A 134,838-nucleotide genomic window follows, 5' to 3' on the forward strand; every position below is an offset into this window, starting at 1 on the left:
ATCCATTTTAGAACAACCATCAAATGGATATCTGAAACAAGATATTTTTGAAGTGGTGTTATAACAATTGCTCTTTTAGTAGAAGCCGTGAGGCACATGTGTGATTAATCAAATGAGAGAAGAAATTTAGGACACATCGCCCATCCCAATAGCATCGGAAAAAAAATCTTTGCAAATATAATTTTTAAGGCAAACATATCCGTAAATGATATAAAAAAGAAAGAAATTAGGAAGGAAGGCCTTAATCAAGTGAACCAAGATACGGTACGTTTCCGAAGAGGAGGAGGAGGAGACAAGGATGATTCATAATTGAATTGGTGGTGATGGTGAGATTCTTTTCTCCAAACTGCTGACAAGGTGAAGAGAAGAGAGGACACGAAGATGAGATGTTGAGGCGAGGTGATAACCCTAGCTGGTGCAACACCACCTCATGTTAGTGTCATGAAATCTTTAGCAGCATTTTAGGTAAGGTGCAAACTAGATAATTTTCAGCGAATCTCAAATTATGGTACTTCTAGTACTTTGCAATTCTCATAAACACCTTAAAGCTCGTTGCCTTTACTTTCTTGTCAAAATCAAGTCAACATAAGTTACTAAAACGTGATGTCGCACTTCAAAACATTATTAAAACATATCAAAGACCTTTTGCATGGCCGAGCTTTTAGTGCTCACGATATTTGGGAACACTAAATCAAATTGATCAAAAGTTAATTTGCATTGGATCATATGTCCTCTATGGATGCTGCAGATCTTCTAATTGCCAAAATATTACGTTGTGTTTCTCGATCTCTAATATTCCATTATAAATATACTCTTCTTCCGGTATAAAAACAACCCCCTTTTTTTTTTTCCTTTCTTCTTCTCACACTCTAATGACTTGGATGGGAGAGGTCCGAAGATTCTACCGCGTGAGCTCCGCGTTCTATCCACTATTTTGTTTTGCATAAAAAAATCCTAGACGATTACTTACTCCGAATGTGGTAGCGAGAGGTGGGATGAGTCGAAGCAGGAAGGGCGAAGACGACGATTCGGTTGTGGTATTTGTCCTCTCTCCTTTAATTTTTGTCTCGATCTCCGAAGTGGAGCAAATTAATGATAAATTCTTTTATTTTTCAATCTTGTAACCTGGATCTATTTGAATTCTAGAAAGGGGGAATGGAGGAGGAGCTTTCAAACCGACCATGCGCAACTTCTCATACACTTCCTGATGAAACAAGTTACATCGCCTTGGAGAGGCAGCTAGAGTTAGAGAATAAACATTTTGAACACTCCTGGACCGAAATTTCCGAGAAGAGAAGCTCTCTTGTTAATGTGTGGATTTGAAGAGTTTCTTTTTTTTGATGAAAAATTTGAAGAGTTTCTTGGTAAAACAATGATTAGTAGAATCCGAAACTACAAGAGTTTTTTTTTCTTCCTAATTTTTATTTTTTCCTTAATTTACCAAAAAAAAGGTTTTTTTTCCCCCCTCCTCCTCGGAGTCACTGTCTGCTGCACGTACTCGGAAGTTTCGCTTCCAATTAGACGGTTTCCTTCGTTACTAAGCTTCCCAGCTTATCTTTGTGGTGTTTAAGAGCTTTGTGTCTTATGAATATAATTCGATCTGCAGCAACCCCATTTCTGTCTGTACCTAAATTTGGGGGTGTTATCTTTAGATTATTGGAGGTGATGGGAGGGGCAAGCTCGAGAGTTGTTAACGAGTGGAAACATAGGTCCCCTTCTTTTCATGGCCGTAACTGTGATAGCAGAATGGATGTGATGCATTCGAGATATTCAAGAATAGACGATAACTATACTAGCTTGAACGAGGTATGGTGCACTGTGCTTTGTTCACCATGGTGATGTATGTGCTTAGACTTCATAGCTATATTTGGATGTTTCTTCTGTCAGGATCTCTTTATTATCTTTGTCATGGCTGCTCTGCATTTTTGGTAAGTTTACATAGGAAAGAAACTTCCCGACCGGGATTGAAAAATGATTTGATATAGGATGGGGTAACATGTTTGCTTGGTTTTCTTTGGAACCTTTTGTGGCCTGTATAAACTTTTGGCAAATCCATATTGGTATATGGTTTTTCTTCTTTTTTTGGTTGTTGTTGTTTTAAAACACTTGACAAGGTCATTAAGCTCCTTTGGCAAAAGAAGAAAAAACTTTTGGCAAATCCATGTTGCTATATAGTTTTTCTTCTTTTTTTGGTTGTGGTTGTTTTAAAACACTTGACAGGGTCATTAAGCTCCTTTGGCAAAAGAAGAAAAAAGAAGTAAAGAAAAATTATCTTAAGCCCTTCTTTCAATCCTTTTTCATGATAACAAATTTTAAATTTACCTTGTTAAGATTTTACTTTGTGTGTTCGATGTTTTGTGAAATTCTAAATTCATCTCTGTTTTTTTTTTTTTCATGAGTTTCAATCTTGTAGAGTTTCAAACAATTAATTGCATATTATATGTGATTGCCTAATTACTATAAAAAAAATGAATAGCGATTTTCTATTTACACTAATATTTCATTATGCAGTCATCATTAAGAATTTTATACAAAATATCCTACCAAACAAAGAGACATTAATGAAGAACTGTATATTAATATTTTTTACTTGGTTACGTTGTAGGCATTTGGTCCTTATGTTTCTTATCTATGGACTAAGTGAATCTAAAATAGATAACAAAAGGGCAGGGTGCCAAACTTCATTGGAGGCCATAGAACTGGAACTCATCTATGAAGACATTATAGAGCATTTGTATGCTTGTAAACTTTTGACTCTATCTAATTTTTGTAGTTTGCATTGAAATGTTCATTGAAGCTTCCTGTTCCTTGTCAAACCTCTGATGATGCTGTACACATGATGGAAAGTAAACAACATTCTGACCTGGGGGGGATATGATTGGTCTATTCTATTCAAAACTCCAACATTTGAGCCTTTACATTAATGGTATTTAATCTCTGTAGGTCACTGATGCTCTTCAACAAGCTGGGCTTGAGTCTTCGAATCTTATTGTTGGTATTGATTTCACAAAGAGCAACAACTGGACAGGTTATCATCCATAATTGAAAATTTGTCTAATTTGGTTATTGTACATATCTGATCTAATCCATAAGCAGGTAAATATTCATACAACGGCCGCTGCTTGCATGACACTGGTGCTACTCAGAATCCCTACGAACAAGCAATCAGTATTATTGGACAAACCTTATCACCATTTGACGAGGATAACTTAATTCCGTGCTTTGGTTTCGGAGATGGTAATTTCTATGTCCTCTATATACTTATCAAGTATATGATTCTAATTCGTTTTCCCTGGTTCACGTGGTGATGAGTTTCTACGTATTGGCAGCATCAACACATGATCAAGATGTTTTTAGTTTCTATCCAGATAAAAGGCCATGTAAAGGTTTTCCAGAAGCTTTATCACAATACCGAAAAATTGTCCCGCATTTGTGTTTTGCTGGTAGCTTATTGTTTGCTCTATTCCTATGCTTTATGCTGTTCTTAACCTTTTGTAAACTAATCATAGTTCAGCTTATTCTGTGCAGGACCAACATCTTTCGCTCCAATAATAGAAATGGCTATGAACATTGTGGAACAGAGCGGTGGGCAGTACCATATTTTGTTGATAATTGCTGATGGGCAGGTATAAACTTTGGGCCAAATATCATCCACTCTACTAGAAAATGTTCTGTCGAATTCGATGCGGTTTTGCATTTATTTTGGTTGCTCTATTCGGATCATAAGAAACTTTCCAATAAAATTTGATGAATTATAGACTAATTCAAACTATTAGGATGCTAATACATAGAAAGCCTATCGAGAAAGGTGCATGATTTTGAACTAAAACCACCAAAACTCTACACCCTAATGTGTCAAAAAAAATAATATCCTGACATGAAATCTATTTCATTTTCTGTACTAACTTGTACTTCATTTCTCAGTTATATCTTAATTTTTTTTTTCTGAAATTGCTGAGGGAAACTAAGGCCCTGTTTGGGGGAGCTTTTGGAGGGCCAGAAAGCACTTTCTGGCCCTCCAAAAGTACTTTTAGATGAAAAACTATGTTTGGTAAATTTTTCAAAAAGCTGTTTCAGCTTTTGCGGGAAGCTGAAAACAACTTTTGGGAGGAAGCTCCAATTTGGAGCTTTTGGGAGGAAGCTGTTTCAGCTTTTTCGGAAAGCTATATTTTTGACAAAAATGCACATATTAAAATAACATAATTATATAGTTTATCCCTGTATAAACCTAAAAATCTGCTGGAGCCAAGAACCCAAGCCGTCAGACTCCCTTCCGTAAGAAAAGGTATTTTTCTTTTCAATTATTGTATGCATCTCTTGAACCACATTTTAGAAGAAAAAAAAATTTAATCCTTTTCTATACCTTCCAAAATCAATCTATTGTTTTTTTTTTTATCATCAACCTCGCGGCCCACGCTGAGGTCCTCCTTGAGCGTGGACCATGAAGAAGAGCCCCTGGACCGCGAAAAATTATTTTATGAAAAATTATGAAAAATTATTATGGAAAATTATTTTATACTAATAATTATAATATTTTATATCTTTATTTTTGTATTATACTATAAATATAATATCATATTATATTATATCATAATATATTAATATGTTATGTTAAATAATTTAATATTATATTATATTATGAAAAATTAATTTATACTAATAATTATAATATTTTATACCTTTATTTTTGTATTATACTATAAATATAATATCATATTATATTATATCATAATACATTAATATGTTATGTTAAATAATTTAATATTATGTTATATTATGAAAAATTAATTTATACTAATAATTATAATATTTTATACCTTTATTATTGTATTATACTATAAATATTGTATTATATTACATTACATTATAATACATTAATATGTTATTTTAAATAATTTAATATTATGGTATATTATGAAAAATTAATTTATAATATTAATTATAATATTTTATACCTTTATTTTTTATTAAACTATAAATATAATATCATATTATATTATATCATAATACATTAATATGTTATGTTAAATAATTTAATATTATGTTATATTATGAAAAATTAATTTATACTAATAATTATAATATTTTATACCTTTATTTTTGTATTATACTATAAATATAATATCATATTATATTATATCATAATACTTTAATATGGTATGTTAAATAATTTAATATTATGTTATATTATGGAAAATTAATTTATACTAATAATTATAATATTTTATACCTTTATCATTGTATTATACTATAAATATTGTATTATATTACATTACATTATAATACATTAATATGTTATTTTCAATAATTTAATATTATGGTATATTATGGAAAATTAATTTATAATATTAATTATAATATTTTATACCTTTATTTTTGTATTAAACTATAAATATAATATCCTATTATATTATATCATAATACATTAATATGTTATGTTAAATAATTTAATATTATGTTATATTATGAAAAATTAATTTATACTAATAATTATAATATTTTATACCTTTATTTTTGTATTATACTATAAATATAATATCATATTATATTATATCATAATACATTAATATGGTATGTTAAATAATTTAATATTATGTTATATTATGAAAAATTAATTTATACTAATAATTAAGGCTGCAAATGGGTCGGGTCGACCCGTGACCCGATCCGACCCGACCCGCGTAGACCCGACCCGACCCGAATTTTAGGACCCGCGGGTCCGGATCGGGTCCTAAAATTGGACCCGAATCATTTTCTGGATCGGGTCTGGATTTACCAAACGGACCCGACCCGACCCGAATGGATCCGAAGAGAGAGAGAGAGGAAAAGCAAAAGAAAGTCTTTTCTTTTTCTTTTTTTTTTTTTTTTTGGCGTGGGTTGTGGTACTGTTGGTCAGTGTGGGAGGATAGCAAGTTAGCAACAAGCATAGGTTCACAGAATCCAAAGGAACGTCGGCCCGTCAGGATTCTCTCTCGATCTATTACACTGTTGAGACCTCTGGTGTCTCGGTAGCTGCCTTTTTTTTTTTTCCTTCTGTTTTTTGGTTTTTGTTTCTTTTAACTTTTGAACTTTGAAGGGAGAAAGTGAGGGAACACTGCAACTGAATATGGGTCATGTGCCAGTTTTCTGTAATGGAATTGGATTTTGGAAGAAGGTCTGGGATTTTTTTTGTCCTCGTGAGAGGGGAGCTGGGAGACACCGAGTTCCGTCCAATCAGTCATACAGATAGAAAATAGTGTGATATGAAATTTGGCTTGTAGACCGACTTAGTTAGTAAGTCATGGGTCATCTGTTCTGACTGGAGCTCAATTGCAAGTCTTTCAAGTCATGGGTCACCCAGCACCTCATAATTATGATATGACCAAATTAGATTTGCCCAAATTTTTTCCCAAAAGCACAAAAAAATTAGACCCGATCGGACCCGAACCCGACCCGAATCAGACCCGAACCCGACCCGAACCCGACTCGGACCCGACCCGACCCAACCCGATCTTCAACCGGGTCGGGTCCGGGTCCAAAATTGGGACCCGAACAAAAAACCGGGTCGGATCGGGGTCACCTAGGACCCGACCCGACCCGACCCATTTGCACCCCTACTAATAATTATAATATTTTATACTTTTATTATTGTATTATACTATAAATATTGTATTATATTACATTACATTATAATACATTAATATGTTATTTTAAATAATTTAATATTATGTTATATTATGAAAAATTAATTTATAATATTAATTATAATATTTTATACCTTTATTATTGTATTATACTATAAATATTGTATTATATTACATTACATTATAATACATTAATATGTTATTTTAAATAATTTAATATTATGTTATATTATGAGAAATTAATTTATACTAATAATTATAATATTTTATACTTTTATTATTGTATTATATTATAAATATAATATATATTACATTATATCATAATACATTAATATGTTATGTTAAATAATCTAATATTATGTTATATTATCAAATATTAATTTACTCTAATAATTATATTACTATTATGCTATATTAACATAATATTATTTTATATTACAATAATATTATACTATATTGTATATTTATGTATTAATTTATGTTATGTTTTATTATGTTGTGTTGTATAATACTATGCAATGTCCTTTATGGTAATTTTGTCATATAAAAGTACTTTCTCAGTTTGTTTACCAAACACAAAACAAAGTACCACAGCACTTTACGAATGTAGTTACCAAACAGCAAACAGTTTTTTATAACAGCTCTACTTCAGACAGCTCTACTTCCAACAGCTCTACTTCCAACAGCTCTACTGCCAACAGCTCCCCCAAACAGGGCTTAAATCTGCCAAAACAACCAAAATTCCTGAAATCTGAACTTATCTGCCGAACCATACAATAATATAAGATCGTTGGAAGACACATGATTCTTTTGGGACATTCATATTTGATATCCTCAAGAATTGTCCTTCATGTAGTAATGTTTTTTTATTTTTTGGTACAATATGTAGCAACATTTTAATTACATGCAAATGATGAATACAAAACACTAAATAATACATTTGTTTTGTTAAATAACCACAAAACAGAAAGGACACACCCTCCATAATGATCCCTTGCCCATGATGAATATGTGCTACATAGATTTCCACTTCAATTGGTGATTTTTCTGCTTTGCCAATGGGGAACATGTTTGCATTTGAAATAATATTTAAATGCTACCTTAAGTTGGCTTTCTCCTACTTATTTTGAGGTTGTCTATTCCTTTTTTGGAGGCATGTGCCTGTTATGTTTTTCTACATCTAGATGGCTGGATCCATAATTTCTTGCTTCCAATGATGACATGAATTGTATCCTGATCTTCAGCCAATCTTGAGAGATTTGACTTCCAAATAACAGATCTTAAAAGCTTTTTGGGTGTACGTGTGTAATTTGCCTCATGAGTATCTTGACTTTGAATATATTTGCTAACTTAGCTTTAGAAACTTCATTACCGTACCGATTGTAAATTAAGAATTAGCATAAATATGCAATTTATGCATCCTCATCCAGACTGCTAGCTGTAATCTCGGTGATTAAATGGATCCGTGGTGAGCATGAGGATATTACAGTCTGGTGAGCACGATGAAGATTAAGCTCATACGTTCCTTGACTTTGGAAACTTTTGAGTTATTGCAGGAATGATTGGAGGTGCCACCATTGATGTACATCCTGGAATAGTGTTCATCATCTTTAGTCAGCATAAATCCTTCAAAAGGAAAATGTTAAATCAGCTGAACCTCTGTTCTTTAAAATGTGGCAAGTGTAACTAAAATAGGATTGTAGTTATGACATTAGTATTGCTGTCCTTGGATCATCATTTTGTGATTTTCCCCCCAAATAGACTAGGAAGATGACCCTTTTGCCACCTACCAGCCAAGGCTGGTCTAGTCGTCAAAACTTTAATAGCTCCCAATTGAATGTGATGTGAGTCTCCTTTACAGTCTTGTAGCTGGCCTTGCTTACATATTGTTCCATGGGTTCTTGCTTAAGCCATATAGAGCACCATGAGAGTGCTAGTCCTTAAAGCCATGGATGATTCTGTTTGGAATCCTGTGAGAGCTAATTGTCCTCAAGACCTAGAGGTAGCACCCAACAGATGCCGATTCTCATAACGGCACCAAAAATGGGCTCTACTTAGGTGTAAACAACACTTCAAATGCTCTGGTACTCCATGAGTTTGTTAGGCTTTCCCCATCAAGGTAGTACATGAAGCAAACATGTTGTCATGAAGGCCATTTGCATGAGAACTCATGTCATGAAGTAGAGGCAATTGTGTCTGCAAATGGAAAGATGGGAGGAAACTCAGACCTGAGTAAAATTAGTGGATTTTTGGTTTTTATATTATCATGTCCCTCCTAATCATACAAGGAGTGACTTATATCGTTATACGTCCCTACTTTATTCTTCCATTCAAATTTCATTCTCAGTTTCTCACTCATGCAAATCCACTGCATCATGCACTCAGTCTAGAATGGCATGTAGGATGTCTCAAATCAGCCCAGGAACTACTTCTGAACCAAAATTCACATGTTTCAGAGATCTCTTGCCAATGCATCTTGGTTTTTCTCTTTCCAAAATTTACAATGCAAAACATATACAAACCTGAATCCAACTGTTTTGCTTTCTTTTAACCTATAAATCAAATCAAAACATTCTATCATATTGCCTTACATGATGTTATCATTAGGATGACTTGATGTATAGGCAAGGGTTTTCCGTAAATATATAATTTTTGGTTTATAGGCAAATTAGAATTTGTGGATCACATTCAGCATTGTAGTTTACACTTTAGGTACATGCATGTGCGGATGGATGCATGTATGCATGAATTGGCTACTTATATTTGGGAAAATCTAGTTTTCTGTTTCAACTTTTCTGAAGGTTTACCTTTAAAATATTTGGGCAAGTTACAAAAAGGGAAGATCTTGAGTCTTGCCAGTTAAGCATACAAGCTTATAATTTTTGGATCGCACTGATGCATAGGCAACAGTTTTCCATAACATGTGATATCTATTTCATAGCTAATTTGGATGTTGTAGATGAGATTCAATTCGTAGGTCTTCATTTTGGAACCCAATCTTTGAATTTCACCAAACCAGATCCACTTATATATTTATATATGTACATACATACATACATATAGACTGCTTATTACTGGAGCAATCCAATTTCTTTTTTTTCTTTTTTTTTTTTTGAAGCTTTACTACTTCTAAAATATTTGGTTCCACAGGTTACAGGAAGTGAAAACAGTGAATCTGGCCGGTTAAGCTGGCAAGAACAGAAGACTGTTGAGGCTATTGTAAAAGCTAGGTAATGAAAATCTATATTTTTTATGTTGATATTTGTAGGGAAACCTGTGAGACTTTATCACATATTGCAAAATTCAATTTCTATCTTTTTGGAAAATCTAACCCTCAGGACCTGCCATTGTTTGACATGCTGATGGTTATATTGATAACTATAGGATGAGAAGAGGAATATTACAGTTTTTTTCCCCAACTATCTACTTGCCCTCGCAAGTCTCCTTACCATGCATATTTTATTTTGAGGAGCCTACCATGCTTTTTGTGCTGCAGTGGATTCCCTCTATCTATTATTTTAGTTGGTGTTGGGGATGGTCCTTGGGATATGATGAAGAAATATGACGATTATATTCCTGAGCGATCGTTTGACAATTTCCAGGCAAATACTATATTGTACATTTCATCTCCATTCATATACAGCCATGTCATCTTGTCTTCATTTACCTTTAATTAAGTAAACCTGCATTGCTTTCCAGTTTGTAAATTTCACGGAGATAATGTCAAAGAATGTGCCGCAATCCATAAAGGAGTCAGATTTTGCTCTGGCAGCTTTAATGGAAATACCATCACAATATACAGCAACTCTAAATCTTGGCATCTTAGGGTATTGATACAAACCTTATACAGCATATAAGTCTGTGCTACTTCTATGGTATTCAATTCAAACTTAGTCAGGGTGGCCCTTTTCTGTGCTTAAGCAGTAGCAGGGCTATAATTTCTCCAAAGAGGACCCCTTGTCTCCCACCTTATGGAAGTTATGCTGCAGCCTTTTCTGTGTCAGATACCTTCAGATCAACTAGTTTCCCACAGAGCGTGCTGCATATGTCTGGATATAATTCTATACGGGCATCAGCTCCACCTGCAGCAAGTCCTGCTTCCTGTAATAAGGTACGCTATGTGAATAACCTACAACTTTTCTTCTCCATTGTGTCACTAATTAATGTCCATTTGGCACTTCTAGCCTGCATGGATAACATCTCAGGATTTTGTAGTATTATCCGATATGACTTACCACACCTTGTTATTGTCTTTCAAGGATTGTAAAAAGTCCAACTACTTATTGGAAAAGTCATTTTCCATTTGGTTTTTTTCTTCTTCTCACTTGAACCCGAGCCTTATGTTGAAAATATAAAATCAATAATCTTATAGAACAAAAATACATTTAGAATTGCAAATAGACTGCTCTCTATGTTATCCTTTTCTCTGGAACTCTGGATTGATTCTGTTACATATAATTGTCTAATTATTATTTGTGGTTGTGGGTAGATCTGCTCAGTTTGCTTTATGAACCCCAAAGACATGGCCTTTGATTGTGGTCACCAGGTGAGTTTGGACATTTCCAGCCTTTTTATTCTAGTTACTTTCTCCAGTATTGTTATGCTTACAAGAATTTAAGGCAATAATCATCTAAAAAAATCTTATTTTTTTTCTAGTTCCCTGGCCATTATTATCTGTAGCATTTGAAATATAATTTGCTTATTTGATTCTACCTGTATTTTCTTGCAGACATGCTATGGATGCGGACTCAACCTCCAAGCGTGCCCCATCTGTTATCGCAATATCACAAAAAGAATCAAGCTCCATTAAGGTAACGATAGATAGTGTTTTCCACCCTTCTTGGTCTTTCTTGGACTTTCTGGATATTGTTCTGTAAATTTGGTTCTTTGGCTTCATATTTGTGCTTCAGAATTAAATATAGTTTGCCGTGTCAAACTTTGCCTTCTACCCTTCTTATTTAAGAGTCTACTAGTCATGCAGAACCTTAGAATGCTCCTCCTCAATTGCATGGATCAAAATTCATGGTAAATAATAGGATAGTTTTTCTGCACACAGATCGGGTGTCTAGGTGTCATCTAAGTGCCCTCTCTAGTCCATTATTTCCTTTTATTTTATAGAAATGCATGGGAGTGCCACTTCCAGGTTTGAAACCAGAACCTCTCCTCAGTAGGAGAGGGGCGCCCACTCGCTGCTAGTCTAACTGGCCTCTCCTGCCCAAAGTTGCCATGGTCATGGATGCAACATGTTATCATAGAAATTTGATGTCAAGTTGAAAGTTGATGGTAGATTCTTCTCAAACCCAGATGTATCATAGCTTGAACTATAAAGTCATCCCAATGTAGATTGGTATAATGCTTTTTGATTAAAGTTTAAGGCATGTGTATTTATTCCATCACGTGCCTCAAATGCTTGCATATTTAAAGTTAATGGTGAAAAATTTTGGTTTTATAAGTACCCTTCGGGCCCTTTATTTTCAAGTGAGACCAACTGATTTATTTTCCATCTGGGAGGCCAAAAATAAGGTTTTAAGTGAATTTATTAATGTCATATATTTTATTTTGTTCTTTTGGATGCATCTCGGAGCAAATTTCAAGTTTGTAAGTAGATTTCACATGTTTTTATTTATGTACAACAGCAAAGAAATGTAATATTTCTGGAGCCCTCTAATATTAACTTTATGTATTCTGTTTCTTTCAAAGCTTATCTCTCAAAGTTTTTAATTAAGAAGGTGTAGTTTCCAAGTCGCCCAACCCATAGACATCCTGAAGATAAAAGTAGCTTTTAAAATTCAGATTACCATCATGAATTACACATATTTACATGAATTTTTACACAAACACATTCACATGGACCCTGCTATCGTACTCTTGAAGGTAGTCAAAGACACAATTTAACCATTAAAATCTATGTTCCATGTAGAAACAATATTCATAAATGGGATTCATTACCTTATCTCAGAAGTGTCGTATAAGAGCATCCAAAGATGTACCAAAGTACTTAGATTAGTTATTAAGAAGCTTGTACGCTTGTGTTAAAAGAACAAGCTTTCTTGTATATCAATTATGAAGCAGTGAGTGGAACTACATTTATAAAAATATCATAAATTTTTCTCAAAAAGAAGTCATAGATAAGTGCTCTGAGACTATTACGTACAATTCATATGATGTAACTAAGGTTTATGTCAACAGAAAGACAGAGTTCCTTCGTTAAAACCTATGTGAAGGTTATCAGTAACAACAAGCATTAAATGGATGTAGGTTGACACATAAACTGTAATTATTGGGCAAACGATGGATTAAGTTGTGATATCGTTATCATCTTTCGAGAAGCATTTAGTTACAAGCAGATTCAGACAAAAGAGAGCACATAAACAAATTGTTGTAGTCTTTATAGCCATGGAGAATGATTTGGGATGACGTGTTTTCTTCTTGATCACAAACTTGAGTAGTTCTATTAGCATTTCAAGGGAATTCATGTACTTGAATTGATATGTCTCCAGTCTGTTGTGATCTCCTACAGTATCTGCAGTATGTATTCCTTTCAGCTAAAATAAGTAAAGTAGTTATTGTATAAGTCAATTCATTTTAGATTGCTATGCAGCATTGATAATTTCCATGAATTTTTACGGATTTTATAATTTTGATACAAGCAGTGTGTTTATGTTCCACTTATTCTGGTAATAATCTATTTACGAGGACTACCAAGAAGAACAGCCAGCAATTTTTGACTTATATCATTTTCTGTGTGACGTCCATGCAAAAAAAATGCAATGTAGTCTACATACAAATGTTCGAAAAAGCCAAACAACTATTATTCAATTAAAGCTATGAGTACATTTTATTTCAAGAGCAATGTTGAATTTACCGAAAATTTTAGCTAGACTCTTAATTAGATATTGTTCGTTGTTAATTTTGTAGCCATCCACGTATCCTGGAGGAGAATTCCACCATCTCTTTCTATAAAGAAATATAAACCATCAACCGGTCTTTTTTCTCCACAACTCTTAGGCAACTAATTAGGCCAATGTTTTATCGATCGCCACTGGTCAATTCTTCTTTAAGGTTACAAATCTTTGGGAATATCAGTGTGTTCTCATTCAGCACTTGACTATAGAATGTGGACTTCAAGTTAGTGACATTGTCATCAGCTAGCATCCGTCACGCACTTAAATATCGCTACAATTTCAATACTAAAGTAATCGAAAAATGACAATTTAATCTCCTTCGGATGAAACTCCTCGCCAAATGTGAGTAGTGATGAACAGATCTCAACATGGTTTATTGATTGGCGTGATTTTAACATTTAAGCACCTCTACTCATTCAGCAGTTAATTATTGAATGTAGACTAAAAAGTAGTAATTTTGCTGGATACTAACATCTATCATGCAGTAAATGTTGCACAGATTTAGTAATAAATTGATTTAAAAAGGCAATTGAACCTCCTTGTACTAGAGTGCTTGCCGGATGTTAGCAGTGATAGAGAGAATTCATTGCTCAGAAAAAAAGCAGTAAAAGGAATTCAGCATAAGTAATCGGCATTTTTTTAACTCGACACACATATATTTCATTGTCATATTCGCAGGAGAGGAGCATTTGTCATGATTTAAGATTTGGTATTATCTCTTTTAGTAGATCATGTACATCATGTATTTTCATCACTGAACTGAATGCAGAAATATCCTGATCTCCTCTTCTTCTACTTGCACTGCAGGCTTGTCGTATGAGTACGAAAATTCTGCTTATCAATTCAGCTACGCTCAAATTGGCTGCAATATCTGACATAACCTCTCCTGATTTGATCAGCGTTACCTCTTGTATGTACTGATCCATGCCTATGGGACCTTGGTGATTAGCTTTGTGAACACTGTGACATCTTAATCTGCATGCTATCTGTAGGATGTGACTCTGAGAGATGAATTGAGCATATGATTAAGAAATTTTACTATGACAGGCAAAATATAATGCCTTGCCAAATATTCAAATAGCTTGTTGTTAAATATTTGATAAATGATAGAAATCATATCTTTCTTCAAGAATTTTGTAACTTTAGTAGAGACAGTATGAATTTGATGAAGTATTGTCTTTAAAGCTTCAGTCCACGTGGCTCTGGAAGGGGTAGGATGGCAGCATTGCCCGGATGTTTTGTTTTGTTTTTTTTTAAAAATCACCGTCTGGATTGAGTCTATCAGAACCCCTATTGCCGCATAAAGCCAATCGATCATTTGGCTCTTGAGATGGTGCCATTGACCGGCACGGAAGCATACACCAGCCCAACCGAGCAAAAAAAATGAGAAAAATAGAGCATGTGCCACGCACGAGTGAGGAAGGAAGGGACTTCTTATGAAAGGGTTTTTTCATCCTGAGTTCATTGAATGGTTACCGACTTGAGGCTGGATTTTGGTGTCCCTCGAGCTCTATTTAGAGCTTCTCCCACCCTCTCTTCCACATCGTTGGAGAACCTAGCCTCTTGATTGAAGCTTGTTGCTAGATTCCTTTGGTCTTCCTCTCTAAATATCGACTGCCATTAGCGCTTGGACTGCAGTCCAGGTAAGAACCCAACAATATTGGATTGGTCTTTCTCTTCTTCTTTCGTGGCCCTTGGTAGCCCCAATTTCGGCCGGTGATCGGCTAAGCCCTTTTTTTCTTATTTTTGGAAGACCGGCTCTTAATTCTTTTTTTGTTGATCGTCGGGGTCTTCGTCGAGTTCCCCGTGACAGTTTGAAGCCATGGGTAGAGTTTTGGCCGTCGGGATATCTTGGATCCTGCAATTTAAAGGATGGAAGCCTTGTTTTTTCGGTTGGTTTTGCATTGCCGCCATCTTTTGCCACTAGCCGTCGGCTGCCTGTTGGCCGTCCGTGAGTTTTCTAATCTCTAACCCTACTAGTAGGCAGCAGCCACCGCTTTAGTTAGAGAGAGAGAATTTTATTCTCCTTTTTTCTCTCTCCTCTCTCTCCTCTCTCTCCTCCATTCTCTCTTTTTGTTGTTTCAATCTCTAACCTTTTCTTTCTCTCTCTCTCTTTGCTGTTGATGAAGGATGGACCCTAGGTTTTATTGGCCTCGGTAAGGGGAGTTCTAATTCTTGACCACCGAGGCATTATTGGCCTCCATTTTGGCAATTAGAAAATATTACTAGATTTAGTCAATCTCAATTTTTATTGAGCCTAGTCTAACCTTGATTAGACGAAATTACTTGGTTAGCCCCGTGGGATGTTGGAATTTAAAATTTTTATTTTTTAAAAAATAATTATGACAAAGTTTCATTTAAAATATAATTATTTAAATATCATGCTCTGAGAGGGATTTTCAAAATTGATTGAACATGTAGCTGGTTTCACTCATAAGCAAAGTAATGCTTCACTTTTTCTAGATATATCGGTAAATTATAAAAATATTATATTAATAACTTTGGAATCATACTATTCATGATGCATGAATTTGATGAATATATCTTGTTATAGATTATGCTTAATTGATCTCGATACCGCATGATTTCTTGTATGTTTGTCGAACTAAGATATAAAACTACACAATTGTTTTGAACTCTTAATCTAACTATGTTAAGGACCTAGCCAATAGGGCTAATACGCTAACACTTAATTAGTCCTGAAGGTTATGTTATAATAAAATACGCGATACGCCGCAAGCAGATACGCGGTACAACATCTGAAGATGCGTGGTATCATAGCCCTTCCATAAGAAAAATGTAGTCGTAGCTCATCGTTGACGAGTTGAACTTGATGTTTTGAGAGAATTTAGATTTATGAACAAGATTTGAATTTTGGAAAAAAATTAAATTTGGCATGCATGTTGTTTAGATGATGTTGCATGTCTGAATTTGGTTTTGACCTATTGAATTCCATATGCTTTTTTTTTAAAATAATTATTTATTTATTGCTTGATTAATCTAGTTAAAGCGCTCATTGCTTGCTGGGTTGTCTAGCTCATTATTCCATATCTTACTGTTTTTACAGTTTTGGAGAATTAGCTTGATTTGGAGATTCATGGGAGAGCAACTGGAGGTAAGATTTTTACATTTTATTTATACTAGATTTTATTAAAATTTGTTGGTTATGTGAAAAATTAAAATTTGGTTCTAGTTATTTGCTTTCAAAAATCTTATTGTTTTAAAAAAACAAAAATAGAACAGAAATTTTGTACAAATACAATCTTCAATATCAATCTCCATTCAGTAATTCACTAATTATTAAAAAATAAAAACACAAAAACAACAACAATGGCAATCATTTCAATTGGTCATAAAACATTCTTATTTGGATCATCAAATGCTACTTAAAGTTATGGAGCCCAATTATTTTTTTTTTGAAAAAGTGGAGGGGTGTAGATATAATTTTTTTAAATAATTTTCTTAATATTCATCCTTATTATGTTTATAACTGCCGTTATTTATCTCAAATATCAACTTTTCAAAATTTTAAAATTAAAATAACCACTAACATAAGTGCTATAATGATATCATAATAGAAGATAATAGATCATGCGGAAATCGAGGTCTTACTATAATACCGTTATTTAGAACCATGCGACCCAGTGATCGCCCATAAAAAGGAAGCTTCCTGGAACCGTAGCTTTCCTCCATTTTCCTCCAACCTCCGGTCAAACAAAGAGAAGTCGGCGGTTTTCCACCGTCACGCTTCAACACACGCAATGAGAAGTACCTACGCAAGTAACGCAACACTCCCCCAATTCTTTTAATAATAAACCTTGTAGTCCCCAAATCACATTCCCAAGTTTACTGCGATTAAGAGAGAGCTAATAAGACTAATAACATCAGCAGTAGTACCAAATATATTTTATTTAGTTAAAATTTTTAGAAGGAAAGAATAATAAAATAGTAATTTCATGAAAATAAGATTTTATATTTTATAAAATTTTTTTATAAAAATATAAAAAAGCTACTTTCTCACTAATTAAAAATTATTTTTTATTTTTTTTTAAGTTATCAAAATTTCTGTACAAAGTTTTTTATTAAAAATATAATAGATATTATATATATTTTTTAAAAAAATATATACTCAATCAAACATAAGTTCTTTTCCCCCTTTCCTCCAAGGTCAAACAAAGAGAAAAAAAAAAAATGGTCAACAGAAAAATAAAAAAATATTTTTTATTTAGTTAAAGTTTTTACTTTTTAGTAGAGGGGAATAGAAAAATAGCAGTCTTAAGTTATCAAAATTCATATAATAAATATTTTATATAATTTTTTTAAAAATAAATACTCAATTTGGACGTGAGTTTTTTAAACCAAATATACAAAAATTATTTTTCAAAATATTATATTTTTTAAATATTATTTTTTTTAAAAAAATATTTTAGTGAGAAAACTTCTTCCAGCGAGTCAAAATCCAGAGGTCCAAACTGTGTGCCGAATAGATCTGACTCCCATTTACCAAAAAAAAGAGAAAAAGATCTGACTCCTATCGGAATAACATCCCATCCACAGGTATTATTATTACTCCGGATCTCTTCTCCTTCTTGCTTGCTGCTGCTTCTTCGTCTTTCAACATTCTAAAATGGAAGCCTGCGATCCAAGCAATTAATTACTCTTTCAGAAAGTCTGTTCTTAATTATCATTAGTTTTGTATTTCGCAAAGGGAAAGTGGAAAAGAATTTATAAGAAAAGACAAGCAACTTTTGCTTTGATCATCTCCTTTTTACCTAGCCCATAGACTTTTCTTTAAAGGGAAATCATTTCCTTTTAATCCAAGCTTTTTCTACATTTTCTTATTCCTTTTGGTCATCCAATCTGACCTACTCTTATTAATTTCGGAGAAGTAGATATAAAGTCGGCGACTAATCTCAAAAAGACTTGGGAGGTGGACTTCGGCTTGTTTTCCTCACGCCGCTGCGGAGTTTCTTTCTTCCTTATCTCTCGCCATACCCTTCAATTGATAGGCATTGTCGTCTCCCGTCTTTTCTTGGCATCTGCGGTGGATCTGATTGCGACGAATCTGCGCGAATCTGATCCCCTGTGAGGCGGCGAATCTGATTCCCTGTGAGGCGGCGAATCTGCGTGAATTCGGAGGAGATTTATAGATTTGGAGGTGGGGTTGATGGGTGGGCGAAGCTCAAGAGAGGCAAGCCCGCGGAGTAGGTACGGGTCGGCAGGCTCGTTCGGAGACCGGAGCTACTCGCAGGATCAGTATTGGGGCCAGAGATATCCCTATGAAGCGCCCGGGTATCAGAATTACCCTCCTCCGTCCCAAAGGTATGGCGAGCCGGTGCAGGCCTACCCGCAGACGCCGCCGCCGCCGCCGCAGACGCCGCCTGCCGGTGGGTCGCGACGGAGGCTGGATCGGAGGTACTCGAAGATAACCGACGATTACAATTCTGTGGAGCAGGTATGTTATCCAGGTTTTTTTTTTTTGAATTAAATGGATGAGCTTGATTGTGTGCATTTTTTTTTCTAATGCAGATCTCGAAAAATCTTGATTAGGATTCTAAAATTTAATTTGCTCTATGAGTGCCCATGGAATCCACTTTGTAATGAGCATTTACTAATCCATCTTTGTTCCATTATGAAGCAAAGTGGAATTTTAGAATGGTTCTTGCAACGTCTTGTTTTAGTAATTTTAAATGAAGCAAAATGGAGCGACTTGATGATGATCTTCCAGGGGTGCGTGGAGAATTTCTGGATAATCAATGTTTTTTTTAGGCAATGCCAGATCTATGTAACCGAGCAACAAACTCAGGAAGCAGCTAGGGTGCATCTTGTGTCAAGGGTGTTGGTCATCATCTTAAATTACTGGAGGGGTATGAATAAATAGTTGGCCTCGTGAAAATTGTGCAGTAACATAAGTATCCTACTCAGAAACATACAAAAATATTGTGAGAAATTCCCATACATTCTAATGTTTACGTAATAAAATGATATAAAAAGGACTTTGAAGTCGCTAGTTTATTGAGTATGGATGCACTCCGGTTCGACCTAGACGTACAGGCTCTTTTAGGAAGAGCTCTAGCTGGATTTGTCAGGATTTTAATACATGGATTTAAATGTTGTTTCTTGAATTTTCAAATGAGATCCATATCTTCTTTTTCTTTTAACCATGTTGGGGCATTTTCAGCCCTCATGAACTCTTATCATACATGAGAAGGGACAAAATCTAAGATGACAAGAGTTTGCAGCATGCTAAGAGTTCCTATTCAAAATAAGGGCTGCCGATTTGGATGAACCATTTGGTAGCAGCTTTAGCTTGTATTAAGCTCAACAAGCAAGTTGAGATGACTTTTATAATATTTAATGATCTTGTGAAACTGGTAAAAAAAAAAAAACAGATATTAGTGAAGCTGGGTATCCTTGCCTAGTGCTAGCTGTCTCAATCTATAATGTCTTTTTGAAGATCCTTTCTGCTCCTACAAACCAAAGGATGGACACATAATTTATGACATAATTTATGGCATAATTGTAAGGATGCAGTTAATTCTAGTCTGTGTATGAAGTTGGATGAGGCAATGATGAACCAAGTGTTGTCTTCTTTACAGTAATGTCATTCAACAAATTTCATTATGCTTTTAAAGATATTATGATTATTTGCAGTTGCACTCCAGTCTTCAATTAGTTTAAGTTATAGTTTTACTTCCTGGCTTGGAAACAGTGATTATAATGTTTTAGCTACAATTTACTAACTGAGCAGTGTTTGCTTATACTGTAGACTGCTGAGCTATGTCTAGTGACTCCAGATGGTCTCTCAATGATAAAACTCATTTAGCGTGGCTCTTCTGCCAAGCTCTCACTGATGGCCTGCATGGCTCAGTTCAGAGAGAGCTGGAAAAATGTCACGTCAACATTGATTGAATGAGATTGTTTGGTCATGCTAAAACTGCTCTATAATGTTTAATGGTGTTTTGCAAATTAGAAAATGTCATCAAATTGTTATGCCAAGGACCACCTAGTTGATTGAATTTATTACTATCCAGTTTTAACTGTTTTATGCTTTTTATCTAATCTAGATTGTGAATTTGCTTATCGACAGGTCACTGAGGCTCTTGCACAAGCTGGTCTGGAGTCTTCAAATCTGATTGTTGGTATTGATTTCACAAAGAGCAATGAGTGGACAGGTTACTTTTCAATATTTATACATGAAAAATATCCCATGTTTCTTACTCTTCAGTATTTATGCACTGAAGATGTCCCATGTTAGATGCATTAGATATCTTACATATTTTGGTGATCAGGTAAATTGTCATTCCATGGACGAAGCTTGCATCACATTGGTGATATTCCAAATCCCTATGAACAAGCAATCTCTATCATCGGACAAACGTTGTCAGCATTTGATGAAGATAACTTGATCCCATGTTATGGGTTTGGAGATGGTAACTTTTATTTCTTATGAGGTGTTTTCTAGGAAAAAAATCTAATGAAATTATTAGTGTTTATTGAGATGTCAAGCATTTTCTGTCTTTTGGCAGCATCAACACATGATCAGGATGTCTTTAGTTTCTATCCTGATGAGAGATCATGCAATGGTTTTACAGAGGCCCTAGCACGATACAGAGAGCTAGTCCCATGTCTACGGTTGGCTGGTATATTTACTACTATTTGATATTTTCTGGCTTGGGCTGTGCTTGCCATTTTGATTATTTAGTAGTTATCTTTTCTTTCCTTCCAGGTCCAACCTCATTTGCTCCTATTATTGAAATGGCTACGACCATTGTGGAACAGAATGGTGGACAATACCACGTTTTACTGATAATTGCTGATGGGCAGGTATATTGCCTTTAATTTATCTTGTTTTAGATGACACTGTTTTGCATTTCCAGTGACTTGTGTATAGTCTTTGGAGACAACTTGAGAAATTTGAATATAACACTGAATTTCTGACCAAATAATAGGAAAAGAAAAATAACATATGCATATATTCCTTTTAAAATCTGTCTCTCTTTGTGTGTGTATATGTGTGCGCGTGTGCTTCTTTTATCTGTTGGTTTCTGTTTACAACCTTGTAACCAAATTTTGTGAATATATGCAAATATTGTTGGTGCATTGACCATAGAATTGCATGTATTGCTGAAAATGGGGCATGATTGCAGTTCCATTTTGCAACATGCATCATTTCTAACATAAGTTAAAGAAAAACATTTGGAGGAAAAATTACAAAGTATCCAAGATTTTTTGATAGCTTGGAGACTACTATGCTTGAGTTGTATTAGTCGTTTGCTTAGAATAACTCATTTCTAGTTAGTCAACACTGATGGAACTTCACTGCAAGGCTAATATGAAGCAAACATGTAACTTCAATGGGTACATGCATGCATGCACATATATATATATAGACTTCGCTCCATTCGAATGGATCTGGAAGCAAATTTGGCCGCCTCAGGATCCATCTGATCCCGCACCAATCCCGAATTAACAAGCCCCAGTTAACAGGTTAATGAGAGTTGTTAAAGGGAAAGGCATTAATGGGAAGGGATGTGCTTCCGCATCTGCGCCTGTCCCTTGGTACTGTCATTTCAGAAAAAGAACTCTCCCCTCCAGATTTGCCACTTCATTAATTGCTAGAACCCACTTCATTAATTTCTAAGAGTAAAACATAAACTAGCCATGGATAAACATAAACTTGTACTCCCCTGCAGAAATAAATAGAAACATCTAAAGAATAAGCACTAATCCTTTTAGGATAAACACAAACCCTCTAGGATAAACACCTATTCTGCGGCGATAAATGAAAACCTGCACTGCAAACTAGGTATTTATCCTAGAGGGTTTGTGTTTATTGAGGAGGGGTTAGTATTTATTATTTAGGTATGTCTGTTTATTTCTGGAGGGGAGCACAAAATAGTGAGCATCCTCACAGGTTTCTGCTTATGCTTGGCCCATTTGTGTTTACGCCTTTAAGGTTTGTGGTTATTCTGCACTACTTTGTGTTTACTGCATCCAAACTTTATGTTTATCCTTCATCCTTGTTGTTTATCATGAGTGAGCCTTGACCTGACCAAGGGTGGGGGTCGAGTTTTTGTGTATTTCTATGGTGTTTCTGTTTATTGGCATGGACTATGGGCTTATCCTAGAGGGTTTATGTTTTTCCTAGAGTGGTTAGTGTTTATCCTTTAAATATTCAGTTTATTTCTGCAAGGGAGTGCAGGTTTCTGTTTATCCGTGGCCAGTTTGTGTTTACTCTTTGAAATTAATGAAGTGGGTCCTAGCAATTAATGAAGTAGCCAGTCTGCAAGGGAGAGTTTTTTATTTATTTTGAAATGATAATACCAAGGGACAAGCGCATACATGGGTAGCACATGCCATCCTATTAATGCTTCTGTTTTCTTCCTTAATGGCTCCCATTAACTTGTTAACTGGGCCCTTATTACTTCAGGATTGGTGAGGGATTGGATGGCTTTAGAGGCAATCGGATTTACTTCTGGTTCCATCCGAATGGAGCGTAGTCTATCTCTCTCTCTCTCTATATATATACATATAGTAAAACTAAGGGTGCATATTACAATGTTGATGTTATGATTAACTATCTAAGATGCTAATGAATACAATAGTAATTGAATAGAGATTTAACTGGATATATCTAGCGTTCTTGTTTAAATGTCATGTATTCTGCTAATTTTTGTTGGCCAGTGAATTATCCAATCATAATATGCTAGACTTTCTGCCGTGCCTTGGCATCAAACATAAACAGAAGCCAAGATATTATATTTCAGTCTTTACATATTACAAATTTGTAAACTTAATACTTAAGCATGTATTCTTTATGCCTAAACTCATTCTTAAGAATATAAGGATATATTCTTAAACTTTCAGGAGTCTAATGTGATTCCTTTTAAATTGTGCTCATCAGATCTTGGATCTGGGATAAAACCCAAGAAAGTCATGTATTTTAAACTTGGTCAAGTCTACTTACCTACTTCATATATTTAGTGGTATGTATCAAACATGGACATCCTTAATCATCAGGGCAACACTAACGATGTTGATCTATATGCAAGTGCCAACTTATGTGTGCTTCTTGAATAATTTATTCTTTTCCAACAATCTTCCCTTAGGGTCTTCTTACTTTAATCCTGCTATGCCACACTATTATTGCATCCTTAATGATAATTTGAGTTTGTGTTGCTTGTCTAACGATGGGGAATGACCTGAAATTATTGAAGGCTTTTGAACCATCATCATTATTTCTCAATGAATTCGAGCGCATACCGCAGATTTCTTATTATAAAAAACAGTCTATAGGCAATTCTTTGGACTGTCTATTTTTCTCACAACTTAGTTCCATCCAACCTCCAATAGGAGTTAATGCTCACCAGTAGGATGATATAAGTGAAATCTCTAAGATGGCATTAATCAAGTAGCATGCAAAAAATTTATTAGATGTTTGAAACATAAAATGCTTATGAAAAATTTATATACTACATTACTAACAACCTAAAATGTCTAACATGCACATCAGAGGAGCATGTTATGGATTTACTTAAATGTGTTGATGTATCATGTATAGACAAGTCACGATTTGGAAAAATGTTCACAGTTTACTTTCTGCAACTTTAAATAATCATATGAAACTCATTGAAAATTAAAATATACAATTAATAAGCAATCTGTATAGTGGAGATAGCTAGAATAGAAGAATTTACAAATAAGGATTTTCTATTAACTTGCTAATCTCTTTTCAACACAACTCCTTTACTGAAGAAAATTTAATTTTGTAAACCTTGGTTGTCTGTAGCTGAGTTTATTGTGTTTTCTAGAACAAATATCCTGCTGCTGGCTGGTTTCCATTTCTCCATGTATTCCTTGCTTGTCTTTCGCTCACAGAAATATATAACCAAGCCTGCATGTTAGTGGTCATGTACTCATGTTGCCCAGTGGGGTCATGCCATGCTATTCTTTGCATACGACTTTTATCCTGGGGAGTCATAAAATTTGGGTAATCATAATCTGATTCAAATTAATCAGGCTTGTTCTCTTAAAAATGATGGCTGGTACAGGTTACAAGGAGCGTAGATACTGAATTTGGACAATTGAGCTCTCAGGAGCAAAACACTGTTGATGCGATTGTAAAAGCTAGGTAATATTACTCAAATCCTGCTGATTCTGTTGTATTATTTTTAAATTTATCTCATCATTGTAAGATAAATCCTACTGATTCTGTTGTATTGTAAAAGCTAGGTAATATTACTCAAATCCTACTGACCTTAGCATATTTGAATGGATTATATTTGACAAATCTGTCTGGTGAGCTACTTGATATCATGGTGATAAGCCATTCTGAAATGACAAATGTCTACTTACAAGGCAGTCACTAGTAACAGGATTTTTTTTCCTCCTAAATATATTATCCTTACTGTGTTTTTCATGCTGCAGTGAATTTCCATTGTCTATTGTTCTAGTCGGAGTTGGAGATGGCCCTTGGGACATGATGAAGGAATTCGATGATAACATTCCTGCTCGATCCTTTGATAATTTCCAGGTAAGCACCCTTAACACTTTACGTTTCATCTCTACAGTAGCTTTTAATTTTGTGAGGTTGTTTTTTCCCCCTCCAGTTTGTAAATTTTACGGAGATAATGTCAAAGAACATGCCCCAAACCAGAAAAGAGGCAGCATTTGCTCTTGCAGCGTTGATGGAAATACCTGCACAATATAAAGCAACATTAGAACTGGGAATCTTAGGGTATGGACACAAGCCCCTTTAGTATGTGAAGCTCTTTTTATCTATGCAATGTTATTACTTCCTACTTAATCTGGGAATATGTTGGTTTCTGTTGTTAATAAGCAGTCGTTGTTCAGCTAAGTCTCCGGAGAGGGTTCCTCTTCCCCCACCTATTGGAGGTTACACTACATCTTCCTCTGGTTCTAAAACTTTCCAAAAGACCAGTTTCCAGAAGAGAATACCACCTTATTCTGGATATGATACTACACCTAGGACAGCTCCTACTGCGCCAAGTGCCTCAACGGACAATCAGGTAGATAAGGGACATACAAATTATGTTCCCATATGCTTTTCATTACAAAATTATATTGCCATGTGCTTTTCATTACAAAATTATATTGCCATGTGCTTTTCATTACAAAATTATATTGCCATGTGCTTTTCATTACTGCATCAAAACATTCTAGTTTCATACTGCTAAGCAATGTTTTAAAACCTAGATCGTTGCCTGAACCCGATAAGTGACGGGGTTATGGGTTCCATCTTCAACCATTGCATCTACCAGAAATAAAACATGGCATCGCTATAACACAATAAATATGTTAACTATTAATCAATTTTAAATAAAAATAGATTACAATTATAAATATATACTTTATATTTTAGGCATTTTTCCAACAATTTTTATGAATATATGTAATCATGATCTCATGGTATCGTAAAAATGGAGTTACATACAATAATAATAAAAATGCTATTACTCATCTTTGTAAGATTTAAAGATTTTGTTAGCAAGTCTTACTCATCCAAGATCAATACGGACCCTTGAAAGAGCTAGTAAATAAACGTACATTAAACAATCGCTCAGGACCAAATCAGTAACTAAAACTGGGAACACATTTTAATCTGACTCCTGGGCCTTCTGACAACAAAAATATAACAGTAAAAATAAGCATAAAACACATCCTAGTGACAATCTTAGCTAAGCCTACAGGCCTATCCAAGAAAAAAACTTCAGTTCTTTGATTCCAAACCTATTCACATGGAAGAAACCCACTATCCAGTAGCTTTTTCCTCTCATCTCCTCCAAACCCCAGCTGTACTGAAACATGGAAGGAAATTTTCTCTATCACTGATTGATTTCAGTTTGAGACATAAAAGTGAAGTATCTTAACAGGTTTTTGAGGGCTTGAGGCTTTACAGAGGACCATGGCCATGGTGCCTTCCTAACTCTATGTGATTTACATTTTCGGACGCAAAGGAGAGGTGGGTGGAAGAGATGTTTCAAGGCTTGAGAGGGACGTGGCTGCCATGACCCACCTTGTGGTCCTCCTTGCTTATGGCCAGAGAGAGGCACAAATAGCATGATTGGGATTGGCAGATTCAGAAATTGCGAATTTTATATAATTCATGAAAACCATCTGGTACTCCAAAACCAGAGCGGTTTGAAAGGTTTCACTGGTTTTTTGACCGCCGGTTCAGGTGGTTCTCACCGGTTCAACCAACTGATCTAGTCTGGTTTTTAAAACATTGCTGCTAAGGTTACATCTTGGGATATATTATTATGATCCCAAGTATTATAGCTTGTCAATGCAAAATGCTCATTAACTTTTTCTTTGTTCCCATCTATTCTTAAAAGGAAAAAGAAATGAAAGCTCTGCTAACTATGATATTATTTTTGATCCTCTTCAGCTTTGCCCTATTTGTTTTACAAACCCGAAGGACATGGCTTTTGGTTGTGGGCACCAGGTGAATTTTTTTGACGTTCTTTTGTATTTTGTTTCTCTCTAGTTTCATTTTACTTAAAATCATCTCAAGGCACTGGCCGAATCAGAATATGTTCTGCGCAGTTTCCAAATAAATTGAGTATCTTAGTTGATAATGAGACTAAAAGTAGCAGTGCTCATCAATTTGGGAAGTAATGCTTATTATTGTTGTGTTTATTTTGCTTAAATTGCCTCCTTGCAGACATGCTGTGATTGTGGCCAGAGCCTTGAGTTGTGTCCCATCTGCCGAAGTCAAATTCATACTAGAATAAAGCTTTATTAGTGTGATCAGCATTTACGAGGGGTGCAATGGATGTGGTCAGTATCTATGGCAATTTATGCGGCTGCTGCAGCTTCTAATGAGCAATGTTTGAAGCTTCATGAACACTATTTGGGGTTCTCGGATCCAATTGGCTGTGTTTCAATTAGTTGAAGTTATGGTTCATTGTGTTGGGGTATGGTGTTGCCGTATTCTGGAATTATGTACATAAATAACCCTTAGGCCAAAATTTAGGTCCAGAGAATCCTTTTCAAATTGTTTTTACTCATGTCTCAAGGTTGCATTATCTTTCGTGGTACTAATGACTTTTTTTTTGTTTGTTTGTTTAGCTGTCTATATTGTAAGAAGATGCTTTTGTGACATGTTGGCTGGGATTCAATTCTCTAGTTGATTAAGACAAGGGCAACTCTGATGAGTTTAGCTGGGTGCTGTATAGTTGCTAACAATTCATTTTCTGTGGATGTTTTCTTTAAGTTTTGAGAAGGCATACTTGCTTGAAAGACTCATCTAGTCATGCTTCTTCCTGCGCTTACCATATTTGCAGATCATGGAGGACATACTGGAACTACAATGAGGTAGGATTTCTTGCTGTTCAAACTTAGACCCAGACCATATTTAATTCTGATCTCAGCTAACTCATGCTGATACAGCCTTATCTGACCTAAGCTAGTTCAAGCTGGGATATAACGAGTTCGCACTTCAGATCTCTCCTGGAGGTTTCAGAGCTCGATCGAGCTCCATTTCCTAGCCTTCATCTGTCATGTGGGTTTGTAGATGGTTCTGTTGGTATTTTTCAGTCATTTTAAAATCAGTGTCAATGAGAACAGGTGTTCGAAGAAGATATGGAAGTAATAAAGATTCATATTTCATTTCATACAACCTTTTGTATCACACATTCATCAAACCATTATTTGAATAGATATCAATAAACCATTCTGCCATAGCTGGCATATGCTTCAAGCATGCAACTTGAATCAAAGTTACATCTACTTCTGAGATAGTTGAGATTTAGTAAATCATTCATACGGTCCCAACCATCTCTTCCCATATTTTCCATACAATCTTGTATCCAATCCTTGTAACATCATGTGTCAGCAAAGAAATGGTATATCCTGACATTGTTTACTATCAATCGAACAGCAGCTGCTGTAGTCACCACGGATAGCAGTGAGAAAAAAACAATATTAGCCCAGTGCCATGCCTTCTCCTCTCCTCTTGCAGTCTTCCCTTTGATCTGTTTCGATGAATGAATTATATTGCAGATTTAAAATCAGAACCCAGCTCAATTTTGTCTCCGTGATCATCTATCGAAAATGCAGTTAGATTGTCAATCCTTACCTTGATAAAGATCATGCTAGGAAACACAAATGTTAAGGGAAAGAGCGTGAAAGAACCGAACAAGTTTACGAAATCTCCCATGAATGGAAACAAGGCTGTGACAAATGTGTTCCCCACAAAGACTAGTGCTCTCGGGAAGAACCGGCGGATGAGATTGCTTTTGGAAAACATGTTCTCGTCGAGTCTCTGGAGCTTGGTGTCAAGAGCCTCATGAATCGGCGCACAGAACATCTAATCTCATAAAAAAAAAAAAAACAAGATACAAGCTGTGGCCGATAAAGAAAGACTTTGAGACCCTTAAGCCTTATATAAACTAATGCGAATAGATTACTCAAAAGTAGCAGCAAATGAACTGAGAGAGTAAAATTTACATGCTGGGAGACTATGCTTTGCAAGAAGGCAGTGCAGTTAATTAGCACATTTGCCCATCTAGGCCCGCTCAGCTGATCTGGGAGATATTCTGAAACAGATGAGCCATATGCCCAATAACCAAGTATGCTCACACCATAATAGATTGCAAGGCCAACTGTGTATTGCATGGCCAATGCTTTTCTCACGTTAGTCACTGCAGGCTTGCGAAGAGTCGACTGCAAGTAACCATTTCCAGGTGAATGATAGATTGGTGAATGTCACTGTAATTCATGGACATTTACTCATTAGTCATATAAGAGCTGCTCCAACCTACCTGAATCTCTGGCAGCAACCCAGAAGTGTTGCAAACAAGAATCGCAGTAACTGCGCCGAAGGCATTGAAGACTTTTTCGACTTCACTTCCATGTATCTTGTAATCTTTTCTTCTATTTCTTCTCCCTTCATTGGATGCAACACATCAAAATGCCGATAGGAGATAATAGACTCATGCCAAAATAATCTTTAGTTATCGACACATTATGGCTGGTAATGGCTAGTAAAGATGGGAAAGAAATGAGTACCATCTTTGACTAGGATCACTATGAGAACCACATTGTAAGTTATAGTGAGGGCTGCAGAAGTAGCCAACCAATTCCTCATGGCCGACATCGTGGGGACTAGGTATGCAAAGACAAAGTACGCAACACCAGTTGCCATGATGTACACTTGAAGCCTCAAGGGAGAATTACTGAACTCTGAATTGATCTCCTGATTACAAATTCAAGTGCAAGTGACTCATCAAGCATTAATCAGCATGCTGGCTTACTATAACCCTGACTATCTCCTTAGTGAAAGAGTGTTTTAGGGGTATTGGACCTAGTTTTAGCCAGAGCAAGGTCTTGTTTTGATTAAACTTGACATGAGTTATAACAATATTCCATCATTGTCATTATTATTTGTTTCCATCCAAGCTTCATGCATGGCAATCACATTTGAATTTTGGCAAATGTGCTTCCTAAAATATACCAAAAAAAGAAGGCAGAACAACACATTTGACCTAACATCATTTGGTTATTTGGATTGGAAGTAATGAATGTGTACCTTTAGGGCCCTTCCTCCTAGAAGAATGAAACCCATGTTTCCAAGAAGTAGGGTCGTGAACTGCAAGAACCATGTGAGGTAATACATTCTCCTACCTGAAAGAGAAGGTAAATGGCATGGAAGATGTAGATAAAAATATCATAAATTTATTTATAATAAGATATATATATATATAATTTGAAAATATTTATTAACTTATATAAATATATTTTGATATTTGAAGTGGCCTATATTAGCCATCTTCATAAAAGTGGGCCATAGATGATCAACAAATGGATTGGACAAAGAAAAATATCATTAATCGAATTATTTATTAAAAATTATTATTGAAAATTTGATAATATTATCACATAAAATTATCGTCAACCAAATATAATAATTTTTTTCCAGTTCCATTTTCTAAAGAAACTTTTTTACCAATCAACATAATAAAATTTATTTTTACCTGCAATTATTTTTTAAAATAAATGATTTTAAAAATTATTAGATTATTCCATAATCTGACATATCCTAACCAAACGAAGCTCTAAAAATTGTGGCATCATGCATCATGACATAATGGCATAACAAAGCCTGATGAACCCAGTTAACCCCTTCTCTCCAAAATAATTCCAGCTAATTCATTTAGCCCAATTTTACTATCACCAAACCAAAGTCTCTCTTCTCGTCCGCTTGCACCATATCACAATAGAACGGAACCTTAGTTCGACTGGCATCCAATATAGTCGTCTCCTTGACTTCTTGTGACGTCCTAAGAAGAACAGAAAAAGCAGCAAGGTAATCTAAATTCAAGCCACGAGTCATTGAATTTGGATCCAGCCAAGTTCAATGGAGTCAGATTCTTGTCCTCTGTGCTTGAATCCAAGACTACCGAAGACAAGACTCTTTCTTACAAAAAAAAAAAAAAGAGACTACGGATTACAGACGGAAAGGGAGCTGGAAACGTCTTGGTATCCAAGTCCTAGGCCTACACCAAGGTCTATCATGGCGGCTCACTAGACGGACACGAGAAGAGCAAGATGAAGAAGGTTCGGGATGGTATCTTTAATAATAATTGATTTCAAAGCTTACGAGGTCGACCGTTGGATAATGCTCTGCATAAGATTTCAAAGCACTTTAGATTTTTTTTTTTTTTCTGTACAGATCTCTACTATTATACAGTCTAATGTTGAATTTGCGCTAAAAAAAGTGAATCCTTCTTTTGGATGCAACCTCTACCATAGGAGATGGGACTGAGCTAATTCATGTGGTTGTAGAGATGGCAATTGATCGAGTGAGACACGGATATTCGCATAGAACTATCAATCTAGGAATTATTCAACAAACTGACCAAAACTTTGAATCAAACCAACTTGCCTATTAAATAAACTACTTCATGCATCTAACTTATTATAAAAAAGAAATCATGCATATCACTCATTTTGTACATGAGATGGTTAATTTATTAAGCGTATTCAGCATGGTTAAATGAAAGTTCTCAAAGGTTGGTATTAAGAACCTTCATTTGTGCTTCACCCTCGTCTCTATTTTGGCTCAAATTTATTAACCTGCTAACTAACATGTTGATCTTGTCTTCCTCATCCTACTAATCAATCGTTTTTGTAACGAGTCGTAAAGTATAATTTTATTATATTAGGTACGTACAAATTAAATGGATAAATTCTTACGTTCGAAAATATTTTAATGGTTATAAAAAACTGTCATGAATTTAATTTTTTTTAAAAAATATGCTTCAAATTATATCATGTCAAAAATACGAATACGATTGTTGCAGCAATTTAACACTGTCAGCGTAGAGTAACTTTGAACATCGTAGCCACAGTTGTAAACATCCTTGGAGATGCAAATCATTTACTAGGAATATGCTTGAGATTTTCTTTCTTTGTAAGATCAACTTATTGGGGCAAAGGTTGCATGATCAATAAAAACTTAAACTCTAATTGTAGAAGTTTCTGACTACAATCTCAACTATACGATAGGTATACATGAAAAATTAATTAGCCTTCAATATCTACACGCAATTTGTGATGTAGGACTCCTACATTGGCATAGGTTCTTATGCACACATACCTAATTTTACCGACCCGAAGATTCGAAAAAAGGTTCGGTGATTATGGTTATGTAAACCTAATATTGGTAGAGCAAACTTGCATTGAGAGGGAGAGAGATACCAAATACAAAGCCCATGAGATCCCTGTATCTAATGAATCTCTGGCCATTGATCACATGGAACTCAGCCAAGAGCCAATTAGCATAGTAGGCGAAGGCCCCCATGATGACCAGGCAGGTGATGCCCCAAGCCCAACCCAGATGCACCAGCATCAAATTGGAGAAGCTTAGCACGTAGGCGCAGTTGAAGCTTGTGACAAGCAATAGCCCCACTTGTTGCCACGAATCTGCCAATGAAAAAAAAAAAAAAAAAAAACAATTTGAAGCATCACATAAACCTAGAAGAGAACATGCACGAAGATAGAATCACATATAACAATACAACCAAAAGGACTGTAACTAGAGTATAGCAACTAAGCTACTCTTGGTTTGGTCATCTGAGAACAAGACCAAAGAACAAATTAATACCATGACTTCTGCCTACTACTACAAGGTGACGCATAGTCGCATGAGATTCAGCTATGCATGGTTTCATTTTCCTTTTCTCTTCTTGGTGGGTGAGAGAGAGAGAGAGAGAGATGGTAATAGCCCATATGATTCAGGGCTTCAAGACATCATTTAGCTGCAAGGCTTTTGACGAAGAAAACAAAGAGATGGGGGAAGAAGATGGCATGGAAACTAGTTAACCTTTGTCCACGGTATGAGCCGAGGTTGTGCCGGAGCCGTGCTGCGTTTGACTTGTTGCTACTTGGCTTGCTTCAATACTTGGAGCTTCCATTCTTTTCATCATCTCCAAGTCTTTTGGGATCTCTTCCATTTTTACCTCTCTTCTCTCTTTCTCTCTCTCTCTATCTCTCTATCTCTCTCTCTCTGTCTGTCTGTGTGAGAGAGAGCGAGACCTAAGCTAGAGGAAATATTGAGAGGATCAACAGCTTTTAAAGCCGGAATTCGAGGGAGGGGTAAAATAAAAAAAAAATAAATCTTGTAAAGACAAAAAAGCCCTGAATCTAGACAGTGACCAGAACTGTTAAATGAGTAAGAGTAGGCTGCTGATAAGCGACTTGTTTTCTGCCTCAAAATTCAACAGCCAAATCTAGAGTCTTTGCTCGCTTGAACTTCATGCAGTTGAGCTTGAAATAAAAATAAATAAATAAATAATAAATAAAATATTTGGGTTGATTGGGTTCAGGCGGAATAAATTTTAAATAGCTTTCAATTCGCAATTTTGAAACCCATTTATCAATTTGATTTGTTTTTTTTATTTTTTAACTAGTAATACCAAGATGGGCCATACTAAGTCATTTTGTTCGCCCACTCTTCATTCAGGGTTCTTATTTTAAGTGAGATGATTGTAACAATGAAAACGATGAATGCGGACAAATTCATAGGGGAGCGGCCCTCTCTCTCTCTCTTTATTTTTTGATGAATCATGGCTATCTCAACCCCATTGATGAATCTTGTGCTCCACAAACTTTGACCGCACTACTTTGCTTAGGTCCTCTTTCACGGCTCTTCCTCGCAATGGACCTTTTTGTCAGCTTTCTCTTTCTCCCTCGAACATTTCTATGCCAATACGTAATACATTAACTTCTTACAAACTTCCTACTGCTGTGTGAAGGCTAATAGGCTTCTTTATATGAGTAAGAAGATAATGTTTATGTTAATGATGCTGATTTAGTTGGTAAGACATATTAATGATCTAGTTTAGTTCCCAGAAAACCCTGCAGTTGTCTTGTTGTCTTATGGCTGCCCTTTCTGCTATAAAGATTTATATTGACTTTATCATCCTCTGTTTTGACCAAAGAAATGATAAACTGGTGTGTGCTGGCTAAAATATTTCTACTGGCTTTATGTTGGATTACTGATAACGAAATGGTAATTGGTGTGAGGAATCTAACAACAAAGAAGATAATCTCTTCCCACCAAAGAAAAGAGGGACTAATCTCTAGAATGGCTGTGTTTATGTTGGATCAAAGAGTGAAGAAATGGTGATTGGTGTGAGGAGTCCAACAGCAAAGAGAATCCCTTCCCACCAAAGAAAAAGAGGATGACTGCGTTGGCCACCATGATTATTATCCAATTTTGATTTAAGTTTATAAAGGAGAGAATATGATATCTTTCAAATGGCTTTCACAGCACTGATGAAGAGGAAATCATTCATTAAATTATTGGTGTCGTTAGCCACCATTCCTGACCAGGTGGAGGATTTGTCATTAGAGCATAAAAGTTCCCTCTCCAATTGCAAGGGAATAGAAAGTCTCCATCCAAAACCACTACCAACTAAATCATCTGTGGATAGAAAGTCTTGGATCATGAACTCTTGTTTGTATTATTGTCTATGAACATCATGGCCCTGCTTTTCCAGACCAAATCATGCTGGCCTGTGCTCATTTGAATCAGACTGCCAGGCCAGCTTGTGCCATCCTGAGCCAATCCCTGCAGTAACTTACACAGCTTATTACCTGCCTCAAGTCCTGAGAGATACTGTAGGATTTGAACATGGTAACTCTTCCAAGAGGAGGCAAAAATGGGCTATCATATCAGCAGCCTTTGATCATGAATGCTCCCAAAGAGAATAGTAAGCCAAGAAGGGGGGAAGATCATGTTGCTTGACCAAATGATTTAAGAAGCCCAAGAAAATTTAGATTTCATCTGTGCCCAAACCAGTTTGAATGCAATTTTGGATCCACTAACACCAACACAGAGTTTGGCCACCAAAAAGTAGTGGTACAGCTTTCAAATTCAGATAAAAAAAGTCCTCTCATTACTGGATAACATAGAAGAGTGTGCCTGGTAAATGCTTGTGATCCTTTCGAAAGATGAAAGAAGACATCTTAGCCTAGTACTGCTCCTTTGAAAAAAACAAATTAGAGTAGAACAAGTATAAGTTTCCACAAATAAAATGGAAAGTGTGTGATTTTGCTTAAAACTTAAAGGCATTCTTTCTCTCTCTCTCTCTCTATATATGGATATATATAACACTAGTGGAAAGGGAAAAAGACCAATTAAAAAATTTAAAATTCAAAAAAAATGAAAACAAAAGTGCTGACCTCTAAAAGCTCGATCACCTCCACTTCTAGCACACATCTTAATCCCTCTCAAGATTCCAACAATCAATCTACAGGACTACAACCAATACAAAACCCTATACCCACTCCCTCTTTCTAGGTATGAGTTTAGCATCAAGGTACTTGAGCATCAACTATTTCAAATATTTGGAAATGCACCAACTAAAATTTAGATTGTCTTTGAATGCTGACTAGAGATAAAAAAAAGATGTTTGGATATTACCTAAAGATAGAAAAAATTATTTTTTATAAAATCGGACAAGTTTACACTTCCAATCCCTATTGTCATGCATTATATAATATATTATTTAATATAAATATGATGACAATATATAATATAATATATACTGTTATATTAAATTATACTATGATTATACACATTATACTGCAATTATAATATGATGTATGATATTGTATGATCCTATTTTTATAATAATATTATAACATTCATAATATTGTATGATATTATATTATATTATATGATAATATATAATAAAATATAGATATTATATAATATTATTTAATAATTATTATATAATATTATAGGATGGCTAAATTCGTCATTTTATCTAATAATGGATGGGTAAGGTGGGGCATTTAGACCAAATTAAACCATACATAGTTCACGTGTAATCATGATAGTTTGAATGATAACGGGTATAACTTATCCCATGCAATAGCTCAAGGCCTTTGGCAGTTATCCTGGGGATAAATGGAGATAAACCCTATTTATCCTGGCGTCAGATGCAATCTTAGTTAGAAAGTGTCTTTTTTTTTTTTGAAGAAAAAAGATTTTTTTTTGATGATCTGTAACAATTCAACTAATTTACTGATATCAATAATTATTCTAAGATATATCAACTAATTACTATTAATAAAAAAATAGGCCAACAAAAAACAATTAAAGTTCTTTTATAGTTTGAAATATCCGAATAAATCGTTTTATTTCTTTATACTCTTCCATACTCTAACTCAATCATATTTTTACATGAATAACTATGAAATTACTCTGACATTATTATTTCTAGGTTAGAAACGCTGAATAAATTGGAATTACTCCAAGTATTATTTCGTTGGATAAGCTGAATAAGCACTCACTATGCCCCCTTAATCTCAATAGTTAATTGGGTTTTTATTTGGGAACCAAACACAGCCCAAGCCTTGATGAAGAAAAGGCCGGCCCATATGTTGCTGAAAGCAGCAGCACACAAAAATGGGGAAGATATTGTTGCTAGAAATATCGGCCTCTAAGGCTCCGTTGGGGTTTTGGACCATCCGCTCCTCCCCAACCCCATCATCCAAAACCCCACTTCCTCCTCTCCTTATCCTCTCTCTCTCTCTCTCTCTCGCCCACCATGACCGCAGCTCCGGCCTTCAAGCCCTTATCCATGGGGGATCGCTGCCTCCCCTCCCTCCGCACACTTTTCTCCTCCAAACCCTCGAACCCTTTCCTCCTCCCCCCACTTTCCAAGCCCCTCCGTCTCCTCCATGTCTCCTTCTCCTCGCCCGCTGCCTCCCTTCCCACATTCCTTTCCACCCGAAAGAAGCTTTCTTTGATCCCCCGCGTGGCCCAGACCTCCGACTGGGCCAGGCAGGAGGAGGAGAACGAGGTCGAGAGCGAAGATTTCGGCTTGGAAGGCGAGGAGGAGGGGGAGGGGCCGGAAGCTGGGCTCTCCGAGTTGGAGGGAGAGGAGGAGCTGACGGATGAGGGTGGAGTCGCCCTCGCCGAGGGAGAGCCCGAAGGGGACGAGGAGTACGTGGAGGAGGGTGGAGTCGTCGTCGCCGAGGGAGAGCCCGAAGGGGACGAGGAGTACGTGGAGGAGGGTGGAGTCGTCGTCGCCGAGGGAGATCCGGAAGGGGAGGATGAGTACGTGGAGGAGGAGGGAGGAGAGGAGCCGTATCCCGAGCCGCCTGAGGAGGCCAAGCTCTTCGTCGGGAATCTCCCTTACGACATCGACAGCGAGAAGCTCGCCCACCTTTTCGACCAGGCTGGTATCGTGGAAGTCGCCGAGGTAAATGCCTGACAAAAAAAATTAAAAGAGAAGATCGAAACTTGTACTAGGGCAGTTGTTTTATTTTCCTCGTCGTTTTCGTTGTTCTTATTGATGATTTTGCCTGTTATTGTACTCAAGATGTGATTTTTCGTGGATTTCTGAGGTTTGTTTTATTTTTTGCAATGAGATTGTCCTCGCCATTTTTTGATTGTTCCTATGATGATTTCCTCCCGTTCGTGTAGTCAAGATGAGTTTTTCAGGGATTATTTTGAGGCTAGTTTTATTTTTTGAAATGAGAGGTTCTCTGATTGTTACGAGGGTTATCAGGAACAGATGTTAATTTTACCTGGAAATGTTGCTAGTAAAGTATATCAGGATGTGTTTTCTTTATTTGAGTCTCCATATACATAAATCTTTTCTGGAAGAAGAATGGAGGAGGGGCTCAGGAGGGTTCTACTGCCTGTTCTGAAAATTATGTTTTTCTTTCTGTTTTTCCTGTTTAGTAGGAAAAAAATTGTATGGTTATGTCTTATGCAACTAAGGGTTCTTGATAATATTCTGTAATTTGTAACTGGATTTGCAGGTTATATATAATAGGGAGACAGATCAGAGTCGTGGGTTTGGGTTTGTCACTATGAGCTCTATTGAAGAAGCTGAGAAAGCTGTGGAGACTTTCCATCGTTATGTAAGTTTTTCTTTTCCATATTTTTTTGGCGACATGATTGGATGTGCACAATGTGCATTGTAGAATAGAATGTTGATGTGCTTTATGCTCTATTTCTTCATTAGAATATGGTTACAGGGAGTATTATGTTTGCATGATTTTGATCAGGTGCTGGATATGAGTGTTTCACATGATGAACTGCTAAGAGTGCCCTTATTTTTCTTTCAGGATTCATATTTTATTTATCTAGCTGCATTACATCATGTTGAAGATATTAGGTTTAGTTGTTCCCTTGATATTGGTAATTTTATTACAACAAGAAATGAGTTTTGGAAGATGGTGCCTTATGCCCTGCCATGCCTTGCACATGCTGCAACATTTTGTTGTATCTGTGTTCTTTTTGTCCAAGAAATGCAGAAAGTAGATCATGTTTGTATTGCTCGTTTTTTGTAAGCCTCTCAAGCTTAAGGATGCTTTCATGTGGCATAATTAGCCCCTACCATTGCTTAACCTACTACCTGATAATAATTTTAATCAGTGATCCCCTAATTGATGTTATAAGTGTTGACATGCTGACACTCAAAGATTGCTGTTTATTAAAAGTGAGACATCATCACCATCAGAAAATTTGCTTGTATCATTTATGTGGTTACTGAAACTGTTCCTTGCACATGCTTTCTATGTGCAACTTATGTCTGAAGTTCAACAACTTCTTGAGTTGGAGAATAATTTCTTTAGTTTCAAAGTCAACTGATTCTATAATTCATACAAAACCAGCCAACGTATCACTGCCTGGACCATTTAAATTTTAGATGCCAAGTTGTATAGATCAAGCGACAACTCTAGAAACATCTCCCATACTCAGAGGCTGTTTGGAGCTCTATAGTTGAAGTTGCATTGCAACTTAAATCACGTTGCAACTTAAGTTGTAGTAGTTGACTTACAAGAAAACTCACTGCCTAGGTTTGGAGGAGAGTTTGGAGAAAAAAGAGGTCTCTAACTTCCGTCGAATACGTTGTATGGGGATGGCAGGTCGGAATACTCGACTTACATGGAGATGAGGGTGTTCTAGATAAAGAGGTCAGCGTTGAAACCACTAGTGGCGAAAGCTTGCATGTAGACCTGAGCACCCATTGGGGGGGGAGTCGATGATGATGCAAGCAGAGGGGAGGGGGGTGTTGAAAGGGTTAAGAAGTTGTATATGTTGTAGAGGGCTGAGGGGTTGTAGTTGAGAGGGTTTTGAGAGGTTAGTTTTTGACATACACACACATATACTTGCAAATTTCTATATGCAATGTGTGTTTGTGAAAATGTAATATATTTATCATAATTAGTTCTAACAAGCAGCAGGACATGCATGTCATAGAAATTTGGGTATTGTTGAAGGGCATCACGCAGAAGATGAAGTGTTGCAATGGAAATCATATAATTGACAACTTTTACATGACGACTTTGAAGAGATTTGGTATTTGAAATGTAAATACAAGGTTTTTTTTTCTACAATGTAAAGAAAGTTTTTCTACTATACCATAACTTGCGTAAATGTCGGAATTTCTACCACTAGGCATACACATGTAGCACACTGGTGTAGCTAGTACAAGTGTATACCATGATTTGTTTCTTTTTTTCGGCATAACAGCTTGCATTGTGTAATAGAAGCATTGTGTAAAGAATTGGGCTTGATAAGTCTTTTTTACTAAACTTGTTATTGATGTCATAACTGACTTGGCTTCTTCTCAGCTGGAACTGGTGTCTCTACAGAGTTGCCTGACCCCTGGAGAAAACTGTAAATTAATAGAGTTAACATTAGATGAAGTGTGAAAAAGAAAATAATATAATCACCTTGTCTAGACACTTCTCTCGTTCCTTATTCTTCTGCTTTGTTCTACTTCTCTACTTAAATTGCTATTTAGGCATGATCTTCCCATTTAGAGAGAGAGAGAGAGACCAATCCCATCTCTTCTCATTTGCTAAAAGAGACCAATCCATCTTGGAGAAGAGGGAGAGGTTGCTTCTGTTTCTCTCCTATATCTATTTTTTGTGTGTTAAACTGATTAAATGATCTATAAAAGAACATTACTGATTGAATGAAGCTTAAGTTTAGTTAACTTGGTTTCCTAATATCTTTTTGTAGTGTGAGATATTAGGCTCCTTGAACAGTTGGTGCATGTGTATCAAGGAGGGATACTCTGATTATCATTTGGAGGTTAGAGAGAGAGGGTGGAATCTTGGGGGCTCATTATTTTGGATGGGTTGTGGGGAGGGTTGCATGGATGGGAGATTGAGAACAAGAAGTGTGCAAATCTTCTAGAACCTTGGTTGGCTGAAATTCCCACAATTAAATTTGTGGCAGATTTCTATTGGTCATGCAATTTGGGCCTGGATACAGCAAGTTGGTTGTTTGTAAATAGAAAGAGAAAATCTTATCAAGATTTTTGTTTGGTCTACCAAACTGAAGTCTTTTGTTGTATTAGTTTACCCTCTTTTTTATTCTTTGGATATAACTTAATTGGTTTAAGAAACAAATATAGATACAAGAGATAGGAGATAAACAAAAATAGCAACAGAATGTCCCCTTCTCCAAGATGAATTAATTTCTTTAATGAAACTGGGAGGCTCATACTAAATATTCATGATCTCTATGCTCATAATACCTAACAAAAATCTAATCAATGGAATATTTAAGTGGAGAAGGTAGGACAAAGTAGAATAGTAATGGAAAGGGGCAGAAAAAGGTGTCTAGACAAGGTATGAATATTTTATTTTCATTTGGCACTATATCTGATACCTAATTTTATAAACATGGATTTATCTAATAGTTAGGCAACTTTATAGACCCATGATTTTATTATTGTATTTGCAGTTGGTAGGCAAATCTCTTCAAATATCATTTTCATGGACCATAACACTTAAAATCTTTTGCATGCTGCCTTACGAATATCATTTTCCAAATTGCTAAAAAATGCATATACTACTTGCATATTAAATTAAATATTTAAAATATATTATACTTATATGCATTGCATATACTCATTTACTACATACATATATGTCATGGATTTAAATGTCTTCTGAAACTGACCAAATACGGGTACTATCAGAGCAGGTATGCCCCATTTTGGCCTTACCAAGGGCATACCAGCCATGCTAAAGGATACTGATCAATACCCTTTATCCATGTGGTGCATTGAGATATGATGTGTACCATATCAGCTACCATTGCTACGGTCCCATACCTGATAATTGAATTCTTGGCATATATGTGTATTTGCATCTATATGCATGCATGGATGTGTGCATTAGATTGATAGATGCATCCAAACATATGTGTGTGTAGAAAGAGAGAGAGGGGCAGGGGGTGAGAGGAATTGGTTTCGATTAGATCATTTAACTGAATCCTTGATTGATCAAATGAGGTATAGAGTCAGGACCACATTATTTCTTTATAAATCAAGATCAAACCGATTCCATGTGGTTGGTTCAATAGCCCAACTTGACCCCAAACCATGTGCAGCTTTTGCTCTTGATCTTACTCCTATTCTGTACGGCGCACCATCTCAATCGCTAGAGTTTGCGTTGTATTTCATATTTGCTACAGATGTTGTAGTAGTAGCAGAAGCTCTTAACTTGGTCCTTCAAGTTTTTTGGATTATGTTTCTTTTATGATTATGTTGCTCATTGTCTATTAAAAAAAACATGCATGAGTTCTTTGGATTATGTATTATACTTCGAAAACTAAGCAACTGACAATATGTTATTTGGCAAGTACAATAACTAAGACACACAAAGACATGCCTATGCATTGTCATGCAGGAAAACCGATACTACCTAACAGAATGATTTTGTTTCAGACCATAATTGTAGATATATCCATATTAGATTGTTCTATACTAGCAAAAAATAATATAGACTTTTCTATCATACGATTTTGGCCTTTTCAGGCCTGGAAACCAAAATTATTCCGCTAGATGTTCTATTTGGGATGAAAATGTTAAATATAGATTTATGCTCTCTAGCACAATTCATGAAATATTCATGATTTTCTCAGTTGTATATACATGCATTTCCAATCAATATTATTCTGTTGCTGCTGTTATCTGTTGCACCGTGTTTGCCTGTTTTTGTATGCATTAATATGTATGTAAATTAGTTATTTGATAAATTTTTTCTCTTTACGCTTTTCTTTTTATTTTGGAATCTTCAACTTAATTTGAACTTTAAAAATTTCCTGCCTACCTAAACAAGACCTGATACCGAATTTGTATCTACATATTATAATAATCACTCTCATTAGTGAACTGTCAAATATATTTTTTAACAAATAAGAGAAATGAGAGTGTATACTTAGCATATCAAATTATGGTTTTTCTTAAGGATTATATTTTGCTAATGATTTGTGGAAGCAGGAAATTATTTTTTTTTAACAATCGAGGGAAATGACTGTATAGTCTTCAGAGGATAAGTTTTTCTCAAGGCTTATTATCTTTCTAATGATTTATGGAAGCAGGAACTAAATGGCAGATCGCTGACTGTAAACAAGGCAGCTCCTAGAGGTACTCGTGTAGAGAGAGCTCCCCGAGAGTTTGAACCTTCTTTCAGGGTCTATGTTGGCAATCTGCCATGGCAAGTGGATGATGCCCGCTTGGAACAAGTGTTTAGTGAACACGGTAAAGTGATCGATGCAAGGGTGGTGTATGACAGAGAGACTGGTCGTTCACGTGGGATTTGGTTTCGTGACTATGTCATCCAAGAACGAATTAGATGATGCAATTGCTGCTCTTGATGGCCAGGTCAGTCCACCCTTACTGGCTTGCTTTAGATGGATGAAGTACCTCAGCAAACTCTGGCTAGAGATACTAGTACTCTGATATTCAAAAGCTTAAACTAACTCTTTAAATTCTTATACTCACCTAAACAGATGATTTCAAGCAAAGAATTAGGAAACCTGCTTTTCTTGTTATATGAACAAGATATCATATATGAAGGCTGTTTTTGCTATAGAAATTTTACTCTACGGAGGCTCAAATAATATATTCTTTTTCATATGTTACAAATCTTAGGTACGGTTTGCAGTATTTTAGTATATGCTTTATCAGCTAAAAATGTTGGTCAAAGGCTTTTCAGTTTTAGCAATTTTAGTATAATAAATGGCAACTAACCACCTGTTAGACGTATCTTCAACCAGGCAGATTTTATTTGCTAACATGCTACCATGCGCCCTGTTGGTGTTAAACAGAGTTTGGATGGTCGGGCACTAAGAGTGAATGTTGCTGAAGAAAGGCCGCGTCGTGGCTCATTTTGATGTTGAAGAAGCAAAGGAGCATTTACGGATTCTTGAAAGTCACAGTAAGTGCTTTTATTAAGGAAATTTAATTTGGTAGTTTATGCTGTAGGGGAATTTTTGTATGCTTTTTTGTTGATTAGGACTGTTTGGGTCTTCATTGCTTCGTTCATGTTGGTGGTGTTATAATGGCAACATCCCTGCCCCATGATGATTAATCTTGCTCGAACAAATTTCTTACTTGTAAACTATACAAAGGTGGAGACTCAAAATTGCCCAAAAGAGTGGATCCACTGTTTACTCAATGTTCTGTGATGCTAGTATGAACTTCTACTCTATATGCCTTTCCTCAGAAAAACTCTTCCTTATATATGCCAAACAAATGAATAAGCAGGTTGAGATCTTTGTGGTGCATGCAATTCATGCATCCTTATGTGCTACCTTATGAACAGCTCTGAACTAAACTAGTAAATCTTCCTTCTTTTTTCATTTTTTTTAAAGTGGGGGAGGGGGTCGATCAGATCGAGCAAAATGTAAGGTTTGTGTAATGATCCAGGACTTTGCCCAAAAGAAGCTAGTTGAAATATGTTACTTGGATTTCTTGGTCCATATCCAAGATCTCTCCACCAAGACTAATAGTTGTTAATCCAACCTGTCCAAAATTGATATAAACATTGTTTGTATAGAAAGCTGGAAATCCATGCAGTTGTGAGATAATCATGGATTCAGCATGGAAATAAGAGAAATTTGATAGGACTTATAGTGACAGGTAAAAATCTTTTGAAATGTGTGATGTGCAAAAATCAAAATTGCTTTTGCTTGGGTTGAATCACCATAATCAACTAATTTCAGCTGGTGTTTGTTGTTTGGCAAGTCAGCTGAATAATCTAGGCAAGACTAAAGCACCTGTGAAGGTGCAACGTGCAACTAAAACTTCATGTTGGAGGATCCGAAAATAGATTCAATCGAAGCACTTCGGTCGAAATTGATTTCGATTTGGTTTCCTTACAGTTCACGCATATAAGTTTAGAAATTTGTGGCCTTGATGCAGTTCCCTTTGGTTCGTGCCTTATACTTCTCCCCTAATTTCTTAGCCAAGGGAATGGATTAAACACCTCTACAATAAAGAATTGGAGGCAGCCAAAAGGACACTAGGGAATTTATGGGTTCACCTGTTGCTCTGCCAGGGGATGATGACTTCTCGTGGAAAAAAGTTTGTAAAGAACTCAAAATTCTCAGATTAACAATGCTGTCCCAAACTCTCCAGCAAGAACAGGTGAGGTTGCTGCCTTGAGAGAGTATGGTGATCTGACAAGAAGAATTTACCATGGCCAAATTCCAAACTCTTCTGCATGGTTTGTGGAGGACAATGTTTTGGTTCGGGCTATAAAAGTTTCTTCAGCTTCCATATTGTTTTAGAAATTCGTCGGCCTTACACATTTTTCACAGGAAACAATAGTATTGCTTGAATCATTGCAGCTAAAAAGGGGTGTAGCTGTGTTTGAGATTAAAATCAAAATCAACAGGCATTCATTATACTTAAAACAAGAGATCAAGCAAGTTGGAAATTAAAGGAAATAAATCCAGCACTCAGTTTGACCAAAAAAAAAAAAGCAGCAGCAGCGATAATTACGACTCAACGTTACCTTGCCATCGTCCAAAATATGGTCCATTACGGTTTGAGAATATTGTCCAAACACCTCTCTACAGTTCAGAGTCAATACCGAATGATTAAAGAGCTAAACAGATGTGGGAAAAAACACCAGCAAAAGGACACGATTAGGAATCGATCTTGAAATAGTTAAGAAAATTTTCTGTCCAAACTTTATAAATATATATGTGAAAATGAGCTAACAGTGTCAAATTTCAACAAGATATTCATCACATACAAACAAATACTTCCAAATCGTAAATTAAGCTCTAAACACTTCCACTTGTCCGAATCATAAATAATACAGATAGCTAGGGGCATATGCTTGCAGTGGTCAACGTTCATAATAACAACGCATTCACTTTTGCAATGAGCTTGCCTAAGTATGTGATAAAAGAATTTTTTTAATAGAAAAAAAGAATTTGCCGACAAATTTTGACCATATATGTGATGACATGCAATTTAATATACAACATCTAGTTATATTTATCATCAAAAGCAGAAACTTTTAGTCAATGTTGCGGTAAGTCTAAGATGAGCTTTGACCACCTTAACTGCTTTACAGACCTACACTAGGTAAAACTGTAAAAGGCCACGAAGTCTTCGTATGAGACAGGGCCAGTACGGTCACCGTAGGTATCAATATTAGTGATGTAGATGGCTGATTCTACTAAATGAAGACTGAAGTTGTCGAAAGGAACTTTGACCTGGGAGTTGCTGAAAACTCCTCGTCAGTCGGCTGGAGGTTGAATAGAACTCCAAGATCAAAGAGACTAAAGAGAAGACATGCCATGAATCAACTAAAATGTATAGATTGATCGGGACCAAAAACACGTAGCAGCCAAAAGAAGAGATCGGTTTTCTACAAGAGGGGTTTTGGAAAAGTTGATAATGTCGAGAAATCTGTTCCTCTCCTACATAGAATTTTTATAGATTGTGATGTAGTCAACCTAGTGGTCCTACACAAGCGAACTGGAGGACCAACGACAGTGAGCATTGAGATTGTCCCACGCATAAGTCCTAAAATTTGACCATTGGTATAGAAAGATCTCTTTGTAATGAAGAGGAAATATGAAAGGAAAAGGGGAAGAGACTCCCAGGACTGACTCCTCGGCTGTGCGCCGACTGCCGGCTATAATGAACTTGGATTTATGATCTCTGATCATAAAGTTCACTCCTTCTCTATTACTACCATCTGAGATACTCTTGTCGAAGTTTACCTTGAGAAAACTAAATGATGGGGGCTGCCAGAAAACAAGAGTCAATCTGGCCACCGTAAAAGCTAGATGGAAGTCTCAAATGTTCCCAGCCGTCTCAGACACTGACCTTGGGTGCTGCTCTTTACCCTCAAAGATCCGGCTATTTACATAAATGAGTCCTAACATTAAGCGACCAGAGGAATACCGGACTTTTCTAGACGTTCCCTCCTTTCCCCAACCCTTTCGGCCATTGGTCCGGACGATGGAGACTCAGGCTTCATGGTTGTATTGACAAATAAGATGCAAAGGATGAAGAAGCAGGTGCTGGAACCCAGTTTTATAAAAGAAGGCTGAGCGATTCAAGGCGTACGAGGAAAAAATACTCCTAATTGTGAATCGTTTTTGTTGGGGGGAAAAATAGACCACCCCACACGTACAATTAAAGCACCCAAATCTGACAATAAGCCTGAGCTCACCATACAGGCCGAGCTCATCATGCAGGCCGAGCTCAGAGAGCCGAGCCGAGCTCATCATGCAGGCCGAGCTCAGAAGCTGCCGAGCTCATCCAGGCCGAGCTCATCCAGGCGGCCGAGCTCAGAAGGCTAAGGCCCAGAAGGCCGAGCACAGAAGCTGCCAAGCTCATCCAGGCCGAGCTCATCTAGGCCGCCGAGCACAGAAGGCTGCCGAGCTCATCCAGGCCGAGCTCATCCAGGCCGCCGAGCACAGAAGGCTGCTGAGCTCATCCAGGCCGCCGAGCACAGAAGGCTGCCGAGCTCATCCAGAAGGCTGCCAAGCACAAAAGGCTAATCATAGAAGGCCGAGCACAGCAGGCCGAGACCAAAAGGCTGAGCTGACCTCAGAAGGCCGACCTCGTCGTCTATATGCTGCGGCCATCCCCTGCAGCAGCCTCACCACACCATGCTTTACTTGCCGGCCACGCCACGACATATTAATCAGGGACCATACCCTGCTACGACTGTCAACACCTCACCATTCCCAAGAATGTACTGCACTGCGCGCCACAAGCAAGCTCTGGCAACACGCCATCTCCTCCCATGATGGGAACGGGCCATCCACGGCAACTCATTACTTCACACGCCCACGTCCAATCGTGACGGTAACCCATTAATTCGCCCAGTCACATCACAGGTAACCCTGCCACTCTTCCTATAAAAGGAGAGCTTCTCCCTCTAAAAAGGGGGCAGGAGGCTTCTTCCTCCCAAGGGAGGCTTCGGACTTAGAAATACAGTCCCTCTCCTTCTCCACAATTAAGCCCCCCTCTGACTTAAGCATCGGAGGGCCGGCGCCGGAAACCCCGGCCACCGGCTTTTTGCAGGCCCCCCACGGAGGACGCTGCTCGCCGACGGATCGCCGCCCGCCAGTGTTCGCCGGAGCTCCTCCTCTTCGGTTTGCGGCCGCCCCCGGGTCCAATTTCCAGCAACAGTTGGCGCTAGAGGAAGGGCCCGAGTTGTGGCCATGAAACTAAGGAGCAGAGGAGTCTCTGATACCTCCCGGCATCATGCTCCAAGCCCCGGGCGCTCAGTCCAGAATCCACCACTAAGACCTCCGGCAGATCAAGCTCCACAAGTCCAACCCGAGCACTTCGACGCGCTAGTGCAGCAAGTCCAAGCGCTAGCCATTGCAGCCCAAAGCCTGCAACAAGTGGAGGCTCCTCCTGTGCCGCCTCCACGGGTTCATGTTAAGCAGAGGAAGAAACTTTCTCCCGAGCTATCTCGAATCAGGCATGGCTCCCGCTACAACGACGTACGTGGGGGCAACTAGTGAGAAGTAGTAGCCAAAGTCTCACATCAACGAATTGGAGGGAAAGAGAAATAAAAGCTGAGGTCTGGAGAAGGAGAGTTATGTACTCCCTCCTCATGGGTGTAAGTCCTTACGACGGCGCTCGTGACGTTGCTCTCCTTCAGAGCGTCGCCATCACCGAAGCCCCGGCCGTGCACAGACGGCTGCCGAGCTCATCCAGGCCGAGCTCATGCAGGCCGAGCCGAGCTCAGAAGGCCGAGCTCGTCATCCACATGCTGCAGCCACGACCTGCAGCAGTCTCATCCAGGCCGAGCTCATGCAGGCCGAGCCGAGCTCAGAAGGCCGAGCTCGTCATCCACATGCTGCAGCCACGACCTGCAGCAGTCTCATCCAGGCCGAGCTCATGCAGGCCGAGCCAAGCTCAGAAGGCCGAGCTCGTCATCCACATGCTGCAGCCACGACCTGCAGCAGTCTCATCCAGGCCGAGCTCATGCAGGCCGAGCTCAGAAGGCCGAGACCAGAAGGCTGCTGAGCTCATAAGCCCGAGCTCAGAAGCCTGAGTGCAGAACACCCCTCCCAGAAAATCGAGCCAAAGAAGGCCGGTGCTGAGCCAAGTCCTGAGGGACTTCGAAGCTCGAGAGCCATCAAAATATCTCCAAAAGATACAGGATGCCACTTTGGCTTCAAATAATTTCAATATTTCATCTATTTTCAGGTCGGAGAATCCAAAAAACGACCTACGGGTATCCTTATCTCCAACGTCGCCCTGCTCCGAATAAGGGCGCACGATCGCCAACGAAATCCATCTCCTGTATGTATCTCCAATGATGCCCCGACTAGGTTCGGGATGCCCCGAGTGTCGACAGTGCGTGCCCAGACCCCTCGACACTTCGGGAAGACGGGGTAGTACCTTCGCGGCCCTCCGTGGCGCTCAACACCAACAACGGGGTAGTACCTTCGCGGCCCCCCGTAGCGCCTCCTCGACTAAGGTCGAGATGCCCCGAGTGTCGACAGTGCGTGCCCAGACCCCTCGACACTTCGGGAAGACGGGGTAGTACCTTCGCGGCCCTCCGTGGCGCTCAACACCAACAATGGGGTAGTACCTTCGCGGCCCCCCGTAGCGCCTCCTCGACTAATGTCGAGATGCCCCGAGTGTCGACAGTGCGTGCCCAGACCCCTCGAGACTTTGGGAAGACGGGGTAGTACCTTCGCGGCCCTCCGTGGCGCTCAACACCAACAACGGGGTAGTACCTTCGCGGCCCCCCATAGCGCCTCATCGACTAAGGTCGAGATGCCCCGAGTGTCGACAGTGCGTGCCCAGATCCCTCGACACTTCGGGAAGACGGGGTAGTACCTTCGCGGCCCTCCGTGGCGCTCAACACCAACAACGGGATAGTACTTTCGCGGCCTCCCGTAGCGCCTCCTCGACTAAGGTCGAGATGCCCCGACGAGTCGACAGTGAGCCCGAGCTCCCTCGACCTCGGGATGACGGGGTAGTACCTCCGTGGCCCCCCGAAACGTTCGTGATTGACAACAAAGCACCCTCAAAATGTTCGTGGATAACAACAAAGCAACGCCCACACAGATCTCCAATGCTGGGAGAAGTGCGACGCGGAAGATCTGCCGCGTCGTCTCGACGTTCTCGAGAGCTGAGTCGACCACAAGCCAAAGAAGGCTGCTGAGTCGACCTGAAGCACTTGACTCCAACTGCATGAGAGGTACACCCTACTTGGCACGCACATCTCCATATATATTTGGCTATATCACAGGATGATCAACGACTGGACTACTTCCTTCGTCCGAGCCAAAAAGCAGCTCGAACTCGGAAGTCGGGGGGTAGTGTTGGGGGGAAAAATAGACCACCCCACACGTACAATTAAAGCACCCAAATCTGACAACAAACCTGAGCTCACCATACAGGCCGAGCTCATCATGCAGGCCAAGCTCAGAGAGCCGAGCCGAGCTCATCATGCAGGCCGAGCTCAGAAGCTGCCGAGCTCATCCAGGCCGAGCTCAGAAGGCTAAGGCCCAGAAGGCCGAGCACAGAAGCTGCCAAGCTCATCCAGGCCGAGCTCATCTAGGCCGCCGAGCACAGAAGGCTGCCGAGCTCATCCAGGCCGAGCTCATCCAGGCCGCCGAGCACAGAAGGCTGCCGAGCTCATCCAGAAGGCTGCCAAGCACAGAAGGCTAATCATAGAAGGCCGAGCACAGCAGGCCGAGACCAAAAGGCTGAGCTGACCTCAGAAGGCCGACCTCGTCGTCTATATGCTGCGGCCATCCCCTGCAGCAGCCTCACCGCACCATGCTTTACTTGCCGGCCACGCCACGACATATTAATCAGGGACCATACCCTGCTACGACTGTCAACACCTCACCATTCCCAAGAATGTACTGCACTGCGCGCCACAAGCAAGCTCTGGCAACACGCCATCTCCTCCCATGATGGGAACGGGCCATCCACGGCAACTCATTACTTCACACGCCCACGTCCAATCGTGACGGTAACCCATTAATTCGCCCAGTCACATCACAGGTAACCCTGCCACTCTCCCTATAAAAGGGGAGCTTCTCCCTCTAAAAAGGGGGCAGGAGGCTTCTTCCTCCCAAGGGAGGCTTCGGACTTGGAAATACAGTCCCTCTCCTTCTCCACAATTAAGCCCCCCTCTGACTTAAGCATCGGAGGGCCGGCGCCGGAAACCCCGGCCACCGGCTTTTTGCAGGCCCCCCACGGAGGACGCCGCTCGCCGATGGATCGCCGCCCGCCAGTGTTCGCCGGAGCTCCTCCTCTTCGGTTCGCGGCCGCCCCCGGGTCCAATTTCCAGCAACAGTTTTAGATCATGCTTATCGTGCATACCCAATCATATCCGCAGGAGATAGTTGAAGGGGACTTTGGTATGCGGCGAGAAACATCACTTTGTGAGGTGGAAAAGATAAAGCAGCATTGGCTATTTAATTTGAAGTCCAAATGGAAAGAGGTTTTGATAATTCAACTATTGCTATTGATGGAAATTGAACCAGTTATAATTTAGCTGCTTTAGTCCAACCAATTTAAAAGAGTTCAACTATGACGTCTATTGGGACATTTTTGAATCTAGAGTCCCTTTCCCTTTTCGGTTGACCGCATCTCATCTATAAAAAAATCAATCCAGGAGAGAAACGGATTTCTCGACATTATTAACTTTTCCAAAACCCCTATTGTAGAAAAGCGATCTCTTCTTTTGGCAGCTACATGTTTTTGGTCCCATCGACTAATATATTTTAGCTGAATCATGGCATGTCTTCTCCTAATCTCATCAATCTTGGAACACACACTTATAGGGGAGGCAGTGTTCTTACATTATTAAAAAAAGGGTTCATATCATGTTTTTGTTAAAGCTAGTTATAGCACATGCAAAAGTATGTGATTGCTAAAGAGATATGAGATGATGAAAGCATGGGCAAAACACTAATATGCCTTCTTCATAAAGCTGTTTAAAATTTATCCGTTATATTGCATTCTTAATCTAAGCATTTTTTTTATATTTTTTTTTATGACCAAAATCTAGTATAAATTTAGATTTTGAAGTACACGAAACTCTTATTATGCATAGAGTTTTAAAAATTTCAACTTGAAGAGAGTTTTTCCTCGGACACCCCAAAGTCTAAAGTTAGGCATGGTTTAAGTCAACATCGTTATTTAACCACGAGGGACAACAATGTTTGCGACAATAGCATATAACAAAAATGGAATCAAAGTGAAATTTCCGATATATTGATCACCAGGAAGAGCAGCCATGCAAAAGGGGATCCATTTTGGCCAGCACCGATGGATGGCAAAAGAGATGGTAAGGGACCTTAAAATACCTCTCCTCCTTGGAGGCTGAGAGAGGTAGGGAAATTGGGGATGAATGCCGGTGGATGCCTGTGATGGCTGGGGACAACCATGGGATGGGAAGATCAAAGTCCTTGAAACAAAAATAGATCACCAATTAGAATAGCAGGAAAAAATAAAACAAAAGAGAGGAGTAGATTTCCAGAGAGCTCAATGACAACGGGAGACAATGTCAGAGCTGGCTAAGGAGGCAATTGCTGCATAATTGAGTAGAGACATCCATTAGTCCAAGATCAAAGAAGATGCAAAACCAAGAACCAGCAGAGGCAAGATGGGGCACAGAAGAGACCAATCAAAGTTACCCAATTTTTTTCCCTTTGGCCAAACAAAAGTTATCCTTTTTTATTTCTTTTATTTTATTTTTTGATGGTGTGTGGCTGGTTGGTAACCTTCCCTTATCCACCACTCGACCAGGGATTAGATCACTGGAAGAAGCTCCTATTCAGATCAAACTCCATCTTCTAATGTATCTCAAACCATGAGTACACTGAGAGCATAAAATGCCTCCTTGACCAACCAAAGAACTATTTGTAATCTGAAACAGTGTCCAAGGTACTTAAATTGCTTGATCCCCTTGCCCGAATGCTTCGAATCCAATGCCTAATTTTGCACCAGGAAAATGAAAGTTGAGATGCATTGAATGTTGATGTTAGGCCTTTCAAATGCCTACTAGGTATTTAGCTGGAACTGATCATCGTCACCGGCCGCTGCATGTTCTGAACACCATCAACACCAGAAAATTTGACGAACAGTTCATATGTTGACAAACCAAAGAGCACCACGACAAGCAGAGAGATAAAACACATAATACAGCATGCTGCCAATTTGAAGCAGCCAAGATAAAACACATAATACAGCATGTTACCAATTTGAAGCAGCCAATTATAGCTTCAGAGCTTTCACAGAAGCCTGGAAGGCAATTAAAGCCAGGAGAATTAGTTCTTTTTTTTTTCTCTACTGAAAATCAAGGAAGGAAGGAAAATTACGGATACAAACCTTGCGTTACAAGATATCAGAGGCTTGCAAACCTTGCATTACAAGAGATCAGGGGCTTGCAAAGATTATGAATTTCTTAGGTCTATGAATGTCAATTGCATCTTAGATGAGGTCAACTAAGAAGCAAACCAGCTATCCACCTAGAGCAAGGAGATCTCATGGTACACAATGATTGCATGTACTCACACTACGATTTTAGGAAAGCCCTCAGATACCTTTTCTGCCTTACTAAACAAGAATATAGCAGCAAAGCACATCTTTATCATTGGATACGACAAGCAATATTTACAAGTACGTGCAATTTAACTTGGTCATCACAATGTACAGAGCAACCAGATAAGATTGACCGACTTGCATGTGATAATAAACCACAACCTGCAAACACTATAGTATATTGTACAATCTTATTAAGCTGTACAAGCATCTCTTTTCGTTGGATGATGGCCATAGTTGCTTTCAACCATACTCTAGGTGACCAGAGGCGTCATGGTCCCTGGTTTCAGTTTCACTATGTCTCGTAGACTTGACATGACATTCAAACAAAGATGATATCGTTGCTAGCATTGGCATATCATAAAATTCACAGAAGTAATTACCCTCAGTAATTATGTAGCTGGGCTGCTCGACTTGTGAGTGGAACATATCGTACAGATGTTTCGCTTCTAACATTGATAGAACCATCCAGCTTCTTATCAACTACCTTCAGATCCTGGAAAAGGGTGCCAACAGGGATCACCATCCTGCCACCAGGCTTCAACTGCTCAACAAGTGGTTGAGGTATCTCAGGTGCTGCAGCACCAACATGGATGGCATCATATGGTGCCAGTTCTGGCCAACCCAACCTTCCATCTGCAGCCAGTGGGTAAGTCAAAATAAAACAAAGATAATATTAAATAAAGAAGCAGATCTAAATAGTGCATAGCAGCAAAAAATTCCGAGCTGGAGAGAAGATTCCAAATATACATCAACTTCTTATAATCTGTTGTAGGACTAGAAAATCCGCCAGTTCATTATCAAACTTCATCAATTCAACATAGTCTGGATTCCACCAAGTTTTTTAATAGCATTAAGCTAACTTGCTATTCTTCAAATGTCAAAGTTGATTGTAGCTCTATTTGTCAACCTTGCCCATACAAGAATACCATCTCTTAAGGTAGTACATAGTGATGCAAACACAAAACTGGTAAAGTGGATTGTGTGAAAGAAAACCTATAAGGTGCAGATATTATCCAGTAAGAGACCAACTGCGAAAAAGAGGATCAGAGTGAAAATATAAACCAACTTTGATACCATAAAAATAACTTTAACATACAAACCTCGCCCCATCTGTTGTCTTTATACAGGTCTTTTTTTTGTGACCATTCCTTGATAAAAAAGGACCACACCTTCTGCTGTCACAAGCATTTCAACATCTTTCCTAGCAAGTTCACTTAAATTTGGGCTTAAATGTCTTTTACTGCATCATTCAGCAGCGATGCATATTAGCCATTTAAAGAAGAAAAATATAAAAAACTGCAACAAACCTGGGAGCTCATGCAACAGTAAGACCAAAGCTAAAATTTCAGGAAAGGGTTGAACCGAAATTCAATATAAATAGGATCACATTGCGTAACAGACACAAGAAGATCATGAATTCTAGAAGCAAAACCCATGTTATTTGGTTATTTCGCTTGTGATTTAGTGTATCCACACCAAAAACCACATCAAGAGCTAGTAGGATTATCTAGTTTAGGTTCGGAGTTTGCTTGCACTTTTTTCTGGAAGGGTTTTATTACTAAATTAACTTTCAGATCAGATAAGAACTGTTGGTTGTAGATTGCAATGATAAACAGCCAGAAAAAAAGAAGAATTATCGCCATAGAAGATGGGACAAAATAAAGAATATGGAGTGATTTATCTAAAGGGGGAGGAGGAAAAGAGCAGCAAAGGCACATAAAGAGGAAAAGAAACATCCAGATCTTTAATTTCTTTATCAGAAAAAACCATTAACCATAACAGATTTGCCGCTCTTCATAGACCACTACTTATAGGCACCTATTTACCTAAAAATCCTAAAGCAATTTATTTAGAATCTACAAGGATTCCCACCTCACTGACCCAGAACCTAGGATTCTAAGTTTCTAACTAATATATAACTTCACTCCTAAAAGAAATCCTAATCAAACAGAAACTCGGCCATATTAAAGACTACTCCCATCCATAAATGCATGTATTCAGACTCTTTTGACTTAAATTAAACAATCTGAAGCCTTTCAGGGCGATCCAAAATTCACCTTAAAAATAAATCCTATATATGATTAAAAATTAAAACTATTTCCTACATGTCAAACTGTTATCTTCCTGCATTTCCTTCAGTTTTTTGAATAGTTCGTAATTATATGACAAGGAAACCTCATAAATAGCATGCCAGAAACAAGGTAACCCCCTCAATTGTAGTCTGATTTAGAAGAACATACCAGTAACATGTACAGAAAGAGAACCTTCTTTCAACAATGATGCTGCTGCACTTTTCTTGATATTCTCAATGGAAGAAGTAACCAGCTCAGGAATGTGTTCAACACCTACGGCACGACCTTCAGGTCCGACCATCATTGCAAAGCATGCTGTTAGGTACCCAGTCCCTGCAAAATAACACAAAATGGAAAAATAATTATTGAAGTCATAAAACCCAATGAAACAGGGGACAATCTTTAATTATTCTACTATTATAACTCCAATCATTACTTTTAAAATTTTATGAATAACGAGCTCAAACAAAATTATTAGCCAATATATATGTAATATAAGCATAAGGAATGCCTGGCAGATTTACTTATGGACAAACATTTTCCCCTGATATAATGCTTTGCTTTTTAGAGTAAATAACGGTCAAATGAACCAGCAAAATGTACTAATGACCAATGCAAGAACCAAATCATGAACACAGATAACACATTCAGAAGCACATGAGCGCACATATGCACATGCATGCCCGCACATTTGCATACAATTCATACATGTAGGCACGAGAGCATGCATACATACATACATGTTTATGTACATGCATATAAGAACATATGTATGTACTATGTGCAAACGGATGCTTATGTACATACCATAGCCATAGTCAACAAATCTTATCCAATCTGTAGTAGTTGAGTCCAGCTTTATGAGTCTTTCATCATTTGTTGCTGTCCAAGGTATACCCTAGCCATGTCATGCTGCTTCTTCACTAAATCTATGTTGGACATAGGGCTATCAAATAAATGAGCTGTTCGTGAGCAGCTCATGTTTGGCTCAGAAATTAGGTCACCACTGGCTTGCTTGTTTTAACAAATGAGTTGAATATGAACTACAATTTTGAGCTCTAAATTTAAATGAGATGAATAAAAGTCAGACCGAGCTCACTTGTATTGAGTTTGATATATCTCAAAATATTAAAAATAATAAATAATTATAATTTAATAAAAAATATTGTTTTATATTTATTAGTGTCTTTCTATAAATTATTTGAAGAAGGAATTAACTCAGCCGTTAGATCTTAATCCAATGGCTCCACTATTTAGACAAAAAATAGAGATCTAACAGTAGAAGCATTAGATTAAGATCTAGCAGCCCCTATCAATGGAAGGAAATTATAGAACCCCAAAAGAAAATGCCTTTGGCCCTTTCTGTTCCATCTCTTTCTCGACTGCTCCAGACCATTCACCCCAATCAGTTTTACTGTCCTCTCTCCAAACTCCAAATCAACACAACCACCTCCACCTCAGACTTCCCCACAAGATCGCCTCCCTCCTAGTCTCATGATGGCTATTCCTCTCACTCTCCAGTCCCGACTCTATGGTGAAGGCTCTGGCCTTCTCCTATCTCCAAAACCCAAGTCATGAGGGTGGCGATCCCCTTGGCGGGGCATCAATCTAATGAAGGACCAACTCCTCTTTCATCACAACTTCAATGCCTAAGGTGGTAAGGTTGTTCGTAGAGGAAGAGCTGTAGATGTCGAAAGAGATGGGAGGAGGTTTTATTTTTTTTACCTTTTGTTGGAAGATGATGGTGTAGTCAGATTCCATATGAAGCCCGACCTGCGACGCTTGAGATGGCTTGACATCACAATGAAGCAAGCTCAAGCTTAATATTTCCAGCTGGACTTGAGCCTGAGCTGCGCTCGAGTTGCTCATCTAGAATTCCAAGCCAAGACTGAGATGGCCTCAACTTGCTCATGTTTAGCTCGTTTACACCCTACTCGGATTGAGGTGCCCTCCCTAGCCCTGAACACCTTTGCACTTTTTTGCAACCAAGCTTCACTGCTTGGACACTCTCAGGGACACCCTAACATGCCAAATTAGATAATAGCTCATACTTTGGACTTAATTTTTCTTTTCAATTGAAAAAAAATCTAGAAGTCAACCTCCACTTTTCATGCATAAAAACAACACTGGAAATGTTGCACATCAGTGGAAAGTGAAATCAGAAGTCTGAAATGTCCTCAGGGATTGTTATTGCAGATTTTCATACATGCAAGTTTCCAGCTGATGTCAACCTTGTTTCCCTTTTTCCCATGGCAGGGCACAAGCATTGGCAACATATATATTTCTTTCTGCAAGTTAACATCTCAAGTGCCTCCAAAACTACTCCCAAAAGTTGTTTTTCTTTCATGACATCAGAAAGCAGGTTTAAATCTTCTCCGTGGAGGATATCCTCATCACTCAACTCTAATATCCACTAATGGATGAGCATAATCCATAAATAGAATCGAATTGAATCTTACTGGAACAAACTAACATAATGCCAAAACAAGATAAATCATAAGTCTTAAAGCCAATGGACCACGATGTAAAACATTTTTATTGCAAAAATCATAAGGTCAATATAAGTTAAATTATACATATCCTAAAGTAGAATGAGCACGATATAAAAAAAATCAGTTCTAAAGCACATTTGACGTAGTCTTAAGATTCAAAGTTCAAGTATTTTTTCCATTGCAGATGGTTTTGGCCAAATAGAACAAAATAGTAAAATCGGATTAAGAGTTTATTTTAAAAATAAAATATTCAAAAAAAAAGTTACAGGGAAAGTAAGTAATAAAGATGCTACAAGGCAAACAAATTTCACCAAATGAACTAAAGGAAAAAGGAAATATTACACAGCCTACAGTGGAGGATCTGCTATTGAGAATGGTAAAAAAAGGCAGATAATGAAAAGTGATCAGTATTCAAGGTAAATTCTGCATCTCAGACAAATCAAAAGTGGATCCCTCTTGGCAATAGTCAAAATCATCACTGAAAAATAAGCTCATTTTGGTCTATGTTTCAATCAGAAATGTTCAAAAACAAGCTTGATAAATTGCTTTGCTCTGCTCTAGTTGAGTTTCTAAACAATAAAGCCAATTCTCAAGGCAGATATTAGTATATAGCACACATTTCGAGTACAAAGTTTCAAACAAACAAGTGTAGCTACCACTCCTGTTTGTTAATTTTCATACAAACTATATGCTAAATGGGTGATTTCCAAAAAAGTTATATGCTGTGTATATTCATTATAATGACTTTTTAACACTTCTATAGAGAAAAAAACACTTTTCATAGCTTAAAAGGAACAAGTTAACAAAAATATATCGTTTTAGTTAAACTATTCATTTCTAGTCCTGACAGAAGAAATATGATAGTTGATTAAAAGCACCCCATTAATATGACTGCTAAGCAAAATAGCTGCGTCAGCAACTGTCAGAAGCTACAATTATAATATGCCTTTACGCTGCCACTCATGCTACACTGACCCATTCCAGTGCAAAAAAAAAAAAATTGGGTCAGGTTGGATGAAACTTTACTCATGCAAGGTTCATGCTAGGAGACAACAGTCGATTTTCAACCAAATAATAATATATTTTCCTCCCATGAATGGCCACCCTTTAAAAAGTATGGAAGAAGAAAATTTAAGTAGCCTCAACGCATTGCCGAATAAAATGATGCAAGCATAAAACATGAAGTTTGGGATTCTCCCCAATTATCCATCTACAAAAAATAAGGTTAATAAAGCTTTTACAGAATATAAGACAGACAAGAATACTGGTGTGGAACCATTTCAGTTAATGTAAAATATGTAGCAGCAGATGCAACAATAATGTAATTAATATACATAGGGAATTGACTTCTCCATTTCAACTGAATATCAAATCTCACTATGAAGTAACGTTGGCTCAGCATGTATACATATGACAGTTTAGCAATGTAAATGAAGCCTGCAGTCTGCAGATTTTGAGAAAGCTTGGATAGCAAATATAATATCTAAAAACATCATCACGCAGAGTAAATAGAATGTAAGAAATTGCAAAGATAAAAAAAAAGCCATGTTTGTTTCTATGCCCTATGACAACATTAAACCGACAATGCAGGTATCATACAGCATAATAACATATCATGTCTGAGTAGAGCACCTGAACCAACATCCAAAGCATGCATTCCTGGCTGCAGATGTTCTTTTAACAGTTCTAGACAAGTTGCGTGCATATGAGGTGCTGATATAGTTGCATTATAACCTATTTGCATAGGGCTATCAACATAGGGTGGGTTTCCAGCAGGTACAAATAAACCCCTATCAATTGCCTCCATTACTTCTGCCACTTTCTTTGATTTGATTATTCCATATTGCTGCAAATACTCCACCATTGCTTTATTTTTATCGCTTGGTCCACTAGTCCAAAAATGCTATATTAAAAAAGGAGAAGAGCATTAAGGCAGATGATCCTCCAAAAATATCAATGCATACCTGCTCTCTTATCATTAGCAAGAGACTATTGACAAAAAAAAAAAGAGCAAAAGAGAACAATCTCATGATTTACAAATTAATAATTAAACTATGCAAAACAAGAGCATAAAAAAACCAAAATGGACAGAGCTTAGGCAGCATCAAATAGGTATGGTGTGCACTAGCACTCATATAAGAACTTTCTCACCAATAACAATATCTCTTTACAACTAAAAAAATTTATAAATATGAGAAGGATAATCAACAGATCAACATAACTTCTTAAGTTAAATAAGTTAACAGTTTGATTTAAAGTATCATTGAACCAAAGTACTCTTATTTTAAAATGGATATCATGTCCATTTGCTAGTTCTTTCAAACATAAAAAGTAGCTTGCTAAAGTTGGATATCCATCGTAATATAAAACTGTTGAGCTGTATAGCATGTGGCACAGGGTGAGATGTGAAGAGAAGAAAAAAGATGTCCCTTGGTGGGAGAAAGAAGAAAAAGTCCACTACAAAAGAAAATACTATGTTAAAGGCAACCAATAAGTCCTCGTAATTTCGTCATTTTACTTATACCCCTATTTTCGTACAGCAAAAGAACTCTAAAGTAATGATTTAACACCAAAAAAGGACTCCTAGATTACATATAATTACTCTGGGACTTATAGGGAACACAATTAGAGGCAAAAATGGATTTCTATGTTCCTAAACTTCACAATGTCAAAATTTACCATTTTTTAAGAATAGATGTGACTCTAGAATCCTTGTTTGGACCACAAATTAACAATCATGGCACTTATAGGATGGCGTAAGAATTACTTTTAAGAATAATACATCCGAATAGATGCTTCAGGAGGCAATATTTGTGGAGTCAAGAGTTTGTTATTGAAGAGTAAGGTGTAGATGTTGTGGAATGTATTATTCTCTAATTTTTATTCGATACCTCTATTAGTCTATAACCTCAAAACAATATCATAACCTCACCAGTTCATGACAAATAGATGTTGCACATTGACCTGCAAGCTCTATGACCTAATCCACTTAACCTCTAAATTGCTGGTCCTGCAATTCAAGAAGGTGATTTTGTATATATGTTGCAAATTGACCTGCAAGCTCCATGACCTAATCCACTTAACCTCTAAATTGCTGGTCTTGTAATTCAAGAAGGTGATTTTTCAGGCTGCATGAAGAGATAGTGTTTTCTCTTCCAACATCATAATCACTAATACCATGCCAATCATATTTAACCAAAGAAGCACTTGATATTTTTTGTTCCTTTCAATTCTTTAAAAATATCCTCTTGTTTCTTTACATTTTCTTTTCTTTGATTTTTCCCTTGTGAGAGACTGAGGACAATATATTACAAATTACAAAATGTTTACGTCTGTAGGGTGTAAGTGAAACAAAACTTTGACTCGAAAGGATTATAATCATTCATAGAAGTAGTTTATCAGGATTGGTAGCTCATAGATGCCAGCTATTCTGTAAAATTATTCTTCTCCTTTGAGATATGCTTTACCATAAGAAGGCCTTAGAAATTTTAAGTGCTGACAAAACTTTTACAAGTTTATCTTGTAATCTTGTAATTCATTGTGCATTTGTTGTTGCAAATCATCTTGACTAGCTCCAATCAATCCCAGAGGATCCTAACCTTCACAACAATAGACACCAAGGTTTGTCGTACCAATCAATACCAATGCGTACCGACTAAATCGGTACACAGTATGGAGGGCCGGTGGCCACACCGACACTCGATACACCGAATCGGCCCCACTATTGGGTGTATCGATATTATAATAGGATAGTATCGGTATGGCGTCCAGTACCGACATAGTGAACTTTGGTAGATACCCCTACTTGATCCTAGGTTTCAACTCCTTTAAACAAAAGAGCCCCACTATGCAATATTCCTACCATCATGAGTTCGTGATTTATATTAGATCATTTGGCATTAGGAAGCAAATTAGGCAGCGTGCAATTTCACAATCATTTAGATTTTGAAAAACATGAAATTGAATGGAGATTGCAGGATATTCCAAGCTCAAAGTTCTTAATCTAAAACTCATCCCAACTCATCTTCAGTTATGAGAGTTTTTGAAAATTATGAACACAGACAATATCATTCGCATTGCCGAGATCTTTCACAAGAAAAAATTCTGAGCTAAGCAGTCCAGATGCTAGTTCGGCAATTAAGTTGGCTATAATATACCACCAAAAACACGCTGACCATGAAATGAAATAATCAATACATTAAAGTTACAAGATTTGAAAATTCGATTACTGATTCCTTATCTTTGCAATCATGCTATGTATGTTAACCTCACTCTAAAATTTAATAAGTTATTGTACGTGCTCGCTAGGAAATTTTATGTGAGCCTACTTAGGCCCGTTTTAATTCATCATCTGGTACTCTTTTCTTTTTCCCTCTTAAATGCGAGAACCCCTCATATCGCTTGCAAGAAATCAAGTTTAAGAACAAACAAGATTTTCGCAAACAAACTCATAAATTTCAGATATGCTATAGGTGTGTGTTCCTGCGTCTCAAAATTCTACCGTGAAAACACGATAGATCCAGAGAAATCAAGGAGAAAAAAAGCACTCAAGAAACAGGAGAAAAAGAAACCCTAACAAGAAATAGAAATCGGGGACGAAAAAGTCCACTTACGCCGAAGAATCGATTAAAGAGCAAGCGAAGTACCTCCATTCGAAAAAATTGATGGATCCCGGAGAAGGACCAGAGATGTTCCGAAGAAGAAGAGAGGGAGTGGGGCGAGAAAGGATGGGAGATCGCGGATAAGAGGAAGAGTGGAGAGCAGCACCGGATTCCTCAGCAGAGCACAGGCACAGCAGCAGCGTCCGGCGTACGCGACGGCGTGCGTTTCTTTTCTCTTCTTTTTTCTTTTTGCTAAAGTCGGCGTGCGTTTCTTTATACCTCCATCGCTGCCGCCACTTCGCCTTTTTCTTGGATGCCTTCCCACAGGGGTAGTTCTAAATGCACCCCCCCGATTGCTCAGGACACCCCCCAAAAATTAAAAAAAAATTAAATACTCTCTACACCCCCCCATTTGCTAAGGACACCCCTAAAAAAATAAAAAATCCTAAATTACCCTTCACCCTCCCCACCCCCTCACCTAAATTGCTCTCTACACCCCCCAAACCCCCCCCCCCAACCCCGCTCTTCCCCTCCAAAACTCCACTCCAGCCGGCTTCTTCCTTCCGCCCAAAAAACTTCGCCTCAAGCACCTCAAGCACCTCGCCGGCGGCCAAACCCCCTCCGTCTCCCCCTTCTCCCTCGCCCAAAACCCCCCCGTTCCCCCTTCTCCCTCTCGTCGCCGGCATTCTCCCCTTCTCCCTCTCGTCGCCGGCATTCTCCCGGAACCACCTCCCCGGCCATCTCCCGAGCAACGAGCACCTCGCCGGCGCCTCCACGACCACGTCGAGGTAGCTCCCCGCCCCCCCGCCTCCAGTGCTCCGTTCGGCACTGGATCGCCGAACAGAAGGGTTCTGTTCGGCTGAACAGTGCCGAACAGAAGCCCTCTGTTCGGCAACACTCAACCGAACAGAAGCCTTCTGTTCGGCTGCACGGTGCCGAACAGAAGCCTTCTGTTCGGCTGCACAGTGCCGAACAGAATGGTTCTGTCCGGCTCTGAGCAGCCGAACAGAACCCTTCTGTTCGGCTCTGTGCAGCCGAACAGAAGCCTTCTGTTCGGCACTGTGCAGCCGAACAGAAGGCTTCTGGTGCGTGCCGTGCTGAATTTTGTGCCGAACATTTATGTATGCAATTGAATTATTTTCTTTGATATAGCCTAACATTGAATTTCTATATTTTCAGACATGGATCCCCGTCCCGCCAGAGTTAGACCTACGGCGTCAGCTAGGAGACGTCGTGCTAGGATTGCTTCTCCCGAGCCTGCTCATATGCCATCGGACTCTCCTGAGTCAGAGCATGATGATATGCCCGCTAGGGGCGAAGACGATGAGTCCGTTGGACCATGTCCAGGAGGTCCAGAGGATGAGTCCGTCCTGATCAGTTTCAGGACGCATATAGCAGCTTCCATCTGGAGGCAACAGGTATTGTTTATTTGTTATAGCATTATATTTTGTTTATTGATGTTTTATAAAGTAGTAGTAATTATACATTTATATTACAGGAACGAGCTCCACTAAAGTGCATGAACCATACTGCCAAGGCTGGTGAATGGAAGTGGTGGTCTTCAAACCAACCAAATACCAGGTTCAGAGCACTATTGAGGCAGTCGGGCCTCGTAGAGTTAGTACAGTGCTCTTATCGATTCATCGATAAGATTCTGATTTCGGGCTTCGTAGAGAGATGGCAGCCCGAGACGAACACCTTCCATATACCATTTGGCGAGATCACTATCACGTTGGATGATGTATTCGCCATTTTAGGGATTCCTGTCGCAGGTTCCTCAGTATCAGTTTCTCCTGAGAGGATGAGTGATCGGGATGCTGAGGAGCTACTTGTGGAGTTGTTGGGGGTGTCAGCTGGAGACGCGCGTCAGGAGGTACTGTCATCGCGCGGTCAGTCTGTGAGGATGGAGTGGCTGAGGACTCAGTTTCACTCTGTATCTGATAGAGACAGGCAGCAGAGGATAGAGTGTGCAGCACGAGCCTATTTGTTATTTTTGTTAGGCTGCACACTCTTTGCTGATAAGAGTGGGACCAGGGTGCCTATAGCGTATCTGTGTTTACTGCGGGATCTGGATAGGGTGAGCACATATGCCTGGGGTACAGCTGCCTTAGCATATTTGTATCGGCAGTTGGGGATTGCGTCGAGGTCATCAGTGAGATAGATCAGTGGTTATATGACGCTTCTGCAGGCATGGATTTATGAGCATTTTCCAGCACTCAGTCCTCACCCGTCGCTCGAGTATACTGATGCCAGTCCCCGCGTGCACCGCTGGATGCCCGGTACTCCATCCCGTACCACGATGGACCATTTAGTGGTTCTACGTGAGTCATTGGACCTTTTGAGCATCGATGAGGTACGTATCATATTACCATTTGCTTATGTTTGTCAGTACATTTAATATGCGATATAGTATAAAACTGAAATGGACCTTTTGTTTTACAGGTTATTTGGGATCCCCATCATCGGCTTCGGGGAGATCGCCCATATATACCCGTCGCATTTTTTAGTGGCTCCATCAAGTGCCTTGATATCGTAGAACCCTATCATCCAGAAAGGGTTCTTAGACAGTTTGGTCGTATTCAGACCATCCCTCGAGCGCCACTAGCCCCTACGCGAGCCAACAGAGGTTCCACAGCAGGCTCGTACCGGATACATTACTCCTATATGGATCAGCTTTGGGAGCGGTGGGAGGACCACGTGCTGAGCCAGGCGAGCAGGAGCCACCCAGTTACCCGGCCATCAGACAGCGTACCGGGATACATGGAGTGGTATCTCCGTATCACGCACGTTGCAGTTCAGCCTCCTCATCTGCGCTCGAGTACTCATTCTGGAGCTAGGGGAGGTCATGATGATGCTGACATGCACCGGCGGCATAATGCAGCTGCACTCGGTATCAGTACCGACATTGTACGGATGGGTCCCTCAGAGGCTACGTCACTAGGTGCCGGGCACCTATATGATGCTATTTCTCAGATGCATCAGGTACTTCTGGGTGATGAGCCTGGCCCGAGTACAGCACCCTCTCATTCGGATCCAGGACCCTCTCATTCGGACGTACAGCAGTACACGCGTCGACGATGGCGTCATAGGGATTGATGATGGAGCCTTTGTAATCTTTGTAAAGCCTTTGATATTAATGAAAAATATATATTTTTGGTACATTTACGTGTAATCTTTGTAAAGCCTGGCCCGTTCTATTTTACACAAATATAACAGTGCACATAACAATCAATCTAACAATGCGAAGACAGATATTTTTTGATTTATATTGATGATGGAGTTTCAAAAATTGTACATATATAAACAATCAATCTAACTCTACTGTCTTGCCTCCACCTCCCCCTGAGGAGATGGAGTCCCGTGGGGGGTTTGACCCTGAATCTGATACGACTGATGTTCTGCCTCCACCTCCCCCTGAGGTACTTCCAAATGTTGTTCCAATCAAAGCTGACCCTGGACAAAGTTCCCCTCCAAAAAAGGCAGCAAAGCCTAAGAGGGTGCCAGTGGCAAGACCTGGCCTTGCAAGGAGAGGGCAGCCGATTAACCTCTTAACCAAGAACATCACAGAGCCCTCTTTTCCAACAAATGTGTTAATCATCTGCTCAAGCTTGTCACCGTTAAGTTCTTGTACATCAGAAAGGTCTATTAGTTCCCCTGTTTGATTTGTTTGCTCCCACCAGCTCTTAAGTATGTTTCTGTTTACATCTGAAATCTCAACGGAAACAACAGTCGTCATATGTATTCCCAGCTGATGATGGAGTTTCACAGTACATGACTCTAAGAGCCCCAAAAAATTTACAACTTTCAAAAATTGTACATATATAAATAATCAATCTAACTCTACTGTCTCGCTAATTATAACATTAGGTGAGATGCTCTCTTTGAACTGTTGAATCCGTGCTTCATATGAATTTTCCCATCCGGTAGCACAAGGAAGATGATATTTTCGCCAGTTGGTCGCTACTGGCGGAACGGGATGTCCCGGCAACAAGAACACCTTCAAAATTAGAAATAAGAAAATATTAATAGCTACAAAATTATAAATAAGCAAAATTAAATAAGCAAAATTAAATATTCGCAAGTGTTGTGAACGTAGTACCTCAACAAAATGATTTCCATTTACGAATCCGATAGCGATATCTTTGCGGGATAGAAGAGGTACTGGCACAGAACGGAGAGGTAGGAAGGTCAGACATTGTTGCAACGAGAGATGGTATAGGACAACATTATAGCAGGATGCTATAAGATGACCCATGTCCGGCATAGTCATCCATCTGTCATATGGTGGACAATCATCATAATATGATAATGCATGAGTGATCTCAGCAATCGTCCCTTCCACACCATATAATGTGCGATAGTGGTCCGAATGACATTGCAACTCTTGCAATAAATCCTTCCTAACACGCACCCAGTCATCTTCTCCAAATCCCAGTAAGTCAGCTATTGCCCTAAATCCGCAATTCCCATCAGCTTTTACATCCTTGATATGCTGGATGTATGGTCTCAAGGCAGAAGGAATAGCATCAATATAGATAATGGGCGTATGTGACTGGGCTCTAGTACGAAAAATCTGCAAATAATATCAAATGATAGAAAATATGTAACAATGGCAGAACATGTCCCGTATCGGCACATCTCGGCACGGCACATCCCGTATCGGCACATCTCGGCACGGCACATCCCGTATCGGCGCATCTCGGCACGGCACGTCCCGACATGTCCCGTATCGGCACATCTCGGCACGGCACGTCCCGACATGTCCCGTATCGGCACATGACATACCGGCACGGCACGGACCGTCCCGTAGACGTTGTGATACCTATTGTAAGGAAATAAATATTTGGTACTTACCTTTTGCTTGGGCCGTCTCTTTTGAATCTGAGTAGATGGATTGCGGATGGTAACTTTCTCAACACCAGGTGAATAACTATCCTGTCCAGATAGAACCAACTCAAACGCAGACGGGTCACGTCGAGTAGACGTATCAACCTTCAGTGAAGCGCGCCCACGTGAACCGGTCTTCCGTTTTGCAGGCTCTAAAAGAGGTGTACTATCTGGACTTGCAATCTCTCGTAACTTCTTGATCATCTGCAATTGAGAAGCCCCATCTAACTTCTTGAATCGTAGTGCAATCAAATCTAACTCTGCATCACAACTCAACTGAATTGGCTGCACGGGGGGGGTAGGCAGAATATCAAGTTTCCTCCAATGAGGATCTATGCAGTCGAGAGGAATGGGCCGACCTTCCACCCTGTACCGCGCAATCTGGTGAGCACATGGTATACCATGTGTGCGTCGAATAGCGCACCCACAATTTGAATCATCAAACCCAACTGAATTGGCTCGTTTCGATTGGGCGAGGACATGATTTAACGCACTTATAGATATGAAACCTCGCAACTCTTTGAATTCAGCTGGCTTGAAGTTGTGCTGCACTACCAATAAACTCTTCTCCAATGAGGCTTTAACGGAGCTGTGCTGCAACTCAATCAATCCATGTATTCTAGTCCAAGATGACTCGAAACTTCCTTGGCTTGATCCAAGCTGCTTTTTGAGCTTTGCATGTGCACTCTCGACCCTAGTAAACAAATGAAAGTTAGATATAAGAATTGAGGCAAATTAAATTTAAATGAGTCTTTATTTGTGATACCTATTTGTCGTCACATTTCCGTAGTGCCTGCATGTATCAGTCCACGCCGCAACAAATCTTTCCTTGTATTTGCTCAGCCAAGTATCTGACACATACTGTAGTGCATCTGGATAGGTACCGAACTCTCTCTGCAGTGCACTCCAGCGATCATTATACTCGTCTTCCGTGGAGGACAGCACTAGTACATTCCAACTCATAATAAATTTATCCCATTTCTCCTTCAATTCGAAAAATTTTTTGCACTTGGCCAAAACATTCCTACTAATATGCCATCTACATAATAAATGTCTAGCAGTAGGAAATACTCTATGAATTGCATTCATCAAAGCCAAGTCTCTATCTGTAACAATCAACTCAGGCAAAACATCATCAGCTATGACACTGCGCAATCTCTCTAATGCCCAAGTATAGCTTTCTTCCCCCTCAGAATTTAAGTATACAAAAGCAACTGAAAATGTCATGTCAGTAGATGTCACCCCCACAATCTCTAAGAGCGGAAGACGATACCTATTCGTCTTGTACGTGCAATCCATTATCAACACACGGGGAAATGCACGGAACAAATCAATGCTGCCAGGGTGTGCCCAAAATAAGTCATGCACAACATCCGTATTAGTACAATTCCTATGCCACTCAATATATTTAGCCTCTGATAATTTACCTAATAGATGTTGCATTTCAGACCTCCCGGCTTTCTCTGCAACCTTAAACCGTTGACGTACATTGTAGATAGTCTTGATAGTCGTAACATTGAGGGCATCTCTTTCCTTCAATGTGGATAATATGTCCTTTGGACGAACCAAACTCTTCGACATATCCACTAACAATTCCGTCTCCTGCTCAGATAATCTCCCTGCATATGAGTGCCCCTCCAGATTCTCTGCAGCGGGATGATTGTGCACTCCACATACGACCAGTAATATCCAATCATCCGCAGTATCCAATTTCTTTCCTCTTAATGCAAAAGGGCATCCACACTTCTTTGTCCCACAGGCAGTCTTTATTCGCTTTTCTTTTGTGGTTCGGTACGTCCCACCCCTCTCACAACCTAACGTAATTCTGGGTTTCTTAGAAATGGTACCTGCATCGGATGATTTGATTACAACAACAAAACCATTTCGCCTCCCAGCTTCACGACACCAATTACACAAGTCCTCTCTACTCTTGAAGATCTATACATTAAACAATTTATGTAAGTACACAGTTGTAAAAATAGCTCGCTAAACTAATACAAAATTGCACAATATATTATAATACCTCGTAAGTTGTAAATTCGCTTGTGTAATCCAGTACAAATTCTGATCCAATTATACTCGATTCGGTTGTAGCATAGCCCTACATATAAAATAATTTATCACCAAGAATTAATGAATCAGAGGATCTGTTCGGCACAAAATTCAGCACGGCACGCGATTTGGCACGAGAAGGCTTCTGTTCGGCTGCAGAGTGCCGAACAGAAGCCTTCTGTTCGGCTGCAGTGTGCCGGACAGAAGCCTTATGTTCGGCACTGTGCAGCCGAACAGAAGCCTTCTGTTCGGTAGAGCGTTGCCGAACAGAAGGCTTCTGTTCGGCACTGTGCAGCCGAACAGAAGCCTTTTGTTCGGCGATCCAGTGCCGAACGGAACACGAACCGTGAAAAAAAAAAACTTTCGAAACAAGGTGGAACACATACCTTTGCGGCCGATTCTTCGTCCCAAATCACTAGTTGCTTGTCCATGCTTCGAATGGGGCTTAAATCTCCTTCAAAGATCGCCTAAACGATGTAAATGGATCGAGGGGTTTAAGGGGGGTTTGAGGGGTGGTTTTTTTTTTCCTTTTCAAAACGAAACGGAGGAGGAGACGGAGGAGGAGGAAGGGGGGTGTACTGAAAAAATTTCAAGGGCAATATGGTAATTACACTAAAGGTTAGTTTGGGTATTTGTTTTTTGGTTTTTGGGGGGTGTCCTGAGCAATCGGGGGGGTGTATTTAGAACTACCCTTCCCACAGTGGCTTGGACGCTCTGATTAGAAGTGATCATCTATGATCCAATCCGTCTAATCTAATCCACCAATGATCCACTTTAAGCATAACAGTTTAGGTGTTAATGGATAAACCCATCTAAATCTATTTATTAAATGGGTTAGGTTCAAATTTAAATCTTTAACTCATTTATGAGCCGTTTAATAATTAAATTAGATTATGACTTGATCCATTTAATATTTAGATCCCACTTGGTACCCATTAGATTAGACTTTCCAAATCTCAAAGGACTGACCTAAAAGAGGTTGTCTGTTGTTGCAATATGCCATCGTTGGACCTATGATAATTCTAGCGACGGTGAGAGTGGCGACAAATTTCATGATGACTTTCAAGGTAGGGTGGCAATCGGGTTAGGTTGGTTTTGATGCGGGCTGGGTCGAATATGAGTTAGATCAAAAATTCGTCGATCCAAATCCAACATGTTTATTAAATAGATCAAATTTTAAATCTGAACCCAATGTGTTTATCAAGCAGGTAATCTGACCCAACCTACAAAGTTTATTTATTAAATAGGTCAAGTAAGATTAAACAAACTTTTAACAAACTAAATGCACGTCAAGCATGTTATACACTAATATATATATCTAAAATGAATGTTTAATTTGTGAAGTGTCTCCATTTGCCATGCAAACAACGATATTAATAGCACCTATATTAATGTATTATGCCGACCCCCACCACCCTCCTCCGGCCCTCTCTCCTCTGCTCGCTCTTTCTTTTCTTCTTCTTCTCTGGCTCTGATAACAAGCTTTGTTTCCGTTGCTGAAATTGTACCGGTGACCTACCACCCTCCTCTAGCCCTCTCTCCTCTGCTTGCTCTTTCTTTTCTTCTTCTTCTCTGGCTCTGATAACAAGTTTTGTTTCCGTCGCCGGAATTGTACCGGTGACCTACCGGTACGATTCGAATCGGCCAGAATAATTCGGTTCGGAACGGTTCCGCCGACCTTGATATAAAATATAAACACAAGACTGCAGTTAGTAACATTTGATTCGATAATAAATACAAAATATATATGCAAAACTATAGTTAGTAACATTAGATTATATAGCTGATATAAGATATAAACGCAAAACTTCAGCTAGCAACATTGGATTTGATGATTGATATAACATTCGGACCCCCCAGTGCCTGTTGGATCAGGCTTTCCGAATCTTAACCGCGGTTTCGGGTCGGACCTCGAAGCGCTTGGCTGGTTTCCGTAAGATTTAAGATGCCGTCACGAGGCCTTCGATAGGGCGACGCGATCTAATAAGACGCCTTCGCGGCCATTCCAGAGAAATAAAAACGGGGGACGAAGCGAATCGGGCGAGGAGGAGGTAGAGAGCGAGCCGACCGATTCCGACGATGGTGAAGGTGGCGACGTATTTCGCGATGACCTTCGGGGCCTTCCTCTTCTGGCAGTCCATGGACAAAGTTCACGTCTGGATCGCCCTCCACCAAGACGAGAAGGTGAGTCTCCCCTTCTCCCTCCCCCTTTCTGCATTTTTTCTTTCTCCTTTTCTTTCCCTTGTTTTTTTCCCCTAATTTATTAAGGTTTAGTTGTTTAACAAAGTTGTAGATTGTTATTCCTTTCGAATCACTGTCGATTTATTCTTTGCAAATCGATGTATTGCTAATTTTTTTGTCCTCGTTCGTGTGATTGTTAAGTTGTAGAGCGTTGAAGCGCTCAGGAAAAACATTGTGTGTGATTTGCCTGCAGACTAGTGAAGATGCATGACGATGACGCTTTTTTTGTCTTTGTGAAGTGATGAATCTGGCAGGATCCAGATATTGGATGGTGTGTCGGGGAAATGGTAAATAGAGATCAGTTGGATTCGAATTTGGAGGTGGTTTAAGCCAGCATGGGTATTGGTAACTTTGAAGTTATAGGAGCATGGAGAATTGTGAGATTAATTGGGTTTGTTTTGGCTAGATGTGGGGAAGGGAAATGATGCTAATTTGGAAGGAAAGCGAGGCGATTTTATTGAGTAATCCAATTACTATGGTGATTCCATCTTATACAGGGAGAAGATTTAGGAGAGGGTACTCAAGGTTGAGATGAGCAATGAGGACTAACTGAAACCCTAATTTCTTCTTTGCTAGGAAAGTCAACCATTGAATTTTTCCTTTTCCACTGAGAAATTATAGGAAAATTTAAATCTTTAACGAATTAGGTTGCACATGGATTTGATAGATTTGCACAAATCTTATGATTGGAAATTCAAAGGAGTAATTTGGTGGGAAGCATTGCGAATGGCATATATATGGACAAAGCCAAAGTCGCCTAAGAGGGAGAAGTAACTGTTAGTAATGAAGCTTCTGTAAAGACCCTAGGGCTAATGGCAAGGACTCTACCAAGGGTTTTATCTTTAAATTCTTATATGATGTAATGCTATCCTAATTGAGCCTACCATGCAAAACCTAGATTCAAGAAAATATTTCAGTTCTCATTTTCTTAATATGCTGCTAAAGTCTCTGGTCATAAGGAATGCAGCCATGGCCTAGAGGCAATAGATCGGTGATGGGTTGAAAAAGATCAACCAAAAGTTAAGGAAAATAGAGGAAGATGGTAGAAGAAGAATGATTCATTTTGTTTCATACACTTTTTGTATACATTAGCTCGATGTTTTTATATTCCTATACTTTATCTAGTCTATTTTTTATTTAGTTTGACAAAACTAGTAAAGAACATTAGTTCAAACTGAAGGTAATGTAAAAGACATTTTATATCTCTAATCTTGTTTGTCTCTTTTAGTTTGTGGTAAATTTGTTGAAGTAACATCCTTTAAACACACCAACACATCAAAAAAAATGTATCTTATCTTGAAACCTAAAATTACAAATAATTTTAACCAAAATGGATCTAAGACTCATATTATGGCCCCAAAAAATGTTTTCCTGGAATAGTACCTGAACTTATTTTTGGAAAACATAAAATGAAATTTTAAACAAAAAAAATATATTGAAACTGACATAAATGTTTCTTAAATTTAAAAATTACAGACCGCTAAACAATTAAAAATTTAAAGTCAACTCTATACAAACCAAAATAAAAGAAAAATGCTTGAATTCTAAATCACCCTTTTTTAACTCCATGAACTTGATTCTCCATGAAGTTGCATTGCTTCTACATTTGTGCTATATTAATCCCCCCCCTTCTGTCTGGAGTTTGGTTCAAACACAAATTTGTCCGAACCCTTTTCATGTAGTTTAGCAAATATTAGCCATAACATGTTCAAATATTAGTCAAATAAATGTTCGCGACATGCATGGGATGATAGGATTATAATTGAAAGGGAAAGAAGTAATGAAAAAGGGAACAGCTGATCAATGAAATTAGGTGCCATAGTTTATGCAGCATGTCTTGAAGGAAATATGAAGCAGTGTGATCAGATAAATGTGATGATATTTGATTTTGTTCATTGTCAAAAATGTAAAGGATGGTGTTAAAGAAAAATAAATACTATATTTTATGGTAAAGTTGCAAAATTGATCGCAAATAACTCTAGAGCTATTAAATTTGCAGATCCATAATTTAGTGTTGCTTAAAAAATTCAAAGGATCATATTAGATCGCAGTTTATGTTATGGCTTGTTTGCATGCTATAAGATCTCGTGTTTGGTATATTCTTCTCGGTGGGACTTCTGTTCAACCATTTCCTTTACAAATATGGTGGAAGCCAGGTGGTTCAAAGAGATTGGGCAAGTGGGCCATAGCTAATCTACTTTTCTAGGGATAAGAAATATCACCTTGGAAAAGAGATTACTTGTTCCTGAAAAATAAGGATTAGTTGTTGTCGGCTGTTCCCATCTCTTTGAACCAACTCCTTTCCAACATACTTATAAAGGAAACAGTTGGAACCAAAGCCACACCAAGAAGACTTCATGGGATGCTAAGATTTTTTGGTGTCCAAATAGGCCCTTAAAACGTTATGTGGAATACATTATAAACATTATTAAGAAACTATTTTAATTCTGATAGCCACTTCTTAATTCCTAAACTCATAAAAGAAATGTTCAAATCAAAACTTTGGTTGTTTGATTATAGTTTCATAGAGGATCAATTAATTCTTATAAACCTTAAATATTGTGACCCTTTTCTCTTTTAGCTGCAGAGGGCATTGCTTGATATGATAACAAGTTCTTTCACTCTGTTTAATTAGGACAATGTTGTTTACACAAATCTAGATTATCTTGATATAAAATTTTAGGACCATGCATCTACTGTCTGTGTGTATGCATGCTTGGATGCATACTTTTGAAACTTTCTTGCTCCATGTCCTTTAGTTATTTTACTTTTATAAATTATGAAGTAAAATTTAAGTATAAAATAAAGGTGTTGTCTGTCATCACTATTATTTTTTTCTATTTTCAGAAATAGAAAAATCGAAAATTTGTTCTTCTAAATTTTTAAAAATGTAAACATGCTTGGTCTAGTTAATTATTTTTAAAACATAAACATGGCCATGGTGGGGGAGGTGATGGTAGTAGCGATGGAGGCAATGAAGGTGTCGGTGGTGTTGGTGGCGGGTGTGACGACGGTATGGCGAAGGTGACGTTGACTGTGGAGGCAGAGGTGGTGGCAGGGACATCGGTGATGCAGCAGAGGCAATAATGAAAGCTGTGATTTAGTGGAGATGGTGGTGGCAGGGGGCATTGGTTGTGTAGTGAAGGCGGCGGCAGTGTGGCTGCAACAATGGAGGCGACTCTGGTTTTTGTCTAGAAAGTAAAGATTTCTTTCATTTTTCTAGAAATAATAAAACTGGCTTTTGGAAATGGAAAATTTAAATAATAACACCAAATTTTTTTCTCGGTTTCTGTGATTTAAAAATTTTTAAAAATAGAAAACAGAAAAAAAGGATGCCAAACAGACCTTAAACTTGTCTCTTAGGTTAACCTCTTTAGCTGTGTCTATTGCTACCAAATAACTACATTTGGCATCCGGATAGAAAATAATGAAGGTTTAAAGTTCCAACAATCATCTATATTAAGATATGTTGCATACCTATTAACAAGAAGGAAATTTTAGGGAACAATTGAATAAATATGAAACATCATAGTTTTCTTATCGATATCAAATCAGACTGTTACCTAAGAACTTCAGATTGTTATATTTGCATCTGTACATCTTGGTTATTTTATGTCTTTTTTTTTTGATTGAAAGGCTATTCTATGTCATATGGAGAAACAATTAGTGTGGGTAAATTCCCTTTCTTGGTTGTTTGTGTGTGGCAAATGCGCCTGACCATCTGCAAAAGGGACATGGTGTGTGCTTTAGAAGCTGATACAATTATGGATCATGTTTCTGATAACAAGGGAACATATTCCAAAAATTAAGATCACCCACGTCTTAAATTTATTTTTTATAATACTTTAGAATCAATGATTATACAACTACTTTTCTTTCATGATTTAATGAGATATATGTGCATTTGTGCCTTGAAGACGTAATTACTTTCTTTTTTTGTTTATTGTATGGAATTCTGAAACACTGGTCATGGCGATATACTTGAAGCAAATCCATTGTTTTCTTCAATGTTTTGTGTGATTCCTTTTGGAAAATGGGTCTCAAGAACAAAGTTTCTTGCTTTTCTAATTAGTGCTTCTAAATTTGTTCCTATCAGAAAGAGAGGCTGGAGAGAGAAATGGCAATCAAGCGGGTCAGAGATGAACTACTGGCTGAAGCGAAACAAAGGGATTCACTTGCATAATCTTTTCGTATTGTGAACTATGCATAATCTTTTCATACTGGGAACTCGAGTCTCAAATATCTTTATTTTCACTATCATTTTGTTGCAATGCTGGATTTCTGAGCTGGTTGCTATCAAATGCTTCAAGCTCAGGGTTGTGATGTTGTTGCCTTCTTTCAGTTCTCAGAGTATAATACTTAAAATAACAATTTAATATTGCTAATAACATTTGCTTTGTTCATGTGATTGGTTTTGCATGATATTGTTATAACCTGACAATTACCGTCTATGGACATAGATTGTTTTTTCGGGGAATAACACTGAATACCTTGGAAGAAAGAATACTAAATGTCATATTATGTATTGCCACCATTTATTGAAGGACTTCTTATAATCAAAATAAATAATATAACTGGTACTTATTCGTGGTTAAGATAAATAATTTGTTCTAGGCAGCTAATGTTTTTAAAATGTGCAAACCCGAATTGATAGGTAAATAATTGGCCTCATGTTAATCTATAAAAAATGGGTGAAGTGATATTTGTCTGATTGTGGAGTAAGCTAACCTGGAGTAGGAGGGTTAGCGTACTAGTGATCCACTGGTACTCTGGAGTAAACCACTCCATCCTGCATGCTAGAATAGTTTACTCTGGATTATCTTCGAAAGGTAATTTATTTTTAAATGCTTATTTTATTTTTGGAATAAAGTGGCTTGTGAAAGTGTTTGGCAGGCATAAGCAGGTTAGTATTGCTCCACTTTAGCCCTGAAACAGAATCAGCCACAGATAACATTGAATTAGTTTATGGATTCAGTAATATGTCAAGATCTGTCTAGAAATGAAAATAATGTGGCTGAGCACATGTAACATGTGCGAATGTGCACATGTATGTCTATATACATGGATGTGTGCGTGCATATATTACATTACAGTTTAATCCGAAATACTGTATGTGTAGTATATATGTACATATGCATATCTGTACATTCGTGCTTGGGTGCATGTAAGACCTGGCAATTTAATTTGAACTAGTGTATGGTTTAACTTATGTACAAAGCTAGGAATATATTCTTAGTTCATATTTTGTTATCCGATCTGTCTAGATATTAAAATGATGAGCATATAATTTGTATTCTTGTTGATTCGAGGTGATGTACCTTCTACTTCGGGTATCACTACGTGTATTTTTTTTTTCCTAATTCAGCGTTGGGAGAAGCATTTTGGCTGGCTGATTAGCTGTAAGCTGTTATAAAGGATTCATTTAAAGTCTTTCTTCAGTTGTTGTGAGACGATTATTTTAATCTTCTATTATATATACATCATAGCTCATATGTAAGTTTGTGGTTGTTACTCTCTGCAAAAAGCTTGGTTAGATGCTTTTGGTCCTTGTTCCATTCCAGGATCACTGCACCATTGGTATATATTGCTCATTGTTTGATCTCATTTCTGTATTTGATTTCCTAGATATTCAAGTGCACGTATATATGTATATGCACACACACATGCATACCATATACCATCTTTAGCAAGATGATAACACTCTGGTGGATGCTCGGTGGCTAACACAGCTATTTTTTCCTCACTTTTCCAGTAAGATAGAAGGTCCACCTCGCACCGCTTTGACCCTCGAGGTTAAACATGCATTCTTATTAGCTTAAGAAAACCTACAAATATGATATTTCAGTTGTTGAATCTGGGTCCACATAATTTTTCCTTCATCCTGCATTTATCTGGTAGATGCTCCCACTCTCTGACCCATGTCTGAGCTCTATTAATTCTTGATTCTACAAACAACAATTTGATATCAACTCAACTCAGACTTTGTAAGGACATCATTGAACCACCACCAGTCATAACAATTGTATTGGTTTGAATCGAGGAGAGAGGGCATTGGTAAGGGTGGTGGTGGGATGCATGTGATGCATAGACCGAGGATAAAGGAAGGAAGAATCAGTGGAATGGTGGGAGGATCTGCAATGGACAGGCAGAAAACTTTCAGGGTGATTGATGATGTACAGGGAAAAAACTCTCCTGGACAGCTTCCAATCCAGCAGCAGAAATTTTAGATGGGATATCCCTGTTTCATAGGGGCTGTATGTGATGTTTGCTTGTTATTTCAGCATTGCTCCTTTGGGTTTTTGAGGCAGCCGAACTTTTTATACACCTGACAAGAATTAAGCAGCTTGGGTAGAAGCTGCATCAGACAATGAGAGCATATAATTTGACAAATGAAGTTTGCAGCATCTACAAGTGAAAGCAAATCTATATTTGAAAAGCACAGGACAGTCATATTTAGCATATCTGGGCATCATCTCCTCAAGGAGACGAAGAAAAATGCGAATGGTGGAAAACAAATTGAGCTTATCATTAACAGCTAGGGTTGGCCCACTGTGTCTGTTTTTGTGGTTCTGTTTATTGTGGTTCTAAGCAAACTATCTACTCTATGAATCCAATAGAAAATTCAGTCCAATTCTTTTTCCAAATAGGCCTGAAATAGTTTAGCAAAACCCTTCCACCACAACCGACAGTGGCTTTGTAATTGTGAGATATCGTCCATAACTACTGGGTTTTTTCTCAAATGAGTGACTAAGAAGCATCAATTCAAATGCAAGGAAGTGATCATGGGGCAGCCTCAGCTTAGATGGTTGGCATCCATTCCTATGTTATAGTTTCATGTTTCAAAATACTTGTGATAGCTATTAAGGTCTGATGACAACTTAATTTTTTGGAATCTAATGATTAGTTATTAACAACATACCATGATATTTATCAAGAACAAAAAAAATGAAAACACCCCTAATTAGAACTATCTAGGTTGAAGATCTAGAAAATAAATCTCTAGAATTTCCTTCCGCATGAAGGACTGCATCAAGTTTCCGAATGAATACTTAGTGAGCACTAAAATAATGGCTGATGTAAAGTATGAAGGTGCGAGGTATAGCATTGGTGTAGGTGGACCAAAATTTAATTTGCCTTCTCATGTTGCGCAAAACTTATATGCTTAAATTTTTATCTTTAAACTTTTACTGAGCTAATGATAGCACATGGAGGGAGTTCTTGGAAAACTTTAGTATGAAGTTCTATTACAGGAAGGTGAGCATGAAATTCATGATCATGTTGCTTTATTTTTCTTTTTCTGTACTACAAGAAGTTCTTGGAATGGTTGTTCTGCTTGCAGAGGAAAAGGTCTGCTTTGGCTATTCTAATTAAGCCTTGGGAATAAAAAATACTAAAAAAAGTATTAATGACTACAAAGTTTTAATAATAACTATAAGTTCTAAATTTTTAGTCAATTCAATGGATAATAAATTTTTAATAATGACTATTGTTGCGGGATTTTCACCCCGGCAACAGCCTTAGTCCCAACCGAGCCGAGCAGAAAGAGACCGCGTCCCCCACGAGGTATTGTCCGCTTTGGGCGCTCCGGTCCGCGCGTCCAGCGCTGACGGAGGGAGACGTTTCCGGCCCGCGCGTCCAGCGCTGACGGGGGGATTGCCTTCACGGTTTTGTCCCACAAAAGGGCCCTCGTGAGGAAAAGGCTTCGCCCTCCTCATTATAAGGCATGGAACCTTTCCGCTCTAGCCGATGTGGGACTAAATTCAAGGCCCCCTCCCCCCCACAACATAGCCCCCCAGCGGGAAGGTTCCGGCCAGGTTTTACCCCAACGGGCCCCCACAGTCCTGGAGGGTAGTCAATGGAGAGAGGAGGCTGGCCCTTCCTCTAGCGCCATCTGTTGCGGGATTTTTCACCCCGGCAACAGCCTTAGTCCCAACCGAGCCGAGCAGAAAGAGACCGCGTCCCCCACGAGGTATTGTCCGCTTTGGGCGCTCTGGTCCGCGCGTCCAGCGCTGACGGAGGGAGACGTTTCCGGCCCGCGCGTCCAGCGCTGACGGGGGGATTGCCCTCACGGTTTTGTCCCACAAAAGGGCCCTCGTGAGGAAAAGGCTTCGCCCTCCTCATTATAAGGCACGGAATCTTTCCGCTCTAGCCGATGTGGGACTAAATTCAAGGCCCCCTACCCCCCCCCCCCCAACAACTATAAATTCTAAACCAACCCCAAGCATTACCAAATACATAACGATTACTGATTATGATTTTGCCGTTTTACAGAAAAGATGATATGAAAGACAAATACCATTAAAAATCATAATTAGAATATTTATAAAATTTTATTAGTCTAGGATATTTTAATCAGTTTCAATGGGTCCATGAAAAGTCCAAAACTCCTACTATTTATTTTTTAGGAGCACTATAGACTTTCATTGGTTACTCTAGTTTCTTGCCTTTTTCTAACAAGAAGCAAAAGGTGCAGATACAATGATCTTTTAAGAAATAAAAAGAGGCCCATTAATAAATAGTTGTTCAATAGCAGAAGCCTCCCTCAAATATCTCTATCCCCAGCAAATTCCTAGGCAAACATGATTAATCTCAGATCTTTTGGTACAACTACCAAACACCATGCTAGCTTGGTCATATAACACCTTCAATTAGAGAATTACAGCCATGGCTATTTCTACTCACTCGATCGCATCTATTCATGCTTTTCCCTGTGTGTTTCACTCATCCCAGCCGTAGTTCAGCTATCAAACCCAACCATTATTTTATGGTTATCAAATGCAGGAATAGCTTAACTAGTGTACGTTACCAACTATTACGTACAATCTTCTCTCTCTCTCTCTCTAATTAGAACATGAACTACTCGTGTGATGGTGGCTTCTGGTTTCTAACGATGGAGGACAGAATGACCGTTTTATAAGAGCTTTATAAAGCCTAAAGAGCGACCCACTTTAAGCCCTCACTTTTCACCACCTTCGATCCCCACATAGCGTGCTTGTCATGTGGAACAACTATTCCTTGCACCACAGGAGAACAAGTTAATTAGAATATCCATCCCTTAATGCCATTCCTTCCAACCTCAGTCTTCACATTATACCACCTTATTCTGGTTTTGGTGGTGGTTCCCCTCAAGTAACCTTAATCCCTGCTTTAACCTCATCACTTCTCACCCCCTATATAAACCTCTCACCATTCTTCTTGATATCCATTACTCCAAATCCTCCTTGTTTCTCTCTCTTCCCTCTTCTTCAGCTATCGACAAATATGGGGAAGGTTTTGTTGTCTGGGGTTCTAGTTGCTCTAGCTTTTGCATTTGTTCATGGCGTGCCCTTCGACGACAGGGACCTCGCAACCGAGGAGAGCCTATGGAACTTGTATGAGAGGTGGCGGAGCCACCACACGGTCTCTCGAGACCTCGAGCATGAGCGATTCAATGTGTTCAAGGAGAACGTCAAGTTCATCCATGAGTTCAACAAGGAGGGTGCAACATTCAAGCTCGCTCTCAACAAGTTTGGCGACATGACCAACCAAGAGTTTCGAAGCTGGTATGCCGGCTCCAAGGTGCAGCACCGCAGGCTGCGCCGCGGCCGCCCGCATGGCACCGGAAGCTTCATGCATGAAAATGCTCGTGATCTCCCTGCTTTGGTTGATTGGAGGCAGAAAGGCGCCGTCACAAGCATCAAGGACCAAGGCCAATGTGGTAAGCGAGCTCCACCTTTAACAAATATATATAGTTAAGAATAATATGATCAGTTTCAATTATGACAAAATATATCTATATCTAAACTCTGTATCATAAATTGTTATACATCCCTATAGAGAATTATCGTGCTTAAATTTTTCATCGTGTATTTTGGATGGAAAATAGGAATTATGATCTCTTGCCATAAGTAAAATTATGATAAAAGATGTGATATATAGATAGGTATATCGGTATGTATCTAATGAATACTACTCTTATGAGTATTAGACAATTCAATCGTATTTTATTTATAAATTCTTCGACCAAAAAGTTCTCATTTTAATAGCTATGTGACTGTTCTTGTTGATGATTTAGGGAGCTGCTGGGCATTCTCGACGGTGGTTGCTGTCGAGGGCATAAATCAGATCAAGACGAGGGAGTTAATCTCCTTGTCGGAGCAAGAGCTCGTCGACTGCGATGACCGCGACAACAATGGCTGCAATGGAGGTCTAATGGAGCATGCATTCGAATTCATTGTGAGAAATGGAGGTATAACAACAGAGGCTGAGTATCCCTACAGGGCCAAAGATGGAAGGTGCGACGCTTCCAAGGTAATGAACAACAACTAGTCTTCAAAAGCTGAATAGAGAATTCTTTTAGATCTATTTTGCAAAAGAATGAAGACCAAGACAAAAACTTCTAATATTAATTGAAAGCTACATAAATACTTACTATGATATAATAAATATACACGGACGTTAATCTTTGACAAAGTACAGCATTCCAAAATAACACACTCAATACGTTTTCCTGCTTCCGTTTCAAGAATTTATGATTAAAATCCAAGGAAAAAAAAAATCCAATGCGACTTCTTGGATTGATCCATGCATTTGTTGTAAGATTATTCATTGCGATTCTTAGGAAGAAGAGTTTTTTTTTTTTTGCAGGAGAATTCAGCAGTGGTGACGATTGATGGATACGAGAATGTTCCTGCCAACAATGAGGCAGCTCTCATGAAAGCTGTGGCTCATCAGCCAGTATCTGCTGCCATTGAAGCAAGTGGTACAGCTTTCCAGTTCTACTCCGAGGTTCGTGTTCCAAATCATTAATTTTGCAGTGAACTTTCAAACATAAATCTACGTCCGTAATGTTACCACCAAGTTTGTATACACCCAACTGGACCTAATTTAACTTGGGCTTATGAACTAGAGGAAGCCCATATCTGAGACTCATAATATTATTGCAACTTCATTTAGTTTTTGGCTTTTAAGGATGTATGCTTTGTTTTGACTGGAGATTTCTATGCTTCTAAGCAATCTCCTCTAATTTGATGGCAGGGTGTTTTCACCGGCGCCTGCGGCACAGATTTAGACCATGGCGTCGCGATCGTTGGATATGGGACGACCGAGGATGGAACTAAATACTGGATTGTGAAGAACTCATGGGGACCTGAGTGGGGAGAGAAAGGCTACATCAGAATGGAGCGTGGCATCAGGGCCAAACATGGGAAATGTGGCATTGCAATGGAGGCTTCATACCCCATCAAGACATCCCCTAATCCTTCCAAGAGGGAAATTTCCAAGGATGAACTCTAAGATGATGGTGACCTAAGGAATGCACATTGGAAAGCCAGAAACCATTTCGGGATTTATTTTTCTTTATCATCTATGTCATATATGTTTTGTAGTAGTTTGAAGGCAATAATAAATTTCTGATTCTAACTTTAGAACTCTGTTTATATTCATCTTGTTTTAATTGGAAGGCTTAAAGGTAGTTCTGTTAATCTCAGTAATGTGGACATTTGCAAAGTAGATGGGAGAAGAAAGAAGCATCAAATCCATGTACTGATTTCTCCATGAGGTGGTTTAGGGGTCCTTTGGGATTTATGAAGACATAGAGCTTAGGTGATGTTATATTAGCCTAGGCTGCATTGGAGAGGTAAAGTAGCCTTATTTGGTTACTATATGAAGAAATTGAAATAACCAGCCAAATGTTATCCATAGACAAACAATCTGACATAATATGTTTATGCATATATGTATGCATATCCGTGTGCACATGCATGTATGTATGTATGTGTGTGTGTGTATTTGTGTGTATGTATGGCTCTTCTGCCATGATCTTAAAGATACTGTTCGTACGTAAGCTTTCGATAGATGCATCAATAGGTCTCTCGAACAACCAGTCAAGAAGAAATTGCTTCGAAAAATTTAAAATCTTGAAGAAAATTGTTCAAAATATTGTAAAATTTATATAGATTTTAAATTTGAAATACCTTTTTACGAACTAGGTTTCACTAGGTCGTCGGATGTGGTTTAGCCCTTTTATCACCCCTAACCAACTTTTGACTTCCACCCTGGTAACTATTATTGGACCCATTACATGCAGCTGTAACTTCAGGATGTATATGTCATCCTTTATGGCTACATGTCATATCCATTATACTGCTTAATCTGAATCTTAAAGTTCTAGCCTTTATTGGGTTGTTCTAGGCTCGATGACAACAAAACTTCTATACTTGTTCTCTTTCAATATTTTATCTTGATCCTATAAGATATTCTTCTGAGTTTTCCAAGATTGAAGCTACTCAAAATCTTAATTCATTAGCTTTATGCATCTCATTAGTTTACCATATTGTGGGCTGATATTTATAGATTTACCAATGCAAAAAGACAAAATGACAAATTAAATAATTCAATCAAAATGGGACATGTCAAATAGGGCACTTCAAAAGCAGGAGTAGCGCAGCAAATAGAGTTAGTTGGCCTATAAATTCTCTAATGTTTCCAAGGAACAAGTTGGTCTCGATCAAATTGAAGCAAAGAACAATTTGTGCTGCTGGAATTATGGAATCTCAGTAATGTGCTCTAGGATGAGATGCCTCATAGATTGCAACCCAATCAGCAGACTTATGTGCTTCTTCTTGTATGAGACATCCTGACCGTTATATTCGTTGGATAACCATCCACATATCTACCAAGCAAAGATTACATGCTGTCTCCAGGAATGGGCCTTGACACCATGCAGGCAGAATATGTGGTGGAGGGCTCGGGTTGTATCTTCTGCACTAAAGAATGATCGGTCTCATGATGTCGATATCTCAAAACACCCCGAACTCCCTTATCATCCGCCTGTATAAATCTCGAAGCAATCATTGTGTGATAGAAGGTGAATCCTTTTCGGATACAGCTTGGTGGAACCTTAATTATGATGTTGCCAATGTGACTTACTTGGCTTACTTGGAGTAACAAATTTAAATGATGCCGTAACACCTTAGAGCCTATTTGTATATTCCTACAGAATTAGGCTGAAAACTCTGTAGGAGTATGGCTTGTTGGCCCATATAGCTTGCATTCTTTGAAAGTTTATCTAAATTCAGCTCAGATCCTAGTCTTTGGGTTGCATAAAAAAAAAAAAAAAAACTATGGAGGAGTTTTTTTTTTCCCACAAGATTTGGATTGGATGAAGTTTGATCGATACAGAGCCATGCTTAAATAAATAGTTTAATCTACGAATCCTACAGAATTTTTAACCTAATTCTATAAAAATAGCCGAACATGCCTTTGATGGGACTTTCAACCTTCTTGTGGTCCTTCAACATGATGAACTCCTAATCTACTTTTTTTGCGGTGGCCTATGAAGCGACTTCTTGTAGTAGCAAGTTTCCCGAATTCTCGGCACCATGTCTGAAATCAACGAAGCAACGGAGCGAGCTTGGATGTCATGAAGTGACCATATCAATCTAACTTTGCGCCCTAAGCCAATGATTTTGTTTAACGGATGTGTAGACTGACGTAGCCTTAGCGAGTGCTAATGATATAACCCTCCGATGATATGGAAAGAAAGTGAACAAAAGAAGGAAAGAGGAGATAAAAAGAACCAGAGATCGCCTTCATCAAATTTTAGCTAGCCAGGCATCCATCACCTTTTCATACAATTTAAACTAAACACAATTAAGAAAAATAAAACATCTGTGTCCTTTTTTTAGGGGTTGACATGGCAAAATTATACCGCCCGATGATAGATACAACTAGAGAATAAAAAAAAGAGAGGATATTACGGAAAAGTGCTGAAATAGTTTGACGTAGAAAAAATTCCAAATCACAAAGCTAGCTACAAAAGATGCCATCCAATCTGCTGCACTACTAGCTTCCTTGAAGATGTGTTTTTACTTCACATATCTCTATGGATACCGACTAACCGAGCAACCCAACTAATAATGGTCTTTGAATCTCTTAACTTTTGCAGAGTTCAAGATAAAAATGATGCAAACAAGTCCTTCTCAAGTAAGGTTGGACATAAGTCGGGTTAATCGTGACCTGATCTGATCCGCTTAGACTAGATCTAACTCATTTTGGAGGATCTATGAGGCCGGGTCAAATTCTAAAATTGAATCCATTCCATTTTTTGGGTCGGGTTTGGGTTTACAGAATTCAGACCCAACCCAACCTGATCTGTTTGAATTTTGGGTTTCCAACTCTACAACTCGACTCGAACCAAATCCGGTAAACAATTTGGGCCCGAAAAAGCCCGCCCCCAGATTGTTTTATAAGTTATGCCTTATGACCAATGTGCATGTCCTGTATGCGAGGAGTATTTTGCAGCTTGAGTTTATCATTCCGATTCAAAACATAGAATGATTCATACAGTTTCATTGTTTGGTTTTGAAGGCTTATTAAAGAATAATAAGCATTTGTAACAACAAAGTAACAATTGAGCCTCGAAAATGCCTAAACATGAAGGCATGGGCTATTCCCCAGATAATCTAGTTTGATGAGTACTGCATATTATTTTTGCAGCCAGTCATTCTCATCTGGACCTAACTCAGGCTCGAAATTTTTTAGGTTGGGACTGGATTTTAGCAATGGACTCGATCCAATCTTCCATTAGATTTGAGCCTAGGTCCAACATTAGAATTCAAACAAGAAACCGAGTTAGGTGGGAGTCGCCCATGACTCGGTCCAATCCAACTCATTTAATTGCACCTCAATCCTCGAGCTCTTCTCAACCAAGGTGGAGAAAGAAAGAAAAAAAAAAAGAGAAGAAAATTGAAGATATGGAACGGATGGGAAGCCCTTGCAGCAGCGAAAACGTTTTTTGACCTTGAAAGGGCAAAAACCCTACGTCCTCCCTGATTGCCTACTCAATCCCCAAATGAAGGGCTACAGGCCCCGGTCAGCAGCCGGGACGGCCTCCTGCAGGGCATGCAAAGCCAAGCAGATGGCAGCGCAGTCCGTGACTAGGGGAGGCAGCCATCGGGCGGTAACCATCAAAGGGAGCAGCGGCATCCCACAGGAGGACCCACCCACAAAAGCCTCCAACCAAATAATGATGGGCGAGGCCCCGGGCGATGACAGCATTGAGGTGCCTCCCGAATGACAAAAGCGAAGAGAGATAAAGAAAACGCAGTGCCGCCTCGTGCACGCACTGTAATAATATGCTTCCGTGTGCGCTTCTTCAACGACAGAAGCCAAAGAAGCATGCATCCAGGGAGGGGGGAACTCGCCTGGGCTTAGTCCCCGCTTTAAAAGAACACACGGATGGAATGTTTGTTATGGGGAAGAACCAGGACTAATTTAGTAAGCTCCTAAGCCACTGAGTGTGTGGGGTTGTGGGGTTGTGGGGTGGTGGGTTCGCAACAGCATGGACGTAGAACCTACAGCCCATAAAGTGATGATGCCTATGAATGATGCATGATATAAACAAGTTTCATGTTTGGGGGATTAAACAAGCAGTGGGATTGGAAATCGCGTATAAACAAAAAGAAGGAATGTATGGAGATTTCTTATAGTATATACTTAAAAGTAGAGAGAGAGAGAGAGGGGACAGGGGCGTGCAAGTAACGAAGAGACGCACGTGGATTAAGGGGCTTTGGGAATCACGTGTCGGGGCGCGGCGGTCTGACGAGAAGAACCGGGGCACATGGGCCGGGCTGGGCCGGGCAGGGGCAGGGCCCGGCCGTACACGTCCTTCCTGCTTCCTCGCATTTATCCGCCATTATCTTATGAGAGTTGATAAAGACACCCCCGCTTTCTTCATGGATGCACTCCAAAGCACACTCCTCTCTCTCTCTCTCTCTCTCTCTCCCCCCGAGTTGGTTGCTGGAAAAAGGCAGCGTACCTGTGACATGCCCAGTCATTGGGGGGAGCTCAAGGCAGCTTGGGAGGCATATTCTAACAACAACTTCCATCTAAAATGAAGAGCGGAGCGGCAATGGCCATCTAATACTCGGAGATATCCATATAATAGCGAGAGATTAAGATTCATTTCAAGTTGCTCATGTGTATCGGAAGACAAATAGTGCTGCAGACTATATTGCTTTCTTCACTACTTACCACTTGAAAGAAGTCATTTGGACATATTTTGAAGCCGCCCCTCCACCCTTATGCTTTTTTTTTTTTTTTTTTCTCGATTTTATGGATTGTACTCACACTAGAGCAGCATTAACAACTCTTGTACCATCAAGAGAGTGAGAGAGAGTGTGCGTTATTACGGGATTGACAATCCCACTTAAGCGGACATAAGGGAGCTGTAATGATATTATGCGTACTCATGTTCTGCCTGATTTAATATTGGTTTCTTATTAACAAGTAGTAGCAAGTGGACAACAGGACAAGTGTAATGTATGTTCATAAAAAGATGAATATGAAATTTAACCAGTGACTCTTAGAAACTCAAATAACCGGTGACTCGGTATTGTAAGTTTTAACCTTGTATCTACGCTTCGCAGTGAGAATTACATAAAGTTATATGTGTCCATTTATGTTGATATATTGGCCTAAGAAGGCCAACTTGGTCTACATCAGTGATGGTGAACTTTCTATTTATGAATTACTATATACAATAAACCATTTTTTTAAAATCTTCCATATATTTTGAAGTGAGGCTATAACTAAGAATATCAAGTAATTTCTGCAGTTGCCTCTGAAAATTTAATGATTATTTTTGTGTTAGTTTTTCCTCATTCCCTTTTTTTAATTTCCAAGCAATCTTGCATGAAAAAAATAAAACTAATTGTATTATATAATCATGTATTCATCAAGCTAATTATATTATATATACAATATCATGTGTTCATCACGTTTAGCTTTTGAAATTGCAGCTTGACCTATTGTTGGTGCCTTTGTTGGATGGGAGAAATCAACCATGTTACCGGTCAGATAAATTCAAGAGCATGCCACCGGACCCAAAAAGATTGAGTAGTGATAGTGGATCCTATTATCTTGAATTATCAAAAACTTTCATTACTAGAATGCTGCTCACTCATAGAAAAATGGTAACTAAGAGACTATTGGTCTGCTCTTGAATTACTCCGTCACTCGACCTATTCTCCATTGATGAGCAAGGTATTTCTTATATATTCGGCCTACTCTTAAATCATTTCCCTCTTACTTGGCATGCTCTACATTGGCTAGTAAGATGTTTATTAGTTGTAATCACTTGGCCTACCTTGGATATGTAGTGTTATATGGCATTTACTTAGCCTACAAACTTTTGCTGTTGGTCAGGATGGGAAAGACGCTAATGAAGCATTAAATCACATAGACAAACCTCTATTTGTTATCTTTGAAAATGGACTAATCAGCTATGAAGCAATGGATCATGTAGATAAAACTATATTCTTTACCTCGAAAGCTAACTATTTAGTTATGAAGCATCGAATCATAGAGATAAAATCATGTTTCACGTGCTTTCCTATGTGAAACCTATACCATAATAACCGAATATTGTCCACATGTGTGCCAACTGGAGGTGCAAATGGGTCAGGTCGAACTGGGTCATGAATGACTCCGATCCAATCCGGTTTCGTGTTTAGGTCCTGATTTTAGACCCAAACCTAACCTAGTAGAAAAATTCTAAAAAAATTGCTGCATGCGATGTTGTAGCAGGGTGAGGAATGAATAAAGGTGCAATACTAATGCCTTATATCATTCGCTCCATCTGCACCTTCTCGGCCTGAAGCCTCACTTTCTCATCTTTTTGTTATGATTTTTCTATCTGCAAGTTGCACCAACCATGCCAGAACCATGAGCATCCTTTTAATGCGATGGATGAAGAACGTAACGAAACAAAGCATACAGTGGCTGATTTAAAATTGAATTTCCAATGCTGTTGAAAAGTTGGGCAATCAGTGTTGGACTATTCGGATACTGGTTAGGAGGAAAAGTACACAAGTCTTTCTGTTTGCTCTCCATCTAGTCAGCAAATGCGGATGCAATTTTTTGAGTTCTCTGTTACTTTTAGATTTTTTTTTTCTGTTTTTGAGTTCTTTGCTGCTTTTAGAGATTTTTTTTTTTTTGAGTTCTCTGTTGCTTTTAGAGATTTTTGAGTTCTCAATGTGATCATGATGATTGTATATGGGGTTTAGATTGGTACGTTGATCTATCAAGCATCTTAAGAGCACATGAGATACATATGCATGAGTAGAAATACAATCATATTCACAAGTGAATTGTAATTTTACCTTGAATCCTTGACCTTCACTCTGGATGCTATAACAATGAATTTAATGATTCATAACTGAAAACACTAGCAGAAGGAAGAAAATTCTAAAACACTTATCCCCTTCAATGGTTAAGTCACAAATCTGAAACCAGGTCAGCCACAGGAGACTTTAAGGCAATTCAATGTCTTAATCTAGCAACATAATTTCATGGTTTTACCCATGCATTGAGTGTGAACTTTATAATATTACAATGCAGCAATCCAATCTAGCAAACTAATTAACCACTATAAACTTCCAAGTTCAATAGAAATAATACTGTATCATGGAAAGTAAAGAAAGCAATGTAACCTTTTTTTTCCCCTCTGTATATAAACAAGCTTCTACAGTCCAACGATCCATTTCACAACTTCGACCCAGCAAGTTCACAGTTCTGCACGCCAGTTTTCCACAGCCTCATCACTATCACCAGTCCTAGCTCCTGCTCTTTCCTTTCCCGGTCTCGTTGCCTTTTTTTTTTTCCTTCTTATCCCAACAAGTGTCATGCAAAGGCAAAAGCAAAGCTGCCTTCTCATGCCCGTTGCCATCTTTGCCGACGTCTAAAAGGCCATGGACCACCCTCGTTGCATCCTCAGCGGCTACAAACGCTGCAAATGGTGGTGATGACTCGAAAGCACCTGATCTCGTTCTCATTAAACTCCAGATATGACCACTTCGATCCTCTCTGATCCTCTCTCTCTCTCTCTCTCTCTCGATCCACCATTCTTTTTTCTTAAAAATTCCAAGCCATTTGCTCCTCCGACTCCACCTCTTCCGGTTGCGTGTTCATTCCCCGGGAAAGAAGCAGGCGCGGCAGGCAGGCGAATTCCAAGGCCTGCCCCATTTCGGTGCAAGACAAGATACCTTTCCACATCTCCTCATCAAAAAGGAGGCGCGAGGACGGCTGCCAGAGGCATTCTCGTAAATAATCCACAAAGCCAGTGGCAAACGTTGGCGGGCCCCCTACCTATTATGGTAATCCCCGTTCAAATTCCCTGCCGCTTCATAAATAAACACCACCCGTTATCCTTTTTTTTTTTGGGTACAGGTCTTACAACCCTTTCTAGAACATTCTGTCGAAGCAGTGGGAGACACCGCGAGTGCGATATGAGAAAATAGGTGTACATTTAGCTAGATAACAGTGTTACGTACTCCGTTATATATATACCGCGGGGGAGAAAGTCCGGGACCGTTACATCGCGGGTCGCAGGGCGTGTTTATAACGTGCGCCGGCACGGCGCCCCGCATTAATTGCCCACTCCTCCGCTTCCCGGCCGCCCCCCTCCCTGCCGTTCTCTCTCTTGAGCCTCCACATCCTTGGACGGAAGGAACCCCTTCTCGCACGCCGGAATACCGCTCTCTCCGTACCGCCGAATAAATCCCCGGGTCTCTCTCTCTCTCTCTCTCTCTCTCTCTCTCTCTCTCGCGAAGAGGAGTCGGGAGAGATTTTGGGTTGTCTGAGCTCGAGAAGGTGGTGGTGGACGGCGAGATGGAAGGGATGCGGGCGAATATTCTAGATCCGGGGGCGGCGGAGTTCTACCCGACGAGCCAGTTTGCCCTCGGTCAGCCCCAAATTTACTACCCCTACCCACCTCCACCGGCGGTGCCGGTGTACCCGCAGGCGTCACTGGAAGAGTACGTGAGCCCGGCGTGGGTGGCGGGGGACGGCGCGGCGACGAGGGCGGTGGTTCTGAGCATGGTGCCGCGGTACGTGGGGGAGGCGGCGGTGCGTGCGGAGATGGAGGCCTTCGGCGGGGTGCGGGCGGTGGAGATGAGGTCGCTGGCCGTCGACGGGATCGTGACCGTCCACTTCTTCGATCTGCGGAGCGCGCAGTTGGCGGTGGCGGAGATCCGGGAGCAGCACGTGCGGCAGCAGAGCCTGCTCGGGCAGCAGTACGGCGTGCTCGCCGGCGGCGAGATGGTCCTGATGCACCCGCCGATGGGCGGCCGGGGGCTGATCGCCGGGCAGGCGGTCTGGGCCCAGTTTGCCGCAAGGGGAATCGACGATCCCAACCAGGGTTCCATCGTCGTCTTCAATTTGGATCCCAACGTCTCCTCGCTTGCTCTTCGAGAAATCTTTGAGCCTTTCGGTATGAAAGAGAAGAACTTTCCAATAATAGCATCGACTAAATCGATAACCACCTTTAATGTTACATCCATCCTTTTGAATAACATCCATATATCTTTCTTATTGCGGAAAAAATCCTACTTTATCAACCTCTCGTCGGCTCGTCTCTTTCACTTTCTTCTTGGGTTCAGCTTTTCGACTCAGTTATTTTTGTTTAATTTTTTTTGTTTGTATTATTTCTGAGCTCCCTCTCTATGTCTTGTTTTGTTGTGTTTTTTTTGGGATTATACATATGCATACTACGAGAGAGATCTTTCTTCGGAATGGTCTCTGTCGCCTTCATCTCTCATTATGTTTTCTTTGTTCTTTATGGGAAAGAGCCTCCGAGTTTTCCCTTTCAAGATAAATTCGTTTTATTTGCAGGAGCTGTGAAAGAGGTGAAGGAGATGGGCTCAAGACCACATCACAAGGTAGCGGAGTTCTTCGACACACGCGACGCCGCTCGTGCGCTCTCCAAGCTCAACGGCAAGCACATCCTCGGGAGGCGACTCGTGCTTGAATTCTTCAGACCAGGTGGCCAGACAAGAAGGTCCGGTCGATCGTCTTCTTTCTCTGATTCCTTCCAATCCTTGTAAGTTGCTTCTTGTATTAACTCTTCCAGTTATCGCGCCGGCAGCAATTACCCGATGAGGAGCTCCGGTCACCAGGACTATCCTCTACCCCCGAGGCTTCTGAGAGGGACCAGATGGGTTGAAGGCAGTGGAGGCGCTCCATCGCCAAGTGGAGGGAGCGGGAAGGGAGTGGTGTTGCTGAAGAGGCCCGGCACCAACATCGCAAGAAACAGTAATGGCGGCGACGGTAGCAGCGGCGGTGGGAGGAGGAACCAAGGTGGCAGCGGCAGCAGCTACCAATCGTCGTCGTCGTCGTCATCACCATCTTCAAAGCAGCAGCAGCAGCAGCAGCAGTCGAGCAGGAAGGGGTGGAAGAATCGTCATGGGAAGAACGGCGGCGGGGAGTCGAGGTTTCTGTTCAAGGAAGTGGAGGAGACGGAGGAGGAGGAGGAGGAATCCGCATCCTCTTGTAGAGATTCCAGGACCACCGTCATGATTAGAAACATCCCCAACAAGTACAGGTCTCCACTTGCCTCCCCACAAGCATCCTCTCTCACTCTCTCTCTTTCTCTCTTAGTACTCCTTTATTACGCTGTTTCAATACATTTGGGTGATGGGTTATAATTGGGGGGCCGGTGGTGCAGTCAGAAGCTGCTGTTGAACATGCTTGACAACCACTGCATTCACTGCAACGAGGAGATTGGCGAGGGGAAAGAGATTGAGCCCTACTCCGCCTACGACTTCGTCTACCTTCCCATAGATTTCAAGTGAGTAGAGCGAGTTATTTTATGATGCTACTTAGTAAAGGTGGCTTCTTTCCTTCTTTTTTTTTCTTTTTTTCTGCGTTGCTTAGATTAAAGGTTTTGTTTTTTATTATTAAAAAAAAGAAAAGACCGACCAAAAGGCTACGCCCAAATCAGAGAAAAAGGAAGGGCAGCAGGATGCTGGGATGAAGCCTGGTAGATGCAGAAATAAGCCGAAAATAGCAAGGTAAAGAGGGGGTAACCCAAATGGAAATGGAGTGGCCTAGCAAACACAAAAGGAGCAAAGTGGGAAATCATAAGCTACCGGATAGGAACAGTGGAGATGGAGAATAGCAAACCCTAATGGTCGCAGACTTTGGAGGATTGGCATGGAGAAAGAAACACTAGTGGGAAAAGACCCATCGAAGCCCGAATGACAGCAGAAGACGTCGAAAATTAATCAGCAATAATATTTTATGCATCTAAAATAAGCTGCGTCGCATCCCTTTTCTTCTCTCACATCACAATGGAAACTGAAAAGCAGCTTTCAGATCAGAAATTGTTAAAAAAATGGTCAAAATAGTCAGAAAATCTGTCTTTTTTCTTTTTTTAATAGGAAAAAGAAACTATAGCATCGTTGGAGAAGAAAATATGGCTTGAATTCTTTTCTTCTCCTTGGTTGAAAAGATCTCTAAATTCCTTTCTTTTATGTAATTCAGCAACAAATGCAATGTTGGGTATGGTTTCGTAAACCTCACATCTCCGGAGGCCGCATTCAGACTCTACAAAGCCTTCCACAAGCAGCCTTGGGAGGTCTTCAACTCCCGAAAGATTTGCCAGGTTACCTACGCTCGGTTGCAGGTAATTTCTACTAATTGTAACATAAAATTATTTCTTTGTAATACTGGACGGTAGAAGGAATATGGAAAATGAATTACTTCATTTTTTTTCCTTTATATCTCGTTAATCTTGGAACTTCGGATTTTTCTTTTTTTTGGACTGATGGGTGGTTGGGGTCAAAGGGCTTGGAGGCGCTGAAGGAGCACTTCAAGAACTCCAAGTTCGCCTGCGACAACGACGAGTACATGCCGGTGATCTTCTCCCCGCCCCGCGACGGCAAGCAGCTGACCGACCCCGTTCCCATCGGCGGCCGCGGCCCCGTCACGCTCACCAAGCGGGTCGTCGACCGGATCCGCCGCGCCAGCGAGCAGCTCGCCTCCTCCGAGACAGCGGCGACGGGGGCGCCGCCACCGTCTGACGGCGGTGGAGCGTCATCCACCACCACCTCGACCCACGCGCCGTCTGACCACGCCGAACAGGACGACGACGACGACGACGTCGACGTGGGAGCAGGCGGCGAAGAGGAGTGCGGCAGCGACGAGACCGGTTGCTGCCTCCTTTCCGAAGCCTTCCACGGCCTATCATATAGCCAAGACTAGACCCGGCCAGTCGTTGTCCACTAAGTGGACGCATCTCAACTCCCAGACGTTCGCTCAGCTTCAGCTCTCTCCCTCTCTCTCTGCGTGGCTTCCCTCCTCGTATTGAGAATTCAAAGCTTTTATGGAAGGGCAAGAATGATGCGCTTGATTGTATCCAGTATTCGAAGACGATGATGATGTGATTCTTCTTAATTACACTTCCCAAGTTCAAATGGAGTGGTAGAATGAATTCCAGCATCTCTTCCCAACTGGTGTATTCATCCTTTACTCTTCCTCTCTCTCTCCCTCCCTCCCTCCCTCGTAGTAATTAATTTTATGTTAAGCGTAATCTCGAAGTAGAAGCGACAAAGCTTCCATCAAACGCCGATTCGCTGCGCGCAGATGGCCAAAGTCTGCGGCTGAGGGAAGCCGTCTGGTCAACTCTGTTGACGGTTGCTCCTCCTCTGGATGGTGCACGTTAGCAGCGCTCCCACTGTCCTGCTAGCATGCGCGTGGACTCAGCATATCCTCGGGTCGATGGGGTTGCTTTGACTGCTACTGTTGAAAACAGACATTACTATGGAATTAAACTGAATACAAATATCGACAATGGATTGATTCACTAGATATGCTACAAACTTTGGAATTAAACTGTCTGTCGACTCGCCGTAAAATTAAAAAAATCCGAGTCCTCGTGCGTCCACCCATTAAAGAATGACCCGTCCGAAGCCTAATGCGCTTTGGACCAAACGACTCCAAATTACGAGACGATGTCTGCGTAATTTTATGCGACAGATAGTATGAGGAAGGGCAACTCCCACTGCTTTATGTTTATATTGCAGTAGCAATACATAATGTTCAATATTTTATGTGTAACAAAACTTGGTGCTCAGCAGATTACACCCGAAACAAGTCTCTTGTTGGCTACGGTATGCTTGCGAGGATCTATGCACCTTGGAAGTGACTTGAAACAGCAATAGCACCTGTCAATGAGAAGAACAACATAATGTAATTAAATCTAACAATATAAGTCACACTACCGTTTTAAGCTCTCTGTTTAAATGTACGCATGAACGTAGCTAGAACATTCTCATTCTCTTTGTGCATGCCCTCTGGCTATTGCATTCGCGAAATATCACTCCTTCACGGAGAGAGGTGCCTGGATCACTAAATGTCTCGTGAGAAACCATTTATTAGCTTCATGGCTAATATTTAGAACGATATGATGCCATCCCTATCACGTTCTTTCTTTTTGTTTTCTCCTTCATTTAGCGTGTGAATCAATCTGAACACCAGAATAATTCTCCAGCTACTTCCGCAATAATTCGTCTTCTTTTATTTGGGGGAGGGGGAGGAGAGAGAGATGAGGGGAGGACTAGGGTGTAGTGAAATATCCGGGTATTGGGATGTTCTCCATGCAAAAGGAGGGAAGTGGGGTAAAGTATTAATAAATAAAACAGGAGTGAGAAGGAGGGAAATGGGTAGGTGTCCGAGCTCGGGTATCGAGGCGACTGTCAGCGTCTAAGTGCCTGACAGGTAAGCGACCCGACCACGTTGGACGATGTCCGTTGACGTGGCCCGCTCCGCACTGCGGTCGTCGCCGTTGACGGCCTTTTCGTACCCCGCCCCACTCCCCGGAAAACGCACCCAAACTCACACCCAATCCGTGTGTGACCGTAAATATAATTTGGTTGATGGGACGTGCGGGAGGGGGAGCATTTCACCGTCCCCTCCTGGCCCTGGGCGTTGAGGTTGCCGGCTCGGTAATTAACCTCAACCTCGACCTCGTATATGCGAGCAACGGGAAGAAGTGGGGTTTTGAATCAATGTGATGACAGCTTCCGTTTGATTTATTACTTCTCTCTCTCTCTCTCTCTCTCTCTCTCTCTCTCTCTCTGATCTCTGATCTCTGATCTGATCGTTTTCAAACGTTACATAATGGCTGTTGAATCTGATATGCTTACTACAGTCTACAGTACTGGGTATGCAGATGAGCATTGGCTCTATCAAGCATGAGATTGCTGTAGAAAGACTGCATAAACCTCATCGATTTGACCATCAGTTCTATATATATGATTGAAAAGTTCTTGGATCCATATGGACAAAATCGTGCTGTCATCCTATCACTAGGGTACGTAACAAATATTCGAAGAGAGAAAGGAGCCTCCACAAGATCATTGCCTTCAAGAAATCTAGTTTTGGAGGATGACATCTCATCTAGCAGAACAGTTTCAGCCATAGATTCTGGAGGAGAACAAATAATTTCCACTAGGATGTCTTGCTTGCAGGCATCGTCCAATTGAGATACATGACAAGCTCATGGACCAGTTAAAGCTTGATTCATAAACAAGGCAACTCTAACTGCTCTTATAAACATAGATAAAAGCTTGGGCTTGGCTCGGTTAATAGGCTCATTCAATTAGGAAACAAATACTTCGGCTTTACAAAATAGATAGAAACTCAGTCTTGATTTGATAATATGTTTGCTTAATTATGCAATGAATCAATCTTGATCATTTGCTAACTATCATGAGTTCAAAGCTTGTTTGGTTAATCTGATAATTGCATAATTAGAATCTCAACAAGAGTCATTCACCCTTGTAAAACAAAGATATTTTGTTTGGTTATTTCATATAGCAGTGTTGAAGCCAAATCTCTTACCTCTCTTAACTCTATGTCAGATCTAGGAGATCTGACATGTTATTGGTGTTCACTTACAAGAGTTGAAATGTGTCTGTGTGCGCGTGAGAGAGAGAGAGAGAGAGAGAGAGAGAGAGTTGCAGGATGGTGATGCTTTTCTTTTAGAATTTTTTGAAGCCTCTACAAGAAAGAGATTCTGTCATACTTGACAACTTACCCTCCTGTTTGTTTTTCAGGAAATTCTAAATAAATACTTGTCTTCATTTTTAAGGTGATTTTTCCCTTGCATAGTTTGCTCTTAAATTGTGGCGAATATGAACTAAATGAATAGATCTCTCTTGATATATAGGTCACGGATTAATTTAGCTAAACCATGTAAATCCTCATCTTAGTTTGTGATTTTTTTTCTCTTTCGTTTCATCTATTACTTTTTGTTCTATTACCTTAGGGTTGTATGCTTGTACAACATGAGATACTTGTTCACTAGAAAAAGAAAATCTACTAAAAAGAGAAAGAGAGAGAGAGAGAGAGAGAGAGAGAGAGAGATACTTGCTCACTAAATTCTGGAAGAATGTCTCCAAAACAAATTATTTTATCTTGTATGCTATATTTGAGATTGTAATAGTAGAACATTAGGGTTATTTGATGAGAAACAAAGATGACATATTTTCATATTTCCATTTAACTGGCTGAACAAGGAACTTCAGAAGCCCACTCTTGATGTGTTTTGAGACCATCCGGTCTCACACATCTTACCAAGTATGATAGCATGTATAAGTACTGCATTTACGTAGTTGTATTTATCATGTGAAAGCATTTGAGAAGTATTGACCATGCATTTCTCAATTAAATGCCACATAGGAATCCATGCATGGTATTTTGAAACTTATGATGATATCCTGTAAAGCTAGCTCTATAGGTGAAGCAATTGTGTCTAAAGGTTTGTTTGGTTGGAATATGTCCGCTTATGAAATAATCCGACGATTCCTTAAAATTATTTATCTACAAAAATAATTACGAAAAAAATAAACTTTGTCATATTTTGTTGGTAAAAAAATTACTATAGAAGATAGTATTAGAAAAGGATTACTATGCTTAATTGGGGGTAATCTTATACAATACTCTTGAATAAACAATTCAAGTAATAATATTTTTTTCAGTCCATTCGATGTCTATTTATTGCCCACTTACATAAACACTAACAATATTGATTATTTTAAATATTGAAATACATTTACATAAATATATAGTTACATAAACATTGTTTAATTTAATATTATACATATATTAAAAAATATATTCCTTATTATAAATAAATTTTAGTATGTTTTGGTATATAAATAAATATATTAATTATTAATAGATCCTATGTTGGATTTATTGATAATTAATAATTATTTATTAATAATTAATATTTATCAATAAATATATCAATATATTAAATATATTATTTATAAATATTATTAATCAATATATTAACATAATTAATATTAATAATATAATTATTATAATATTAATACAAAATAAGTGAGGGTATTTTATTAAAAAATAATATTTTCAGATTATCTCCACTCGGTAATCTAGTATGGGGAAACAAATACCACCCTTGGTGGTAATTATTTTACCTACTCTCAAAAAAATAGATATAAGATTCACTATTTATTTTACCATTTTTCGGATCTACTTTTCATACCAAATATGATAACCTGACATGAGATTTTTTTTCCAACTCCAAATTACCCCCCAACTAATGGGCCCTAATAAAAAAAATAGTAGATTACGGACTTGTCAACCTTGTTTATGGGCAGTTTAGCTGTACCATGACCTTTTCTTGTGGGCCCTAATAGAAGAATAATAGATCAAACCCATAACCTTCACCTGTAATCACAGCCCGAATAAATTCTCTCTCTCTTCTTATTCTCTTTCCAGTGAACTTCAGCGATCCAGTAACGAGCCTTTCTTTTACGTCTTAAAGCTGGTCTTTGGTCAGAGGAGTTCCCTCTCACCGAGGTCTCTATTGTGGTGCACGAGGCCGACCATTCTGATCTTTGTTTTAGTTGATTGAGGCCACACGGGTGGCCATTGGAACATGAGTAGTTTTATACATAATTAAGTTCATATGCACTTCATTATTAATGAAGGTAAATACGTATTCGTAAAGCCAACAAAGAGGGCTAGCTGCAAATGGGTTGGATCCTGAGTGACCCCGATCTGACCTGATTTTTTGTTCGAGTTCTAATTTTGGACCCAGGCTCGACCCGGTTGAAAATCGGGTCGGGTCCATGCCTACAAATTTTGATCCGACTGGTCATTCGGATCGAATTGGGTTCGGATTGGGTTCGGGTCTGAATCTATATATTTTTATATTCAAAATTCCACTATATAATAGTAAATAACATCAAGCAAAAAAAAAAATAGATCGGATCAGATCCGGGTCTGGGTCGAAATTGGGTGGATCCGACCCGACCTGAAAAATAGAACGGGTCCAAATTTAGGACCTGGCCCAGCTTCGCGGGTCCTAAAATTCGGGTCGGGTCGGGTCACGGGTCGATCCGACTCATTTGCAGCCCTAATGGTTAGTTGATTAGAGTGTGATCCAGGTCAAATTTTTGTATTAGAAAGAAGTAGAACCTGATTCACCTGCGCGTCCGACATTGCATGGATCTAGCACGGCTCCGGGGCAGCCTGCACCTGTGCAAGGCAGGCCATGCCAATCCAAATTTGACGTCTTTTTTCACATGACCTGCTTTGAATTAATTCTCATTGGATTTGTAGTTTTATTCGGTCGATTAATCTAGTTGTATTGAAGGTGTTTAAATCAAGAAAAATGATGGTTTCTGAATTAGTAATATTAAAATAGAGAAAACATAATAAATATTTTAAGAAACCATCAATAAAATCATGGATTTGGTTTTAAACTTTTTAAAATTCAATTGCCGAAGTCATTCATTATGGTCTTAGAAAAAGGAAATTGTTGAAAAATTTCTCAACTCTTTCCCTTGTGTTATAAGTTTTGTCATGTAAAGTGATCACGATGAGAAATTAGTATAAATATTTATATGACAGAAAAATTAGATAGTTCACATCAGAACGAAAGTTGAGGCACTTGTAATTGAAATGGCATCAAAGGTTATATATATATATATATATATATATATATATATATATATATATATATATATATATATATATATATATATATATATATATATATATATATATATATATATATATATATATATATTCTAATTTTATAATCGTCGTAGTAAAAAAAATAATTAAAAAATATTTCTATTTGAAGGTCTTAGAAGACCTCTGATTTTCGAGAAGCCTTCAGTAAATTCTTCGCAAACAACTGGAGTTTTTCTCCGCACTGGCTTGAGCTCCACCCAATTATAATATGAGCCAAGCTCGAGCATGCGTTAAACACTTGAGCATGATCGTATGCCTACGAGAAGTTCTGAGATTATGTAGTACGTTCTTCAATCGCAATGCAGGAGTTGAAGTTGTATTTTTAACATGAGTAACATATTCATGTAATTTTATGAAAGAAAAGCTATATATATATATATATATATATATATATATATATATATATATATATATAGTGTGTGTGTGTGTGTGGAGAGAAATTATTTCTTATACCGCATGCACTAATATAGCTATGCAGCATGCCAATCTCCGCATCTTTTCTTTGTGAACTAATCATCGAGATGATTCGGCCACAGTTATCGGATGGATCCAGGAGGAACTGAGAGGTGAGAGTACATACCACCCCTTGGTTCGGAATATAGAGATGATGAGAAGGGATGGGGTGGCCGTCGAGGCCAAACATGTATTTAGAAGCCAATAGGGCGGCCGACTAGGTGACATCATTCAGGGTACATCCTCTGTGCGGAAGAGGGGGAGCTGCCATTGGCACTCCGTGAGTTAGTGTTTTTTGACTTTATTATATGTATTCATACATGTATTGTATAAAAATTTGTTTTCAGTAAAAAAAAAAAAAATAATCATTGAGACGAGCACCTGAATAGAGCCGTAAGGAGAAGATACAATGATTGGTATGGTGTGCGATGATGTAGGATATAATTTCGCCAGTCCAGGTTGATGAATATCAGAAAGAAAAAAAAAAGAAGAAAAAATCATAGCCGTGCTTTCCTTCATCGTCCATGGCACGTGCCGAAGGCTTGCGATGCTGTAGTTTCTCTCGCTTTCCTTCCCCTTCCCGCTTGCCAACCGGCACTATTTGTTTCCATAAGTCGCCCGAGAACCGGTATTCATTTCTCTTTCTTTACCTCGCGGGAGAAAGCGAGACCGAGTCGGAGAGTCCCGTCCTTCGCCGACCGAGACCACCGGCAAAGGAAACGCCGCCGCCGCCGGAAACCGACGATTCAATCGTCCCGCCGCAAGCTCTTCCGGCGAGGTGGAGCTCCGTCGAGGTGTCGGCGGATGGAGTCCCGCGTCCTTTTGCGAGACCGCTCCCGATTACCATGACCGCATGCCCCGAGCCCCTCTCGGATCTCGGCGGTGCATCCACCCCTCTCTTCCTCCCGATTGGACGCTGCTTCTCGACCCGCCGTCATTACTGACGACGGAACCGGGTACCTCCGATGATCCCATCCTATACTATTCTATCCTATCCCTCAATCTGTTGACGATAATATTCTCTTTATCAGCTCTTTTTGTTGATTGATTGGTTTCTTGATCTCATGCGCCGTGTGGATTTCTTTGTTTTTCTTGCTTCTTGATGCGAGAGATGATTAGTTTTGGTAGGGCACTGGTTCTTGAGTTCTTTGTTGAGCTATTCTTTCGCTTTTAGGTTTCTACAAAGAACAAAATTACAATCCAAGAATTACATCAAAAAGGAAGGAAAAGAAAAGAAAATATGACCCAATAATCGGATGATGTGAAAGTGACCATCATTTGAATATCATGCAACCAAGAAAGTAGCCATTCCGGCTACCTCTGTCTTGGGATATGTCAAAGAGATGAAGCCATGCCTTGGAATCGTATCTCTAGTTCCATTGGCATAGTCTCTGAGACATCTAACCCCAAAGAGATGCCCTATCCGGCTGAAGAGACCAGCTTTTTGCTGCTTCCGTAGTTTGTTTATAGTTAATAGAATTTAAACTAAATTGTATATATAACCATCAAGATTTGTCCAGCTATATGTAGCTGGCTTGATGAATGCTTCTCCACCATTTAATTGATTAGGGTTGCGTCTTCTCTATTTGCTAGATTTTTCAATTTGTTCTCACGATTTCCCTTGATTTTATCTCGATTCCTTTATTGGCCCCTCAACGTGCACGTATAGATCCAACCTCATGCATGTCTGCCACCATTTTATATTCGACTGGTCTAACTCATTACATCCTTTGGCATACTCATTTTTCTGTCTGCCACCATTTTATCACCTCTAATATTGCCTCTATTATGCTTACTGGCATTCTAAAAGAATCTTTGTTGCTAAGTTTACAAGACATTGGTGGCTGTATTTTTTCACCTAATTATAATATTCAAGGGCATGACAATCATGCAACATTATAAATCATAGGTTTTCTTTTCTCTTTAATGTATTTCTGTGCGATTCATGATAACAAAAACAATCATAAATGGCTTCTCTTGGTCATCAATTCTTAGAAGGTTGAGCCATCATTTATCTTTTCACTAAAATTTGACCATTTTTTTTTAAAAAAAAACTTAGATCGCTGACTTGGTAATTATTTCCTCTGTTTTTTCAGATTTGCATACTGTAATGCCAATCAAAGCTATAGTGTATACATGCAACATGAAACTTCCTCTTAATTATCTATATGAAATTAATTGATGACCAGTGTGAAGAGATGTTAGTTTAAGATGGACCTTCTGATAGAAACTTGAATCTTATTTGTTTTACCATGATTTCTTGTATCAGGCGAAACGGTCATATTTCATCTAAAATGAATGGAATAACCCTGTTCCCTCTGTAGGCATTGGAGGTATCATCTAAAATTATAGAAACTGTCATATTTGATTTTTTTTGTTAAGTTTCATCTACCACCTTGCTGGTGTTGAAGTTATTATTATCTATTATAGTACGTGAAACTCATAGCCTGATCCTCCAGACTTTTCAAAACCTCTAACTCAACAATGCATTCAAATAAAATTTGAGAGCTAATTCACCATGAATATAACTATTATGTATTATTATAAGTTGGTGTTGCTGTTGTCTCTACCCTGGTTCAAGGAGGAGGGAAAGGACATATAGTTGAAGCTACATCTTCCACATCTGCTTTTCCTTTTCCCTGAAATCCGCCTCCATGATGCATGCCTTCAAATATTATTTTGTGTTACTATACTTACTCTTCTGTTTGGAGTTCCTACTGTTGTTGGTGTCTACAATGAATCACTAGTTGCAATTGAATTGAAATGCTGACAATGATAATGAAACTCCTTTACCAGCTTTTATAATATGAAGTGGCTCATCTATAAAAAAAAGGGTATATGTATCCAGGTAAAACCCTAGGCTCCTAGAGTTCTATCTGATTAGACTGCCTTTTTTTGACCATTTTTTCTGCAAAAAAGGAAAGGTAAATTTTCCTGGGACAATACAAAAGCAACAATTTCCTCATGTGTCTATAGGTTACCACATATTCGGCACAGGAAAACTGTCTCTTGCTTTTTGCTCTTCCAAGATAGTTGAGAGTCTCCCCAAAAAACATTTGCTTCTTCTTCTTAAAAATTGATCTTTCCACCATTTCCAGGAACATTATCCTTTGTCTTTACTCTCAGAATGCTCCAAAACTTTAAAGAATACTATATAGACTTTAGATTTTTGGTTATGCTTATAATGGTCATTGGACAACAATTAGGTATATATTTAAGCCCATGCTACTTTATTGTGCTGTTTTCCAATAACTATTATCTGTTTAACTTTCTTCACAACAAATACCTTACCATCTAGAAAGACTTTATAATCAATATAATCTCAAAACCTTTCCAAGACTTCACTAATGTGATTTTTTTGAGACAATTTTTTGAGGACCTAAAAAAAATTCAGTTACTTATTTCCTGTAACATTCTGTTTCAGATTCAATGCACTAGCCTTGTGAGTGAACTATCATAGAGTTATGACTTGTTACACTTTTGAATACAAATTTTTGTATAGAATTCAGTATTCAATAACTTTCAGGATCCTTTTAGTGAAAACCAATACTCAAAACACCCAATTTATCATGCTTGTGATGAAGCATCCTTCTTGCTCTATTATGGAGCCATGGAAGTACTCTTTTATAAAGTATTGGGAGTTGGGTTTTCTATGTGCAGGAATAAGGCAGGATGAACGATCTTTAGAAAGGTTATAGTATTCTAAGACCAATCAGTTTGCAATAGCTGAAGGTGAAACCCAGAAGGATTATATCTTTAGTTTTTTATATCTTGTTTTTGCAATTATTTAAGCTAGCCCAAAACCAATTCAACCAAATCCATAATAGTGGTCAGGTGTACCAATATAGAGTAAAACAAATAAAATCTTTTTTAAATGATTAAAGTACATTTTAAACCTATAAAAATTATAAAAATAATTATAATGATATTATATCAAGTTAATGAAATAAAAGTATTAAACCTATTAAATATCAGAATATAGTAAGGTTTTTTTGCCCGTGTAACCTTTAGAGTAGATTGCTTAATGGCAAGATGCAGATTACCATTCTTTAGTTTTGACAGAGTAGGCAGCTACTGCCAACCAATGTGTCCTAGGTGTTGATCATTAATAAGACTTTTAAATGGTACAAAGACAGTTGAATCCCTGCATAGGATTCCAATTTTAGTATTTTAAACTTTTTAGATGATATTTAACTAGTGTTCCTTCAAAGGTAACATTTAAGCTGTCCAAGATCGAATTAGTGGGACATTAATAGGGCAATAATTGCTATTAACCATATACACAAATGAGATTTCTGTTGAGTTCTTCCTTTTTTAATTATTCAATTAGATTCCTGAGTTGTTTTCTCTTTGATTGATGCTTCAAAGCCTTTGGTAAATGTTTTATTTACTGTTCTTATACATGTCCACGTAGTTTGCATGAAACAAATTAGAGGATGAGGAGATTCATCATGCTCCAAGTTTAAAAGGATTTAAAATATTTATGCAACTTTTAGAAAGAAAGCTTTGGTGGAATGCTTATTTGGACAAGATGTTGGGATTTTCAAACCATAGAGTCAATTATTTTTTCCCTTCAAACTCCTGGTTACATTTTTGAACTTCTATGACAAGTCCACAGATCCAGACCAAGATGATAAGAGTAAAATATTTTTTGATGTCAAGATCACATCAACTGATTTTTGGAAACCTCAAGCTGATCAAACTCTGGGCTTGTCGACATCTACATTCATTGTCTTCTTCTAAGAGAAGAACTTGGTGCAACACTGCTAGAATGGTTTTAGGCAATGTTTCACAAAACTCACTCCCGCTATTGGAATCGTGATTTTTTCGGCCCAACTTGATGCATTTTAATATTATTTTGCATTTGTTTGATGTGTTTACGATATATTGTAATAAAGTTGAAGAGGATACTAGAGGCAGGTAGCATGAATGATGAATAGTGAGGCACTTTTGATTTTTTTAAGTTTTTGATGCTTTATTTAGTGTTATACAATTAGAATGAAGATTTGATTAAGAATTACGACACAGTTTTGGGAAGGTTTTATTGTACTGCCTTTTCTTCTAATGTAACACCAACAGTTGTCAACATCACTGAAGGACTACTTTTATTTCATACTCCTTACATGGATGCATGTTTAAAGCCAAAAACATAATGAAATTAATTCTTTCAATTACACCCTTTGCTCAAATGCTATACCTGATCAAATAGAAGGTTTTGCAAGTGGGCAATATGTTGTCATCATTGTTATTATGCCTCTCATTTTAAGTTGGAGGTGGAAGATTAGCATGATATGTTACATCATGCCATCATAGACAACTCCTCTTTTACCTCCTCACTAGTATGCTAAGTGGAAGAGATTAGTAGTGCTTGTTTGAGTTTTGTTTCTAATCCCTTCTTCTGCTTCCTCCTCATTTATGTTACTGTACCTGTTCATTCTTATGGTTCAGACACTATACTATAGGTCTAGCATCATTATATAACCATTTATATCTCATAATCTTCAACCATAGAAGCATGAGTAAAGAAAGAAAATTGAGTAGCTTGGATGACATTGGAAGCAAAAGTATTGTTATGGTATGATGGTAATGATGGTGTCAAATACCACTTGTTGGTCTACTAAGATTTGATGCTCTAACCTTCTATTGGACTTCATTAGGCACTTCTTCCAGTGCAACCACTTTTGTGTGAAAACTAGACAAATTTTGTTTGAGCAGATTATTTTTCAATACATATGCTTATCGCAAGAACATGATTATGTCTTATTTCTTGAAACCCATGATTGAAAATTTTATCTATTTTCCAATCTCTTGAACCAAAAAAAGGAAATGAAAATTTATTACTAGCATGATATTGAAATCAAACAAAGCCTGTATAATAATATTAATGCATATTGTACAGTTGAAAAAAATTATGCTGATTGTTTTCTAATTTTTAATTAATTTTTTAAAATATTAAAAAACTACGACAGATGCAGGAAGCTAGCTATCTTGATTGCATCCTAACATTAGGAATGCACCAAGATGGTCTGAATGGAGTAGGATGTAATTTTCCAATTATTTTTCTTTCTATTCTTGTTGTCAATGGCTGTTTCGGTCTGTCACGACCTTCCACTACCATTGCAGGAGCAAACCAAGATAGAACTCAGTACTGAGATTAAAACCCTTGATATGTAGTATGACTAATATTATCTACATAAAACAAACCTGGCTATTTCATTTATTATGCTTGTAATTTGTTTGAATCAAGGACTGAGACCCTGAGCATACTGACCCCTACCAGCCTAAGGTTTGTTTGCCTTGGGATCAGCCCAAACCGGATCCAGACCTCCTACATTGGCCAGAATCAAGGCAGATCGGGCTTGTATTGCCCCCAAACCAGACTGAACAGTGCGACATTGCTCCTGATGACTTTGCAATTGGGTATTAATTAGCTTATTCTCCACCATTTCAAGGTGGGAATGAGCTGAGGAAGGAGCCAAGATGGATTGAAATGTATTGAAATCCATTGTTGGCCTGGAGCAACGTCCAGCTAGCTAAACGACCTCCCCCCACCTCCCTCATTTCTTAAAAAATCCGAGAAGTAAATCAGCATTATTTTAAAAAAAATGGTTGGTGCTTAACAACAATGTCTGCGAGCCCTCTGGGTATTCAATGTGGCATTGAGGTGAGGGCCTATATTTGTCTAACAAAAACATCACCATGGTTATTTAATAATATTATAAATGTATTCTCTCCTTATTATTGTAAGCTATTTATTTTGAATCTTGGTAGTCTTTGGTACAATTAATTCATTGATCTCTAGTTACCTAACTGCATGTACATGCAGATTGTTAGTCTTAACAAATATGTTTTAAATGCATTTTTTTAATTCCAAGTTATGTGATGTCATTCCATAAACATGGTATGTGAAATGCATATTTAACATCAACAACCATGACTATGGCACTTAAACCAATACTCTTGGATTATTCTTGCAAAAGGAACATAACATTAAGATAACAAAGCATAAGTTACAGCATGCAAACAATTTTGGAGACCAAAATGGGCTATGCTAGGGTCACTGGCCCTCTCAGACCATACTATTATTGATATGATTGGTGCGATACAGCATGTGCCGTACCCCCACTTGGTTTTTCTTTTTTGGTACAATACCCACACTTGGTTGATATGGGTCCCATGCACGTACCTCAAATGTTGGTCTGGATTTCTAAGTTACCACAAATATATCATCATTGGCTGTTTTCCTGAAAAGATGACGGAAAAGTAATATACTGACCATCTCTAACAGTCCCATGCTTAGTCAAGTAAGAAACTTGCGATGGGCTATTGGGTCAATTTATGTCATTAAACAAGTGTGTCTCTACATGATGTCAACTATATAATCTCTGGACTTAAACTTCAAGCCTGCGCCCTGGTGGTATAACCAGTGGCTTGTACTCTTTGACATGTGCCTCCTTTGTTCAAAACAGAGAATCATATAACCAACAATATAAGGATGGGTCAAATTACAAAAGTTTCCCTATCAATGATCAAAAAAGATTTACCCAATTCAGTGTAATATATTCCTCGAGCCCATTTCTTTCGCTATGTTTTGTTCTTGCCATTTTAGCAAGCCAGTCCACACCAAAGTTGCAATCCCTCTGAATTAAGGAGAGAGATTGACCTTCTCAAAACAACAGCCTAGGAAATATTATACATAATGTTTTGGATGTAAGTGGAGCAAACACTTGGTCCGGAAAGAAAAGTGGCGATGGATCAATCAACTTCAACGATGATCAGACCATTCTCCACCTTTAATCCTTTTATTGAGACCTTCTAGGTCGGGCTATGCATGAATTTTGATGGCCTTGAGAGCAGATTGAATTGGGTTATGCATGAATTTTGCAGGCCTTCATGCTTCCTATTGATGATGGGCTCCCCCCAGTGTCTAGGAATCATCATTGGAACCATCAAAAATGGATATGTTCCATCCACTATCAGAACCCTAAATCATGGTCAGTGTTTGCCTTTCTTTGAATGTCGATGTATCCGTTTATGATAACTCCAACTTTGGCCGTCTTCTCTCAAGAATGCTAGTAAATCATGAGCTTCCATATTTCCCGTGTGTCTGGCAGTGGTAACAATGGCAAGCTAGAGTTCTCTTCATTCTCCTTGTCCAGGTGATCGCTTATTAACTAGCTCGGTCTAGTCTACGTTCATTTATGTGAACGGTTCTGCTCATTTTAGGTACCACTGCTCTGCCAGGGAAGATGCAATGAGGAGTTTCAGCATCCAGAACTAGCAGATTCTATGAAATACCTGACCGAACTTGCATATTGAAACCACTATTCTGCCAACCTTTCTATGCTTCCGGGATTTGATGTTTTCATTTCTATAGTTAAGGTGAAATAGAAATATTTTTACGCTAATTTCTTTTTTTTTTAAAAAAAAAATAATCTTGCCACACGAAGAATTCGAGGCATACGGTTGTGGGTGTTACTGATTGGATTTGGGTAGTCTTTTGAGATGGATAATAGAGGTTGTACAAAGCCTAGTTTTGATTCATATGTGGGCAATCCCTGTTAATGTCCCCAAAATGGGGGAACCGTCATTTTTATAGCAGACGCTGTAAATTTTAGTGTCTCTCTTGTTACTGCACAAAGATTTGATTTTAGGATGGATGACCATTGTTTCTACATATGAAGTGGGAACTCTCGAAACTGGTCGTCTGATCAAGATTCGAGCACCATTGTTGCATGACGCTCTACAGGGCAGAGGGCAGAGCCCATCAAATCAGACCTGCTGCTATATTGAGCGAGGCCAAATGTTTCCCAGACCTGGAAGCAGCCTCGGAATCGCGGCACCGCTCGAGGCATAACGGCCGCCTCCTCCCTCATGTGTAGGTCCACACCGCGAGTTGGGACCAATGTTCGCCGCCTTTTGGTTATTCTTGCCGTCCCAACATCCGAAAAAGACAAAATTCAGCCGGGGAGACCGAAATGTTGCTACAGTATGTTCAGAACACCTCCAAAAACAAAACAAAAAAGAGAGAGAGAGAGAGAGAGAGAGAGAGAGAGAGAGAGAAGTTTCCATTCACAGGCCAAGCACACCAAGGCACGCTGAGTGCATCCAACCTATCATCGTATCGAGCAATTTTCTGGCATCGGGTGGACCCAGATGCACAACTTACTACGTACAACTCCAAGCAGAAGAGATGATGACAATATCCTGGATCAGTCACCCTTCTGTTACAGCTGATAGATAAGAATCCAGGGCATCTCCACCGACACTTCAGGCTCAGCATGCCACGCCACAAAAATATGCATTCAGTACAGCCTTTTTTTATCTTGGACAATTTCAGTTTGTTTCACAAAGCAAATACCTAAGAATTAAAGTAAATTAAGTGGGCCCAATGGAGCCCCGGCAATAAGCAGATTAGTGTCTTAACATGAAAAGAAGAATACAGCGACGCTCCTACCCTATCCTAATCGCCCTACCAGTGGCATTTGCATAAGACAGCTTGCAAAGCTTCCAACTTTTTTTCCTCTTTTTTTTTCTTTCCCCCAAGATCAGAAGGCGGCCTACAATAACATCTGAGTCCCCACCAGTCATCATCTCCTGCCCTTTCTTATGGAATGGCCTGTCTTGCGCTTATGACGGCTGAAATCTGACACAAAACGGAACGTCTGACCGCACCCTGGCTCTTGGCACACATAGGGCCGGTCACCAGTGTGGACCCTTATATGCTCTGTTCTTGCCCACGCCCACTTGAACGTCATGCTGCACCCCTTCCACGGGCACTCGAGTGGGCGATCATCCATGTGCACCTTCCGATGCTGCACCAGATACTTGTGCGAGAAGAACTTCTTACCACATCCTTTGACAGGGCAGATGTCGCGCTTGTGCAATGTCAGATCTTGTTTTGTGCTAAAGCTCATCGAGCACCCCTCGATGTCGCACGTATACTCCCCATCCTCGTCCTTGGTTACAGGATTTGTAGCCTGTGCTTTCTTTGCTTTCCTCTTCATATTCTGCTTCCTGCCTGCCGATTTAGTCTTGACCTCTTCAATGGACTTCGATGGCCGTTTTCGGAGGCGTGTGCTCGGCCCCCCTTCAGCTTCATCTTTCAGATTCAATTTTTTCCGGCTAGCCATCTCGGCATGCTTCGAGCGGCTGCTTCTTAGAACCCTTCCACATGGTGACGAGGGAGTCCCGGCCGCATCCTCCATATTCTCTGGGTTCTCTATTTGGGTGCGTCTGGCTTTCTTGTTGCTCGTCTTCCTTGGAGGCTTCTTCCTCTTCTTTCCAGATTTTCTTGCGGCGGCTGCATTGCTAGTTGATGGGATGCTTTTGGAAGGCGCATCCTCAGAATCTGTCTCAGCCTTAGACTTTCGACTGGTGCTTTGAGAGTATAGTTTTTCCACATGATCATGCTCTTGAGCTTCATTTCCATGAGCTAAATATGGATGAACCTGATTTGACATCCAAACCTTCCCGCACCACCTACCGGCAACAACTATTTTCTTCTCCCTGCCTGTTCTCCTCCCAGATGCCTTCGGCTTTGCTGGGGAGTTGCCTGGGGAATTGCAGCCAAATGCCTTGTATATGACTGCATTGTATGGCATCTGCTTGCTGTAGAGGGGGAACTTGCTGAGATTAGCACTGTAATACAGGTTGATGCCCAATTTCACAGCCCAGTCACTGTTCATAGGTATGGCTTCCTCATCTTCCAAGGCTGCTCGGATTCTCTCTTGGTCTTCCTTAGTGGCCTCTTTGAAATGAACATCCTTCCAAGCATAATCAATTCCCAACTCTTCTGCCAATAGTTTCGCCTCTGCTTCTATTTTAGGATAGTCTGGACAAAGTTTTTGGCAAGTCACATATAAGGTCTAAAAACTTGGAAGGATGACATTTCGCAAGTGAAAATGGAAGGATAAGATTTTGCAAGAGAAAATGAAGATATTAAATCTGCAACCTGACTAAATGATACATGCATAGCATTTTAGTCTTATCATCATGACCGCTCTTGCTATAATTAGACTTCAAAGTTTACAAAAACTATAAGCATTAACATCAAGACCACTCTTTCCGTAATTCTATCAAATTCAAGACTATTTTTGCATACAACCAATGCTCAATGAAAAACAGACATCCATACGGTGAACATTTCTAGTGAGATATACAAAATATGCTAAAGCGGTAAAGCCTACCAAGAAAAATGCATAGGTATCTAAGCATTTTGGAATAACTTGATTACTGCAAGTCAGTGACTTCAGAAAGATACCTAGCATGACATTTTCTCAACCACAGAAGTGGCAGTTACATCAACATTCAATTAAAGCACCAGCCAAAAGGAACTTATTTTATTCAGGAAAAGAAACATGTAGAATTAGAGCAAAGGAAGCAAAGGCAACGAAAAGGGAAGGGACATATCTACTTCTCACTCTAGGTCATTCAATGGACAATACTAATGAAGCGTCTTCAAATTTCTAGAAGGGATAAATTGACATAGTAAGTACCTGATGCATGCCATAGATAAGAAGAGGTTCACAGGAACAATTTGAGAAGGAAAGATGAAAAAGGACTGCAACTACATCCTATGGGTTATTCAGCTATCTACAGGTTCAATAAATGATTGAACACCTTTCCCCCCTTCACTCATTAAATTGGGTCATGGGGCGCAGATTATTTTTCTTTTCTTTTGATTCCCTTTTGAGTTTGTTCCTTTAAAATAAATTTAGACAAGACTCCTACTGAGAAAGGACGAATATTAGGGGTTTTTAAAAATAAATACAAAACCTTTGGAGTATGTAATTTACGTAATTCTATGTGATTTTTTTTTTTTTGAGGAAGAGAGAAAGGGAGTCCCACCCGTATTATAGTACCTAGGTCTATATTCTTGGAGATGATGCACCATACAAGACTTGAATCCACAACCTCCGGTTGCTAGGTAGAGGCATATGACCACTAAGGCAAACCCCAATTCATAAAATAGAAGTTTACTCCGATCTTCATCTTTCACGTAATTTGTTCTTGAAGACTGAGTCATGGAGTTGGCCCTTAGTTCACGGAGATGGAAATCTTCCGAACCTGTAATTTTCAGATTCCTGTTCTACCAACCAGAAACTTGAGAAAATTAGATTTCCTATGGATTGCAGTTACAAATCCTATTTGGAAGGACTTTATGAAGTGCAAAAAAGTCATGAAGGTATGGAAGATGACTTAGAAATAAATATACAAAAGAAAAAAGTTAGTTTGTTATGACAGAAACCATAGCCAAAGGCAAAAATTATCCAGGCAAACATTTGGAGCAAAGCTCTGTTGCTTACAGGTGTAACCACCAAAGTAGCTCCTATGTAAAGGTGACAGGAATAAAAGAACTGGGAATGTATACATTTTTCAGGGTTTCCTTAAGAATTATGTTGACCTGTGTTAATAATATACGGCATGAATTTATCACAAAAAGGAACTAAATAAAATAATCTTATATCTGATATCTAGCAGGAACTTAATTTAGAGTCACAGCCTTCAAGTTTCTCCTAGCACCACTTTCAGGCAATCATAAGTGAAATACGAACTCCATCATGCATCAAAAATGAGTTGGACTGCTTCACAAAATATCAATATATCATGTCAAATGCTTGCTAGGCCTCTTACCATATCTTACATAAGACTGAATTATAGCCAAAATAAATATAAAGAACTCATTATTATTGAACATAAGATCACAAAAGGTTTTTGGACAGTACAGCGGATCATAACTTCAGAGTTCAGATTCATTTGTGAAAACCAACTATTTTGCCAATTTATGCAGATAAATGCATAAACATAACAAGAAAACATAGAGACTGTAAAGTAATAACATAACAATAAAAATGATATAGAAGTGGTGATGCAAATATATGAATATAGACACATAAAAAATAAAACAGAACTAAAAATGACAGAAAAATTAAAAATAATTAACCTGGTACCACTGATCGCAGAAATAGATGCATAAAAAGTTCCCAAACTCACCTGGATGACACAAAAGCATAATATGCACACCACCTATTGGCTGAAGTAGCTTTTCAACCTCCACAGCATGTTCAAGACAAAAAACATGCATTCTAGAAGAATCTTTGTCGCATGCTTGCATGACCGGTAAGGCTGAATCCGTCATTTTAGTATTATCAGCATTCCTTGATAGAGTTGTTACAGCAGTACCTTTTGTTGGTTCAGATGAGTCACAGCAGACATCAGGTTGAATGGAGAGATTTTCAGAACCAGAATCTGGGTTCCCCATCTTCATGCTGCTCGGATGGTTGTCAGCAGTTCCAATGGCATGGCAACCACCTTCTGCTTCCCTGTCACTAAAATCTGCTGTTTCCTCCATGAATTTTATTGAACTATTAGAAGTTGTGATTTCCCTATTATCATCTAAACTATCTGCTCCAGCAGATTTTGCATTTTCTGGCTGATTACTGCCATGGAACTCCAATTTCAGCTGGCATTTCTCTCCAGCACCAACATTTGTTAGTCTACTTGAATCATCTGAACCAACAGTACAATGAGAATTTTGAGCAGTCCCATTTTGGCAATCTGCTCCAACTAAGGACAAATCTATCTCCTTATTCAGATCCTTTCTTGAACCGAAGTTTGGATGTTCATCTGGTTTGCATGATGATGGGGAGTCCTTGATATCATTTTCATCAGTACAAGCAGACTTCTCATGCAGAATTTCTTCCTCCTCAGCGTCTGATGTATCCCCATATGCAGAAGCTAGAAGATCAAGTGCAGAGATGCCTCTCTGACCTGTATCACCAGATAGGACTTCGACACTCTGTTCTGAAACTTGTACCGAATATCTGCTACAATGAACCCAGTAATCATCCACCGTATCTTCAACATGCCTCTCAATTTGTCCTGCACGGAATTAAGTAATTAGCAAAGAAGGGAAAAATGATATGAAACCAAAGAAGCATTAGGCAACTTTTTGTCTAAGAAACATATGAAACCACTGAAAAACACAAGGACACAAATATATAGTAGTTCGAAACACATGCTTGATTCACTACTAAGAAAATACTGTATGACCATTTCTCAGATTCACAAGTAAAAACAGTCTGAAAGCTCAAAAATTTAAACTTAGCAAACTCCTCCCTTCACTGAAAGAACTATCAAGTTTCTCATCAAGATTTCTTCCAGGAGTTTTCATATAAAGCAACAAAGTGTAATCATAACTTCATAAAGTACTAAATTTATATTCAACAAATCAAATTTGCAAGTTGTCTCCCAGATCAAACAAGGAGATGATTATAGGAACAGAATAAAAGGTAATTCCTATAGCATGAGATGGCTACGTCATAGAGAGATTGTATATTCAATAGAAACAGTACAGTGAGAAGGTACTGACAGCTGATAGGACTTTATATATAACAATTTCCCATGCATCCTCATATACCAATTAGCAAACCACTAATATATGTAATTAATCTTGAATGACCCAGAATTTCATAATTATGCTATCACAAGAGTATGGTGTATGGCATGACCTGCTATATTTTCTTTATCAATTACCTGCTTCTACCATTTCATGACTACCATAATATCCTACAGGATGTTCCTGTTAGTAGATGAGAAGAAAATTAAGTACATCATTGAAAAAAAATCTAATGGCTCCCTAGAAGCATAACTGCATTTTGAAAATTGGTAATGTGATTCTCGTTCCCATGTGTCAGAATGGTTCCAGAGAGTGACTAATTAGAATACGTTCTTTAAACCATGGCTGAGTCTCCAAGTATAGCAAAACTCACATCCCACTAATATATATACCACATCTTAGTAATAGATGTAAGAGGCATCTTTCAGGTGTCTTGCTTTTTATTTTTTTGCTCTGATCTATGGTCATCTCTCCATCTTGGGGTGTGCCTGATTGCAAATAAATGACTGCCTGCAATTTGGTGCAATTCCAGTGCTTGTTTTGTTCTAGGCGCAAATTCGCATAGAACTCCAGTTTAAAGCTCAAGTTGTGCAGCTTGGTCTACAGACTTGAACAATCCTAGATTTAGTCATAGCAGTTCATAGATGAAGGCATTTATTGACACTCAAGAGTTACCGTTGCTGCTCTAGCACCAGCTTATGCAACTCCAGTAATTTAGCATCTTCAAGATCCTCAGTTGTCTTCATGGTATGTCGTACCGCCCCCAATGGCCTAGTTCTAAGCATACCGAGTTCTATTGCCCCTAAACCAGGGTGGTTTGGCGTTTTGGCACAGAACAGGGACCAAATCGGGCAATTTCGACCCAAACTAGATGGTTGAAAGCGAGTCAGGCCCCACTCCCTCTCAAATGATTGAGAGGCAGGCAAAGGTCTCCCATGCCTTGTCTCTCTCTCTCTCTCTCTCTCTATTTTTTCTCCACTCAAAAATTGTGAAAAGAGGAGATTTTAATGATTAAAGAGCCCTCTCCCCTTCCCTCTTGTCCCCATTTTTCTTTTCTTTCTTCATGCCATAAATCAGCCAAAAATGGGGAAATCCAAGGGAGATTGTGCCAAAATTTTGAATTTTAGCATGATTTTATAACAAGCTGCAGATCTACAAATGGTCTACGCAAGCCAAAATCACAATTTTTTGTTAAATATATGAACTTTTAGATTGAAAAATATTTTTGGGTTAAAAATAAGAATAAATAAAATAATGACCAAAAATTTTCTAAAAATTAGTATCATGCTTGGTGGTATGCATAATACTTGCTATCTCAATTGATAGCAATTTATTTAAATTTGGGCATAATCATATAAGTATCAACCTAAACCGAAATAAATTTTAAAAATAAGTAGTGATTAGCAAATATCCATTTTCAGACATCGACTATAACTAAGTTTTATGATAAGTTGTGCCTGATATGCAATTTGCTTGATTGAATTTATAACTGGATGGTAGTTTCATTTTAGGCAATCATCGAAATCCTAAGGAGGTTGGCGATCCAAATTCTCTCGCAGACGGTCTCCTCCAGTGGCTACAAGTGCAACTGGTCTACCTTTGCCATGATCCATAGCAGACAGAGAAATTGCCTCACACATAAGCGTTTCAACTTTGAATGACTTGGTATATGTTCATTACAATCTGAGGCTTGGATTGAAGTGTAGCGAAAAGGAAATGGAGTTGAAGTACAATGATCCACTCCACAATGATTTCATATACAATGAGGATCCGATAATTGGTTGGCTTGAGAACCAATAGCAACCAAAACTTGATGAGCCTGGATCGCCTCCTTGGACTGACCAATTTCATAGCAAGGAAGATTGGGTTGGATGCAAAACAATAGACAACTACACATGCCACACTCACATCTAGTCGAACAGCCACGGAGACTGGAAAGAAAGCCGATCATCATTGCAAAACTCCATGTCTGGGACATCCTTCTAGAATTTTGACCGACTTGTTGAGAAAAGACTACCACAATACCTGCTCTAATCGAGCAAATAGGGCTAGTCTGGGTGGTAGGTGGAGTCAAACCACCCAACAGAGCTAGGCAAACAGAGGCATCCAGGAAAAGAAAATTCCTCAAGTCAGCAAGAAAGAACAAGGAAAAGAAACTGCAGTTCCATTGCAGAGAGTGGATAACTCGTCTATTCACTCTGATTTAGAGACCAGTGAGTCCTCGAGTGGCCGGTTGTCCAGATCGCCTCATGATACCAGCGATGAGGATAATGATAGTTCGAGCAATGATGCATTTCATGGCTAGGGATGTAGTGGTGGACATGGTACAATTGCATGACTCGGCCTCAAGATCTTTGATTTATTAGTGAATTCTAGTTCAGTCATGCCACAGGATAGGGACCACAATGTATAACCTAGTAAAGCCGGCCTCTCGAGATCGTTCAGAACACGATGCTGCTATTGCAGATAACCTCGCACATGAAGTAGAATCCCTAGACGTCTCTGGATCCAACTTGGACATTAGATTCTATTCTACATAGCCAGGCTATGAGTTGCATGGATATCCTTCATTTGAGGCGTCATATTCAAGTGGCCACTGTCTTAGGCAGCTTACTGGTCAAATTTTGTTGCTTCTAGATCCGAATCAAACACCAGATCCTATTTCACATAGCCAGGCTGTGACTCACAAGAATATCCTTTGTTTGAGATGTCATATTCAAGCGGTTATTACCCTCCATCGTCTCATGCAGCTTACGAGTCAAATTTTGTTGTTGCGATCTTCGGATGGCCAGTCCGGTATCAGACAAAGGATCAACATCAAGGTGGCTGTCTAGCATGCGTAGGTAACGGGATGCAGGGATATCAAGCAGATTATGTAGAAAGGTGGAGTAACATCCAAGGCTTAAACTACGAGTGTGATCCTAACATCTACAAAGGAAATAAACACTCCATAAATTTTTAGATGTCAGTACACACTTTATGCTCGACGTCCATTGATATATTATATGTACATTTAAATGTATGTATTCATTCATTCAGTTATATGACAATTGCATTAATTATACTTCAAATCCATTTGATGACAAAAAAGACAATATCAAAATCACAAATTAAACAATCACAATGATTAAAGTAGTAACTAAAAACAAAAAAAAAAAAAAATAAGAAAAAGAATATAGTGTACCAATCAGATGATTGATATGCTATACCATATCATGTGTCAGTATAGTACTGAACTGATACTGTACCATATTGGTCACCGATTAGCACAGCACCCAGTACCAGTTTAGCAGACCTAAACTCTCTTGCCCTCTTATTTTAAGTTTCTTTTGATTAAAATCTTTAATATCATCTTTGTTAAGGCTAATGTAGTTTTTGTCGCAAATGGACTTAAACATTTTAATCATACATTTTTGTGCATGAACCATCCACTTTAGTAATCTCAAGTCCATCCGATTTTATGAGGTTTCCATGGAACACCATTCTTGATGTGCTCACAAGCATGCCATCACAACATCAAAGGACACATCTTTGCTACTGTGGAGTGATTGATTAAAACCCTATTTGATTTTGATGAGATCAAAGCAATTGAGTATATTTCTTGTTTACTAATGAATTCAATTAAGTGTTTCAGTGAAAATCTTGTCTAAGTGTCTCAAGACTTGGTTCATAATTTTTGGATAAGTTAAGAAGTCAGCTTGAACCAAAGTCTGAGACTCGAGTCGACTCCAGAGTATCACGAGTCGACTCCAAGCGTATCAAGTTCACTGGCACGGGCTCGAGTCGACTCCAGATCTGTACGAGTCGACTCCGACTGAGAACAGACAGAAGAACAGAAAGCTTCAACTCAGAACCTGTCAACGAGTCGACTCCCAAAGTGCGCGAGTCGACTCCGATGTTCACCGAGTCGACTCCAGGATAGTAAGAGTCGACTCCAAGAGGAACACAAAGAAAAAGTCAGAGAGCAGTTTTCGGGTCTGAGATTCGAGTCGACTCCAGTAAAACGCGAGTCGACTCCGATGGATGGCAAGTCGACTCCAAAGAAGGTGAGAGTCGACTCTCAGAGGAACACAAGAAAAAGTCAGAGAGCAATTTTCGGACTCTGAGATTCGAGTCGACTCCCGCAATATGCGAGTCGACTCCAAGACTCCGCGACTATCAACAGACAGAAGACCAAGTTACTGCCTCTGAGATTCGGGTCGACTCCCAGACAGCTCGAGTCGACTCCAAGACAGCTTCACATCAAAAAGGCAGAAGACCAAGTTTCGGAAACTGAGAGCCGAGTCGACTCCGAGGAAGTTCGAGTCGACTCCAAGACTGGACGAGCCAAAAGACAGAGAATCGGGAGTTCGGGCTCTGAGATTCGAGTCGACTCCCAGGATAGTCGAGTCGACTCGAGTGGATCAAATTCAAAATTGGATCCACGGACTTCAGTGGATGAGCTGACTCCGAAATTGCCAAGTCAGCTCCAGAAGTTGGCGAGTCGACTCCAGGTCAAGACGAGTCGACTCCCAGTCGTGAAGGCAATTTTAATTCAAATTTGGAACAGTTGCCGAGTCGACTCCGGAAAAGCTTGAGTCGACTCCCGCTACAGCCGAGTCGACTCCTGATCGCGCGAGTCGACTCTAACCCACCAACGGACACATTGTCAGGCTACGCAGAGTGTACAGAACGGGCAGAAAAAGCTCTCTAACGGCTAGTTTCCGTGGGGGTTGGTTTAAATAGCCACAGAAGACTGTAGCAAGGCAGAGAAGAACCATTCCACTCCAACTAATCAAGCATTCAAGCTCTGCAACGTGTTCTTCAACGAAAAAGAGGAAGATCTGCATTTACTGCATCCACCTACATCTTCCCAGCAATTAAAAGCCTTCTCCTCCTGCATTCAAGTCGACTACTCACTCAAGAGGAGACCAGAAGTTTAAGAAGCCCTTCCTCTTCTCCAACTTAAAAGCGTTTGAGGGCTCTTAACTTCGTTATTGTTCATATTGCCATTTATCTGCTTTTGAGAAGCTGTATTTTTCTGTTTGTCTCTTTTATCTACACCTTTGTCTTTGCTTGGTTCAATCGGGGCATTGAATCAAGAGTATTGAGGTTGGTTGGTGAGCCGAGTGTAAAACCAACGTGTAAGGGTTCGATTGTGATCCCGGAAAAACAATCGGAGTTGGTTCTAGTCGGTGAGCCTGGAAAAACCGACCGAGTTCGTTGTGAGCTCGTAAAACAACAAGTTTGGTTGTGAGCTTGGAAAACAACCGGCTGTAATCCAAGGGGTTATAGTGAATTCCCAAGAGAGACTTGGGGAGTGGACGTAGGAGCAAGGGTTAGCTCCGAACCACTATAAAAGCTTTGTGTTTGTGATTGCTTGTCTCTTACCATTACTCTCATTTCATACACATCACAGCAACTAATTAATCATCTTGTAAAAAGCATTAATTAGTCACCCACAAACGCTTTAATAGTTAAAATTATTTTAAAACCCAATTCACCCCCCCTCTTGGGTTGTCCATCTGGGCAACAAGTGGTATGAGAGCCTAAACTCTTCCACCCAAGAGTTAAAAGATCAAAATGACAACCCCATTTGGATCTTCCCACATTGAGGGTCAGTCCACCCAAAGACCCCCTTTCTTTAATGGATCCGACTACTCATACTGGAAGGCTAGGATGAGAATATTCATCCAAGCCCAAGACTATGAGATGTGGACCATTGTAGTAAATGGCCCATACATCCCATCCACATATGTAGAGAGTATCACGGTACCCAAATTAGAAAAGGATTGAGATGAACATGACATGAGAAAGGCACAACTAAATTCTAAAGCTATGAATGTGTTTTACTGTGCCTTAGACAGAAATGAATTCAATAGGGTCTCTACTTGCAACTCTGCAAAAGAGATCTGGGATAGACTTGAAGTGACCCATGAGGGCACAAATCAAGTTAAAGAATCCAAAATTAATATATTGGTTCATAAGTATGAACTATTTAAAATGGATTCTAATGAGACAATCACTAGCATGTTCACTAGGTTTACTGACATTGTCAATGGCCTAAAAAGCCTTGGCAAGAACTATACTAACAGTGAGCTTGTCAGGAAAATCCTTCGGTGTCTACCAAGGTCGTGGGAAGCTAAAGTGACGGCAATCCAAGAAGCCAAGGACTTGAACAAATTACCACTCGAGGAGCTTCTTGGATCCTTAATGACGCACGAGCTAACCATGAAGCAACACAACGAGGAAGAGTCCTCCCACAAGAAAAAGGTAATAGCTCTGAAATCTACTTCATCTAACAAGGAATTATCTTGCAGTAGCAGCAGTGAAGGAGAAGAACATGAGGAAGATGATGGTGAGGCACTTCTTGTGCGCAAGTTCAAAAAATTCATCAACCACAAGAAGGCTTATCATCAAAGGAGAGGCCCCTCAAATTCCTACCGCAAGGACAAAGGTAAGGAAAGGAAAAATGAGGGGATTGGGTGCTATGAGTGCAAAAAGCCGGGACACATCAGAGCTGAGTGTCCCTTACTAAAGAAGGGCAGCAAGTACAAGAAGAAGAAAGCCCTTGTCACCACCCTATCAGACTCCGACACATCATCTTCATCATCGGATGAAGAACAAGAAGAGAAGGCCAATTTCTGCTTCATGGCCAATGAAAATGAGGTAACTTCCGAAACACAGCTTGATTTTACATTTGATGAACTTTATGATGCTTTTAATGAATTAATGATAGAATATAAGGCAATAAATCTTAAGAATAAAGAACTAAAAATAACTAATCAATCATACCTACATAAATACGATAAATTAGTTAAGGATAAGGATTTAATCACCAAAGAAAATATAGACCTTAAGACAAGCAACCAACTTTTAACTCAAAAGACTAATACCTTAACTAAGGATAATGAAAAACTAACTAAGGAACTCTCAGAACTTAAAAACCATAAACAAATCTTAAACAAGGATCTCACAAAAGAACTAAATGATCTAAAGGCAGAAAATCAAACACTAACCAAAGAACTTAACAAATACAAACCCTTAGTTGAAAAATTTACATATAGCTCAGAAAAATTGAATATGATACTAAATAGTCAACGAGCAGTATTTAATAAAGCGGGTTTAGGATATCAACCAAGAAATAAACAAAAACTTCTTAGTAACTTCTTTGTTAAAGCTGGGAAAAGTAAAACTAAGAAAATAACCTGCTTTTATTGTGGAACTATAGGTCATAAAGCAAATGTGTGTAATTTTAGGAAAGGTAAAACAAAAAGAAAAATTAAAAGGGTATGGGTTCCAAAAGGAACCAACTTGACTAACCATGAAGAATCCAAGAAAACTTGGGTACCTAAGATGACATGATTTGCTTGTGTAGGAGTGTCTTGCAGCCAAGGTCAACAAAAACTGCTGGTATTTGGATAGTGGCTGCTCAAGACACATGACGGGTGATAAGGATCAATTTTTCACCCTTGAAGCTAAGAAGGGAGGTGCTGTGACTTTTGGAGACAACAACCAAGGTCACATCATTGGTATTGGTAAAGTTCAAATCACCCCTTCTACTTTTATTGATAATGTTAGATATGTTGATGGTCTTAAGCATAACTTGTTAAGCATTAGTCAATTATGTGATAAAGGGTATGATGTTATGTTTAAACCATCACTATGCATTATAACAAACCCTAATGACAATAGTTTAGTCTTTAAAGGAATTAGACGTGGAAATGTGTATGTTGTAGACCTTGAAGATCTTGCAAAACATAACCAATGTTTAGTTGTTAATGAAACTAAAGATAATGATGCTAGTTGGTTATGGCACCGTAAGTTAGGTCATGCAAGCATGGACACAATAACTAAACTAGTTAAAAGAGATTCCGTGATAGGTTTGCCAAAATTAAAATTTGAAAAGAACAAAATATGTGAAGCATGTCAATTTGGCAAACAATCTAGGAACTCATTTAAATCCATAAAATGTGTCTCTACCTCTAGACCTCTAGAATTATTACACATGGACCTATTCGGACCAACTAGAACAACAAGCCTAGGTGGAAATAAATATGGTCTAGTTATTGTAGATGATTATTCTAGGTACACTTGGGTTATGTTCTTAGCACATAAAGATCAAGCTTTTTCAGTATTTAAAAAGTTTCATAAGGAAGTAACCAATGCTAGAGATACTTCAGTAATAGCCATTAGAAGTGACCATGGTACCGAATTTGAAAATCAGTTATTCAATGAGTTTTGTAGTAAAAAGGGAATAACTCATAATTTTTCTGCACCTAGGACACCACAACAAAATGGAGTTGTGGAGAGAAAAAATAGAACTCTAGAGAAAATGGCTAGAACTATGTTATGTGAAAGTAACCTCCCTAAGTACTTTTGGGGAGAAGCCATTAATACTTCTTGTCATATATTAAATAGAGTTTTATTAAGACCCATTATAAAGAAAACACCTTATGAACTTTGGAAAAACAGAAAACCAAAGGTAAACTACTTTCATGTTTTTGGATGTAGGTGTTTTGTTCATAATAATGGAAAAGATAATCTAGGTAAATTTGACTCTAAATCTGATGAGGGCATATTCTTAGGTTACTCTACGACTAGTAAAGCCTATAGAGTCTTTAATAAAAGAACCCTAGTTATAGAAGAATCTATACATGTGGTATTTGATGATTCTAGTGACATCTCCTCTAGTAAGAAAGTTAATCTTGATGATGATGCTGAAATTTTTGAAGAAAAGATAGATGAAATGACATTACAAGATGATAATCAAAAATTGATTGAAGGAGCATCATCAAGCCAAGAGGCTATTGTGGATCATGGGCTAACTAAAGCTTGGAGGTATGCTCACGGGCATCCTAAGGAACTAATTCTAGATGACCCATCTCAACCGGTTAGGACTAGAGCATCCCTTAGGAATTTAAATAACCATCTAGCGTTTGTCTCACACTTTGAGCCCAAACATATAGAAGAAGCCGAAAATGATGTAAATTGGATAAATGCAATGCAAGAAGAATTAAACCAATTTACTAGAAATAAAGTGTGGAATCTAGTTGAGAGACCTTCTGAATATCCAATTATAGGTACAAAATGGATTTATAAAAATAAACTAGATGAAAATGGAATCGTAATAAGGAATAAGGCTAGACTAGTAGCAAAGGAGTATAATCAAGAAGAAGGTATAGATTTTGATGAAACCTTTGCTCCTGTAGCTAGACTTGAGGCTATTAGATTATTATTAGCATATGCATGCTCTAAGAACTTCAAACTATTTCAAATGGATGTAAAAAGTGCATTTTTAAATGGGTATATTAATGAGGAGGTATATGTAGAACAACCTCCTGGTTTTGAAAATCATCAATACCCTAATCATGTTTATAAATTGAACAAAGCACTTTATGGTTTGAAACAAGCACCTAGAGCATGGTATGAGAGACTTAGCAAATTCCTATTAGAACATGAGTTCTCTAGGGGTAATGTAGATACAACTCTTTTTCTGAAAAAGAAAAACCAAGATATGCTGTTAGTACAGATTTATGTTGATGATATTATTTTCGGTGCTACTAACAATCGTCTCTGCGAAGAATTTGCTAACTTGATGCAGAGTGAATTTGAGATGAGCATGATGGGAAAGCTGACTTACTTCCTTGGACTCCAAATCAAACAATCTGAAGGAGGCATCTTCATCAATCAAGCCAAATATATCAAGGAGATGCTCAAGAAGTTTGATATGGAGGGAAACAAATCAATCAGCACCCCCATGAGTTCATCATGCAAATTAGACCAAGATGAATCAGGTAAATCTGTAGATCAGAAACTGTATCGAGGTATGATAGGATCCTTATTGTATCTTACTGCAAGTAGACCTGATATTATGTTTAGTGTTTGCATGTGTGCTAGATATCAGGCTAATCCTAAAGAATCACATCTAGTTGCAGTTAAGAGAATTTTTAAATATTTAATAGGAACTAAGAATATAGGGCTATGGTACTCTAAAGAATCTAGCCTAAACTTAATAGGATACACAGATTCAGACTTCGCTGGATGTAAGCTTGATAGAAAAAGTACCAGCGGGTCGTGTCAATTTCTAGGAGAAAACCTTATCTCATGGTTTAGCAAGAAACAAAACTCGGTTGCATTATCTACTGCTGAAGCTGAATATGTTGCAGCCGGGAGTTGTTGTGCTCAAATCTTGTGGATTAAACAACAACTAGAAGATTATGGCATTAAACAAGATAAAATTCCCATTAATTGTGATAATACAAGTGCCATTAATCTAACTAAAAATCCAATTCAGCATTCAAGAACTAAACATATTGAGATAAGACATCACTTCATAAGAGATCATGTATTGAATGGTGATGTGACACTCCAATTTGTTTGTACTGATGATCAATTAGCAGACATTTTTACAAAACTCCTAAGTGAAGAGAGGTTTAGTGTGCTTAGGAGGGAATTAGGAGTGATTGATCCATCCTAGTGGTAGTTTCCACTAGATTCATTGATTTTGATGATTAGTTTGTGGTTAAAATAGAGTTTCTCTTCAATGATCATCAAATCAGATCCTAATTTAGTGATTTTCCCTCGTTTGGCACAAACGAAGCATGATTTTTAGGTGCGTGCCAAAGTTAGAGACGACTCGAGTAAGTTTCAGAGTCGGCTCCTAAAGGGGAGTCGACTCGCGCATTTGCGGGAGTCGACTCGCAAAGATGGCAGCAGAGGGGGAGACGACTCGCATATAGTCGGGAGTCGACTCGAAGTCTACAGGCGCATAAGGAGAGTCGACTCGCGCATATTCTGGAGTCGACTCGAGGTCGAGTCGACTCGCGACTCAGTGGAGTCGACTCGCAGTCGGGATCCGACTTTTTAACCCTAGATTTGTCGTTTCGAAAACACTTTTCTCTCAAGCCGCCACTGTTCAAAAGCCCTAGAGCCGACTCCTAGGTCGTCCCCGATCGTCTCCAACCCCTTTTCCGTCGATCTTTCACCGGTTCTTCGATTTTTTTTTTTTTTCATCCCTTCCTAGGTCGCCCCCGGTCGGTCCCAAGCCTCCTCCGTCGACCTTTCTCCGTCCTTTAGGTTTTTCATTCCGTCTAGGTCATAATGCCGCGTAAGACCGTTGTCCGGAAGAGGTCCCGACCCGAGGCCGGTCCCGAGCGGCGCTCCAAGGCGCGGCACGATCCCGCGAGGCAACCACCTCCGGCTCGTTCTCCGCCTAGGGCGGTTCCCGCGAGGCCATTGGCCGGGAAGGCCGTCACCACCGGGAGATATGTCGATTTCGACTATCTCTCCCGGGAAGGGTTCACCATAGGTGATAGGCTTAGGGCACAGGGATTAGAGTACTTCCTCACTTTAGATCTCCCCACTTACCCTGGCCTTGTTAGAGAGTTCTATGGTACCGTCCATCGGGGAGATGGGGGTATCGAGGGCACAGTAGCCGGTGTCCCTCTGTTTGTTACGGAGGATCTTATTGCCCACATCCTCCACCTTCCATTAGTAGGGGTGGCTCCCACACACCCTGAGGACAGGGTTGAGGCCCTTACGGCCGTTCTAGGGCATCCACCCCAGTCACCTCTAGACGAGGTTTCTGCTAGCTCACTTCCGATTGAGGTGAGAATCCTTTTGAGTATACTGTCTAGGTCCATCTTCCCTAAGACAGGGAGATTTGATTTTGTAAATGAGAGAGACCTAGCTCTTATGTTTTATATTCTTCAGGACACCCCGATCAACTTCCCCAAACTCATCTATAGGTATATGTGTGAGCCCCTAGATAGACCTAGGCTCACCCTCCCATACGGCATGATATTCACCCTTCTGTTTAGGGAGTACGAGATTCCCATTCCTGAGGGGGAGCCCTTTCGCGCATTGCGATGGACTGATCGCACGCGTGCAGGGACCCTACACAGGATGGGGTTTCGAAAGAGAGAGGGGATCTGGGTTAGGAAGTCGTCCCTCACCTCACAGACCACCAGACCTTCCCCCAGTCCTGAGCCCGATTCAGACTACCCAGACCTTCCAGACCATCCAGATCTTCCATCCACTCCTGCTCCTACCACCTCAGCCGGACCCTCCTCCTCAGCCACTCAGCCTATGGAGGTCCGGATCTCGTCTGAGCAGCTCCGGGAGCTGCGGCAGGAGATAGTCCGAGATCTGCTCCAGGAGCTCCGGGGTGCGGTGCCTACTCCCTCTCCTGCGCCCACATCTTCCGCATTGGTCCCTTCCCTGACAGCCGTGACAGACATGACGGCTGAGGTGCGGCAAGAGATATACAACATGAGGACCTTGATACAGGCCCAGTTCCACAGCATGAGTGAGGTCACGAGCACCACTCGACAGATGCGGGATGACATCGGCCGTGACATGTCCACCACCACCGCAGGGGCCGAGCGCTTGTCGAATGTGCTCATCGACAAGCTGGACGGACTGCAGAAGTCAGTACTCGAGCTGGATACGACACAGAGCAGGGCCATCTAGGCCATCATTCGCCAGCTAGAGAACGTGACCAATGCGGTCCAATCACTCGTGGAGCGCATGCCTCGAGGAGATACATCCTCGAGAGGAGGAGTCACATCCTCGAGAGGAGGAGATACATCCTCGAGAGGAGGACCTACATCCTCGAGGAGACCGTAGCTACTTTTTGTATTTTGCTTTGACATGTATTGCTTTACGTTACTTATTGTATTCTGAAATGTACTTACATACAAATTAATACAATGAGTAGCCGCATTTTTCTTCAATAATGTGCCTTTTGATCTATGTTTGATTGTGTGTTCTGTTTACCTCCTTTTTGATATGATGACAAAAAGGGGGAGAAATATGTAAAAGGAAGAAAAATATGTATAAAATATGTAAAAGGAATCAATGGAAATCAATAAAAAGATAAACTCTTAAAAACACACAAATTTGTTCTAAGTGGATTCGGTACCCCGAGGCTCATTATCTCTCTTTTGGGGCTCCTAATGGAGTAATCTCCAGAATCTATTCAAGGGATATTCGGAGATTAGCTGAATCCTACTCAAGAACAAATTGACAGATTTTCCCTCTAAAAACCAAAAAAAATTCAGTTCAAAAACTTCAAAGCATTAAAAGGAAATTCAAAGAATCAAAACATAGTAGAATACATATGTTGAGGGGGAGAATCTGAATTTTAATCAAGCAAAATCATTAATGACATATAAGCCAAACAATTGATTGTATAATATGAAGGCTTATATAATTCCAAATGAAAGGGGGAGCTTTAACTCCGAAATTTATTGTTTCACTCCTTTCAAGCTTGGATAAATTGAATTACCAGACATTTGAATTCATTTATGGATTTTATTTCATTGTTTATTGTGCAATTCACTTTACATATACTCAGTGTTTTGTCATCATCAAAAAGGGGGAGATTGTGGAGTGATTGATTAAAACCCTATTTGATTTTGATGAGATCAAAGCAATTGAGTATATTTCTTGTTTACTAATGAATTCAATTAAGTGTTTCAGTGAAAATCTTGTCTAAGTGTCTCAAGACTTGGTTCATAATTTTTGGATAAGTTAAGAAGTCAGCTTGAACCAAAGTCTGAGACTCGAGTCGACTCCAGAGTATCACGAGTCGACTCCAAGCGTATCAAGTTCACTGGCACGGGCTCGAGTCGACTCCAGATCTGTACGAGTCGACTCCGACTGAGAACAGACAGAAGAACAGAAAGCTTCAACTCAGAACCTGTCAACGAGTCGACTCCCAAAGTGCGCGAGTCGACTCCGATGTTCACCGAGTCGACTCCAGGATAATAAGAGTCGACTCCAAGAGGAACACAAAGAAAAAGTCAGAGAGCAGTTTTCGGGTCTGAGATTCGAGTCGACTCCAGTGAAACGCGAGTCAACTCCGATGGATGGCAAGTCGACTCCAAAGAAGGTGAGAGTCGACTCTCAGAGGAACACAAGAAAAAGTCAGAGAGCAATTTTCGGACTCTGAGATTCGAGTCGACTCCCGCAATATGCGAGTCGACTCCAAGACTCCGCGACCATCAACAAACAGAAGACCAAGTTACTGCCTCTGAGATTCGAGTCGACTCCCAGACAGCTCGAGTCGACTCCAAGACAGCTTCACATCAAAAAGGCAGAAGACCAAGTTTCGGAAACTGAGAGCCGAGTCGACTCCGAGGAAGTTCGAGTCGACTCCAAGACTAGACGAGCCAAAAGACAGAGAATCGGGAAGTTCGGGCTCTGAGATTCGAGTCGACTCCCAGGATAGTCGAATCGACTCGAGTGGATCAAATTCAAAATTGGATCCACGGACTTCAGTGGATGAGCTGACTCCGAAATTGCCAAGTCAGCTCCAGAAGTTGGCGAGTCGACTCCAGGTCAAGACGAGTCGACTCCCAGTCGTGAAGGCAACTTTAATTCAAATTTGGAACAGTTGCCGAGTCGACTCCGGAAAAGCTTGAGTCGACTCCCGCTACAGCCGAGTCGACTCCTGATCGCGCGAGTCGACTCTAACCCACCAACGGACACATTGTCAGGCTGCGCAGAGTGTACAGAACGGGCAGAAAAAGCTCTCTAACGGCTAGTTTCCGTGGGGGTTGGTTTAAATAGCCACAGAAGACTGTAGCAAGGCAGAGAAGAACCATTCCACTCCAACTAATCAAGCATTCAAGCTCTGCAACGTGTTCTTCAACAAAAAGAGGAAGATCTGCATTTACTGCATCCACCTACATCTTCCCAGCAATTAAAAGCCTTCTCCTCCTGCATTCAAGTCGACTACTCACTCAAGAGGAGACCAGAAGTTTAAGAAGCCCTTCCTCTTCTCCAACTTAAAAGCGTTTGAGGGCTCTTAACTTCGTTATTGTTCATATTGCCATTTATCTGCTTTTGAGAAGCTGTATTTTTTCTGTTTGTCTCTTTTATCTACACCTTTGTCTTTGCTTGGTTCAATCGGGGCATTGAATCAAGAGTATTGAGGTTGGTTGGTGAGCCGAGTGTAAAACCAACGTGTAAGGGTTCGATTGTGATCCCGGGAAAAACAATCGGAGTTGGTTCTAGTCGGTGAGCCTGGAAAAACCGACCGAGTTCGTTGTGAGCTCGTAAAACAACAAGTTTGGTTGTGAGCTTGGAAAACAACCGGCTGTAATCCAAGGGGTTATAGTGAATTCCCAAGAGAGACTTGGGGAGTGGACGTAGGAGCAAGGGTTAGCTCCGAACCACTATAAAAGCTTTGTGTTTGTGATTGCTTGTCTCTTACCATTACTCTCATTTCATACACATCACAGCAACTAATTAATCATCTTGTAAAAAGCATTAATTAGTCACCCACAAACGCTTTAATAGTTAAAATTATTTTAAAACCCAATTCACCCCCCCTCTTGGGTTGTCTATCTGGGCAACAGCTACATTAGATAAAAATAACACTTAAGTATCCCATTTACCTCCTGATTCTTCTAACAAGATAGCTAATAAATCATAGTTTTTACATCCATGGATAAGGATAGGTCAAGTGCAAGCTTTATGCTACTTGTATCTCACCCTCTAATATCGAGGGCATGAACAATCTTTGAATTAAGCACTGCACTGTATACTGCAGCAACAATTGTGCTACCCCCATTGCAGCAATGGTACACTGTCTTTAAGTTTTCATTGCAAATATATTTTAGTGGGCTTGTTCTAGACCTAAGGTGCCTGTAGTATAGGCAAATATGGAATTGACGATGTAGGACAAGAAACAAAATTGTTCCATTCAGTCCATTGGATATGAAATACCAACTATGTGCCTTACCTGGAAATATATGAAGCACTGTTAAAGAATATGATGCTAACAGAAAGAAGAAATTTCTTGGATCTGAGATTGTGCAGGAATACCTTTTTAAGTGATAAAATAGAATCAAAGACCAACCTGAGGACTTGAGGATTCTTGTTATACTAGTTTATGGCAGGTCCCCTGATGTTATTTCTTCAGTAAATGTAGACTGATTTGGTTCTACATTTGTTGGTTTTCCATGAAGAAAGAACATCTTTGCATTATGATTTCTTAGACCATAACAATAGCACATCCATGTTCCAAGTTTCAAAAAACATGGCCTTCCCTAACTCTTGTCCACCATGACCAACACGTCTTCTTATGCTATCACTATGACCTCTGCCTCACCCAGCAGAGATGGCAAAAGTAGACTGTCTCCAACATCAAAGATGAGGTGCATGACGAGGCACGTTGATGGACGAGCATTTTGAGATACATTGTGAGGAAATTTTCCTTGCAAATTTTCGTAATTGAAGTCTGGTCAGAAAGAAACTTTGCCAATTGGAACTCTTTTTTCACTACTTTTGCTTATTGAGGTAGTTTGTTAGAGGCTTGCAGACAGTCAACTCCCGTGAGCCTCTCAATGTACATCATGGCTTTTAGTAACTTGATGATGCTAAAAAATCCCCTGGCAGACCTTACCGACCCTTGCTATATACTTTTCAATGAGCATGTGACTCCACAAATCTGCTTAGCAATGTCAGCAAACAAGCATTATTACAGATAGACGGCTTCACACTATTCCAGAACCAACTCATCAGACAAGAGCACTCTCGAGTCTAATCCAAGAATTGTTATCGATCTAGGGTTTACTGAAAACATGTACTAAGCTATTATATATTGGATTAAAACATTAATTTGTAGTTCTTAGCTGCTAAATCTTATTATAGTGCGAGCCAACTAGAGTACTTCAACTCATACCACATAAGCAAGTCATCCACTTCAGATGTTTTTTAATTTTCAATCTCTAAAGTTGGAAAAGGAGGGGAAGGTCTCACATGATTGCAAATCACGAGAAAGAATTTCAAAATGCTCACAGTAACACCAATGAAATCCATTAGAATTTATTTAACTAAAAAATTATGAACAAAGATTGTTGGCAAATCCCAAATCAGTCAAAAAAGGTGATGGTAATCTTTATCGTAACACCAAAGAGTGGCTGTTGACTCCCATTAAATTTCCGCATTTGTCCAATGCTAGATCATCTACTTATGGGCTGTTTAAAGTCCTTTGACAAGATACAACATACTCTTGTATAAATTAATGTCTCATCAATCAGGGGAAAACACCATACTGAGGCCCCACAGATCCATAAGCCCACAAAAGACATCCTAGGGCATAAAACCATTTTATATCACTGGATTTTGTCTAGCTTCATATGCTCTAAGAAATCACATTCGATGGATTTTAGAATGGAGGATTCAGACTTAGCTCAACAGGGAATTTCTTTGAAGAAGTGTGGTCCACAGAAACATTTTGTTGTCTCAGCTAGGGCCAGAAAAATGAGAAATGTTCATTGAACAGAAGAATGGATTTCATAGTGCTCCCTAGCAACAATTGTCTATCTTTTTTCTCTAAATCTTTCTTTTTAATACAAATTAGCAACAAGAAAACAAGACTTTGGCATTAGGTGGTTCCCTAAGTGACCAGGGGTCTGCACCAACCCCCTTGATCACCTTAAACCATCAGTTGACCTACTTGGCCTGTCAATCTTGGAGATATTCTTTCTAAATCTTATTCAAGATACAACCTAAGATGTAAAAATAACATATATACCAATTAACTCCACTTCTAAAATGGAATCATTCGTATAGGAGCATACAAATCGTAATGTAAGTTGTTTTATAAACACAAAACCTTTTAAATAACTTGGAGAGGATTATTTCCTGTCACACCACAAAATTCAATGCAGGAATCTATGCTTTTTTTAAGTTCTAAGAAACGGAGGAATACAAAAAAAGGAAAAAAACTATTCATCTGACAAATAAAGACAACCCAGATGTCCCAAATGCCTGTTTTTTGTTAATATATGGCTGGCTGACAAAGATAGAAAGAGGCCATTGGTGAAGCACACTAGGATTATAGGAGACATGTATCAGTAAATTTGAACCATTAATCTAATGTGGTTGTATTACATATTACTTTATATTCTTTGGCATTGTACAAAAGAAATCAAGATTAGGTAAGCACAGAAATACTTCTTACAAATATTGACAGATATAAATTATTAAATAGAATAACAGATATCATCAATCATGAAAAATGCTATTAAGAGATAGATATCTATTAAACATATCCACAAGTATGAAATATAAAAGAGGGAAATGAAATAGAGAGAGAGCATAAGACATTCATATGCTGAGCTTACCCAAATCTGAAACCAAATTATAATTGCCTGTCCTCCTATTTGGTTTTTTGTTGATGTCTCTTACTTCTCCAGAATCATCAATATGATCACCAAGGAACCACAATCAGTGGACATGAGGCATTTAGCTGCTGCTTCTCTTGGTTGAACAAACAGCCACACAAGCAAAACTCAAAATTCCACATGTCACACATGACAATAGTTCCTTGATCTAGCAGCCCGTCACCTTGGAACGTACCTTCTTTTTCACCTTCCCCGTTCTGTGAGTCTAAGAAGAAGTGTAGAAATCAGCAGTACCAAATCTGCAAGTTGCTGACGAAATTATCTTTCCTTGGCAGACAGGTACAGAATTTCCTTTAAGTGAACTGGAAACCACTTAAGTCTCTGATCGCCCTGCATTCCATCCTAGCATATCATTGGAAGGTAAAAGTCTTGATGCTTCCAGTGCTTCCTGGTGACTGCATAAACCAAGTGATAATCTTGGTTTTACCTTTACTTGAGATCTGACAAGTGAATTTGAACACAAAGGACTGTCAGGTCCATTTTGTGGAAGTACTACACAGGAAGATCCTTTATCAAGAAGAACACTAAGTAGGTGATTATTTTGAATCACACTCTGAACAAATATGTTTTTCACCATCTCTTCTCCTTCTCCTTTCATTTTATCCTTCAGTCTGGAACTTCGTGGTTCACTTCTGTTGCCCCTGGGCATCCTAAAAAAACAAGAAAGAAAGAAAGAAAGAAAGAAAAGAAAACCCATCCTTTCACATAAACAATAGAAGATAATTGAAACATCTAGATTACTAATTTAATTTGGAAACTTGACTTTGTGTGCATAAAGCAAAAAAAAAAACCACAATTTTGTTGATATTCAAAATAAGACAGCATTGAAAATTTCAGACCCATAGTTTCAACAGCTTTAACTGAATTGAACTGGCAAACAGACTGACACATTGGGCATTTCATGACTACCGGAATGTGTAGCCAAAAAGTAAGCCCTAAGCAAAAGATATAAAGCAAAGAGCCATGCCTTTTGATGAAATTAAGAGCTGCATGTGCTGTAAAAATATAATGTATGATTAACAAACCTAAAAGAGTGGAAGCTATGCAGATAAATGATGCACAAAGAGATGCATTCAGTTCCCAAAAGATGCACTTCTTATATACAAGGATTTAAGTGCCAGCGCTGGTGGGTATGCCACCACACATGCCAGGCTGCCAAATTTGAAAAGACAAAAAAGGATTCAATGCCGTTTCTAATTGAAATATTTAAGATATTTATTGACACAGGACAAAACATACAGCAGCTAATGGTGCATGTTTCTTATTGATCATCCAAATCAATATTAAAAGCGACTTTTAGTTGGAGAGGGCCAGAGAAAAACAGCCATTGGCTATATGGATGAAAAGGTCAAAGAAAATATGGAGAGGTGAAGACATCAAAAGATTTTTGATTAATATTTATGATATTATGGAATTGTCAAAGAAAGGTTTATTGCGACAAGGAAAATGCCACAGAAGTTACAGGAGCAAAACTCAGGGTACTTCTTTGAAATTAAATTTGTTCGGTGTGAGGATGGAACCAACAGTACAGCCACATCGTGAAATATAATTAGTAGTATGTTGTATGATCCAATGAAATTGCTTTAAAAAGCAATATAACATGTTTATTTTAAAATATGTAAAAAGTAATGCTCAGCAAGATCAATAGATATATCAGTCGCCATAAACATTCCAGCAGAGCCATAAAGCAGGTTTTCAACCCTGTGTATTTAGATCAAATCTTTGGATTTC

General features: G+C 39.1%; 9 protein-coding genes across 14 annotated transcripts; 6 read left to right on the top strand and 3 right to left on the bottom strand.

Moving 5' to 3' along the window:
• Positions 1 to 746: 746 nt before the first annotated feature.
• On the top strand, positions 747 to 14,660 carry LOC103712316 (E3 ubiquitin-protein ligase RGLG2-like). 2 transcript variants are annotated; one of them, XM_008798805.4, is made up of 13 exons: positions 808 to 1,037; positions 1,147 to 1,806; positions 2,944 to 3,028; positions 3,097 to 3,237; positions 3,330 to 3,443; positions 3,529 to 3,626; positions 9,774 to 9,853; positions 10,120 to 10,225; positions 10,323 to 10,450; positions 10,548 to 10,734; positions 11,113 to 11,169; positions 11,353 to 11,434; positions 14,336 to 14,660. In XM_008798805.4, the coding sequence occupies exons 2-12, from the start codon at positions 1,585 to 1,587 to the stop codon at positions 11,431 to 11,433; spliced, it is 1,299 nt and encodes a 432-aa protein (XP_008797027.2). In that variant the 5' UTR covers positions 808 to 1,037; positions 1,147 to 1,584; the 3' UTR covers position 11,434; positions 14,336 to 14,660. The 2 variants fall into 2 exon arrangements, with proteins under 2 accessions (XP_008797064.2, XP_008797027.2); XM_008798842.4 differs by lacking the exon at positions 3,330 to 3,443 and having other exon boundaries at positions 747 to 1,037.
• A 1,935-nt stretch (positions 14,661 to 16,595) lies between these two features.
• Positions 16,596 to 28,223, top strand: LOC103712299 (E3 ubiquitin-protein ligase RGLG2-like). Of its 4 annotated transcripts, none has more exons than XR_005506999.1 (13): positions 16,596 to 16,643; positions 18,421 to 18,983; positions 20,619 to 20,703; positions 20,821 to 20,961; positions 21,058 to 21,171; positions 21,258 to 21,355; positions 24,583 to 24,662; positions 24,959 to 25,064; positions 25,141 to 25,268; positions 25,374 to 25,560; positions 26,940 to 26,996; positions 27,216 to 27,868; positions 27,944 to 28,223. XR_005506999.1 is itself a non-coding variant. In XM_039116054.1 (11 exons), exons 1-11 carry the CDS (start codon positions 18,696 to 18,698, stop codon positions 27,294 to 27,296), a joined length of 1,365 nt encoding a protein of 454 aa, XP_038971982.1. In that variant the 5' UTR covers positions 18,113 to 18,695; the 3' UTR covers positions 27,297 to 27,728. The 4 variants fall into 4 exon arrangements, 1 of the variants encoding a protein (XP_038971982.1); XR_005507000.1 differs by lacking the exon at positions 16,596 to 16,643 and having other exon boundaries at positions 18,113 to 18,983; positions 27,216 to 27,468; positions 27,623 to 27,868; positions 27,944 to 28,216; XR_005507001.1 differs by lacking the exon at positions 16,596 to 16,643 and having other exon boundaries at positions 18,113 to 18,983; positions 27,216 to 27,468; positions 27,623 to 27,868; positions 27,960 to 28,167.
• LOC103712291 (proline transporter 1-like) lies at positions 28,143 to 33,092 on the bottom strand. Its single transcript, XM_039116055.1, has 8 exons — positions 32,880 to 33,092; positions 32,255 to 32,479; positions 30,084 to 30,178; positions 29,564 to 29,750; positions 29,317 to 29,441; positions 29,003 to 29,218; positions 28,632 to 28,862; positions 28,143 to 28,527 (listed from the first exon to the last, which is right to left on the bottom strand). The coding sequence occupies exons 1-8, from the start codon at positions 33,007 to 33,009 to the stop codon at positions 28,378 to 28,380; spliced, it is 1,359 nt and encodes a 452-aa protein (XP_038971983.1). The 5' UTR covers positions 33,010 to 33,092; the 3' UTR covers positions 28,143 to 28,377.
• Positions 33,093 to 36,518: 3,426 nt separating this feature from the next.
• Positions 36,519 to 43,602, top strand: LOC103712353 (28 kDa ribonucleoprotein, chloroplastic-like). The gene is given in 5 exon segments (XM_039116056.1): positions 36,519 to 37,272; positions 37,838 to 37,939; positions 42,426 to 42,638; positions 42,640 to 42,708; positions 43,155 to 43,602. Coding segments are annotated over 5 exon segments (1,107 nt in total). The 5' UTR covers positions 36,519 to 36,615; the 3' UTR covers positions 43,221 to 43,602.
• A 9,316-nt stretch (positions 43,603 to 52,918) lies between these two features.
• LOC103712368 (protein-L-isoaspartate O-methyltransferase-like) lies at positions 52,919 to 62,382 on the bottom strand. Of its 2 annotated transcripts, none has more exons than XM_017844434.3 (4): positions 62,071 to 62,368; positions 59,090 to 59,360; positions 55,134 to 55,298; positions 52,919 to 53,526 (listed from the first exon to the last, which is right to left on the bottom strand). In XM_017844434.3, exons 1-4 carry the CDS (start codon positions 62,107 to 62,109, stop codon positions 53,276 to 53,278), a joined length of 726 nt encoding a protein of 241 aa, XP_017699923.2. In that variant the 5' UTR covers positions 62,110 to 62,368; the 3' UTR covers positions 52,919 to 53,275. The 2 variants fall into 2 exon arrangements, with proteins under 2 accessions (XP_017699923.2, XP_008797095.2); XM_008798873.4 differs by having other exon boundaries at positions 53,085 to 53,526; positions 62,104 to 62,382.
• Positions 62,383 to 70,947: 8,565 nt separating this feature from the next.
• Positions 70,948 to 75,641, top strand: LOC103712376. The gene is made up of 2 exons (XM_008798884.3): positions 70,948 to 71,181; positions 75,335 to 75,641. The coding sequence occupies exons 1-2, from the start codon at positions 71,077 to 71,079 to the stop codon at positions 75,419 to 75,421; spliced, it is 192 nt and encodes a 63-aa protein (XP_008797106.2). The 5' UTR covers positions 70,948 to 71,076; the 3' UTR covers positions 75,422 to 75,641.
• Positions 75,642 to 79,441: 3,800 nt separating this feature from the next.
• Positions 79,442 to 82,707, top strand: LOC120104613 (thiol protease SEN102-like). The gene is made up of 4 exons (XM_039116057.1): positions 79,442 to 80,935; positions 81,293 to 81,528; positions 81,865 to 82,005; positions 82,255 to 82,707. The coding sequence occupies exons 1-4, from the start codon at positions 80,500 to 80,502 to the stop codon at positions 82,510 to 82,512; spliced, it is 1,071 nt and encodes a 356-aa protein (XP_038971985.1). The 5' UTR covers positions 79,442 to 80,499; the 3' UTR covers positions 82,513 to 82,707.
• An 8,176-nt stretch (positions 82,708 to 90,883) lies between these two features.
• Positions 90,884 to 94,471, top strand: LOC103713560 (protein terminal ear1). The gene is made up of 6 exons (XM_039116061.1): positions 90,884 to 91,489; positions 91,891 to 92,056; positions 92,144 to 92,599; positions 92,723 to 92,845; positions 93,541 to 93,682; positions 93,844 to 94,471. Exons 1-6 carry the CDS (start codon positions 90,889 to 90,891, stop codon positions 94,258 to 94,260), a joined length of 1,905 nt encoding a protein of 634 aa, XP_038971989.1. The 5' UTR covers positions 90,884 to 90,888; the 3' UTR covers positions 94,261 to 94,471.
• A 15,331-nt stretch (positions 94,472 to 109,802) lies between these two features.
• On the bottom strand, positions 109,803 to 133,829 carry LOC120104622 (lysine-specific demethylase JMJ705-like). Its single transcript, XM_039116071.1, has 5 exons — positions 133,437 to 133,829; positions 133,283 to 133,304; positions 133,048 to 133,141; positions 113,521 to 114,408; positions 109,803 to 111,358 (listed from the first exon to the last, which is right to left on the bottom strand). Exons 1-5 carry the CDS (start codon positions 133,802 to 133,804, stop codon positions 110,115 to 110,117), a joined length of 2,616 nt encoding a protein of 871 aa, XP_038971999.1. The 5' UTR covers positions 133,805 to 133,829; the 3' UTR covers positions 109,803 to 110,114.
• Positions 133,830 to 134,838: the final 1,009 nt, after the last annotated feature.

The sequence above is a fragment of the Phoenix dactylifera genome, unplaced genomic scaffold (assembly GCF_009389715.1).
Source record: "Phoenix dactylifera cultivar Barhee BC4 unplaced genomic scaffold, palm_55x_up_171113_PBpolish2nd_filt_p 000046F, whole genome shotgun sequence".
Lineage (NCBI taxonomy): Eukaryota > Viridiplantae > Streptophyta > Magnoliopsida > Arecales > Arecaceae > Phoenix > Phoenix dactylifera.

Coding starts and splice junctions, on each gene's coding strand:
- LOC120104622 (XM_039116071.1), bottom strand. CDS start 133,804: ATGGGTTTTCTTTTCTTTCTTTCTTTCTTTCTTTCTTGTTTTTTTAGG. Junction 133,142..133,282: donor CGGGGAAGGTGAAAAAGAAG/GTACGTTCCAAG, acceptor TGATTGTGGTTC/CTTGGTGATCATATTGATGA. Junction 111,359..113,520: donor TATGCTTTTGTGTCATCCAG/GTGAGTTTGGGA, acceptor AACTTTGTCCAG/ACTATCCTAAAATAGAAGCA.
- LOC103712316 (XM_008798805.4), top strand. CDS start 1,585: ATGAATATAATTCGATCTGCAGCAACCCCATTTCTGTCTGTACCTAAA. Junction 3,627..9,773: donor TGATAATTGCTGATGGGCAG/GTATAAACTTTG, acceptor TTGGTTCCACAG/GTTACAGGAAGTGAAAACAG. Junction 10,226..10,322: donor GATCGTTTGACAATTTCCAG/GCAAATACTATA, acceptor ATTGCTTTCCAG/TTTGTAAATTTCACGGAGAT.
- LOC120104613 (XM_039116057.1), top strand. CDS start 80,500: ATGGGGAAGGTTTTGTTGTCTGGGGTTCTAGTTGCTCTAGCTTTTGCA. Junction 81,529..81,864: donor GAAGGTGCGACGCTTCCAAG/GTAATGAACAAC, acceptor TTTTTTTTGCAG/GAGAATTCAGCAGTGGTGAC. Junction 82,006..82,254: donor CTTTCCAGTTCTACTCCGAG/GTTCGTGTTCCA, acceptor ATTTGATGGCAG/GGTGTTTTCACCGGCGCCTG.
- LOC103712368 (XM_017844434.3), bottom strand. CDS start 62,109: ATGGAGGTACTTCGCTTGCTCTTTAATCGATTCTTCGGC. Junction 59,361..62,070: donor TCTTTAATCGATTCTTCGGC/GTAAGTGGACTT, acceptor TTTTTAATATAG/CATTTTTGGACTAGTGGACC. Junction 53,527..55,133: donor TCTTTCTGTACATGTTACTG/GTATGTTCTTCT, acceptor CACTGGCTGCAG/ATGGAAGGTTGGGTTGGCCA.
- LOC103712299 (XM_039116054.1), top strand. CDS start 18,696: ATGGGTGGGCGAAGCTCAAGAGAGGCAAGCCCGCGGAGTAGGTACGGG. Junction 21,356..24,582: donor TGATAATTGCTGATGGGCAG/GTATATTGCCTT, acceptor TGGCTGGTACAG/GTTACAAGGAGCGTAGATAC. Junction 25,269..25,373: donor TTAGAACTGGGAATCTTAGG/GTATGGACACAA, acceptor GTTAATAAGCAG/TCGTTGTTCAGCTAAGTCTC.
- LOC103712376 (XM_008798884.3), top strand. CDS start 71,077: ATGGTGAAGGTGGCGACGTATTTCGCGATGACCTTCGGGGCCTTCCTC. Junction 71,182..75,334: donor CCCTCCACCAAGACGAGAAG/GTGAGTCTCCCC, acceptor TGTTCCTATCAG/AAAGAGAGGCTGGAGAGAGA.
- LOC103713560 (XM_039116061.1), top strand. CDS start 90,889: ATGGAAGGGATGCGGGCGAATATTCTAGATCCGGGGGCGGCGGAGTTC. Junction 92,846..93,540: donor TACCTTCCCATAGATTTCAA/GTGAGTAGAGCG, acceptor TATGTAATTCAG/CAACAAATGCAATGTTGGGT. Junction 93,683..93,843: donor TTACCTACGCTCGGTTGCAG/GTAATTTCTACT, acceptor TTGGGGTCAAAG/GGCTTGGAGGCGCTGAAGGA.
- LOC103712291 (XM_039116055.1), bottom strand. CDS start 33,009: ATGGAAGAGATCCCAAAAGACTTGGAGATGATGAAAAGAATGGAAGCT. Junction 29,442..29,563: donor AGTGATCCTAGTCAAAGATG/GTACTCATTTCT, acceptor CATCCAATGAAG/GGAGAAGAAATAGAAGAAAA. Junction 29,219..29,316: donor GGTTGCTGCCAGAGATTCAG/GTAGGTTGGAGC, acceptor GGTTACTTGCAG/TCGACTCTTCGCAAGCCTGC.